A 113,947-nucleotide genomic window follows, 5' to 3' on the forward strand; every position below is an offset into this window, starting at 1 on the left:
CAATTCGTTCGAATGGATGTATTTGCTTCACACGAAGCGAAAGAATACGAATGAGGCATACTTTCGAATGTTTTGTAATCGTACGAAAACAAGAAAAAGGGTGTTCGTCTTTCGAATGAAGTGATTATCATACCACTCCGTTCAGCCGGCAAAGAGGTTTTAACGTTCAAAACCTTGCACTTCAAGCGTAATGCTCTCGTTTTTGAATCTCTGAACTTACACCCCGATACAGAAAATAAAGACGTAGTCCTGCGTCAAAACACGACTAGTTTTCTTATCAAGCATTCTTACTGACACTACTTGAAAGCAGAACACTGATTGTGAAACGATATTTATTGATAAATATTGTAACAAACATCATAAAGTCTTTCTAATTGCCGCTGGGAAATCCATGATTGTAAACAAATCCGAACAGCCACTGTATTTCAACAGAAAGTCCTTAGTTTCTCGTTGCTACTCATTCCAGCTTCACTTTCTTCTCCGATGGTTCATCGTCATTCATGCCTTTATCTGTTTCGTTTGATTGACAAGCAGCTTCATCTGTTTTGTGATCCTCTACTTCCTGTGTCGATGATTTATTTTGAACTTCTAAAGTGGTCACTCCCTCGTGCTTGCTCTGCTCTTGTTCTAGAGAACGTTGGTGTAAAGCCGAAGTATCAGCTTTCAGGATCTCACGTAATGCCATTGTCGCATACGTAGAAGTAGGCAATCGAAAATCCAAAATGAGTGCTTTGGAGTTCCCATCTGAAAACAAACAAATTGCTCTCATATTTTAGTAACAGTGTTTAGAGGACTATACTAACCGTCTTTCAAGTTCAATTTTTCCCCGTTCAACTTTTCCAAATCGGATAAAATTATTGTATCAGTCGGCTTCTCATACGAAACTATGCTCCATTCGAGGTTCTCTGGTTTTATGAAAACTTTCCGATAGGCACCAGTGAGTGATTCATTCTTCGATTTCCGCTTCAATTTCTCTGAGGAGAGGTCATCTTCTGCAAGAACTTCTTCATACCATTTACCACTATCATTCGTTGGGTACGATATGTCATGACCAGGAAGCGGAAGAACAATATCGAAGATTGTATATTGTCCCGATTCAATATCGGCTTCCGTAAGTGGTTTAACCATAGTCTTGAAGCGAGATACCTCTGTTGATTGTTCCTCAATGTCCTCGTCATGAGGAGCTGATTCTGATAATTCTACAGTTACATTTTCATCGATGATGTCCTCGTTAGCTATCTTCGCAGCTGTATCATCGATAAAAACCAAATCTCCTGGGACAACTTGGCAACCATATTTCTGAATTCTACGTGATGCTATTCTATTCCAGACCAGGCTCTGATACGAGTGAGAGTACAGCAGTCTCATGTTCCGCGGTAAGTGTTCCAGGGCACCCTTGTAGTCGTTATCGTGGAATGAAAGCCATTGTAGAATCTGTCTCTCAATGGTTTTGTTACTCGGACTCAGCTTGTCCAATGAACTTTTTGCATCACCGGTTTTGGACCATTCATCACGCATCTGTTTCATGAACCAAGGATCGCCTTTCCTGGGTTTCAAAATTAGATCACATGCCTCCTTCCAGCAACCCTTAAGCATCTCTATTCCAATTTTATACGTCGGAACAGAAGAATTGTTTCCGAATCTTTGTAAACCAAAATAGTTGATGAATCCTTTCGTTCGAAAATTTTCCAACGCTACTTTAACTACATCTTCCTCCGCAGATAGCTGCCGTAACGCTATTCTGAATCGGTTCCCTTCGAGTTGACCCAATTTAAGTGTGTTCGGCTTGAAGCAAAAGTTACCAACTTTAATGTTTTTAATACTTCTAGCTGCACCGATTATTTTGGATGGCTCGTAGTGCTTAATACTAATCCACTGTGTTGTTTTCGCACGCCGATCCTTAGTCCCTGCATAAGCAAACGCAGAGGGGGAACATCTCATGCTCTCAGCCAGCTGAGAAGTAGCCTGTATAGTGTCCACATTTTCTTTATATAGTAAAAAGTGTGTAAAAGGATACGGCCAGAGCCATTTTTGTCGTCGATCCTTCACCTTGAACTTATCATAAACGGAAAATGTGATGTACTTTCGTTCCTCTTTTGTGATAGTGGAGCCCACGATTGCACTTCCAAATAATGATTTTGCATTATTGTGTATTTTGCCACGATCTTCCTTGGATAGTTCGGTGACATCGATTTCAACGATATCGCTACATTTGTCCTTAGCACTCGCCAAGTACCGAATTTGTTCCACTTTTTCCTTAGTAATTAATTGTACCAGTTCATCCTCGATCAAAGCATCGGTCTTCTCACCTTGCTCGTCCTTCGGTGGAACCGGCATGGTTAAGTCCGTTAGAATTGCTTCATTTCCCTCGTTGTCGATTTCGTTTACTTGAAAATCTGCAAATCTTCAACACACATATTATTTTGCACTGAGCCTTCAAGGCACATTTAAGACATACCTAGATTTCAAAATCCCACGAAAACCTTCGCCGGTGGAAACATATTCCGTCACAAACACTTGCTCTTCCTTCAGATCGGACACAGCAAACGATTCGTTCGGATTGTTTGGCCGCTGCGGAAAACGCCTGTTTCTATCCGATTTGTGATCCTGTCGGGATCTTTTTGGATTGAAGTCACCTTTTGTGCCCCCATGTTTGGATTTATGATTAAATCGACGGTTACCTGGGCGTTGTTGGAAATTGTTTCTTCCCATTTTAACTACTATTCTCTGAAGATCGTTTGCTTCGAATAATACAAAGCAACAAGGCACGTGTAGTAATCCGGCGCAGAAAGAACACACAGCATCAAACAATGAAATGTCAGTTTATCGATGAAAGGAAAATAAGATGTGTTGCAAAACAAATCAATAAGGCAATCTCGTAAGGGCCAAGGCGCCTAGAAGTATATCCTAAGGTGGGCCAACTTGCTAAAACCACTCTTCAGCCATTTTGGAAGTCTACTGTGTTTTGTTTGTAAACAAAACACAATACGCTATTGCCGAAACTCGCTCGTGATCAGTCTGTCTCTTTCATGCTACAAGCAAATAATTCCCCTTCTACTTTCTTCCGTACTGTTTTCATATACCGCTCCCCTAACCAACTTATACTTATGACAGACATACAGCTGTACTTGCGTTGTACTTCGAAAATTGTATGTCTGTCACCATGTACAGCGCTAGAACCATGCAAGCAACTCGGTACAATCGCTGTACCTGTACCGACCTGTTTTACCGCTGTACATGGCTACAGTTGTACTGTGCGCAGCGCCATAGATGGTTAGTGGTGGGTAGCATGAACAAGCAGAATCAAATCACTTGATAAACGTTCTTTTCATTGACTTTCTTTTAAGTTAAAAACTCAGATTGGAAACTTTTTTGTGGTGTTTGATAGTTTAGACACTAAATAAAAACCTTTTTCATTGAAATATGTGGTGGAAATTGGAAAAATATCTGATTGTCAGTTTGACATACGGTACAATGTACAACCAAAGTATGTCTGTCATGGTACGATGGTACCTGTACAACGCTGTACACGTACAACGCAAGTACAGCTGTATGTCTGTCCCTGGTATTAGTGACGAAACGGCCTCACCTAGTACCATAGACCCGTCTTGGTAATACTTATGACAGACATACAGCTGTACTTGCGTTGTACTTCGAAAATTGTATGTCTGTCACCATGTACAGCGCTAGAACCATGCAAGCAACTCGGTACAATCGCTGTACCTGTACCGACCTGTTTTACCGCTGTACATGGTTACAGTTGTACTGTGCGCAGCGCCATAGACGGTTAGTGGTGGGTAGCATGAACAAGCAGAATCAAATCTATAGCAAAGTGAAACTACGTCGTATAGGTTTGGACATTAGTAGTGGAATGAAAATTTTATTACTTCTACCAAACGATGGTTGCTATGTAGATCGTGGATTACTTGATCACCAACACTCCTCCCTAATCCTCGATTCCTAGAAACCGCTTCTGGTTCATGATTCCAGCGTGAACAAGTGGCTTGGTAAATCCATCAGCAGCTTGACTTTTGGTGTTAACATAGTTTATCACAACCAATCCACTGTCGATTGCTTCGTGGACAAAATGATAGCGTATGTCCACATGTTTTGTCCTTGGGTTGAACGATCCATTCTTGGCAATGCAAATGGCAGATTGATTGTCACACAAGATCGGGATGGACATCTTGCCGAAGATTTGACCCAATAAATTTCGCCACCATAACGCTTCTTGAATCGTCTTGGACAACGCCATGTACTCTGCCTCACAAGATGATAAGGCTACCGTCGGCTGCTTCTTTACGTTCCACGAAATGGCACCGCCTTGAAGCAAAAACACGTAACCCGTTGTCGATCGCCGTGTGTCTACATCTCCTCCCCAATCTGCATCCGTGTATCCTCGAATCTTCTCGTTGCCTTGCTTGCTATACCGAAGTCGGTTGCCTGCCGTGCCCTTCAGGTATCGCAAAATCCTCTTCACTGCCTCCCAATGCTTTCGTCCTGGATTGCTACTGAACTGGCTAACAGCATTGACAGCGTAACAAATATCCGGACGTGTTGCTTGTGCGATGTACTGCAAGCATCCAACAGCTTCCTTGTAGGGAACTTTCTTCATCTGCTCTGCTTCCTCTGCATTCTGTGGTGACATGGATTTGTCCAGCCTCTCACTGGTTTCAAACGGCGTAGAGACAGGATGACAACTCGTCATATGGAACCTGCCCAGCACGTCCTCAATATAGCTTTGTTGGTCTAGAGTCAACTCTCCACACTCTCGATTTCTGTTGATCCTAAGTCCCAGACAAAATTTCGCTTGGCCCAGGTCCTTCATCTGAAATCGGATGCATAGAAACTTCTTCAATCGCTTCTTCAGCTTTGCGTTATTTGTGAAGATCAGAAAGTCATCCACATAGATAGTAACGAACAACATTCTGCCTCCATCAACTTTGTAATACAGGCAGGGGTCCACTTTCGATTGTTCCAGCCCGAATTCACATATCGCCCCATCCAGTTGTTGATTCCAAACACGACTGGATTGCTTCAAGCCGTACAGCGCCTTCTGCAGTCGACACACCTTCATATTGTCCTTCACAAATCCTTCTGGCTGTTGCATATGGATTACTTCGTTTTTTAGCTTCCCCTGTAGAAAAGCTGTGACCGCATCCATTTGATCCACCTCCAGATCAAATTTTGTTGCCAACGCCATCAGGAATCTTATCGTTGAGTAACGGACCACCGGTGAATAAACTTCGTCAAAGTCAATGCCTGGACGCTGTGAACACCCCTTGATGACTAAGCGAGCTTTGTACCGCTCTATCTTCCCGTCAGATCCTCGTTTCGTCTTGAAGATCCATTTATTTTTTATAGCTTTTCCACCTTCCGGAAAATCTTCTAGCGTCCACGTCTGGTTGATCTCGAGTGCTGCGATTTCTTCTCGCATAGCCGCAATCCAGAGCTCGCGGTCTGGTCTACTCATCGCCTCGTTGTACGTGGTTGGATCGCTCATCTGTCCGGAATCCGGAGCCACAGTATATCTTTTACTGCTTGTCGTTGACTGTAGGGAAACATTTTGACCAGTATGCGCACTATACGTAATGTAATCATTATACTTGCCTGGTCGCTGGCGCTCCCGACCGCTGTGTCTCAACTCAAGCTTCGTTTCAGCCGGTCTATCTGGTTGCGGTGGGAGCGCGATTTCCTCATCTGCATCTTCAAAATCACTTTCAGAACTGCCGGATTCGTTACCGTGTGCTTCGACGATCGCAATTGCATCACTGTCGTCAGGTTGTTCAGGATCCTGTGAGCTTCTAATCGCCTCATCATTAGATTCTGCAACCGGCAAAGTACCACACGCTTCATCAAACGTTCCGTCCGAGAATTCCAACTCCAAAAACTCAACTGGTTCAGATCGTTCAAGTGTTATCACACCACTTTGGCCTTCGTTTAGGAACTTGACGTCTCGACTGATGACGATGTCACCGTTCTCCGGATTGAACACTCTGTAGCCTTTCGTGTCCTCAGCATAACCGACAAACACGCATTTGATTGATTTGGGGTCCAGCTTCTTTCTTTTCTGCTTCGGCACATGCATCATGGCCACGGTTCCGAAAATCTTTAGGTGACCTACGAAGGGTTTCTTCCCTGTCCACGCCTCTTCCGGCGTCTTTCCGTCCAATGACCGCGTAGGGCTACGATTTATCAGATATACTGCCGTGTTTACCGCTTCTGCCCAGAACTTCTTCGGCAACCGTGCATCGTTCAGCATAGACCTCACCTTCTCAAGAATCGTCCGGTTCATTCTCTCGGCAATACCATTCTGCTCTGGTGTGTATGGACAGGACTTCTGATGTCGTATTCCATCTCGCTTCAGACTTGCCTTGAATCTACTATTCACATACTCCCGACCATTGTCACTGCGCAAAATCTTCAACTTGCACCCAGATTGTCGTTCCGCCATTGCTTTAAATTCTTCGTACGCTGCCAACGCCTGATCCTTTGATTCCAGAGTATATATGAAAACCTTCCGTGTAACGTCATCGATGAATGTTGCAAAATATCGGCTCCCTCCTAACGATGGTACTTCAAATGGTCCACAAAGGTCTGTATGAACCAACTCCAAAGGCTCCTTGGCTCTCGAATCACTATCAGGGAATACATCACGAGCATGCTTACCTTGCAGGCATGCGACACAATCCAGCGTTTCCACATTCTTGATCGAGAAACCATTGGTCATGTTCTGCAACCGTTTGAGGCTCTGTATATTCAGGTGACCAAATCTTCTGTGCCATGTCTCAAGTTCACCGGACACGTACGCCTTTTGCACCTGTTGATTCAGACGATACAAGCCGCTTTCAGCTGTGCCGGACGCAAACACTTCTCCGTCTTCGGTAAGCACCTTACAATCATCCGCCGTGAACAGCACCGTGAAGCCTTTGCTGCAGATTTTACTAACCGACAACAAATTCGCTGCCAGATCTGGAACTTCCAGCACGTCTTGCACGTCCACCGAACCTTCGAGACAATCCAAATTAATGACACCTTTCAGTTTGGCCGTCATACTGCTCTTGTTTGCTGTACCGACCTGATACGATACCTCCTGCTTCGTTTGAAAATCTGCTCCGGACCTGGTCATGTGGGTAGTGGCACCAGAATCGAAATACCACTCGTCTTGGTCCACGTTTCCCACTGCAAGTACAGCACACATTGCACGTCCTTTTCTGCCTTTGGATGTATCCGATTTTTCCGGGCAATTCGCAGCGTAGTGACCCACCTTCTGGCAATTGTAGCACGCTCCTTCCTTTGGCTTTTTGTAACCGCCGCTTCCGCGGTGTCGTTGCTGTTGTGCTCTTCCACTGTAAAGGGCTCCTTCGTCACTACTACCCCGTGATCCATGCTTGGCTTTTACGTCCTGCAGGATTTTGGCCTTCACGGCATCCGCCTTCAATGCCTGTCCCGATGCTTCTAAGCCCATCACCATCGGCGCGTAGTACTTGGGCAATCCCATCAACAGTAGCGAAGCGAGCCACTCGTCAGCCACTGGAAAATTGATTTCCGCCAGCTTATGACTAGTAGACACCAGCGCATCCACATACGCTTCCGTGCTGTCGTAGTTCTCAAGTCGTATCGCAGTGAGTTGTTGCAGCAAACCAATTCGACGATAAATTCCATCATCTTGAAAAACAGTCTTCAGCTTGTTCCAGGCTTCTTGAGCGTTTTTCGCATCCATCACAAGACTGTAGTTCGTCTTTTCAAGACTAAGGCAAATCGTCGACAGTGCTCTCATTTGTATGTCTTCATCCACGACTTCTCCTTCCTTTGGCATCACTGCGCTCCAGGAGCCCTCTCGGATTAACGTCATCTTCATGGCAAACGCCCAGGACACATAATTCTCCCGGCCTTTGAGTTTCTCGATCGCCAGAGCCACACTGCTTCCACCGGCCGCACGAACCACTCTTGAATTCGCCACACCGCTTCCAGTGTCTCCCGATCCGTTACCTCCAGCACCAGGATTCATGTTCGCTTCTTGATTAAAACTTGATGAAATCTTTCTACTTCAGGAATCTTCTAACTTCGCAAATTCCGGTTAATTTTCTGGGCCCATAACCTATAGCAAAGTGAAACTACGTCGTATAGGTTTGGACATTAGTAGTGGAATGAAAATTTTATTACTTCTACCAAACGATGGTTGCTATGTAGATCGTGGATTACTTGATCACCAACAAAATCACTTGATAAACGTTCTTTTCATTGACTTTCTTTTAAGTTAAAAACTCAGATTGGAAACTTTTTTGTTGTGTTTGATAGTTTAGACACTAAATAAAAACCTTTTTCATTGAAATATGTGGTGGAAATTGGAAAAAATATCTGATTGTCAGTTTGACATACGGTACAATGTACAACCAAAGTATGTCTGTCATGGTACGATGGTACCTGTACAACGCTGTACACTACAACGCAAGTACAGCTGTATGTCTGCCACTGGTATTAGTGACGAAACGGCCTCACCTAGTACCATAGACCCGTCTTGGTAATACTTATGACAGACATACAGCTGTACTTGCGTTGTACTTCGAAAATTGCATGTCTGTCACCATGTACAGCGCTAGAACCATGCAAGCAACTCGGTACAATCGCTGTACCTGTACCGACCTGTTTTATACTTATGACAGACATACAGCTGTACTACCGTTGTACTTCGAAAATTGTATGTGCCACACCCCTTCAGTGAGTGACGAACCTGCCAAGACTTCACCTTGATTCGCCAAACCACCCGAACCCAGCCCTGGTTGACGAACTGTCACCCGCACAAAAGGTAAAGCATATAGATGAAAAGTGAGCGAAAGTTATCGTGAACATTACAATCACAAAGTTACGTATAAATTACAAAGTTATATATTTAAAAGTAGTAAAAATACTCTATTGGCCAGTGCCCAGAGATTAGCCCTTTTTGATTCCGTCACATACGATACAGAATACAGGTAAACAGAGAAGTTTGAGAACACTTACAACACCTAACCCTAAAAAACGTCCCATCACAGATTACGATTGCCACGCTAAAATTACAAATTATTTGTGCAACTACGGATAGAATTACTACAGATTAAAAGCAAACACGTAAGTACACATAAATTTGCAACACAAACATGATTTGTACCACATATAAAAACATATATCGTTACAATATTTACATGATTATATTACATTAAGAATACATGCACTACAATATTAAACTTAAATACGAATTGTACTCTATTTCCTTTAACAGGAATTTAATAACATCCTGAAAATAAAAGGTGTTATAAAATCGGAAAATTTGCTTTCTATTCAGTTGCTTGCGCAACATCTTATTAAATTCGTTTAGGCGATCGGGAGGTTAGATCGGTATGTCGAAAAAGAGTGATGGTCGAAATCGGTGTGTTTCTCCCGCGAATAATCCGCCAGTGGGGGTAAGCTGCGAGATCTGCAGACAGCCGGATGATAGTCGGATGGTAGCGTGTGATTTGTGTGGAAAGTGGTTTCACTTCGCGTGTGTGAGTGAGGATTCAACTGTTCAGGATCGTGATTGGAGCTGCGGGAATTGCACCGAGATCGGAGCGGCAGCTCAAGTCCCGGCCAGAACATCAACACCAGCCACCACAGGAGGAACCAAACCAAAGTCTGGAAACACGAAAAATTATGAAGTCGAACCGGATGATAACCTTCAACGGCAGTTAGCAGAAATGCAGAAGAAGATGGAGAAGCAGCAGAAGGAATATGAGCGGGCTATGCGGGAAATGGAGGATCAACGTCGGCGGGCGCTCAGAGATCAACAAAATAAATTCGAGCAGGAATTGGCAGCTTCAGAGCGACGAATGCGGGAACCGAAGGAGGCTCTTCAGCCCGTAGCCGCTGCACTAGGAGGTGCACCAACAGCCAGTTCAACGGAAATCCTCTCCCACAAGTTCACGTCAGCAGTATCAATCAAGCGGATGTCCTGGTACAGGAACTTCAATTACTGGAAGAGAAGCAAGCGTTAGAACGAAGACATTTGGAGGAGAAAAGTCGATTATTACAGCGATTTGGGGCTTTCGACGGAGGTGCAGTCGAAGGAATTTCCGGACTGAATCCTCAGGCGAACGCATTTCAACCAACACATCGCAGCAATCCATTTGGCGTTTCTCTGCTAAACCAAAGTCAGCTTTCAGCGCGTCAGGCCGTTTGTAAGGAACTACCAATCTTCACCGGAAATCCTGAGGAGTGGCCGCTCTTCTTCGCCAGCTACGAAAACTCCACTCGGATCTGTGGATATAGCGATGAAGAAAACCTTCTACGCCTTCAGCGAAGCCTGAAAGGGAAAGCATTGGAGACTGTGCGTTTCCGACTGCTGCATCCGTCGAACCTACCAGGTATTATCGCTACACTTAAAACGCTGTTTGGGAGGCCGGAGATAATCGTGCACTCTTTGATTGGCAAAATTCGAGAGATGCCAGCTCTTAAAGCAGAGAAAATGAATACTTTGATCGACTTTGGAGTCGCTGTGCAAAACGTCTGCGCTACCATTCGTGCATCGGGTCTCGATGAGTACCTCTGCAACGTAGCTTTATTGCAAGAGTTGACAGAGAGATTACCCCCAACTATAAGGCTCAACTGGGCGTATCACCGTCAGACACTGGACAGAGTTAATCTCTCGGACCTCGGAGAATGGCTTGGGAAGCTGGTGGAGGCAGCTAGTGTCATAACAATCCCATCCATTGGTGGCACGAAATCGGAGAGACGTGGTCGAAAGGAAGACTACTTAAACGTCCATTCAGATGGTGGTATCAGCGGAGAAATCGCAACGAACACTCGTTCAGTGGGCATTCCGAAGGGTTGTCTCGTATGTCTTGAGGAGTGCAGCGGGCTGGAGACATGCCATAAGTTTTTAAACATGGATATCGGTGGTCGTTGGACCGTGATCAAGGAGCAGAAGCTGTGCAGAAAATGTCTGCGGAAACACTTCGGCGCCTGCCTAGTTAAAGCACCATGTGGCAAGAATGGGTGTTTATTCATGCACAGCAAATTGTTGCATGATGACAAACGGTACAACAAATCTGCTATCAAGCCAACTACTTCGACACATGGAATCCCGTCAGCGCAGAGTTGCAACACTCACTCGAACGCGGCTAGCAAAGTTCTCTTTCGGTACGTACCTGTGACAGTTTTCGGTAATGGAAAGGCAGTGAAAACATTTGCCTTTCTCGATGATGGGTCTTCGGCAACCTTCATGGAGCACAGTCTGGCAAAAGAACTGGATCTAGAAGGAACATCACATCCATTATGTCTTAATTGGACGGGAGGTCAGCAAAGGGAAGAAAACGATTCGGTCAAGCTGTCACTGAAAATTTCTGGTACGAGCGATGCGAGTAAAGTTTACGTACTCCCTAAGGTTCACACGGTACGCAATCTCTCCCTGCCGAAGCAGTCGGTTTCAGTGAGGCAATTGATAGCCAAATACAGCTACCTGCATGGACTACCGTTGGAACCATATGATAGCGTGTCTCCTAAGATCTTGATTGGGATGGACAATTGCCACCTTGGTTACGCTCTGAGAAGTACCGAGGGCAACGAGAACGAACCTGTTGCGTCAAAAACCCGTCTCGGTTGGCTCGTGTACGGGCCGTGTTCGATGATACCTGGAGCTGCAAATTCAGAATATAACGGCTATCACAGTTTCCACATCTGTCCATGCAGTACGGAGTCAGATAAGGACTTAGACGGAGCGTTGAAGGAGTTTTTCTCGATTGAGTCAATGGGAGTATCTGGATCGTCCAAACATCCAGTTTCGAAAGACGAAGAGCGGGCTTGGAAAATTCTATCTGCCGAAACACGCCTGAAGGGAGACCGTTACGAGACTGGGTTGTTGTGGCGATACGACCAAGTGAAATTGCCCGACAGCCGAGCGATGGCGACAAAGCGTCTAGCGTGCTTAGAGAAAAGAATGAATAAGGATCCTGAGCTAGCAGCAGTAATGCGTGTAAAAATTACGGAGTACGAGAAAAAGGGCTATATCCGAAAGCTCTCAGTGATTGAGAAGACGGAAAGGCAACCGAAGGACTGGTACCTGCCGATTTTCCCGGTCATCAATCCGAACAAGCCAGGGAAGATTCGGATCGTGTTCGATGCGGCGGCGAAGGTCAACGGAGTATCCTTAAACTCATTCCTTCTAACGGGACCGGATCAACTGGTATCATTACTTACGGTGTTGTTTAAGTTTCGTGAATTTAGGATTGCTGTAGTTGGAGACATACGTGAAATGTTTTTTCAAGTGCTAATGAGAGAGCAAGATCAACGCAGTCAAATGATCCTGTGGAACGGAGGAAACCCCAACGAAGATCCGGAGGTTTACGTAGTAGCTGTCATGACATTTGGCGCGGCATGTTCTCCAAGCTGCGCGCACTATGTGAAGAACCTGAACGCGGATAGATTCACTGAGCAGTTCCCTCGTGCGGTCGAGTGTATCAAGTATGAGCACTACGTCGACGACATGCTATCCAGTGTGGAGACTGAAGCGGAGGCTGTACAGCTTATCAAGGACGTGCAGTTTGTGCACTCACAAGCGGGCTTCGAGATCCGAAACTGGCAATCGAATTCCAGCAGAGTCACAGCGTCGTTGCAGGAAGGCACCACTACCGAGAAGGACATGAGCACATGTTCGGAGACAACGACGTCGAAGGTCCTTGGAATGTGGTGGGACACACCCAACGATACGTTTACGTTCAGGTTATCACCGAAACATGATGAGGAGCTATTGTCTGGGGACAGAATGCCTACGAAGCGCGAAGTTTTAAGGACATTGATGGCGATATTTGATCCGATGGGTCTCATCGGCAATTTCCTCATGTATCTCAAAATCCTTATGCAGGAAATTTGGCGTTCTGGGTGTGCCTGGGACGATGAAATCACTGGAAAGCTGGCCGAGAAGTGGACAATCTGGATTACTGTGCTTCCTGACGTATGCAGGGTTAGTGTTCCTCGGTGTTACCGACTTAGTACATCTGCTAGGTCCACGAACGTAGTTCAGCTGCACGTCTTTTGCGATGCAAGCGAGAACGGAATCGCGGCCGTTGCCTATTTCCGATTCAAAGAGAATGGAGTGACTGAATGTGCCATGGTCGGATCGAAGACAAGAGTAGCTCCCCTAAGATTTCTCTCGATCCCACGATTGGAGCTACAAGCTGCTGTAGTAGGAGCACGTCTAGCAGACAGTATTGCAAGCTCACACCGGATAAAGATCTCACGTCGTGTTTTTTGGACGGACTCCCGCGACGTGCTATGTTGGATACGGTCCGACCACCGGCGCTACAGCCAATTTGTAGCGTTTAGAGTGAGCGAACTCCTAGAAACGACAGGAGGAGATGAGTGGAGATGGGTGCCTACCAGAGCGAACGTAGCCGACGAGGGGACGAAATGGCAGAGTCTACCAGATCTGCAACCCTCAAGTCGCTGGTTCTGCGGACCAGATTTTCTGCGGAAACCAGAAACCGAGTGGCCAGGTGAGGTCAGAGATCCGGGAACAACTGCAGAAGAGATTCGTCCAAGCGTTCTTCATCACACGATTACGGAACCACTAGTATCTTTCGAACGATTCTCCAAATGGAAACGATTGTTAAGAGCTGTCGCCTTCGTTCGCCGATTCATCAAGAACCTACAGAATCGAACTCACCGGTTACCCATCGAGCTAGGGCCACTTGCCCAGGATGAACTGAATTGGGCTGAACAAACCATCTACCGCCAAGTTCAACGACAAGCATATCCGGATGATGTTCAACTGCTGAGCGACGCGAGCCAGAACAAGCAGCCCTGGGAACGCACTATTCCAAAGACCAGCCCGTTATACAAGCTGAGTCCGACCATCGACCCACATGGCGTATTACGGATGCAGGGACGAATCGAATCATGTGAGTGGGTGGATGAGTCTGTGAAGCATCCGATCCTGCTACCGAGACGACACTATGTGACTGATTTGTTGATTGCTGACTATCACAACAAGTACCGTCACCAGAATCATCAGACAACAATTAATGAATTGAGACTAAAGTATTGTATTCCCCGGCTTCGATCAGAGTACGACCGTGTCCGCAAGAATTGCCAACACTGCAAGATCCATCGAGCAAACCCGCAGCCTCCTGCCATGGGAAACCTACCACCCGCGCGCCTAGCAGCATTCCAACGACCGTTCACGTACACCGGAATAGACTACTTCGGCCCGATGTTGGTAGTAGTCGGCAGACGAGTCGAAAAACGTTGGGGAGTCTTGCTCACTTGCCTGACGACGAGAGGCGTACACATTGAGCTCGCACACTCGCTTACGACCGACTCCTGTATTCTCACTTTGCGAAACTTCATCGCAAGAAGGGGATCCCCACTAGAGATGATCAGCGATAGAGGCACTAATTTCGTTGGAGCTGCACGAGAGCTACGAGAAGCCTTGGAAACGGTTGACGATAAGAAGCTCATGACCACATTTGTCGGACCGAACACCAAATGGACCTTTAACCCCCCGGCTGCTCCTCATTTTGGTGGCTGTTGGGAGCGATTAGTGCAGACAGTCAAGAAGATTCTATACGCGTTCAAACCCCCGCGGCTACCGACCGACGAGATTCTCCGATCAATGCTCATAGAGATCGAGATGATTATCAATTCGAGACCGCTCACTCACGTACCGCTAGATAACAATACAGATTTTCCCTTAACGCCTAACCACTTCCTTCTAGGATGTTCAAACGGAAGTAAGCCCCCGATCGCCTTCGACGACAAACCCGCTGTGCTGAAACAGTCGTGGAAGATGTCTCAGCAGTACGCTGACGAATTCTGGAAGAAATGGGTAGCCGAATACCTGCCCACCTTAACCAGGAGGACGAAATGGTACCAGCCAGTAAAGCCCATCGAAGTAGGCGAGTTAGCCTTGATTGTAGACAACAACCTCCCAAGGAACTGTTGGCCGAGGGGCCGCATCGTGAAGGTCGTTCGTTCCAGCGATAATCAGGTGCGACAGGTAACAGTGCAAACGGAGCATGGACTATTGGAGAGACCAGCGATCAAGGTTGCCATTTTAGACGTCGGTTCCAGTATTGGTAAGCCATCTATGAGAAAGCGGCGTACCGGGGGGGAGTGTCACACCCCTTCAGTGAGTGACGAACCTGCCAAGACTTCACCTTGATTCGCCAAACCACCCGAACCCAGCCCTGGTTGACGAACTGTCACCCGCACAAAAGGTAAAGCATATAGATGAAAAGTGAGCGAAAGTTATCGTGAACAATACAATCACAAAGTTACGTATAAATTACAAAGTTATATATTTAAAAGTAGTAAAAATACTCTATTGGCCAGTGCCCAGAGATTAGCCCTTTTTGATTCCGTCACATACGATACAGAATACAGGTAAACAGAGAAGTTTGAGAACACTTACAACACCTAACCCTAAAAAACGTCCCATCACAGATTACGATTGCCACGCTAAAATTACAAATTATTTGTGCAACTACGGATAGAATTACTACAGATTAAAAGCAAACACTAAACGTAAGTACACATAAATTTGCAACACAAACATGATTTGTACCACATATAAAAACATATATCGTTACAATATTTACATGATTATATTACATTAAGAATACATGCACTACAATATTAAACTTAAATACGAATTGTACTCTATTTCCTTTAACAGGAATTTAATAACATCCTGAAAATAAAAGGTGTTATAAAATCGGAAAATATGCTTTCTATTCAGTTGCTTGCGCAACAGTATGTCTGTCACCATGTACAGCGCTAAAACCATGCAAGCAACTCGGTACAATCGCTGTATCTGTACCGACCTGTTTCACCGTTGTACATAGTTACAGCTGTACTGTGCGCAGCGCCATAGACGGTTAGTGGTGGGTAGCATGAACAAACCGAATCAAAACACTTGGTAAACACTCCTTTCATTGGCTTTCTCTTGAGTTAAGAACTCAGATTGGAAGCTTGTTTGTTGTGTGTGATAGTTTAGACGGCAAATTAAAACATTTTTCATTGAAATATGTGGTAAAAGTTGGTCAAATTTGCGATTGTCAGTTTGACATGCGGTAAAATGTAGAACCAAAGTATGTGTGTCATGCTACCGTGGTACCTGTACAAGGCTGTACTCGTACAACGCTAGTACAGCTGTATGTCTGTCCATGGTATTACCGCTGTAAATGGCTACAGTTGTACTGTGCACAGCGCCATAGAAGGTTAGTGGTGGGTAGCATGAACAAGCAGAATCAAATCACTTGATAAACGTTCTTTCCATTGACTTTCCCTTAAGTTAATAACTCAGATTGGAAACTTGTTTGTTGTGTTTGATAGTTTAGACACTAAATAAAAACCTTTTTCATTGAAATATGTGGTGGAAATTGGAAAAATATCTGATTGTCAGTTTGACATACGGCACAATGTACAACCAAAGTATGTCTGTCATGGTACGATGGTACCTGCAAGGCGCCTAGAAGTTGTGTGATACACAATGATAGAACGACCGATTTAACTATGTGTTCTCTCAAACATATGACACGTAGGGTGAACGCTTAGCTGTGACGTCATGACAGCGGTGTGAAAGACATCGACACCGCATAAACCTTTGCTTAGTAATTATTGGCCCTGGACTTCACTTTCATCATCAACGAGCACGAGGTAAGACGTTTCTCCGTTAAAATAGATACGCTGGGTGATTCCCAAAGAAAGATATATTTATGAAACACACATTGGCGATCCTGCCAGGAGTTGCTTAATAAAGCAACATTTAAAATCCTGGAACCTGATAATTTATGGTCAAGGTTTCAATAAATAAAAAAATTGTGAAAAGGGAATCACCCAGCTATTCGAAGAATTTAGTTTATGTCAATTCCTTTCAACGTAATACTAAAAGTGTTGAAGCGGAACAGGATGTCCGCGATCAGACAGACAGGTTTCAGCGGAACGGGATGTCCGCAGTGATTTGGCCGAATGGAGTGTGTAGAGTAGTGGCGGAACGGGATGTCCGCAGTGAAGGCGGAACGGGATGTCCGCAGTGAAGGCGGAACGGGATGTCCGCAGTGATGTGACGGAACGGGATGTCCGCAGATTTGCATTGTGATGAAACTTCAAAAGGAGTGTCCTCAGTATTTTGGCGGAACGGGATGTTCGCAAATTGCTCGTAGTGCAAAAAACTCTGTGTTTGAGCGGAACGGGATGTCCGCAGAGTAAAATGCCCAAAATTCAAACAGACTCAAATGTCGTTGCGACCATCCTTCTAGCGTTACAGAACGCCCATATTGGATCAATGTTCCGCAGTGTCTAAGAATACTTAGTCTAGATCTCACAGATTCATTTAGTCAAGAACTACCACATGATAAACTGTGCCAGTACAATTCCTTGCGACATGCTCCCGTATGTTAGTGGCAGTTATATTGCCTTTTCTTTGTGCGGTGTTCATCCCTAAATGTGAGACGATCAACGGAGAAGATATTGTATATTTGCCTTTACTTGAAATGTGCAAGATAACACTGAAACCATGTCGATTGTTGAATAACACGAGTTATTAAACCGAGTATCTAAAAAATATAACGAAACGTTGCATCCCTCCAAGTGTAAAAAAGGTTGGAAAGTGATGAAATTCAACGCAACATGATCTGTGGATTGCATTGCAAGGATCCACTGTACACCGATTACGAGCATCGTCAGATTCATTAACTCGTCACCTGGGGAAAAGCAATTCAATATGTTCACCTTTGCTTTTTTTCGTCGTTGATTGGCACAATGCGAACAAATATTCTGCGTTAACGATCTTTGGCTAGCACAGTTCACGCAACATTTCTCATCGTTGCAATGATTTGGTTCGCCACCTGCACCTACGTGTGGCACATGAACTTCAAGGCGACCAAAAAAATCCATGATCGAATCACTAAGGAATAATCGTATATCCTTTCAATTGTGTGGTTCTTGCCTCTGGTTCTGAGTGAAGGAAATCACGTTGTTGAGACTTGTTTCGTGGATTATGCAAATCGTCCCATAAGAGGGTTTCTTCCAGATCCTTAGAGATCTTTAGATAAGATAATATTGCATATATTATTGGCGAATACTTTTTGTGTACGAGTCTTGTTGACGATAATTAAGTTGAAAATTTCCTGCGAAAATCTTTCGGATGGGAATCTGTTCCATGTTTACATTCTTGTTCCTCCAGGCAACAATTTTCTGTTTTTTGCCCGAGTTCAAAAAAGGCAAGTGCTGGTAAATGACATTGAGGGATTACATTCTTTGCGGAATATCATCGACATACACAGACAAGTGCGTGCAAGATTCCAGCATCGATCGAGTGTCGTTATCCTCCCAATACTTTTAATTTGTCTGTTCGTGTTCGGTATTGTATCATCAAGGGTATGCACAAACTTGTCCCTGAAAACCTGGGGTCATTATTTTCGGAGACGCTTCAAACCAGACGTCGAGGAACCAGATAGTTTGCAAAACCATAAGGTAATCACACAGGCATTCGCGAAACGATAGGAATTCCAATATCAGGGCCACTGAAACATAGGCAGGTATAATGTCCTTATGTTTATTTTGCCTAATGGTAACCCACACTACAGTGATACGGGTAAAAACAAAAGGAAAAATGGCCTTCCACTGAATGAATCTACCGTGTTTCTTTATTTACCTTCTAAGATTCTCCGGTTTTTCGTCAAAGTGTCTTGTTTATCAATTAATTTTGTTTTCATCCGGTTATTCTTTTATTTTGCATTCCATTTCGCATCGATTTACTACAGGAGAATCGACAGCAGCATTTTTCGATATTGCTCCCAATGCAAGTACAACATTGCAAAGGTGGGTACCCGATGCAACATCAGTGTGTGGAAAATCAAGTTAGCATGAATAGAGGATTGTTTGGTCGCACGTTGAAGGTTATTTTCTGAAATATTGCGTAATTATCAATCAAGTTAGTTGTACAAACGAAAAGATTACTATTATCAGCGTGTACAATTCTACGCTTTTTTTTTAAGAAGAGGGAAGATGTGTGATACACAATGATAGAACGACCGATTTAACTATGTGTTCTCTCAAACATATGACACGTAGGGTGAACGCTTAGCTGTGACGTCATGACAGCGGTGTGAAAGACATCGACACCGCATAAACCTTTGCTTAGTAATTATTGGCCCTGGACTTCACTTTCATCATCAACGAGCACGAGGTAAGACGTTTCTCCGTTAAAATAGATACGCTGGGTGATTCCCAAAGAAAGATATATTTATGAAACACACAGAAGTATATACTAAGGTTGGCCAACTTGCTAAAACCACGCTTCAGCCATCTTGGAAGTCTACTGTGTTTTGTTTGTAAACAAAACACAATACGCTATTGCCGAAGGTCGCTCGTGATCAGTCTGTCTCTTTCACGCTACAAGCAAATAATTCCCCTTCTACTTTCTTCCGTGCTGTTTTCATACACTGCTCCCGTAACCAACTTAGTGACGAAACGGCCTCACCTAGTACCATAGACCCGTCTTGGGTACCTGTACAACGCTGTACACGTACAACGCAAGTACAGCTGTATGTCTGTCCCTGGTATAAGGGCATCTACGATAGATACAATACGGCAAGATGTATGAACTAAAGGTGTGACCGTGTCCAAATCAACAACTATTTCAACAACATTCGAAGAACAGATCATTTTGAACAGCAAAAAATTTATGTAGGTGCAATTAAAATGCAGGTCGGACTCGATTATATACAGACTCGATAATATGTGACTCGATTATATACAGTTTGGAAAGAAATATTTTTTTATATTTTAAGTATGACTTATTTCAAGAAGAAAGGTAACCTTTTAACGATAAGGTGAAATTTAAGTGGCTATTACATGTACAGTGGGGTAAAAATCGTCATTTTTGAAGGTTTTGCTTGAGTTTTCACCAGTTATTGCAGCCAATTTAAAAAGGTAGAAGTTGGGTGTCAAAGAACAAATTTTAGAGAGACATCTTGAAGGGCATCCGCATCCGCGTTACTATCCGCGTTGACGGCGTCAAGGCGCCTCTATATATACCAAGTCGTGTGGAATAAAGGTGTGACCGTGTCGTCAATAAGTGCGCGAGGGGAAACGGTATGAATATACAGAGGATTGTGGGAAGGGATTTGACTGCAAATAGAGATGTCTAATTTTTTCGTTTATTCGATTGTCGATTAATCGTGGGGTCATTTTTATATATTCAATTCATTCGAATAATTATCTTTCAGTATTCGATTAATCGAGCGAATATTTATTTCTTGTAATCAAAACGAACAGACATTTATGATAAAAAAAAATATGCTGTCATAATTTCGAAAGTTACATCAAATATAATTTGGAAATAAACATGGCGCAATATAATGCTTTTTGAAAAAAATGGTATCTCAGTATATTGATAAATTTACGCTTTCATGATTTTTTGAGGACGATTGAGAAAAGAGCACACCATGAAAATGATGCACAATATAGGGCGGTCGATTATATACAGTTTCTGATTTCCTTTCACTGTATATAATTGAATCCGGTATATAATCGAGTCCAAAAAAATTTTTTGATGGTTTTTTTTGCATGTTTTTTTTAATTTTTTGAATATAAAAGAGGAATTTAATTTTTGATTCGTCCTCTTAATGTCAGAAAACACCTTTTTTTCTTTCAGAAAAAAAATTAATTTATCCAGATTCTCTCAGGAGGTAATAGACGATCATATTTGATGAAAAAAAATCCTTCTACGCATATGTTCGAATTTCAACAATGAAATAGTTATAGAACTTTTTTTTTGTTTCAGACTTTGTTCCCTCAAACTGGCTCTACTTTAAAAACTACGCTACGGAAGACGATTCTGTTGCCTTCATTTTATAGTAGTGGAACATCTAAATTAGTGGATTTTAATAACATTTTAACTTGAAAGTTAATAATTTTTAATGTGTTATTATTAATTTTATCCTGAAAATTAATATTAAACTAGATCATTTCTATCAATTGAATTAAAGTTCTCTAACCGCACTAAAATTTATTCTTTGACACCCAACTTCTACCTTTTTAATTTGGCTGCAATAACGATATAACAATATAAATGATGAAAACTCAAAAATTACGATTTTTACCCCACTACATGTAATACATGTAATAGCTACTTAAATTTCACCTTATCGTTAAAAGGTTACTTTTCTTCTTGAAATTTTTTTCCAAACTGTATATAACCGAGTCCAAAATTGTATATAATCGAATCACATATTATCGAGTCTGTATATAATCGAGTCCGACCTGCATTTTTATTGCACCAACATAAAATGTTTGCTGTTCAAAATGATCTGTTCTTCGAATGTTGTTGAAATAGCTGATTTGTTTGAATATTTCTGCTTGGTCCCTATAATTACTAGTTCTAAAGAAGTATGTTTCTAGAATCATTGACCACTAGTATGGTATATTTTCCTTGGCACTCTGAATTCTTCTTCTAAGTTTCCTCCACCACCAAGGAATCATTTTCATGCTTCAACCGTAAATGATTTAGCATATTCGATGAATTTCGACGAAACACCATGACGGTTAAACAAATTTTGCACTGTGTTTTCTGAAAAAATGGTTCCCTTTTTCATTAATCGTGATTACTTTGATAATTATTCGATGTATTCATACATTGATTTTTCATTATTCGATATAAAATTACTGATGCAAACCCAGCAAACATTAAATCGTATAATTTTGCACGTGCCAAGTCTTACAAGAAATCCGAATAAATCAGAATTGCATATAATATCAATCAAGGTATGTATCGTGTATATTTGAAATTGCATAAAATGTAAAAACTCGACTTTATATACCATTATCAAATTAAGTCGCAATTCGGTATAAGAAACATCAATTTTATGATGTATATTGTCGTAAAATATATTTAATCCGCATCATATGCGTATATTACGCTGATGCAGTTTATGTGTCGTATAAGCGTATAATTTAAATCGATTCAGTACTGTAGTAAATCGTGTTGCATGCTGAAGAAAATCATGAAACAGTAATCATATTAGATCCTAATTAAGAACATATTACATCATATTGAAATGTCAATGAAATGCTGATGCACTCGAAAGTTTTAACTGCTGTTGAATTAAATTTCAGATAGCCGCGCGAGATAGCTGGTGGATGATAATCCAGACTATTGGACTGTTATTTCCAGCGGAATTGAAAGGCCAAGTTTAAATCTAATCACAACAAACAAATAATCTTTATTCGAATGATGTTCACACTTTGAATAAATAAACACGAATGAAAAATGGTGTCGTCCACCGTTTTGCTTCCTCTTCACACAGGGCTGCCACCCGTTTAACCAACATGACCAACATGACAGCACGAAGAGCCAAGGTGTATCGAGAAATAGGTGGCACAGTAGTTGCAATCACAACACTCCTCCTCAACGTGTAGTGCCAACATTTGATGACAGGCCCAACATACTTGAGAACCTACGTTGCTTCGTTGTTCCCAAAGGCTTGGTTAACACGTCCGCTACCATGTGCTCAGTTGGACAGTACTCCAACTTGAGGAGACCCTGCTCACACAGCTGCTTAACGAAACGCTCTCTTGTCTCAATGTGTTTAGACCGACGGTTGATCCTTTCGGAGTTCACGAAACTTATACAGCTCTGGTTGTCTTCCATGACCGTTATGGGATCATCAACGGGTGCCCCCATCTCCTTCATTAACCCTTGCAGCAAGACCAACTCTTGCATAGCCTCGCTGAGAGCTACATACTCTGACTCCATGGAAGACAAAGTAACACACGTCTGTTTACGACTGGCCCATGAAACAACCGCACCAGCATAGAAGAACGCATATCCGGTTGTTGATTTCCTCGTCATTGCGTCGCTTGCCCAATCAGCGTCAACAAAGCCCATCAGTCCACCTCCAGTTTTGCTGTAAACTAATTTCCAATGCTTTGTTGCTTTCAAATAGCGAACCACTCGCTTTGCCGCTACCCAACAAGCCTCTGTCGGAGCACTCACATTACGGCCAAGTATCGCTGTACTAACAGCTATGTCCGGTCTCGCACACAACGCGATATACAGAAGACCACCAACGAGACTTCTGTATTTGGTTTCGTCATTGAAAACAGCGCTTCTATCCTCCACTTTTAAAAAACCTTCGTCCATTGGCGTCTTAGCAACTTTTGCGTCCTTCAAACCAAACTTGTCTATCAATTTATCAATATAGCCTTCGAGGCTCACACTGTAGTCACCGTTCTGTCGTTCAATTTCTAGACCAAGAAAATAACTCAAATGTCCCAGATCGGTGACCTCAAAATTCTTCTCCAACGATTGGTACACTGCGTTGATTTTTTCCTCATCTTCACCAGCAACAGCTATATCGTCCACATACACCAACAGGAAAACTCTCTTACCATCTTCCAACTTCTGGTACAGACACGGATCAGCACTACTCTGCTGAAAACCCATATTCACCAAAACACTGTGCAGTTTTTGATTCCAGCAATGCGCGTTTGTTTGAGTCCATAGATGCTCTTTTTCAAGCGACAAACCAAGTGCTCCTTGCCTTTTACCTCGTATCCAGGTGGTTGCCGCATAAACAAAACTTGCTCCAGCTTAGTTCCGCTTTTGAATTTGAAGACCCAGCGGCAACCAACTACTTTCCGTCCGGCAGGTTATTCCACCAACTCCCAGGTTCCATTTTCCGCGTGCGATTTCAACTCACTCGACATTGCTGCTCTCCATTTTGCATTTTCTTCACAGCTTAACGCTTCCTTCAGATTTCCGGGTTCAACTTCCCTTTGCATAGTACCCGTTGCGTATGCCTCCTCAATCAATCGGACAGGCGCAATTCCCTTGCTCGGACGTGACGATCTACGAGCTGTTTCATTCATGGGAAAACCTCGAAACGACGGCTCATCATCGGTCGCACTATCGTAATTCGACTCATCAAGATCGGGTTCACTTCCATTAGAATTATTAGTACCGGCATCGCTTACATCTGCGTTTGCTTCATCTGGATATGGAGTAGGCTCAAGTGACACCACTACTACTCCTCCTGTCTTCGAAGGCTCCTTCTTGGAAATATCATCATCACGTTGTTCCAAAAACTTTGCGTCCCTGCTTATAGTTATTCCTTTCGTTTCCAGGTTCACGAAGCGATAGGCCTTCTGCCCCTCGGCGTAACCAACGAACACTAGTTTATCGGAATATTTATCAAGCTTCCGACGCTTCTCCTATGGAACATGCACATAGGCTTCCGATCCAAACACACGAAGATATCCGTACGAAGGTTTCTTCCTATACCACAGCTCGTACGGTGTAGATTCCACTGAAGATGTAGGCAAGCGATTCTGCAGATAGTTCGCAGTCGAAATCGCCTTCCCCCAGAACAGCTTATCCATTTGCGAATCTGCCAACAAACACCGCATCATCTCAACAAGGTACCGATTTTTGCGCTCAGCTACCCCATTTTGCTGTGGGGAATACGGTGCAGTTCGTTGGTGCACGATTCCACGATCCGTCAACTATTGTAGGAGAGACTGACTGCCAAACTCTCCACCGCCATCCGATCGTATTACTTTCGGATAACGTCCAAACTGGGTATGCATCAGTGCACAATATTCTCGAATCTTATCTTCAGCCTCCGATTTCTTTTGAAGCAGAAACACCTCCATCGGACCTCCCAAATCGGTGTGCACCAAATCTCCAACGGCAGTAGCCCTCGACGATGACACTTTCGGAAACGATTCACGGCTCAACTTGCCTTCACAACAGGGGCCGCAAACAGATTTTACGTCGCATCGATCAACTTTCAAACCGTGTCCCAAATCGTTCCGAACAATCTTTAACAATGCCTCCGTATCACGGTGCCCAAGACGACGATGCCACAGATGTATACACAACCTCTGTGATTAAAATCTGCTAACTTGGCATGCTCTTGAAACTGCGTCAGATGATATAGGCCGCTCTTACGTTGGCCTACCAGACGCACATTTTCGCCTTTCAGGACTCTGCACTCGTTCTTCTCAAACAAAGCCTGAAACCCCAAATCGGTAATTCTACTTACAGAAAGCAGGTTTGTTGCAAGCGATGGTACGTGGTACACGTTGTCCAGTGAAACGTTCATCCGGCCACCCTTTCCGTTCACGGACACAAGTTTGCTGCTACCTACGCCAAGTTACTTAATGCACTGACCGTCAGCCAGCGAGATTCCTGTCTGTTTCGATTTGTCCAGGTTCTTCAGGATAGACGCGTCGTTTGTGATGTGGGAAGTAGCACCTGAGTCGAAATACCACAACCCAGCGTCTTCAGCTTTCCCAACAAACAAACACAGATCCACTGTTTCTTCAGCCTCTACGGCCACGTTCGCCTTTTCACCAGGCCTTTCTTTCCTGTCCGCTATCAATTTTCTGCAGTCCCGCCGAAAACGGCCTTCTTTCCCACAGTAATGACAAACTTTTTCTTTCTTCTTGCCACTTTTCTTGTCACTTTTAAATCGATTGTCACTAGCACCACTGGACACCAATGCTTTCTCCGATTTCACACTATCTTGTGCTCGACGTCGACCTTCATCCAAAAGTTTCCCTTTAACGAAGTCAACCGTAAGGTCCTCATCAGGCTTACTCTCCAGTGCCACTATCAAACCGTCATACGATTTAGGCAAGCTGGATAGCATCAAGGCCACAAACGATGGATCCTTCATCTCTTCACCAAGTGCAATCAAACGAAGCCGCAATGACGTAAGCTGTTTCAGGTGTTCTCCAATGTCACCAGCCTCCGGCAACCGGGTAGCAAACATCTGGCGCATGATGTGGATTTTGCTCGAAAGAGATGACCGCTCATGGTAACCTTTGAGGGCATCCCACATCTCCTTCGACGTATGTGTCTGCATCACGTGAATTAACTGGCTATCGTCCAATGCCAGACCAATCAGCGCCCTCGCCTTCTCGTCGTTCGCAAACCACGTAGCATCAGCGTTCTCGGGTTTTGGATCGGACACAACTTTGAATACTTTCTCACGTGATAACAGAAGCTGCATCTTAAACTTCCAAATGGTGTAGTTCTGGTCACTCAGCTTCTCAATTGAAACGTGTGTTTCCGCCATCTTGTTTTCGACCCGCACGGACACGTTCACTCTTGACACGCAATCTCACGATAAACACTTTTTCGCGACGACGAACTGCAAAACTTGAACCTTTCCGCAATCAACTGGGCCCATAACCTATTGGACTGTTATTTTCAGCTTGAAATAACAGTTTAAATCTTGAAAGGCCAAGTTTAAATCTAATCACAACAAACAAATAATCTTTATTCGAACGATGTTCACACTTTGAATAAATAAACACGAATGAAAAATGGTGTCGTCCACCGTTTTGCTTCCTCTTCACACAGGGCGTTCAACCCGTTCAACCAACATGACCAACATGACAGCACGAAGAGCCAAGGTGTATCGAGAAATAGGTGGCACAGTAGTTGCAATCACAACACAGACGACCGGAGTTCGAACCCACATCAGAGCAGTTTTCACCAAATATCAATCTGTGTCATTTTAAACATTCATATTTCACTCCCAACATAAGTTAATCAATCAATTATTATTTGTACGAACATAAATACTCATATATAAAAATGGCGATTCGTGAGGTTATAATAAACATTTCACGAAAATATTTTGCGCCATTTGTTTTTTTTCTGTGTCTGTAATAAATCGTATATGAGTATGGCAAAAGTCGTATTTTGTGCTTTGACAATTCATGAATATATTCATATTAGATCGCAATTCAATTCCAACATAATCGCTATTATAGCCGGTCAAAGTTGCATATTCATCCAAAAAAATTCGGTAAGCATTTGCCATGTATGTATATGGCCTCCACTTTTGCATGCATATGCCAGTTAGGCGCATTATATGCCAACCAAATTTTAGGGCATATGATGTTATATATACGCTTGTTATGCGATTTAATGTTTGCTGGGTTGTGTGTTCTGTATAGCAGAATGATACATTCTTTGCATATATCTAGAACGAGAATAGTCTCTGATAATTATTTTATATTCTGAATGATATTTTGGTTGAAATGCAAGAAGATCAATAGATAAATAGTTAAGTTAGGGTCAGGACTATGTCTATTGAAACAACATCGAATAAAAATTTTCATTCAAATTTCAACAACATAAAATTGCTTTCAGGTCAGGTCACGTGATTAATCGATATTGTTACCACAAACATGGTTCATGACCGAGTGGTAATCTAAAACTTTTAAAGCCCTGCATGGTAGATGGAAAATGTACAATGCATGTCCAATATATCAACGACTAAAACTGATAGAGACAGATAATCATTCATAAAAATTAACAACGCAGAAATTGACATGGAAAATCGTTCGGCAATGCCATATTCGCCTTAGCTGAGCAAAACATTCAATGCTCATATTAATGTTGAGTTCTGTGGTTCGATTAAGAGCTACAAATACATTTGCAACAACGAAATTTATATTTTTTTTATCCCATTTAATTATTTATTAGGCTCATTAGAATTTTATCTGTAACAGAGGCGGGTTTTTTATCGTGTACATGTACATATGTTAATATTCCTATAAGTTGTAAATTACACATTAGTAGTAGTAGCCATTTAGGCGTTAGGTTTTCTGTTCCATTACATTATGGTAAATTACACTGTAGTAGCCATTTAGGCGTAAGGGTATTCTATCTGTTCTTCCATTGCTCAGCAGACCGGACAGCGGAGACAGTTGATATTGATCATCGTTGGGTTATTTATAGAACAGCAGCCCGATGTTTCTTGCAGAGCAGAGCAGTTGTATGGATGAATCGATCTTATTTCGACCGTGGATCGATCTCCATCGCTGATGATGGTTGCGTGGACGTAGTTATTCTATAATAACACAAAGATGGTCAAATTGAGGGCCCTGAGTTTGAACTCACGATCGATCGCTTAGTAAGCGAACGCGTAACCAAGTGGCTACGAGACCCCCGAAATTTATATTGATATTCTTCATTTAATTTGTCTACTTTACGACAAAAATATATTCCTTTTTCCACTTCAAATTCGTTAATGAAATACATAGGGAATGGAATACAAAGAATGGATTGTGTTTTTTTTTCAATCGTCATCGACTTGGCGCTCTATTCCTCGATATGTCAAACACAAGAGTATCGAACGTTTCACGTATATGTAGATCGTTAAAACGTTGAAACACGCTTACAATACATTAGTTATTTTTTATTTAACAACCAACATATCCACTAGAAATAATTTTTCTGGCAAAATAACGTTTGCCGGGTCAGCTGGTATCTCTATAAAATATAACCAAAGTCTACACTGGATTAAAGCTGGAATTCTAAATTATGTTCTTTTTTTCTACCTAACTGATGCAAGTGATACGATGCATCTTGGTGCACACCTTCATTGGAATTCAATTGCATTATCCATTATCAACGCGTCGCGACGCACAACGCAAAGCAAAATTTGCTCAAAATTAGAAATTTTCTTTAATTTTGGCATCCGAGAAGTGATGTCAACTGGCAACAAAAATGTTATGTTTTTGTGTTGTTTATTATTTGAACCGACGTATTCCCCTGAATAATATGATATAAATATTTTCTAGCTTCAATAAAATATGGTAACTAGAATCGATATGCAAACTAATTCAAAAGTTTATACAGCGGACGATGAGAGTGAGAGAAGGCTAAATCTGAAGTGGCTTTCATACCAACAGCATATGGGATGTTCTATAAATGATTTGTACAGGTAGTGTATTACATTGAGCATGATATCAATATTGAGCATATTGAAATGTGATTTTAGGTGTGGAAAATTCTCCGATGTAACACTCTGTGCTCGGCAAGGTTCTGCAATGCAATTGCTAAATGCACACAGATTCGTGTTGGCAAACTCTAGCGCGGTGTGTATTGTTTACCCTTGTTTCAAAAACGCAGTCAATTAGATTCTATCTTCTTTTTTTTTAGTATTTTTCAGATATCTTCGATAAGCTTCCATCATCTGGCAATTACTTGATTGTACTTCCACTGGAGGTCACAGCAAACACAATGAAATATCTTCTGAATTACATGTATACTGGTGAGACTGATGTTAAAGAGATCATGCTTCCTGATTTATTTAAAGCTGGAAAGATATTGGGAATTAGAGGGCTTTCCTCAAGCAGAAATCGAAAACCGAAACAGTGCCCTATAGTTACTACAGCATCTGTTAAAATTCGTACTCCAGACGCCATAAATGCACCAACTTTTGAAACAACTCGTGATGCAGCAAACGGAACAGCAGTTGAAAAACGGAAATCGATTCCTGTTCAAGCAAGAGACCCCGTAATCAGCAGAATGACAAATTCACTTGCACATACGAGTACACTACCGCAGAAGCGCAATCGTTCCGCGCGAACCGGATGGGACTTAGTGCACTCGAGTGAACCTATTGATTCCGTGACCCCAGCTCGCCGCTCCACCGGGGATTCTACCAGCCCTATGGTTTTAAATGCAGGACTTTCTGAAGATCCTCTGGCAGTGGATTTTCCAGATGATGCTTCTTCTCAATTAGAAGTAATTGAGGTGAAAAATGAAGTACTTTCTGAAGAAGAGAGCCACGAAGAAGACAGTTTGCATCAGCCGAAGATGTTATCAATCAGCAAGGGTGGTGATATCGTATCGGTTTACTGCTGTCGGGTGTGTTCGAGGTTCTTTTTCGCCAACGATGAATGGAAGCGCCATATGCAGGATGCTCACAGGAAGACGAAGCCTGCGTCAAAAAAACGGAAGCAAGATGAGGTAAATATCGTTCAAAATTTAAATTGTTTGTGTCAAAACTTTTCTTTCATTTCAGACAACGTCTACTTTAATATGTGGTGTTTGCAATTTATCATTTAAATCAACGCATACTTGGATGGAGCATGTTCGGAACCGACATAAACTGTAAGAACATGTAATTGTATTGTTGTGTAAACCAGAATGAATAATTAAAACAAGCCAACGAAACGTATATAAATTATTTAGTCGATGACATTCGATGCTCCTACTTGATTAAATCTTTTTCGAAGCAATTTCAAACCTTGATTCATACAAAAAGTAAGATTATAAGAGTGTTTGATAATATCGGTTACAATATGGAAAGTACATCTACTGTGAACAATTTTGGCGGGATTTCTGGTGCTATAGTCTTTTCAGAAAGAGCACACTCTTTCTCTCCTAGTTTGCTGAGAGAACCCTTCATGGATAGACGTAAACAGAGAGTAACGAATGGGGTAACCTCTCAGTTATTCTCTTTGTTTTGCTTTCTCTTAAATTTTCACCAATTTTGTTTTCCTCCCGTTTCTCCATACGTGCTATAGAAGCATTTCCTTTTTTTTTTTTTGCTTTTTTGGGAGGTGGGCGTCAGGCAACAACACTTGATTGAAAATCTTTCAGACTGGAACTATTGATCTATTCTCATTCCAAGTGCGTCGTAGCTGGAACAAACACGCAGTGATTACTGTTGTCTCGACATGCAGTTCTTGGTTTGCTAAAAAAAAAACAAACGTTTGGAATTTGTGTATGCAGGACTGCGGTTGCATTTCATTCCAAAAAGTAACAGATTATACTGTAATTAGTGAATGTTCACAAATTCCACAAATATTTACACATGGTCAACCTGTACTGTACCATCGCATTATTGTAAATCGATTTATTGATTGGTGAATCAAAGGCTGTTTGTGGAACTTTTGGGTTTGGTGGATAGGATAGCAGCAATCCCGTGTCATTGGTTTGTTGGTGGAAAATTCGTGGTCCTTTTTTCTTTCGCGGGTGAGAAGTACGTGGTGGCGATTAGTATCGATGCCTTGGGTTGATTGCAAGCAAATGAGAACAGGTAGAATTTGAATATCAATTAGATCGGATTATCACCGTCAAACATGGATCTCTGCAAGCGGCGTATAAGTAAGTATTTGAAATTTTTACTTTTGACATTAATTAGTTATTGCAGTGTATTAAAACGAAGGGTTAAATAAATTTTTATTCGGATATTGATTAAGCGTTCTCATTTACTCGTGCTGGGCTGCAGTAGAGGTATTTTCGATTGCGACGGAACATGCTTTGTCTGTTTGATATTGATTTTTCGATCCATTTGTGTATCGGCAAAATTGTGAAAAAACAAGAGCTATCAAAATACGATTTTATTATAAAGTCAGATAAACTGGTCCTCTCGTGTAAATGAGTGTAAATAAATATCGTTTTCAGAAATACATCCGGAATATTATGAAGTTGGGGAGAATGAAGTCCATAATTCTTTCCGGTGATTTTTTTTCTGTAGTGATCAATATACCGTAAAATATCGATCTAACAGTTTTAGATTTATGCTTATTGGAAAAGTAAAGTTTGGCACAAGAAAAATGTTTTGCTGTATTTTGTTGCGTTCCATTCAGTTTTAGGTTACTGGAAGAGGGAACTGAATAGATTTTGGATTTTTGTTTCGATAAAGGCGGAAATGCAAGCCAGACGGCTGAAATTGTGAATGATGTTTATGGTCCCTATACTGTAACGAGCAATTTTTGTGTCGTCGATCCCGCTTAGGTGTTTTTGATGCACCTCAAAGCATGTTAGAGCTGTTTCTATTTTCCAGGATCATTACATTACATTTTAAACATTACATCGTTTGGAACCACTCGAATAAGGCTGAATACGAAGAGAGATTCGTAGAATAAGTACTACACGAGTTGCACCCATGGACCGAATTTCTATTTGCAAATTGATGCTGAATCACAACGAAATCTATCCATTTCTAAAGCCGAGTGTGACTGATGAAAAAAACAGGAAGTGGGTTATATAGGTGGTATAACCGCAAGGGTGACGTAGGACTATCGTTGATTCAGAGATCATTTGTTTGAAGTTGAAACAAAATCCACTCTGAATGAATGAATAAATGAATATTTGGGGGACTTCGAAAACGAGAGCGTTACGTTGGAGGCACAAGGTTTTATGCATCCAATATAGGATACGAAAAACCTTGTTCTGAAGAATAATCTTCAGAAGCTTTCCTGCTAACTGCACTTGATTGACAAATCACAAAACCAAATGTATTATATGGATATTTTATGGATAGAAAACATTAAAATAAGCTCTTTCGCTTGAATGTAATTTTCAATTCCAAGGGGAACTGGCAGATTATTTTCCAGCAACGATTAGATATTTCCACATTTTCCTCGATACTGGAAGCCCACCAGTGGTTAATACTAACTCGATAACCACCTGTTAATAGCACTTGATTCAAAAATATTTGGTCACAGTGTTACATGGATAGAAAACATTAAAATAAACTCTTTCACCTGAATGTATTTTTAAATTCCCAGAGGAACTGGCAGATTATTTTCCAGCAATGATTAGATCTTTCCGGAACTTTCTCGATGCTGAATGGCATCCAAACGGAAAGAATTCCGCGCGTGTTTGTGTGTGTGTAGCGATGTCTTCCCGGGGAACCGTTTGTGGCATCACTCTCCTCCTGATGGATTCCCTTCTGGCCTAAGGTGCACAAACAGGCTCTTGGTGACACCGTTCATCCGCGCTTTCATGATAAACGAAGAGCTTCACCACAACAGCGACAACATGCTCCAATCGCTGTTCAATTAGAACTGAGTGGATTTCCGAGCGGCGCTCGCTTATATACCGATTGGTGATTTCAATAGCCTGTTTCGAGAACAATTTTAAGGCTATTGAAACAAGTTTTTGGATCAAAAAGTAACAAGTATATAACGCGTAGACATTTTATCTTTCGAATGAAGTGTTTATCATACCATTTCGTTCAGTTGTTCAGGAGCTATTAACGCTCAAAATCTCGGTCTCCGGCGTAACGCTTTCGGTTTCGAAACTTTGATTTTACACCCCGGTATAGAAATGAAAGACGTAGTCCTACGTCAAAATTGATTACTTGCGACAACTTTAAATAAAAAGGTTGTGGACATACTCAAAATCTCGCTAAACTTCCATAGCTTCTCACACACTAGATGTCGTTTAACGTATTCCTCCCAAAGGCGAATACAAAATGGAAAACAAATTGCTCCAAATGCTGTGATGTGATTTCGACCGCGGTATCTGAGGAAAGCCGAAAGGTAGCAAATAACCGGTGGACGATGTTGCAATAATGCAGGAAATAGAACAAAATTGTTATATATGTCATATATTGGGTTGGGGAAAAAGAAATGTCGTATATTGTCAATATATGGCAACACTTAAACATATCTTGTGTTGTACTTATCGCATCGGGTCATACTATACGGCTATTTAAAGACGACAATCTGTGCTACAATTGTCGTTTTGACAGTGTTGTGATTGTCCTTTTCAGTCTCAAGTTATAGCGCGTCAAAGATGGAGTCCACCAAGCAAGAAATTCGCCATATTTTACGTTTTTACTACCTGCGAGGTAAAACTGCAACGAAGGCGGCCGAAAAAATTCGTGTAGTTTATGGACCCGATACTGTAACGATTCTCACGGCACAGTGTTGGTTGGTCGATTTCGTTCTGGTGCGGTGGCTGTCGAAAATACACCCCGTACTGGTAGGCCAATCGTCGTGGAAACCGATAAAATCGTTGAAATCATCGAAGTAGACCGGCATGTGAGCACTCGCTCGATTGGCCAGGAACTGGGTATAGACCATAAAACCGTTTGGAACCATTTGCAGAAGATTGAATTCTAAAACAAACTGGATCTATGGGAGCCACACGAGTTGACGCAAAAAAATCTTTTAGACCGAATCAACGCCTGCGATGCACTGCCGAAACGGAACGAACTCGACCCATTTTTGAAGAAGATGGTGACTGGTGATGAAAAGTGGATCACGTACAACAACCTAAAGCGAATAAAGTCGTGGTTGAAGCGCGGTGAGCCGGCCCAAACCATCGCCAAGCCCGGATTGACGGCCAGGAAGGTTTTGCTGTGTGTTTGGTGGGATTGGAAGGGAATCATCCACTATGAGCTGCTCAACTATGGCCAGACCCTCAACTCGGTTCTCTACTTTGAGCAGATTGACCGTTTGAAGCAGGCAATTGACCAGAAGCGGCCAGAAATGATCAATATGAATGGTGTTGTTTTCCACCAGGGCAACACTCGGCCTCATACATCTTTGATGACCCGCCAGAAGCTATGGGAGCCAAACAATACCATTAAAATGGTGAACAACTGCCAAATTAAAACAGTATGCCTTTGCTCAACAGTATGATTTTAAATCCAAAAGCTGAACCAAAGATGTAAAGCCCAGACTGTGTCACTTGAACTGTAAAATATGTATTCAAATAGCAAAACATCTGAATAAAAATGCATTTAAGTTATGTTGTAAGAAGTTACGGGAGCTCGGATGGGATGTCCTATTGCACCCACCGTATAGGCCGGACCTGGCTCCAAGTGATTATCATCTCTTACGGTCCATGCAAAACGCTCTTGATGATACTAAGTTGGCTTCAAAAGAGGCTTGCAAAAACCGGCTGTCTGAGTTTTTTGCAAATAAGAAGGGGGGGGGGGGTGTTTATAAGGGGGGGATAATGAAGTTGCCTTCTAAATGGCAACAAGTTTGCGAACAAATCGGCGCATATTTGACTTTAATTGGATAATTTTAAGTATGTAAAATAAAGCGTCAAATTTCGATCAGAAATACGACATTTCTTTTTCCCCAACCCAATATTTGGTTTTATATATCGTCCCCAATAATAAGGACATAAGTATACTCAGCTTTGTGTTCTTCAAAAGAAGTCTTGATTGGTCCGTCAATGAAAAATAAGTGTCTGGAACCAACACGCAGGTGATGTCCAAATTGAAGCCCTATTGAACTTCGTTGAAAACGAGAACACCAATGATACCGAAACAACGAGAAGTGACGGCTACCTTTACGAGCCCGGAACAACGGACGAAAGAAAACTGGAATGTTCAGCGTTGTTTGTTCACCAGGGAATAATACATAAGAAAACAGTAACGTATTTTAAATTTCGAGGGTGGGGTTTTACAGCACACGATACTTGCGTTCTGGTCTGGCCTTGCTCCGATTTTCCGAATGGGTGGGAACCTCGGTTTGCTCGATAGCTGCTTTTGATTCCTGGCTGGGTATCGTTGGTCGTCTCTTCTGCAGGGCCTCTTCGTGCTGTGGCCTTCTTTGTCTCCTGGCGTCTACGTAAATAAATAAACAAAGAAAAGGCCCACTAGTCGGACCTGACCAGCCGGCGTTAACCACCGTGTCGTCGCAATTTCATCCATTAGATTATTTTTAATTTTTTTATATTTACGATGTTCACAATTTACACGACGTGAACTTTTAACAAAACCTATTAAACAAACAACACTTAACATTTCTATAGCTACACTTATCTGCATATTTGAATTAAGGACATTTACTTTATACGACGCGCACTTCTACTTCCGGAGACGGTCATCAATAGAAAGAAAGACTACATATAATGGACAAATGGGAACAATGCTGATAGACCGAGCACAATAATGGGTACTTTCGTATTAGCGTCACCGGAGCCGAAATACAATAGGTAACATTTTTATTGTTCGCACTGGCATTCAAATATTATTTGTATTATTGTTGCCTTGTTGTATGCAGTGCTTTGTGCTACGAAAATGCGTACGCCGACCCGCCGTCGGAAGCGGCGGCCTTTCGCAAACAAACCTGTGTTCCATCGATTGCCCGGTTAGTTTGAAACATAGGAGACGATCCTTTAGTTAGGCGTTAGCGAGCGTCGGACGGCATACGTTTGCCCGGTTAAGTTTTGCTTTGAAATATATCATTTATTGTGTTTCAGCTAATACGCTAATACGAAAGTACCCAATAATGTCCTATCCTTTTGAATGACGGTACTTGTCACCCCATTCATAGTCGTGATCTCATTTCTTCAAACCAGTCCATTGTTTCATACGCGCGGTTCCTCATATGAGTTGATGAGTTCAGTGACGGCAGAGTTATTGCTCCAGACAGTTGTGAACGACTGCTACAACTGTTAAAAATACTTGGATAACTTCTAAGCACTGGATGGATTTATTCGCGATACTTCCCAAAGGATGGAATTGGTATACGTTGCATTCTATGCTGTATTTCGGGTTTTGCCGCTGTTTGTAGATGCGTCATGCACCACACATTGCATTTAGAATGAGAGGGAGTGATTTCGATGGGGACAAGGATAGGGATAGAAAAGGATACTAACTTTTTTTTGATACTTACTCCTCTTTCGCGCTGTCGATCGCAGACAACAACTCTTCTCATCGTAGCTACACTAACGGTGGGTTTAGACTAGGGATATATTCATGTGGAGAAATATTATGAGATTTATAGAAACCAGTGAGAAATTCACCAGCGTTCACATATGCCTGATTTTTTTCTATTCAAAGTGGTTATATATACCTCGAAGAAATGTATCATATATTAGGCTGTCAAAAAAGTCCTGCAGTATTTTTTTTGAATTTTCATTGTTCATAAAATTAGTTACAATCATCTGTTTTAAGTCAAATATGCGCCGTTTTGTTCGATGACTTGTTTCCAACGAGATGCCAACTTCATAATACCCCTGTTATAGAAGCTCGCTTCCTTATTGGCAAAAAAACTCAGATAGCCAATTTTCACAGGCCTCTTTTGTGGCTAACTTCTGACTACCTAGCTCGTTCGCCATGGACAAAAACAGGTAGTAGTCACTTGGTGCAAGGTCCGGACTATACGGCGGATGCAAAAGAACCTCCCATCCGAGCTCCCGGAGCTTCTGGCGCGTCACCAAAGAAGTGTATGGCCTGGCGTTGTCCTGATGGAAGACAGTGCGGCCTCTGTTTATCAAAGATGGCCTCTTCTTCATGAGTGCTACCTTCAAGCGGTCCAGTTGTTGGCAGTACAGGTCCGAATTGAGCGTTTGGCCATAGGGAAGCAGCTCATAATAGATTATTCCTTGACAATCCCACCAAACACACAGCAGAACCTTCCTGGCCGTTAATGAGGGCTTGGCCACCGTCTGAGCCGCTTCAGCGGGCTTCGACCACGACCGTTTGCGCTTCACGTTGTCGTAAGTGACCCACTTTTCATCGCCAGTCACCATCCGCTTCAGAAACGGGTCGATTTAGTAGATTCAGCAGCGATTCACATGCGTCGATACGGTCAAAGATTTTTTTTTTGCGTCAACGTGTGTGGCGCCCATACATCGAGCTTCTTTGTGAATCCAAGCTTCTTCAAATGGTTAATAACGGTTTGATGACTTATCCCCAGCTCTTGGCCAATGCTACGGCTGCTACTATGCCGGTCTTTCTCGGCTAATTCAGCGATTTTGTCGCAATTTTCGACGACAGGCCTTCCGGAGTGTGGCGCATCTTCGACGACCAGAACGAAAACGTTGAAACCATCGTTGTGCGGTGGAAATGGAAACTGTATCGGGTCCATAAACTGCACAAATTTTATTGGCAGCTTGAGATGCATTTTTGCCTTTGTCATAGTAGTACTGTAAAATATGTCGGATTTTCTCTTTATTTTGTTCCATATTTGCGACACTATAACTCACGAACGACTTAACCAAACAAATATCTGTCAAGGACTATATTATAGCGCGCAAAAAAAACCTTTCCAACAAGCTATAGTATGACTCGATACAATGAATACAACTAGAACTACGCGCTTACAACGACACCTCGCGGAAATACCGCAGGACTTTTTTGACAGCCTAATATATTTCCACATCTATTTTCGCGTGAATAAATCCATCTATAGCTATAGATCTCCCTGATGTAAACCCGCCATAAGACTCACGCGAATGTGCGATTCACGAAGAACGTTACGGAAAAGAACGTCCACGTTCCGTCACCGTCTCGACTAATTCACACATGCAGTCTATTCTTGCAGCAGCACCGTCACGTCAAGTGTCAAACGAATGATTTATTTACAAATCCTGCCGGTCGTATTCGATGAACGGTCGCTGACGGGTTGTTATGCCGCCGGTGTATGTGAATGTTTTCATAAGAATTGCATGGTAGAATAACTGACGTAACGTGACGTGCCGGGACGTGAACGTGACGTGGATGTTGTATGTGAATCGCACTTAATAAGCATGCAGCAAGTCTCCAATTCGCGTTGACGGTGGAATGGTGTCGACATCTGGATACGACATTAGTTTGTATGACGACAACTATTCTCTATCAGATTAGTCGGCTCTAAGGCAGTTTTAAATTGCTAAAATGTGTATGAAATTTTTTTCTTGGCGTTATTTACCTACTAGAAGTACGTTGTTCTGACCCTAATTTAAACTATTTTCTATGAACTTTCAGATATTCTCACCAAAATTTACCATTATAATATAAAATTACCTTTAGACATAATTTTTGTATGATATTTTTTCACTACTTGTAAGCAAAAGTGATATTCATTTACATAGAGTACTAATTTGATTTGGGAAAAATAATTTTCATTCACAATTTTTATTTACTCCATTACTCCATGACGTCGCAAAATAAATGCCCTGGTTTTCTCTGGACTTTTTGTGGTCTTCTTACTGAGGAACAAAACAATATATGAAATAAAAATTTTTATTCCATGTCTAAAGAAAACACTACACACCTATGTAAGCAGATAAATTGGAAAAAAAACTTTTGATTTTTCAAAGGTCGATTCTTTGGTTCCGATTTAATCAGTGGATCGATCTTCACGCCGTTTAGAGGATCGATTCGACAAGATCGATCTTTTTATAAAGATCTCCTAGCAAACATTAAATCGCATAACATGCGTATATATAACATCATATGCCCTAAAATTTGGTTGGCATATAATGCGCCTAACTGGCATATGCATGCAAAAGTACATACATGGCAAATGCTTACCGAATTATACATACATGGCAAATGCTTACCGAATTTGTTTGGATGAATATACAACTTTGACCGGCTTTAATAGCGATTATGTTGGAATTGAATTGCGATCTAATATGAATATATTCATGAATTGTCAAAGCACCAAATACGACTTTTGTCACACTCATATACGATTTATTACAGACATAGAAAAAAAACAAGCAAAATATTTTCGTGAAATATTTATTATAGCCTCACGAATCGCCATTTTTATATATGAGTATTTATGTTTGTAAAAATAATAATTGTTTGATTGACTTGTGTTGGGAGTGGAATATGAATGTTTAAAATGGCACAGATTGATGTTTAGTGAAAACTGCTCCGATGTGGGTTCGAACTCCTGTCGTCTGGATTATCATCCACCAGCTATCTCGCGCGGCTATCTGAAATTTAATCCAACAGCGGTTAAAACTTTCAAGTGCATTAGCATTTCATTGACATTTCAGTATGATGTAATATGCTCTTTATTAGGATCTAATATGATTCACTGTTTCATGATTTTCTTCAGCATGCAACACGATTTACTACAGTACTGAATCGATTCAAATTATACGCTTATACGACACACAAACTGCATCAGCTTAATATACGCATATGATGCGGATTAAATATATTTTACGACAATGTACATCATAAAATTGATCTTTATTATACCGAATTGCGACTTAATTTGATAATGGTATATAAAATCGAGTTTTTACATTTTATGCGATTTCAAATATGCACGATACATACTTGAATTGATATTATATGCGATTATGATTTATTCGGATTTCTTGTAAGACTTGGCACGTGCAAAATTATACGATTTAATGTTTGCTGGGTTTACTTGCTGGAACACGTGAGGTGTCTGATCAATTTCACTGTTTTAGCTCGACGAGTGAGGATCGAGAAAAATCTGCTAGCTATTAAACACCAGCGTTGACTTTCTGTACTATCAGAATGTACGTGAGCTCCCCTTCAAAACAAACTATAAGCAATTAAATAACTGCAAAATGTTAAGCGCTATCTAAACGCCCTAACTGCCACGTTTTTATTGGCCCGTTTTACGGTTTCCCCAACACAGACTTCAAAACCAAGATGCTTAGGGGAAACAGCATTACGTCAAAATAGGGGGAACTTTCGTTTGCACCGATATATATTCCCTAACACACCCATCATAACCAAGGTGCCTTACATTACATAGCGTGTGTTCAAATTCTTTACTTACACAGCAAATATGGCGATTTCAATTGAATTAGAAAAATCAATCAATAATTTAAGCAATACAAACAAATGATTACTAAATTTTGAGACACAAAAAATGGATTTGGATGTGATGCTAGAAATGGCAGTCTGAAAGATTTTTTTTTAATTTTATTTATTTCGACTTGCCAGCAGCTTCGTGTACCAATTTGTGAAATGAAAGTGATAGTAGATTTGCAGGTGGAACAAATACGCGTCTAAAATTGAAAGAAAGAATGAAAGAAAATGTACTTTTTTAAATCGAATATGTATTCTGTTTCTTATGGCGGGTTTACATTAGGGAGATCTATAGCTATAGATGGATATATCCAACCGAAAATAGATGTAAACGGGTGAGAATACATCTACATACATCGGGATATACTTCATCGAGGTATATACGTATAGAATGTATAGAATAAATTCAGGCATATGTAAACGCTGGTGAGAAATCACTAAAGTTGGATGCAGTTCGGCTTCAGGTGAATAAATTCACCGAAACTATGAATATATTCATTATATAAGTTCGCACTAGTGTAAACGGTTGATGCGATTTCTATAAATCTCATCATATTTCTTCACACGAATATATCACTAGTCTAAACCCACCCTTAGAACAATACTTTTTTTGCAAGTTGTGAGTGAATTTTGAATGAAAATTGTGCCTGATAATGATTCTATATTAGAGATTCTCAAGAAAACTGTCTCGAAAAGAAAGCGTGCCCCGCCAGCGTGCAAAACAAAATAACAACGATTTCGTTTAGAAACTATGAGGTTTTTTTTGTTTTTCCAATAATTTTCAAGTCTATGAATATCTTCGCATATTTTCAAATATCTTAAAAATAAAGACATTTCTTTACATTTGGTGCGAGTAAAATCATAAAAACTTTGAAGTAGCTCGCACGCCGGATCTCGCATGACAAGAACTGGCATGATGTGTTCACACGGTGTAAGTAGCTGCACTGCTGTAACTGACTAGTCCGACTTGTATGCTTACTCGCACTGTCTGAACCCGGCTTTAATAGCAAACATTTTTAAAACAGGGTTAGTGGCTGTCCACATACCACGTGGACAACTTTAAGGGGGTAGGGGTTACGAAAATGTCCACGCTTGTCCACGATGAGGGGAGAGGGGGTTTAGATAATATCCACGTGGACACGTTAACCATTTTTTAGAGTAAAACATTCATGTTAATACTCAAAATTGAATGAGTTTTGCTTTGTATTTAAAAGATTTTTTAAACATTACACCAGCCCTGATTACTCAAACATCCATATTTTTTCATATGGCTGAACTTCTTCCCTGAAATGTATCATGTGTAAGAAACGCACATGAACTGGAATCGATCAATTTATTCCAATCCTTAATAGAGGACCATGAATTCCATCAGGATGAAGACACCGAAAGACACAAAGCATGTTGGATTTTTTGTAGTATTAAAAATCACGACTTAAGTTCGGATTTCAATTCAGCTTTTAACCCTTGATGACAAAACCGCTTTGTTTTTATTTCTCGAGGTTTTTCGAAAATTGAAACGAACAACAAATTTTTCCATGGGTTTACGAGCCATAACTCCGAAAATCTGTTTCATTCAATGATGTTTTTCTTTATTGATATCTGGTAATTTTTGTAATACGCTCCTATTACAAAGGAAACCCCACGTCTGGAAAGTCCATACTGCTACTGATGATATTCAAATCGAGACACGTACCAAGATTAATCCTCGATACGCGGAACATTATTCGCTACAGCTGTCTAAAACCACCGTTTTTGAGCATGGGTAAACCACCTGGTGAAGCATGGGTACACATCAACCCATACTTCAGAACCCGATCGAATTTGACACATCCCAATCCGAACGATCAAGATCAATTTTCACATTCTGCCATCCAAGGCTGCAACATTCACGAAATCCGATAGGATTTGACTCGATCAGATTCAAGAATGCAACATTGTGCTAATTTCAAATCCGACATCAAACATTTTTTACAATTCGAACAGTGCGATTAGATCAACATCGTTTTTTTTTATTTATATCACTTTTGTATTGTTTTGACGAATTTCTTAGATATATACCAATAACTGTTCTCAAACAAAGCGCTTGATTTCAATGTTTGATTTTTTGATACTCAAATAACCAACCAGCTTTAATGAAAATATTCGAGAGTAGATTCACAAGTGATAATGAGCTTCCCGGATAAGCTTGAAATAAATCCAAGAATTTGAAACAAATCGTTACTATTAATAAGACTATCATTTTTATCAATAAAAACATGTAATAGGAAATAGAAACAAACTTGAAATGAAATTTAAGCAGAAAATATAGAATTTTTTTGATTTTATTTCCAAAAACTGGGGGGATATCCACGTGGACAATAGGGGGAGGGGTATAAGGAATGTCCACGCCTGTCCACGGTGGGGGAGAGGAGTGTCGAAAATCATGCTTTTTTTTGTCCACGTGGTATGTGGACAGCCCCTTAGTTCCAAACTGACTCTGTAATAGCAAAAAAAGGGTTTCGGGTTCACGAACGAGGTGGTTTGCTGGTGTGTTTGTTTATATTTGCGATGACAAATGTACAGTGTGTACAGCATACATACGATTCAAATGTCAAATTTCGTGGTATGGATACGTTCGTAATTCTTCGTTCGTTCGACGTTTACTCGCAATAGAATAACTGATAACGTCTAAACCCGGCTTGAGGAAGCTATTCAAATCTCATTTCCAATCGGATTGATCTTATACTTGGTTTATCCTTAAACGTTTAAGAATGGAACTGATAGAAAAAACCTGCAAAAATAATCAATAAGACCTGTAATATGTGTTTACTGGGGAGGGGTCTAAGAAATGCTGCTACTCTGATCCAAGATGCTGAACGATAGGTGTTTTGTTCTTGACACTTTCAGGACATGACGTGGGAGGAGTAGCGAGACCCAGCAAACATTAAATCGCATAACAAGCGTATTTATAACATCATATGCCCTAAAATTTGGTTGGCATATAATGCGCCTAACTGGCATATGCATGCAAAAGTGGAGGTCATATACATACATGGAAAATGCTTACCGACTTTGTTTGGATGAATATGCAACTTTGGCCGGCTATAATAGCGATTATGTTGAAATTGAATTGCGATCTAATATGAATATATTCATGAATTGTCAAAGCACCAAATACGACTTTTGCCATACTCATATACGATTTATTACAGACATGAAAAAAAAACAAATGGCGCAAAATATTTTCGTGAAATGTTTATTATAGCCTCACGAATCGCATTTTTTATATATGAGTATTTATGTTTGTAAAAATAATCATTGTTTGATTGACTTGTGTTGGGAGTGGAATATGAATGTTTAAAATGGCACAGATTGATGTTTGGTGAAAACTGCTCCGATGTGGGTTCGAACTCCGGTCGTCTGGATTATCATCTACCAACTATCTCGCGCGGCTATCTGAAATTTAATTGAACAGCGGTTAAAACTTTCGAGTGCATCAGCATTTCATTGACATTTCAATATGATGTAATATGTTCTTTATTAGGATCTAATATGATTTACTGTTTCATGATTTTCTTCAGCATGCAACACGATTTACTACAGTAATGAATCGATTTAAATTATACACTTATACGACACACAAACTGCATCAGCGTAATATACCCAGCAAACATTAAATCATATAATTTTGCACGTGCCAAGTCTTACAAGAAATCCGAATAAATCATAATCGCATATAATATCAATTCAAGTATGTATCGTGCATATTTGAAATCGCATAAAATGTAAAAACTCGATTTTATATACCATTATCAAATTAAGTCGCAATTCGGTATAATAAACATCAATTTTATGATGTACATTGTCATAAAATATATTTAATCCGCATCATATGCGTAGATCATATTACATCATACTGAAATGTCAATGAAATGCTAATGCATTTGAAAGTTTTAACCGCTGTTGGATTAAATTTCAGATAGCCGCGCGAGATAGCTGGTGGATGATAATCCAGACGACAGGAGTTCGAACCCACATCGGAGCAGTTTTCACTAAACATCAATCTGTGCCATTTGAAACATTCATATTCCACTCCCAACACAAGTCAATCAAACAATTATTATTTCTACAAACATAAATATTCATATATAAAAATGGCGATTCGTGAGGCTATAATAAACATTTCACGAAAATATTTTGCGCCATTTGTTTTTTTTCCATGTCTGTAATAAATCGTATATAAGTATGGCAAAAGTCGTATTTGGTGCTTTGACAATTCATGAATATATTCATATTAGATCGCAATTCAATTTCAACATAATCGCTATTATAGCCTGTCAAAGTTGCATATTCATCCAAATTCGGTAAGCATTTGCCATGTAGGTATATGGCCTCCACTTTTGCATGCATATGCCAGTTAGGCGCATTATATGCCAACCAAATTTTAGGGCATATGATGTTATATATACGCTTGATATGCGATTTAATGTTTGCTGGGGACGTAACTTTAAGAATTTTTTACTTTTTGTTTGGGTGTGTGGTTATGGTTTAATATCAATTCGCTGAGGAAAATAACTGAAGGAAAAAATAAGCAAATATATATTCGTGAAAAATAGTGCACAACCTCCTTTTGCTCTAGCCAATTACTTGTAACGGCCCTTTCCGGATCCCTTTCCTTCCTCCTCCTCCCCGAACGAAATCAGTGGACCCACAATCAGAGTTATTTCTTGTCACCATCGCCGTAAGCTGATAGTATTGTTTTCCCCGTTGATGGGAGCCAAACAGAAGTACATTTTGCTTGGAAAGGAAGGCATTGATTGCGAAGCTTGAAGCGAAAAGATATACTAAAAATATCCTTCTGCACTGTTATGATCCGACAGTAATATCATGGACAGACATACAGCTGTACTAACGTTGTACGTTACAGTGTTGTACAGGTACCATCGTACCATGACAGACATACTTTGGTTGTACATTGTACCGCATGTCAAACTGACAATCAGATTTTTTTCCGATTTTCGCCACATATTTCAATGAAAAAGGTTTTTATTTAGCGTTCAAACTATCAAACATAACAAACAAGTTTAAGATATAAGTTAATAACTCAAGAGAAAGTCAATGAAAAGAACGTTTTCCAAGTGTTTTGATCGGTTTGTTCATTCTACCCACCACTAACCGTCTATGGCGCTGCGCACAGTACAGCTGTAGCCATGTACAGCGGTAAAATAGGTCGGTACAGGTACAGCGATTGTACCGAGTTGCCTGCATGGTTCTAGCGCTGTACATGGTGACAGACATACAATTTTCGAAGTACAACGGTAGTACAGCTGTATGTCTGTCATAAGTGTAAAGCGCGAGAAGCTATTTTGCCAACGAATGCATTTGTCACCAAAAGATACGATTTGTTTTGTAAACAAATTTGTTTTTTCACGAGCAATGGCCGGACAGCAATTTTGACATTGCGGTCCACTTTAGCATAACGCCTTGCTCTGATCTATCAGGCAAAAACATCAAACACCGCTCGAATCAAGACGAGGTCGTTATCCCCAATTTATTGCTTGATTTACTGTATGTATTCTGTTTTGAGAGCTCCCATTTCCAACCATAGGCGTTGATTGCGGTTTGTGTTCTGAGCATTCATTGCTCCAAAATATGACAATACTGATGGTAAAATAATGGAAAGTGTGCTATCGACCGAAGTGATTGAATTTATTGAACTAATAGATAATAATTTATCATGATTATTTGTCCATTAGGGGCTGTCCACATACCATGTGGACAACTTTAGAGGGGGTAGGGGTTACGAAAATGTCCACGCTTGTCCACGGTAAGGGAGGAGGGGGTTTTGATATTGTCCACGTGGAAACGTTAAGTATTTTTGAAAGTAGAACATTCAAGTTAGAAGTCAAAATTGAATGAGATCTGTTTTGTATTTACACGATTTTTTGAACTTCACGCCCGCCCTGAGTGCTCAGTATTCATCAATAAAAATACTGAACTGCCTGAGAGTGCTGCTCGGTCAAACATCCATATTTTTTCATATGACTGAACCTCTTTCCTGAAATGAATATTCTGAAGGTAACGCACATGAACTAGGATCCAATTTATTCCAACCGGTAATAGAGGGCATGGGGCAATGCATGGACTACATATTAACCCATATTACGGAACCCGATCGGATTTGACAAATCGCAATCCGAACGAAATAAACTTTTGCATTCTGCATTTCAAGGTTACAATATTTGTACAATCCGATAGGATTTGATTCGATCAGATTAAGGGGGATAGAGACACGAATTTCGGACGTTTGTTCGAGGTCCGAAAAAGTAAAACAAAGAATATTTTTACCATCCATTATATCACTATTTGTTATATCAATAAAACAAAAATTGAACGGAAAAATATATATCCATAATTAGAAGCTGATCGAGTGAGGGGGTTCAAAAAAAAAGTTGTGCCATGGCGTACAAGATTCCAGCACTTCTGGATCTCTGAAACAAACAAATCGAACAGATTCTGAATCAGTAAAGATGACACTATCGTATGAACCTCGGACAAGTCAAAAATGTGTTTTTTGATAAAATGGCGGAAATTTGAAGGAAAAATGCTGTTCAAAACTTTTTTTTTCAAGTTTCTTGTTTTTTTTAAATAGTAAAGTTACGAAATTATGATTTTTTATAGGTTCATGCGATAGAAAGATACATTCTTCTTCTTCTTCTTCAATGGCACGAACTTCGCCGTCTCAACGTAGTATTACTTGCGTCATTTTTATTAGTACTTAGTTGAGATTTCTATGCCAAATAACACGCCTTGAATGCATTCTGAGTGGTAAGCTCTAGAATACGCGTGATCACAGTGCAAGTTGCAAGAAAGATACATACAGATTGTATTCATATAAACATAGATCGGATAAGTAGAACTTGAGATATCGTGTAAACCAGTTTGAAAAACATATTTCGAGAAAAACGCGTTTGTAGTTAATTGTTATGGCCGTTCTAGATAAGATATCGCATCACTAAAATGGCTATAGCTTGGTAAATAATGAGATTTTCAAAAAGTCTCTTCTATGGTATATTCTTAAGGTGGCCGTACACTGTTTGCCCGGAGGTCAAATATTTGATATTTTTTGACAGATAAGGTTTGATTTGATATTTGTACAAACAATATTTTGTTTGCCACTCTTCAATTTTAAACAGTAGTAAACAATATCAAACACCGAACATGCAAAAAAATCAACTGAAATATCCAAGGTAACCTAACCATGTACCGACAGGTTCGAAGAACAGACTGAAAAAATATTTTAGGCATCCAATAATTGAATATTTGCTTGTCGTGTTTTGTGTAGAATATATTTGATCAGTACACGTTGACCAAATTTTATCTGTCAAAAAGAGTCAAATATTTGGCTTCGGTCAAACAGTGTATGAGCACCCTTAAATGTCTGAATTAGAGAAATATGAAGAAAAAAAAAAGATTTTTTTTTTCAAATTTTTAGACTAGAATACCCTCTTAAAGAACGCAACATTGTGCTAATTTCAAATTCGACCGGATTCAGGAATAAGGGTTTATTTTACCGAAAAACACTTGAAGGGACTTATCTCAATCTGCGATTCGTTTCATAAACGCGACGAAAATACATATTTGTAGCGAATTGTAAAGGGCAAATCATTTACAAGGATGTTGAGTTAAAAAAAATCTTGGCAAGTGAATGGAACTCCGAAGCAGGTTTTCGCTTGACGAAAGTTATGGCTGGGTCTGGTAGGACTGGAAGAAAATATGTATCCTGAGCTTTTACCTACTGCTAGTTTCGATGAATTCCAACTCAACTACTTCAACTAGTTTCGATGAATTCCAACAAGTACTGCTAGCAGCTGAACGTATGAAAATCAACGATCCAGAACGCTTCTAGGGCACTTCTAAAACTCCACCCGCCTTACACACCAGACATTGCATCTTCATATTATTAACTGTTAAGATTCTTGTAAGAACTTCAACATACTGTATAGCATAAGTTCTGAGAGGATGGAATTCTCAAGTTGCATGAAGGATGCTGAAATATTCAGGAAAAAACGGTGCATCTATGATCGAAAAGATGTATGCCTACAAAAATATGCTTTGGGTTTTTTCCTTAGATTCGGCATGAATTTTTATGGACAATATTCAGCATGATTTAACAATTAAGGGTTGTAGGTCAACGGAATCATCGATCACGATGATATTGCAGATGTTTTGTTTTACTAGGTTCATTATAGCCATCAGGCACTACCGAACCTGTAAAAGCGAAAGTTATTGATGTTTAGACGAGAAAATTCTGTTTTCAAACAAAGTGGTTGATTTCATTGTCTGATTTTTTGAAAACTCAAACAGCCAGCCAGCTTTAATAAAAATACTCGAGAATAAGCTCACAAAGGGTATTTTAAAATGGATATGAAGATAACGTGGATGGAATTCGGAAGAAAATAATGAGCTCCCGGACAATGTTGAAAAACATCGAAGATTTCAAGACAAATCGTTACCATTGGTAAGGCTATAATTTTTATCATTAAACATATGGAATAGAAAATAGAAACAAACTTGAAATGAAATTTAAGCGAAAAAATAGAATTTCTTGATTTTTTGCTCAAAACCGGAGGAATGTCCACGTGGACAACAGGGGGAGGGGTATAAGAAATGTCCACGCTTGTCCACGGAGGGGGAGGGGGGTGTCTAAAATCATGCTTTTTCTGTCCACGTGGTATGTGGACAACCCCTTACATCTTTTACGATCAGTGTTAAAAAAATGCAATGCAGTGTGTTTTTCATTGACGGGATTTTCATAACAAACACTTTTTTAGACAACATTGTATTGATGGATCAACTATCTGCCAGAAGTCAAACGCTGTTTCCTTATTCCACTACGCGAGAGGGATACATCGCTCCCCAATCTAAAAAGTAAATTTTAACGCATTTATTGAAGAAAAATCGTTCTAGTTATGTTGTGAAAATTGAGTGAATAACAAAGTTGTGTTGAATAAAAGAAAACTCATCGGCTTGATTGTATAAGTAAGAAAAAAATTTATAGCGTATACTAGCTATCTGATACGCGTTAGAAAAATCAATAATTGATGGCTTTCACTCGTCTAATCAGCAACATTTTGTGGATGCCTTTTTTGCGAATAGAGTCTAAATCGTTGTTTCGATATGCTTATTACTGATAAAACGGAATATCAACGAAACGCCGAACAAAGGGAATTTAAGTTTTGTTGATACTTATCATTATATTCGCCCCCAAAAAATGAATGTCACTATCATCATGTTTTAACTCAACAGCTCACTGCAAAATGGAACGTAATATTTCCGGATATCACTGTGCGATATGCTTGCTAAGGCGATGCCCCGAAGACAAGATGAGCATGAAGATAATCTCTAGCATTATAAGTCGAGGACGACCGACGCCTGCACTTCCATGTCTCGCGAAAGAATGTCGTTACAAGGGGAAAGTCTTTACAAGACGATTCAAGAAGGATAATTATTCCCGCTACGATTGGCTCACGGGGTGCGAAATACAGAACAAGTTATTCTGCTGGCCATGTTACATATTCACGACTGATCCAACGGACACCTGGGGATATAAAGGCTTTGATGGGTTGAGTAACTTCAGCAATTCAGTGAAAACCCACATAAATCAAGAAGGTCACATTTTCAATACTGGAAAGTATAACTGCTATGTAACTAATGGAAGCCGAATTTTGTCTGAAGATGCACCTGTTCAGCGGTCGGTTCCGAGTCGGCCAAAAGAACGTTTAGTGCCAAAAAACATTGCAGTGATGGAGGAACAGCTCAATGGAAATGATGAAGAACAAATTAGTATGGAAGATATAAGCAATTCGGGTGTAGAAGTGGAATCTTTAGAAGATCAAAATATGCAATGTACGGAAAATACGGATTGTAACGCAAGTATGTTTCTGAAAGAGCATGTACTTGATTCTCTAAGCTTATTTTATTTCTGAATAGTTGATTGTTTTTCTATTGGTAATCGCATTAGAGGCCCACATAAAACTGTTGTGATTAAGACGAGGAGAGACATTCGATGCCACTGAACTGCTTTAGGATCTAACTATTTATTTTATTGTTCTCGAATGCAGCTTCCAATCGCGATGGCAAACTCCTCCGAATATCATTGCATTGTCTGCACATTGACGAAAATTCCGTTCGCGTCGCTCAGTAAAGATAGTCAGCAAAAGATAGTTAGAGCTGGTCGTCCGCTGAGTCAGATGCCGATTCTGCACGCGAAATGCCAAAATATAATGAATTTGGATACCTATAACTGGTTGACGGGATGTGATGCAAACCAGAAGCTATACTGTTGGCCATGTTTACTGTTCAGCACGAGCGAATACGATACGTGGGGCAAGCGAGGATTCACAGATTTTCATCGGTTATCGCAAACGACACTTGATCACACGAAAGACGTATCACATCAAGCCAAGAGTACAACTTTGAAATTATGGATGGAGACATCTTCGGATGCGAGTGATGAAAGTAGTGATGAGGAGAATGAATGTAGCATACCTGAGCTAGATTTTCTTAATTCCAATGTTTCCGAGGAAGAGGAGGAACTAGACATCAAACCCAACGTGGAAGCGCTCAATGCTTCGTCCTCGTCCTCTTCACAACAGGCTGTGACGGCCATTCTCGATCTCTGTGATCCAGCGGGAGTGAAGGAAGTTGCGGTATCGAGGAGTAGCCCTATCATTGTTAGAGATAGCTCGCCGGTGCCCGCTACTGCTAGTTCCGAAAGTGTAACACTAGTCGCGGCTAGTTCGAAGGCTTGTCAAAGTGCTACCAGTAATATTACTGTCGCTGTATCACAAGAATACGAAACCGCTAATATTTATCGTACGTTTTGTTAGAGTGTACAATTCCCCTCTTTTTTACATTCAATAATTCCGTTGAACAGTTTTCCCAATGCAACACACGCCACGACAGACGAGAATCGTTATTCGACTTGAATGCATATTAAATTATCTCTTGCAGAATGTTGGAGCTGGAGTTGAAATAATTCATCGGTGAACTTTCTATTTTAAGCAATTTTAATGTAACGTTGACAGGCGCAGTTGATAAGGGAAACCTTGTTGCGGAACTTTGTACAACAAGTGCATGAAAACTCAACTCAAAACTCAGAAAACTGTTCCGGTTGACAGTCAAAATTTGGGGAACAGAACAACTACCGCAGGAATTGTAAGAATTTGTTCCTCAGCTGGATGGTGAGTACTACCGTGCTGTTTCGTTTTTGAACGACACCAAAAAAAAAACATCCCAGATGCTCTTCCGTCGTCTAATGTCAATATTCATAAATGCTTATTATGATTGCATATCCGGTTGCTTGACGACGGATCACATTTTTAACTTTGCCTCAGATTCTCCAAAAATACCGCGAGCATAGAGTTTCTACACATCATATCTTCGTCGACTTCACGATTAAACATATTCTGATAGCTCATTATATTACCAAGTAGACCAGGGTGTCGACTCAAAACCCGAAAAAAATTCCCTGATATTCCCTGATTTTCCAGTTTTTTTAGAAAAATTTCAGATGTAGACTAGCAATCAAATTCTCTACTAGTACTTTAGTGGCAGTTGATGAAATTTTACAACGTCTGCCGATTTCTTCCGATAAATGAATTGTTTGTGTTTTTTAATTGAGTTAAACGACGACTGAAGTAGTTAAGGATTAAAAAATGGATTTACTAATACCAGTAATACAGTTCAAAGTTATCTTGAAGGACACTTGAACTAGTACAGAAGTCATTTTCATTTTGATTTTGGATCAAAATGGATTTGGATTGGATTTGGATCAATTTCACGAAACTGTTACGATTTTAACAGAATGCTCCTGCAATCCTTTGGCTCCCTTCTGTGCGTTTTCCAAACTTTGCTTCGTTTCACCTCCAGAGATTTTGCTTCTACTTCCCGTAGCCGTTTCATTAATTAACTCATTTAACGCAAAAGCTTCTTTTTCCGACTTTCCTTGTCTTCTATTTTTGCTTCCGCAACGAAAGGAAACAAACTTCTGGAAATTCAACTCGTTTATTGGGAACCGCTCGGGGTTGAACGGTTGAAAATCTCCTACAAGTTATAAATAGATTTATGATTTTAACTCTATATTATTTATAACTCTTCGCTATCTTACATTTTGTGGGTTTCGTTACAACGTCACCCGGATCTTCGATAAATCTCATATTCTGCTCAGTGTATTCTGCATATAGACAATTGCAGAATCTGTTTTTAGCTTCTGCGAAATTTCGATTTGCATATATTTTCACTTGGAATACTACAAAGACTTTTTTTTAAACTTTTCAATTTCTTTACCGTACCCAGCGGTTGGCAAACCCGACATTTGCCGGGGGCACTGAGCCTTTGGAGCGCAAAAATCCAAGAATTTTCAATAGCAATTTTTATCCCCGAATTATATTTCATCTTTCAATTGAGTAAAAAGACATCCATCATGAGTAGTTGCTTCTTTCCGTACATGAAACCAATATCCTCTCTTTGATTTTCGAAAAATTGAAACACCCACCATCATATTAAAGGGTGTGTCACATCAAATTGCATCACGGAAAAAACGCTGTAGAAATTCACCCAGTAGACCGATCCTTTTGAAAATTATAGACAGTAAAATAAAAACTATTAAACAACTTTTGGCATTTTCTTTTTATTCATACTTCGAGCCCAAGCCCGTATGCTCGCACCTTCCTCTTTACCCCGTCCATAAGGTTCTGTACAACGTCAGTTTGTAGTTTTTTTTTAACAGAAATCCATTTTCTCTTGAAGTCCGCCTCCGATTTGACAACTTTTGGGTTCTTTCGGAGGGCCTGCTTCATAATCGCCCAATATTTCTCTATTGGGCGAAGCTCCGGCGCGTTGGGCGGGTTCATTTCCTTTGGCACGAAGGTGACCCCGTTGGCTTCGTACCACTCCAACACGTCCTTTGAATAGATCCGACCAGAAGATGGTCGGGCCCTCGTGCTGCTTCAATAGTGGCAGTAAGCGCTTCTGTAGGCATTCCTTAAGGTAAACCTGCCCGTTTACCGTGCCGATCATCACGAAGGGGGCGCTCCGCTTTCCGCAAGAGCAGATCGCTTGGCACACCATGTACTTTTTGGCAAACTTGGATAGTTTCTGCTTGCGAATCTCCTCTGGAACGCTGAATTTGTCCTCTGCGGAGAAGAACAACAGGCCCGGCAGCTGACGAAAGTCCGCTTTGATGTAGGTTTCGTCGTCCATTACCAGGCAATGCGGCTTCGTCAGCATTTCGGTGTACAGCTTCCGGGCTCGCGTCTTCCCCACCATGTTTTGCCTTTCGTCGCGGTTAGGAGCCTTCTGAACCTTGTATGTACGCAGGCCCTCCCGCTGCTTGGTCCGCTGGACGAATGAACTTGATAAATTCAGCTTATTGGCGACATCCCGGACCGAACTTCTCGGATCACGTCTAAACTGCTTAACTACGCGCTTGTGATTTTTCTCACTGACGGAGCATCCATTTTTGCCGTTCTTCACCTTCCGGTCGATGGTTAGGTTCTCGAAGTATCGTTTTAGTACTCTGTTGACCGTGGATTGGACGATCCCCAGCATCTTACCGATGTCCCGATGTGACAACTCCGGATTCTCGAAATGAGTGCGCAAGATTAATTCACGACGCTCTTTTTCGTTCGACGACATTTTTCCAAATTTACGAAAAATTGACAGTGAAGCATGGTCAACGTGATCTATACACTCTTATCTGATTATAAGCGAAAGCTGAAGATATAATTCCTAAAAATTAAATTTCTACAGCGTTTTTTCCGTGATGCAATTTGATGTGACACACCCTTTACACCAACACCCTTTTGATTTTTTCGCTACGGATGCCTGGGCGCCCCTCCGTGATATGCTATGTTTTACAGTTATTTAAGCAATAACACGTTCGTCGTCCCATTACCTAGATAGGGGTGACACTTTTCTTGTTCAAATTGAATAGGATTTTTAAAAGGAATTTGATAGAGTATGCACCTAAGTGTAATTATAGTGATAAATTTGAAAAGTGATATTTTTGGTGCGCCATTTTCATAGTTTGCCAGAGGCGCTGTCTATCCTCACTACGCTGCTGACCGTACCAATTTAACTATGATGGCTATCTACTTTTGTCACGTTGTGTTGTGAAGTTGGTCACGATGCGTACAATCGTACATCATAGGCAACTTCACCACACCCTCCCTACGGTATGGTGTAACATGCTCGAGCGGATTTTCTCGACAGTTTCTATACGGTTCAGCGACGACTTCGGCCACTCGCCTTCATGTTACCACAAGAACGGAGGTTCATTGAACGACTGGTTGACGAAAGATCCGGTTTATTTTTCCACTTCGTGCCATCGTTGGCCACGTTTGCCTTTATTCCGCTTTGAAATATTACTCGAGGATCAAATAAGATAAAAAAAACACAACTGGCAGTGTTGCGCCGATTCTACGACCTCCGAACTTCCGTTCAAAAATCGCTGCTCGATCTGAAAACGAAACACATGACTGACAGTGATAAAAGAATTGGTTGATGCCCTCGAACCAGTTCTGGTCGCTGTTGAACTGCTATTTCGGAATAAATGCACTCTTTATGAAGCTGATGTCAGATTGAAATATATGCTAGAACAGCTATCGGAGCAACCATCAGAAATTTCGAAGCAGCTACTTGAAGCCCTGATTGGAAGGATTGCAGAAAGACGTTTCCTATATACAGATTTGTTCCCGTATATGAATAATCATTCTGGTCGACACAATTAATCAAGACTTTTTGTTTCTGACTTGATCAAATTTGTGGATGATGATATTGATGCAGTACCTGAACAACAGGAGGAAAAAAAACCACTGGGCGATGCGAAACCTGCAGAACAATTGATCATCAAGGAAGAACTTGAACGACGATTGCAACAAACAAAAGTATCAACGTCCAGCCCAAGCTCAACGTCTATCAACGGATTGATAAAAATCCTCGGATAAGAGTTTTCGTACAAAGAGCATCGGAGGCAAATACACCGTGTTTGGATTTCGATCAAAATCGAATGATACACAATGTGTCATGCAAGTAAACTCTCACGAACATATAACCAAATATGAGAGGATCATTCAGATACTTGTATGAATGTCAGTAATCACTTGTGTAACATTTAGTGATTAAACTAAGAGAGGAACGAAGACTGTTGATTGCATATCCGATCTGTATCAAACATCGCATACCATTTTCGAAGCCTGCATACAAGTTTGAACCGCATATATCGTCCCATTTTACTATAGCGAAACCCACTGCACAGAAAAGTGCAAAGCAATAAATGATACAAGAAAAATTACGTCATCATTCAGTCACCATTTGCGGAGAGCAGCGAATGGGAAAAGAGATAAAACGCGAGAGTTTTTGCTTCTCACTGGAGCGGTGTTGCTAGTAAAACTATGCGGTCTATATGAATATACATATTTCAAGGGATAGCGGCGTTAAAAATGAAAAATATAATCTGGCTACCCTCCCTTAGCCTCTATCGAGCTCAATAATCATATAGTTTGCACTCTCTGAGACTTCAAAATCCGGATCTGCTACATTAGCTGAATATGAATCTTTCGCTTTGCGTGGTCCGTACGTAGTGATGTCTAAATTTTTCATTTATTCGATTATCGATTAATCGTTGGGGAATTTTTCAATATTCGATTCATTCGAATAATTGTTTTTCAATATTCGATTAATCGAACGAATATTTATTTTTGTAATAATCACGTATCACGTTGTCATTCTGGTCGCGTGATCTATCGGGTTGTCGATGTTAGAAGGATGGATAAAAAAATGTTCGATTAAAAAAATATATAGCCCTAAAAATGCGTCAACCTTGAGAAAAATTCCTTTTTTTTATTAATCGCGATTACAGTGGCAATTATTCGATGTATTCATATTTTGATTTTGAATTATTCGATACGAAATTACTCGATTATAATTTCAGATATTCGATTATTTGAATTAATCGAACGATTAACCGACGTCTCTATCCGTACGATCCTGCTGTTTCATGATGCATGGAGAGATCGATATGCATATGTTAGCGGCAAAGAAGAAAATAAGCTTTCTGACCAAAAGCGTATATGATAGCTTTGCTTGCATGCTGGTGTGCAATAAAGTGCGAGCCGATGCAGAGTTGTCTCGTTCTCTTTTGTGTCGTGATTTGCAACACATAACAACAAAAACATACCGCTGGGGGAAATGTTTCCTGAAAGATCATATTTGAACCAACGAAAGCGATTTTTTCAATGAGTGGATCATTTGGCAAACACTGCAAATACATGAAAATGGCATTCGATGTTCTTCGTACTGTACGCCCAACATAACTTAAAGAAGAAATAACTCGGATTTTCAACAGCATCGAAGTCGTAATGTTAGAGTTGTGCATGAAGAATTTTGTTCACCCTTTAAAAAGCGTTATCGAAAAAAGAGGTGTTCACATCGAAAATGTCCTAAAATAAGCTTTATTTCTGTTTTTTTAAATAAAAATCGGTTCACTTTTGTAGAAGTTATCACAATTTGTTGCGTGAGCGTTTAATCTGAAAGACCCTGTGTTATAATGACGAGTTTTGGTAGAAGTACCACGAATTTTATAGTAAAAGGTAATTTTAAAGGGTATATTAGAACATCAATCAATAAACAGTTCTGCGATTGGACCCACGAACGTGCGCTTAGTAAGAAAACGTGAATGTGATAACGAAAAATAAATTTTTTGCGAGACGAAGTTTGCCGGGTCAGCTAGTATAAAAATAATAATAATAAGAGTAAATGCGAAAAAATTGGAATGCATTCAAGTCAAATAATGAGTCCCTTCAACAATGGCGTGCGACGTGTGTTGATTATCTATGTAGCTCAAAACTGAATGCATATATTAATAATTTTGATTTTTTTCTAGGAGAAGCGGTCAATATACACCAGTCAGCTACACCTGGCGCGGAAAAATACCAGCTCAAATGGCACTCCCACCAGCAGAATCTCAATTCTTCGATCTCCTGTTTGTATAAGTAATGATTTGGAATACTTGTTATCATACAGAATGATAAAATGTCTCTTTTTAAAGGAATGAACGTTATGCGGATGTGATGCTGATAACATGTAACAACGAAGAGAACTTTTCTATACCAGCTCATAAGTTAGTATTGGGGACATCCAGCACGGTAAGCAAACTCAATGTATCACGAAACAGAAACACTCATAAACAATTGATTTATTCTAGTATTTCGCCAATATTTTCGAGAAAAACATTGCCCCACCAAATGCAATGACTTATATCGTACTTCCACCCGAACTCACCAAACGAGCAATCCAGACGCTGATTCAGTATATGTATACGGGTGAGTCTACCGTTTCGGTTGATATATTGAACGAAGTGTTGCGTGGGGGAGAAGTTCTCAAAATACGGGGTCTCTGGCGAAACCAGAGCTCACCAGATACCGTGGCAAGTTCTGACCATAGTGCACAGAAAGAAACTCATAGTCGACATCGAACCGAGCGGGTGTCGGTGGATCGAATACCTTTACAGGAGCCACGGATAGCGCAACATCCGACCACTCCCCATGACAGCCCAGTAATAGTAACAAATCTAAACAAGAACTATGTAGTTGGTGGTCATATTACTGCCCAAATGCCAGCAAGTTCTTCCACTCCGATTATCAACGTGAAAAAAGACGTCGCTATTGATCCTGGTGAACGATCCAGATCGGATCATCTCTACGAAGCGTTTCCCACCTCCAGTGCTAGTCGATCCCAATCGGCGGTACTTCAGGAGAGTGTTAATCAAATTTCTCAACCATACAGCACACCAAAGACATCTCCTCCGGTTAGTGTATTTTCAAATGCGGAAAGCATCTCAACATCCACCACTACCGGAGCACAAGAAATGCCGGTGGAATTAAACTTTCTAAATGTCAAGGAAGAACCGGTTGAATGGACTGATGTGAATCCGGAAGAGATGAGTGACGCCGATAGAGAAAGGGTATCGATGGTGAAGGTTGAATTGCATGATCATTCCTCTAATGCGAATGCCGGTATTGAAAACACCGAGGAACAAGTTTATTCTCCGTTGACTTGTGAGTTGTGCAGTGAAACTTTCACCGTGCCAGCAGAATGGGTGCGTCATATTGAGAGCCACACGGACCCTCCATACACTTTATCCAAACGTCGGCGACGGAATGATGTGAGTGAAATTGAGGTTCTTCTAATCTCGAACATTATTATATGATTAGCAATTTTTTTTCCAGGATGGTGAAGCTGATATAACGGCCGCTCTGAAATGTGATTTGTGCGCGATGTTTTTTGTGACTCCGGCCGAGTGGGTTCGCCATGTGCAGAGTACTCACACCGAAACGGAGCTGGCCATGTCCAACAGTAAAGCCTTCCCTAGACGAAGCTCAAAATCCTCCACTTCCGATTTACAACAATACCCGGTTGCAAGCAGCACAGCACAACAGCAGGAGAAAATATGCACCGTGTGTAACAAGAGTTTTCCTTCCTACGCCAGCATGATCATACACAAGCGAACTCACACAGGTAAGTCGACGAAATGTTGGGATAATAATAGGAATATAGGGTAATTTTCAGTCAGAACAATAAGTTAAAAGCTCACGTTATTATTTATTCTAGGTGAACGACCATTCTACTGCGACATCTGTAACAAAGGATTCAACGTGAAATCAAATCTTTTGCGGCACATGCGAACTTTACACGGCCGACAGGAAAGCCTGTCTCCCACCCAACAAGGTGATGGGGACAGTCAAGGAGGAGCAGACTAGAGAGGAGCATTCCAGCGAACATGACTAGGTTGTGTGTTTCTCGGTTCAAATAGCATTATCTCCGATGGAAACCAAACGAAGGAAATATTTTTGTATACCGATATGTCCAATCATACGTTTTGTAGCACTAGGAGACGTTGGTTGAAATAAGTTGTATTATAAAGAAATGTGCTCTTTAATTAAATATATTTTGGTGACTGCCGAAGAAACAATAAGAACATGATGATTTCTTTTAGTTCATATTTGTATCTATTATAATAACATTTTTCAGAAATGATATTTCATTTCTCGTATTAAGGAACATACAAATTCGAGTACCGTTAAATCTGCTTATCATAGGGGTTGCATTGGTATTCACAGTAACACCACAACTCTTCTTGAATGATGTGATCGTCGAAATCTTAAGATGGATGTTTAAGATTGATCAAGCGATGGATAACCCGTTTATGCCGCACGTAATCTTTTCGCATCGTTTCTGAAAAAATGAGATCATTTTTATATCACGACTGTATGACATATACCTTAACATAGACTATTATTTTATTCGTGTTAGTTATTAACCGAAACAGTGCGAAGAAGAGCTCTGAATGGGGTTTAGAATCATTGTAACGCTTGCAAAAAATGGGCAAAAATTGCTCATTTTTCATGGGTTTACCTTCACACGTACTGACGGAACTATCCATGCAGCATCAATCAAGTAACCCATGAGACAGCAAAACAATTTTGACAGTTCTATCAGTCGAACTCTAACAGTGATGGCGAAACTGCGTCGAAAACGGACATCGTGCGGCATTTTGTGGACGCCGGATACGCCCGTTCCGGCATCTACAACATCGTGGCACTATTGGACAAAAATCAGAGACAACGAAAGAAATCCCGGTTCCGAACGGCCGACGACCCTGAGCGACAAGAAGCTCCAAAGGATGCTGAAGACGAAGATCGAAGGAAAAGTGGCTACATCGCTGCGTGCGCTTGGCCGGGAGATCGGTGCAATCGCCCAAACAGTGAAAAAGTACCTGGCGAACATGGACATACATGTAAGGAAGTGGAAGTCCCGTCCACTGGTCTCGGAGCTGCTGGCAATGACGCAGCGGCAGCGGCTGAAAAAGATGGTCAAGTCGATTTTCCCGGTGAATCGGGACGTGGCAGTGGTGATGGACGACAAGACCTATCTCATTTTGGATGGCAACGACTGGCAGGGCACTTCGTATTTTACTTCTCCCACGAAGGAAGTGAGCCCCGAAGTGAAGTTTATTTCACACACCAAGTTCTCCAAGAAGATGCTGCTGTGGCTGACAATCAGCGAGAAAGGGATGTCAAAGCCGCTTTTCCTAAGTTCTGGACTGGCCGTGAACGGGGAAATTTATAGTACAAAATGCCTGCCGGAAGCTGCGTCGTTCTTCAAGAAATACCATAAGCGCGAAGACTCGGTATTTTGGTCGGAAACATGCCTACACGCTTGTTTTCGATCGCCTTGCAGAATGTTCCGGTTAACTGCCGGAAGGCCGCTCGCAAGATCGTTGATTTTTTTTGTTGCAAGTAAGCTAATATAACTACCTTCCATGGGAAATTTATTAAACTCAAATATCTGTCTTAGTTTTGTTATCACCATTCGAAAAAAGACCATTTTTTTAATGCAAACGTTATGTTGGCTTCTGTCAGTTCGATAGAGGTTCAATTTGGACGCCACTTATGTGGAGATCACTATTAACCAACGTTGCCCAGATTTGTCTTGAATCCTAATTTTTACGGATTATCCAGACATTCAGATTCTCCTTTGTCTTGTCCAAATTATTTATGATTCGTCCATATTCCTCCAGATTTATCGTAATAATAAGATAATATTAACTCTTCTGGCTGGCTTCAACTTTCGTGAAAGTTGATGAGTTTTCAGCAATTAATCAATGGCATCCATTTGGTTGGTAAACGACTGGACTAAGCGTACCATCGGTATTTCGCGTATCTGCAGGCATAAAATAGACCCGATTCGTGGTCCTTAGCTTCTTGCACAGTAACTCCTATCCCTACCTCACCGCGGTGTCGGCTGGGGTACGAGTACCCATAGTAAAGACCGGGTAACCAACCCAGGTGAGATATCGGGCGTATGTTGACAGGGAAGGAAGCCGAGCGTCTGGAGGTGCGGCTCAAAACAGCGTCAGTTCTCCATGTCAGGGGCGGCTGATCACTGCCCTCGTGCCAGTGGAGACTCTAAATAAAATTGTGCACGATGGTCCTCCGGCGAGACAGTGGATTGGTGCAGGTCCTTCAAACCATCTGTAAAAATGAAACGCATAGGAAAATTTTCAAAGAAATTCGAGACAGGACAATCGGACTAGACTAACGCAAAGAACACGAACTAGAGATTAGAAACTCATTAGAACCATGGAGCTGCAAGTCTCTGAACTTTCTTGCGAGTACCCGAATTCTTTCGGAAATATTGAGAGCCCGCAATTTCAACATCGTAGCGCTGCAGAAGGTGTGCTGGATAGGTTCAATGGTGCGATCGTTTCAAGGTGGTTATACCATCTATCAGAGTGGCGGCAACACACAAGAGCCGGGTAGCGCTTTTATCATGATGGGGGAAATGCAGAAACGGGTGATTCGCTAGAGTCCGATCAACGAAAGAATGTGCAGTTTGATGTAGGGTGCGGGGCCACTTCTTCAACATCAGCATTATCAACGTCCATAGCCCCCATCTAGTTAGCACCGACGACGATAAAAATAAATTCTACGCGCTGCCCAAAACATGACATCAAAATCGTAATCGGTGATTTGAACACGCAGGTCGGTCGAAGTAGTTCAGAACGGTAGTTGGTTGGTTTAGCGCCCATCCGCGAACCAACGAATGCGGCCTAAGACTTATCGATTTCGCTGCCTCCAAGAATATGGCCATATGTAGCACCTTCTTCCAGCACATTCTCCAACACCATTACACCTGGGGGATCACGTTTTGATCGACGGTCGGTACCTCTCGGATATCATCGATGTCGAAACATATCGTGGCGCTAACATCAATTCAGACCACTACCTGGTGATGATCAAACTGTTTTCTAAACTGTCAATCGTCAATAACATAAGACACCAGCTCTCACAACGGTACCACCTAGGACGACTACAGGAGCCGAACGTTGCTGCAACATACTCGCAGCGCTTGAAGCTTCATTACCGAGGGCAGACGAACTAGGTGCTGCCTCCCTCGATGAATGCTGGAACATTTTAAAAGCAGCAAGCAGGGATCGTCATCGGGTATGAACAATGGGGAGCACTTCTGAACGAGAAAGATGCAGCACGCATGGCCATTCTGTAACGAGTGACTCGACAAAACGTGGAACGATCAGACTGAAGCGATGACAACAAACACATTTCTTTCGGGAAAAAGCGCCGCCTGGAAGAAAAAGTGTGTGAGGAGATGGAACTGCTTTTTCGTTCTCGAGAATCGCGGATGTTCTTCAAGAAACTAAACGCCTCACACAAAGGCTTTGTGCTGCGGGCCGAAATGTGCAGGAACAAGAAAGGAGGCATATTGACGAACGAACGCTAGGTGATCGAATGGTGTAGGCAGCACTACGATGAACTCCTGAACAGCGCAGACAGGAGACCAAGACGGCGTTGAGGAAGGCTACACCGGTGCATTTAACAACGACGACGTACCATCCCCGACGATGGGTGATGTTAAGGAGGCCATTAATCAGCTAACGAACCTGAAAGCAGCTGGTAAGGATGGCCTCTTAGCGGAGCTCTTTAAGGGTGATCCGGGAAAACTTGTAGAGTGTATGCACCGGTTGATAGTCAGGATCTGGGACACAGAACAGCTACCGGAGGAGTGAAAGGTCTGTCCCATCTATAAAAATGTGACAAGCTGAATTGTGGGAACTACCGTGCAATCACAATACTGAATGGTGCCTACAAAATTCCTCTCAGATATTCTTTCGCCGTCTATCGTCAAAAGTAAGCAGATTTGTTGGACCGGTTGCTCGACGACGGACCAGTTTTTTACACTGCGACAGATCCTCCAAAAGTGCCGCGAGTATCAGATCCCTACGCACCATATCCTCGTCGAATTCAAGGTCGCAAATGATACAATCGACCAACGACAGCTATGGAGAATCATGGACGAACACGGCTTTCCTCGAAAGCTGACGAGACTGATTCAGGCAACGATGAACGGTGTGCGGTGCAGTGTGCGGATTTTGTGAGGCGATCTTTTGGAATCGCTTGAGACTCACAGGGGACTTCTACCAGGAGGGACTGATCGCAACATGATTCTTCTTGGTAGAGGTGTTGTGGTGTTGTCGTTGATAACAACTGACAACAACAACAGTCGTGAAATTCGAAGACGCATGGAAGTTACGCCTACTATGGGCTCCACAAAATCTTAAGGTCCAACGAACTCCGACCCCGTACGAAGTGTACCATGTTCAAATCCCTAATTCGACCGGTTGTTCTCTATGGACACGAAGCATGGACAATGCTCGAAGAGGACTGATAAGCACTTGGTGTTTGCCGGACAGTAGCCCTGCAAAGATGGTGTTCGATCTAACCCGGTAAAAACAAGAAGGAGAGGAGCCCAGCAAGCGAGGTGATTGGACCAAGTGGAGCAGGAATCGGCAAGAATCGCTGCAGCCGGGAGTCGGGGACTGCAGGGGAAACTTGTTTTATCTACCGCACAAAAAAAAAGTTTTTTTTCAAATTGTGTACCGAACACGATTTTTTAAAGCTACTGGTGAAGTATTGCACGATTTTTTGTGCGGTCCCTATCCCCCGCACAAAAAAGGTTGCCTGTACTTTAAATTCTTAGATATTACACTTCCGGATAAGCTGTCCAAAGCAGTCTAATGATTGGCATTGTCCCGGTTAATATCAATCAATAATTTTTTGTTGAATTTCAATCAATTTTTTTTTGGTGAATTTATCCACCTGAAGTAGAATTGCATCTAACTTCAGTGATTTCTCACCAGTGAGAAAATCACCAGCGTTTACATATGCCTCAATTTATTCTATTCATCCTATACATTTATAACTCGGAGAAGTGTATCATATATATATTCTCACCCGTTTACATCTATTTTCGGGTGAATGAATCCATCTATAGCTATAGATTTTCTTAATGTAATCCTGCCATAACCAAGGCGCTTATATAAATGTATACATTACATAGGCGCCTTGATTCTAACATATCGGCTACTTCTATAGACAATTTAGCCCGCACTTATAATTCCAGATGAAAGTGGTAGGAGGAACCGTGCACTTGATCTAGTATTTGAGTCGCATTAAACTTCAATAGGTATGAACAGCCTATCGTATTTCGCATAAATTGTTTTCACAATTTTGTTTCAATATAATATACTTATCACGGCCTGTCATCCTTAGAGGGATGACACCCGGGGCGGACCTCCCCCTCGCTCCCCGTACACTACCCTACATCTTTTGTGGATGGTGCGGAGACTGGAAACCGGTAGAACGAGTAAAATTTCACATAGGTAGCCTTGGAGCAAAATCACCAAAGATTCCAACAAGAATAGCTGCATATTTTAGTTCAAACTTATTCATGATTCTAATAAAATACGCAATATACGAAACTCTTGCATATAGCCAGTGGCGTAGCATGACTGAGTGACACACGGGGCGGGTGGCTCGGGTGTCACCCCTTTAACCAAATCTTGTTATCATGTCTTCGTTTCGTTCTCTAATGAAAAATTAAAATTATCGATCCAAGAAACTCAAATTCAAGGATATAATCATAAATGGTGATTTTATAAGCGTTTGGATTTTATTTATGTTGGTTACACCTACGTTTCAGGTGATCCATACGTGAAGTCCGATTTCGAGTTACTTTTTTGAACATATCGCCTGGTATTTTGACGATAATACGTATGATGTTGTCTGAGTAGAATGTTTGAATTGATGCTGATTTATCGGCTTTAACTATATGTTTGGAATACCCTCACAAATATCAAATCGCACGATTTTGGTGGCCAACTGATCTAAAACGAGACAAGATTTGCTAGCCAAAATTATTACGGAATAGGTCCATCATTCCGTGTGTTATGTGACATGTGTCACCATCTTGTTGAAATCACATGTCGACCCGATTTAGCTCGTGTATTCTTTCACTAGGTGCCACAGAAATGCAAATCGTTAGTAATCCCTAGTCAAACGTTAACGTCCCTCTAAAACTCCCTGTAGAATTTTGAAGCATTTCTTAGAGTCCGCATTTCATGATGAACTGTAAAACTTTCAACGCAGTCTAATAATTGGCATCGGCCAGGGTAATTTCTGCGGCTTCAAAAATTCATGTCCGAATCTTCGTCGTAGAAATTTGTCGTAGAACTATTTGTAAACTAGCTGTAAACCCGGCAAACGTTGTTCTGTCATATAAATTATTTCTAGACAATATTTTGGTTGGTAAAAATATCGAATACATTTTAAGAAAGTTTGTATGTTATCGTTGAGATCTGTTAAATTTATCTAAATGATGATCTTCACAGCGAAACATACATATGCGTACCTCTTATTTTCGAAATTCACCTTTTTATTTTAAATATCCCTAAAGATATGCATATATATCATATAAAGATATGCATAGTTAATCTTTTCAAATTTTTCTTATCATCTCAAATATTTTCCAAGGTACTCTATCATTCTAATTTGGGTGAAGACAAACTCAAAAAATTTACTGACCGTGCTGATCTGATCAGCCGTTCTCTAGTGATGATGATTTACACGTACGTAGGAAAATCCTTTTTTTATATATAAAGATAGTTCTGAGTTAGATCATATTCACGTCGTACATTGCACCAGAAGCACAGATAACACAGTAAAGTGAAAATCAAAACTCCTGGAAGAAGGGGCAATGCACTTAATTGATCTAGTGTTCGAGTTCTCGGAAGGATCTCATAGAACTTCAATGGCTGTGATCAGTCCACTGTAGTTCACATAAATTGATGCCACAATATTACATTGAGTTTTCGACAAACATTTTACCATCACACTTGTGTACCTCAGGAGCCAATTGCGGAATGCGCTTCATGAAAGCTGAACCGTCACACTCCAGTTGATAACCACCCCCTGCGCTCCCCCCTACACAGCGCCGCTGCATATAGCATACACTAAACTTAACAACAGATAGTTTGTGGTGCACAAATGGAATTAGAAGGCCAAAATTTGAACATTAACATATGATTATTTTATTTTTCTTGTGTTCACGTGATTAGCACTTTATACGGATCCTCTGGATCTTGATATCAGACTAGTGTTAGTAAAAAACGTGGGATGCAATGTAAGGATATGAAGGATTGGAGCATATTACGAAGCGATAGACCTGAACCATCAGGCTCAATTATATGCTTACGATAAAATGTCGTAGTTATTCTCCCCCAGTTTTCTACTCTGCAAAAATTTAGTATGGTTTTCCGTGGACAAGAACGATTTTTTTACTGCTTCATCCTGTTCCATGAGATCGCGCCATTGCAACTGAAATTCGGTAGTAAGAAGGTAGATTATTTCTATACAATTTTTGGTTACTCAATCAACGTACCAATTTCCCGAAACGTTCCTTATCCAGTTCATACTTGTCACCGAGGGCAAACTTAAGTAGATCCACTCTCTCGCACCAAGGCCATATCATGTAGTCAAGCATGCCAGGTTTGTCACCACCATAATAGGGAGTGCCTCTGCTTTTGAGTTCTTTCTCAAAGATGTCAAGACCAGTTCCAAACTCGGTGATGGCTCCGGGAGGAATGCCATCGCTCGAGAAGAGGATTCGGTAATATGGGGAAATTACAGAACCGTTGAACCGTTCAATGAGAATGCGATCTTGTGCTTTTTGGAATGGATCGGTTGGATACAACTTCGTTTGCTTATCAGAGTATGCTTCCTCGATGTAATCCGCAACCACCAGCGATTCGAACAAGGTGAACTTTGCTTTGTCGGGCACTTCCAGAGCCGGTACTTTTCCTAGTGGATTCTTCTCGAAGTACCATTCCGGTTTTTCGCTCAGGTTGATGTAGATTGTATGATACGGTATATTCTTCGCATCCAGAATCAAATGAACACGCTGCGCGTAAGGACAGAAGCGCATCGAATAGAGCCGTAGCTTTCCATCGTTTGGCAGTGCTGGTGGAGACGATCCTAGGATAGATAGGAATCGAATGTTTCGAAACAGAATTACTACTTCATTTAGTTGTCGTTTTATTTTATTTATTCATTTAATAATTCCAAAATTAGCGCCATATCATTCGCAGATATTTGAACCAGTTTCTACCGTTTGTGAGAGCAGGTATGAAAACAAGCTGTGATTATCTATACGACAAAATATGGATTTCATCGAATCATCGGAATTTCATTTGTTATCATACGTGTTCTCTACATTGGCTTTGAGGATGTGAATTCGATTCAACAATTCAAAATTCCAGAACGATTGGACTTTAAACGTTTCTGAGCTCGCCTCCAAAAATATGTAATCGTTGTGAGGTAAGCGGTAAAACATCACTGCTTCAACGATGACATCATCAATGTTAAAATAACTGCTTGAAAATTTACGATTTCCATCAACAAAAATCAATATCTTTCGAAGTTCGGAGCACTAAACTAGGGGTTTACCTTTAGCAAAATGCTTTCCGGTGTTCATTATGCAGCGAAGTAGCGACAGTGCAATTATACTTATTCCACAACTGTTGAATTATTAAGATTCGGCAAACTTGTTGTGTGGCAAATTCTCGCCAATTCCACTTCACTCACGACAATGTCGAAACGCCCGTTTTGATGCTTTGTATATATCCGACTGAATGAATTTCTCTCTCTCGTATCCCGTAAGTTTGAAACCGGTTTCTGTTTCCATGACTGATTGACTGTCAAACGATGCCGGTATGTGGTGCACCCGTGAATTACGCAACATTATTTGGTCTCATCGTCATTGTGGTTTTTGAATCGTTCTTCTGCATTTGACGAATTTCGCAAAGCTGAATCAGCTCATGCGACATCTACATTAGAGTTCAGAACCACAAAAGTGAGGGTGTTTGTTTATTTTACGCACTGAAAAGCAAGATTCGGTGGTGATTATTCATTTTATTTCAATTTAGATTCACTTCAGTCATTGAATGTCGTCAGTATATGGTAAGAAAGTTAGGGCTTTGTATATTTACGATGGTTTCAACACGCGATTTGACCAAAGTCATAGATAATCTTCGAAAATTTTAAGTTTGATAATGCATACCGGTTATTGATACTATGGATAATTGCGATGAAATCGATATCATATCAAATTGGCTGATATCATTGGTTATGTAGGGACCGATACGAGAAGGATTTGCGGTATCTTTAGCGCAAAACATCCTATTCATCGTTTACTTAGTTGAAACAAATTAAAGTTATAATACTTATAACAAGCCATTCCTCGTCATATACATAGCACATTGTGAAATGAAGATTTTCTAACCTTTTCAGCGTGGAAAGAATACATGAAACCGGGAAATTTGAAGATAAATTCAGATTTTTCTAGAAAATTTGAACGAATTTCATACCAGAAAAACAAAACATCCTCATTTTACTCGCTGCGCCATCTGGTTGTAAATCCAACGTAAATTCGTCAATTTGTTTCGTGCCGTTCGTTTCATAAAAAACGAACAAAATAATTAATTAAAAAACAACAGACCTATCGAGCATGTTTCTGGTGGAACGTAGGTACAGCATTTTGATCATTCTTTCATACAAATTGCGGTTTAAACAGGGATATCCGTGTGAACAGTGTCTAATATATTCTCATACAGGTTAGAACTTCGATTATTTTACATAATCATAGTGTTCACATTTTATTAGTTACTAGCTGACCCGGCATACTTCGTCCCGCCCAAAATGTGTTTTTTCTTATCAATACATTCAAACTTTCACGTCACGTTCATTCGACCCCGTTGAATTTACCTTTTACTATAAAATTTCTAGTATTTCTAACAAAACTCATCATTATAATATCAGATTATTTTTAGACACAATTCTCGTTCAAGATTTTTCAACCACTTGCAAATAACATGTTTCTCCGTTACATGGAATAAATGTTTTATACAGAAAATATGATAGAATAAACACAGCCCTAAATCAAACAAGTTCGAGTTCTGCTCTCATCAACACATCCGGCGATGCTTTTTTATTGGTATAGATAGAAGAAGATATAGGAGTGCGTTTCATCACATTAAAATCCATTTCCAGTTTCGAACAAAGATCAATTTCGCTAGCGCAAACATCAAATGGCCTAACAGCACTTGTCAATATGTAATTGTGGAACCTATCTGAATTTATTTTCCGAATTTTCCCTTTTTCCTTCACAGTTTTCCGAAAATTTTCAATTGTCATGTTTGGTTGGAATATTTTTGGTTGAAATATGTGTAACATTTTCATGGGACCCCCTCTCCATTCCAGAGGAGGGAGGGGTGTCATACCATCATAGAAACATTACTCATACCCAAAAACCCTCACATCCAAAATTAGGCTCCATTTGCTTGATTAGTTCTCGAGTAATGCACAAATTTGTGATTCATTTGTATGGCGGCCCCCCCCACCTTAGAGAGGGGGGGTGGAGAGTCTAACCACCATAGAAACATTTATTGCACCCTAAAACCTCAATATGTATAATTTGGTTTCATTTGCTTGATTAAGTCTCGATTAATGCACAAATTTGTGATTCATTTGTATGGCAAGATTTCGACCGAATACTAAACTAATGGCCCGGATTTCACGGGTTTATTTCCAGTGGAGTTCTGAATGAATATCAGTTGTTGAATTTCTAACAATAATTTACAATTAATTTATTTAATTAAATAATTGCATGACGGTACAAGATGATGTTGTTATGACCACCTTTGACACATCAATATCACACTCCGTTTTTGAGACGAGACTCGACACTAGCGTATGCATGTTTGCATGAACCAAACCGGACGCGAGGGTAAGCATACGTTACGAGTGTACACACCGACATGTGTGGCCTAGGGATGCCGGAAGGACTGTTTAGGAAAAAATACATCGTTGCGTTTACGGATGATAGAAGCCGTTTTGCGATGATTTATCTGATGTTGTCTAAGGAGGTGGTGCAGAACTTCTAAAAATATGATACGATGGAGTTTATCGTGAAGATGTAACGTTTGTGGCGCGACAATGGAGGTGAATACATGAGCAAGTGAAGTTCTGTTAGACTAGAGAGATCCAGATTGAGTGGACCTTACTGTTGAGCGTATTAAGTGGAAATAAAAGACGTCTGGTCGAGTTGAGAGAACAAATTGGAATGAAAATTTTATTTGACTACTTCTAATATACCAGAGTACTACGATGAACAAACAACTGTTGCGATGTTGTTATAGTAACGTTAGTTACAAGTTGCTTCGCTTCCATCACTCCTCCTCGTCGCTAACTGATGTAACTCCTAGTTTCTCACGTAGATCTTCCAGTTTCACTCTGTTCAAGGGCTTCGTAAGGATGTTCGCCAGCATAGTTTCCGTTGGACAGTAGGTGACTCTGATTTCATTCCGTTCAGCCAAATTCTTTACAAAATGAAACTTCGTGTCAATATGTTTTGATCGTTTTTCTCCGTTGCTGGTTAACATCTTGATGCAACTTTGATTATCTTCATAGATCTGAATTGGGGTCTTCACAGCATCTCCGAAGTCTTGCAAGAGCTTCCTAAACCAGATCAGTTCTTGACAGCATTCGGCAAGAGAAATATATTTCGCTTCTGTTGAGGACAGTGCGACACACGTCTGTTTCCTTGCACACCATGCGATCGTACCGCCGCCTAGCCGGAAGAGATATCCGGAGTTCGATTTCCGATCCTTGACGTTGTCAGCCCAGTCAGCATCTGCGTTTGAGTACCATTTCCCAACCTAAGTTGATGGTTGCTTGTAGCCTATAAGTACCTCAACACTCTTTTAGCTTCAGTCCAGTCTTGCTCAACCGGTTGGCTGACGCTCCTTCCAAGGATTGACGCACTTATCGCTATATCCGGTCTGGTATTCACAGCCAAATACAGTAAACCACCAATGAGGCTTTGATATTTGTCATTAGTGGGAATCCTCTCCGACTCCTCCTTTTGCTGTATATATCCGGGGTCCATTGGTATTTTTGATCCTTTCGCATCCGCCAGTCCAAAACGAACAGCAAGCTTCTCGATGTACGACTTCTGGCACAAGTTGTAGCCATGCTCCGTCTGGATCACTTGAATTCCAAGGAAGTGTTTCACGTCACCTAGCTCCGTTGGCACGAACTCTGAACCCAATCTCCGGATGACATCGTTGTAAATCTCTTCGTTTGGAGTTACCAGCAGCATGTCGTCTACATATACCAAGAGATAGGTCATTTGGTTGTTCCGCTTCCGAACGTATAGACAAGGATCCGCCACAGCTTGTTTGAAACCAATTCGCAACAGGACTTCATTCAGCTTCTGATTCCACATTCTTGCGGATTGCTTCAAGCCATATAAACTTTTACGCAGCAGGCAAACTTGACCATCTTCTTTCTGCACTCCTGGTGGTGGCTTCATATAGATAGTTTCATTGAGGTTCCCGTTCAGGTATGCAGTCTTCACGTCCACATGTTTTACTAGTAGATTACACCTAGCCGCAATGGTCAAAAGTACTCTGAATGTTGCTTGCTTCGCTACAGGCGCAAACACCTCATCATAGTCGAGTCCAGAGCGTTGCGTGAAGGCCCGGGCTACCAGTCGGGCTTTATATCTGATGACCCTTCCGAACTCATCTTCTTTCTTCTTGTAGGTCCACCGGGATCTAATGGCTTTCTTTCCTGGAGGTAACGTAGTGAGCTCCCACACACCGTTCTGCTCCAATGACTTAAGTTCATCCTTCATCGCTGCCTTCCAGGATGCGTTATCAGCACTACTGATGGCTTCATGGTACGTACATGGCTCCCTGGACTGTTGCTGAACCATTCTTCCATCTGCACCATAGCGATCGGGTTTGACTCCTTTAGTTGCACGTGTTGATCTTCTTGGCAAATCAAGTTGCTCCTCCTGTTCCTGGATACCATTTATTACGTCCGGGGCCTGATCTTCTTCTTCACTATCGTCGAGATCTTGATCATCAGCATCCTCGTACATACTGTCGTCACTGGGAAGTTCATCCTCATCATCGTCTTCTGGTTGTGGTGGTCGTTCTGCTTCCCATGTGTTGGACGGGTTCGGTGTTAGCGGAAAAACTACGACGTCATCTTCTTTTTCTTCTGTTTTTATACACTTCTGTCCATCAGCAAAACTTGTACTCAGAAAAGTTGCATCACGACTGAATACTACCTTATTCGTTGTCGTGTCAATGAACCGCCACGCCTTATGCTGATCCGAATATCCAACGAAAGTCATCTTGACTGACTTGGGTTCGAGCTTCTTCCGTTTCTGCTGTGGTACATAGACATATGCAGGAGACCCGAACACCCTTAGTTTCTTCATGTCCGGCTTGATATCTTTCCAAATTTTATATGGCGTCTTCTGTACTGACTTCGTCGGCAGAATATTCTGCAAGTAATTGGCAGTGTTAATGGCTTCACCCCAGTATCGGTAATCCATTCCGCTGTCCAGAATCATACACCTCGCCATTTCCATCAGCGAACGATTTTTCCTTTCGGCAGTGCCGTTCTGCTGAGGCGTGTATGCTACTGTGAACTGCTGCAAAATCCCTTCATTGTTCAGGAATGCCATGAGTTCCTTGCTTCGGTATTCGCCACCTTGATCCGACCGTATTACCTTTGGCGGCCTGCCGAACTGAATTTTCATCTGCTGTACGAAATCCTTCAGCGCATCGATTGTTTCTGACTTCTCCCCCAACAGGTACACCGTCGAATAGCGGCTGAAGTCATCGATAAAAGTGATGAAATATCGACGTCCTTCAGGTGTTACCGTGTTCATCGGCCCACAAAGATCGCTGTGCACTAAATCGAGAATCACCTTGGACTTCCTCTTCGCCTTCTTTGGAAACGGTGTACGAGCCATTTTTCCTTGCAGACAGGTTTCACAGGTAATCTCCAATCCGCAATTTTTCACTTTAATGCCTTCAGCCAACTGCCGACGTTCCAGCTCAAGGATGGCCTGAACATCACGGTGTCCTAGTTTACGGTGCCACTCGTGTATGCAGTCCGTCGCATGGTTCTGTTCGGTGACAACGTTCGTCCTCTCTACTAGACGTAGGTGATACAAACCGTTCATTCGAGGTGCCACAGCAGCAATTCGTTGTCCGCTCGCAATCGTACAACCCTTCTCATCGAACGTGACGTTAGCGCCCTTCTGCACCAACCTTCCGACGGATACCAAGTTCATATCGAGCTCCGGAACAAAGAGAGCATCGCTTAGCAGGATTTCCTTCTCTTCACCGTTTAATCAGTAGCACTTTATTTTGCAGCTTCCTATCCCCTTCACAGCAGCCTTTTTGCCATCCGCAACCGTTACGAAACGTGGTGTATCGTCCTTCGGTTCTTCCAATCTCACAAAATACTTCTCATTCCTGCTCATATGCAGACTTGCACCAGAGTCAACGATCCAATTCACGGCAGCATCATCCCAGACACTGAATGCAAACTTTTCTTCCTCCGATTTTGCAATTCTGGCCTTCGGTTGTTTGGGGACAGGTTTTCGATCATCCACGGTATTACCGTTCTTCTGGTTTCGATCGTTCTGATCCTGATCCTTCAGCCACAGCTTACAATTCCTTTTCTTGTGGCCAACCTTCTGGCAATGATGACACACCACGCTCTTGGTTTTCCCGTCCGCTTTCAACACAGTTGGATCCGCTGATGAAGATTCATTTCGCTTCAGAACTTCGTTGATGATCTTATTCTTCACGATTTCCAGCGTAAGTTCTTCTTCAGATCGATTCTCCAGAGTCGTTGTCAGCGCGTCAAAGGAACTGGGTAAGCTTCGGAAGACCAGGATCACTTGAAGATCACTGTCCAGTTCCGTACCGGCGTTCGAAAGCTTCTCAAACAAATCTTCGAATTTCTGTAGATGCTCTTCGATGTCGTCGCCTTCGTGATACTTCAGATCACAGATTCGTTTCAAGAGATGCACTTTTCTTCTCATGTTGCTTCTTGAGATTTTCCCACACGGCTTTGGCAGTTGTTGTATTCCGGATGTGACCGTGTTGGCTCCGGCTGAGGAGTAACCCAATCGTCGCACGAGCTCGTTGATCACCATCTTCCCATGCAGCAACCACAACAGCATTCGACTGATCAGCAGCCAGCTCCGGTATCGTCCCAGGAACTACATACTACCACAAGCCTTCCCGAACGAGTAGGAATTCAACGTCTAGCTTCCAAGAATCGTAGTTCTCGTTGGTTAACTTGACGATTCCGGTCCTCTAAATCTTTTCAATTCTTCATAAAACGCAGGCCCATAACCTGTTGAGCGTATTAAGTGGAAATAAAAGACGTCTGGTCGAGTTGAGAGAACAAATTGGAATGAAAATTTTATTTGACTACTTCTAATATACCAGAGTACTACGATGAACAAACAACTGTTGCGATGTTGTTATAGTAACGTTAGTTACAAGTTGCTACGCTTCCATCACTTACCCCCGAATAGGACGGAGACAACTAACGTCTAAATCGGGCACTTGTTGAAAAGGTCAGAACTAGCGAATTCTGTTATTGACAAGCGGTTCTGGGAGTGTCTTTGGAGATGGCAGTTTACTTGACAAGCAGGAGTCTAACGGTTGCGATTGAGTCAAATCAAATACCATACGAGCTGTGGGAGTCATGGAAGTTACACGGGTCGAAGATACCAGTCTTTGGGAGCAGAGTTTTTGTTTACGTGCAGTAGGAGCTCAGAAGAAATGCTAAGAATGCTAAGGCCTGGAATGGTATTTTCATGGGTTATTTCTATAATGTGGATCATGTCTGGTGTACCGTGAAGAGGATGATCTTCATGGCACGATATGTCAATTTCGTGGAAATACTGAAATAAGGAATATAGCCAATGAGAGTGAAGATTCGTCGACACGAAAACGACAAGGATGTTCAATTCCAAGAGGTTGCAGAAATAACGGAATCAGAATGCTCCTTGACACGTGAATTTTTAATGTTAAAGTTTAACCGCCTGGTCCGGGAAAGCCAGACAAATACAAGGCGAAGCTTCTAGCGAGTAGTTTTTCTCAGAAACAAGACTTCGATTATACGGACACGTATTCCCCAAAGGTGAAGGAGTATTGACCAATCAAGAGTAGATGTTGGTAATAACTGCGTTTCAGTGTATTTTCACGAGCAGCGTGAGCAAGAACATATTTTTTTTATCCTATCTGTTTATTATTTTCATTAGGCTCACTTAGCAATTCAGCTGTAAGCCTTATCGTGTATATTTTTTCTCATGTTGTATATTACACAGTAGCCATGTAGGCATAAGAGTATTCCTATCTTATCCATACACATTTTTATCTATTACACAGTAGCCATTTAGGCGCAAGAGTATTCATATTCTATTGATACACAACACATGTTGTCTTTTTCGACGTAAAATATTCCTATTGTTCGAATTTCACAATTGGACTATATACACAACGGGACTGTTGATATGAGGCTTCCATTGTTGTGTTAAAAATAGCACCAATTACTGATGCAGCAGACCGTAATGTGAGCGGTAAGGGACTGGGATTACCGTCACATTATGGTTATTGCGTGGACGTAGTAGCTAGAATAACACACAAAGATGGTCAGTTGAGGGCCCTGAGTTATGAGCACATGATCGTTTGCTTAGTAGAAGACGCAACCAATTTGGCTAGGAAGACCCCACAAGAAGATGTTGTTATTAGTGCCATATGTCGACGATATTTTGTTGGTGGGCTCACCGTAACGATAGCCAGTTTCAGTTGTACATTTGCACTCTCTCCTACGCAAGCGGAGCACCCAGCTTTGTGTACGACTGTTTGCCATGCAATGAGGATTATTCGAGGGCTCCAGGACTTGGGGAAAGCTTTGCACGAACCGATTCCAGTTTTCCAAGACAATCAGTCTACCATCAGGATAACTGAAAATTGACGGGGCTGCAAGAGTACGTGGATACTGTGTGTCCCTGTGCGTTCGCGGGATAATTGGAGACCGAAGCCGAACGGTTACAGACTGCTGATAAGATGGCGAAAATGTGCCGAGTGCCTAGCCCACTTGATCGCTAAACTGACGATGCTCGTGTGGCCAGAACTAAGCATGCCACACACCTCTCTTCTCCGAAAAAAAAGAATTCAATAAAAAAAGCCGGAAAGAACAAATGTAGTGGATTTTGTTTTAGTGTATTTTCCTTTATAGAAAACATTTGAACCACCTTTGAGATATATGAGATAGTTGATGACGTTTAACCGACAAAATATCGAGTCTAATTATGTTCTGGCTCGGTCGTCCCGACCCACACTCTTATCATTATCATTTTTTCATACGGTCGTCTCGATCCGTCCCGATCCGATATATTTAAATTCATTTCTACATAGCGCGATAGTCCTGATCTGCACTCTTATCGTTATATTTTTATACGGTCTTTCTGAACAGTACTTGTTCTGCGCGGTCGTCCCGATCCGCAAATAATTTTACTCCTATTTTTACACAGCACAGTCGTCCAGATCCGCACTCTTATCATTACATTTTTTTCAATCCGCAAATAATTTTATTTTCATTTTTACACAGTACCGTCTTCCCGATCTGCACTCTTATCATTAAAATTTTTACACGGTCGCCCTGAGCCGTACTTGTTCTGCGCGGTCGTTCCGATTTACAAATATTTTAATTTCCTGATCCGCATTCTTCCCATTTTCTTTAGTATCCATACGGTCGTCTTGAGCGTACCCGTTTGTGCGGTCGTCTCGATCCGCGCTTATTCACTTTTATTCTACATCTTTGGAATAATGCTCATTATTAATTTATGACCCGTAATCTTGAGTTTTAATGCGTTTCTGCGAAGTAATATGTATTAATGTAATATATTTACAAGACTCAAGCATTAGTACTTTTTTTTGAATATCGCCTACTAAACATAGAACATAATTCGAAAAAAAATATTTTGTTTTGTTACCCTATAGCAACCAAAAATTGAGTTGCATTATTTGAAAAATAAATCGTTCTTTCTGGCAACAAGTTTCAATTTTGCTGTCATTCAAGTCAACCTGCAGTTTAACATGGAGCCTTAGGATTTTCTGCAAAACGTGCTGCTTAATTTATACTTTTTTTTTAATCGTATCATTTATTTATTGGAAATCTTTATTCCTCCCATAGTAGGATAGTTCTGCTACTCGTACACTCAAAAAAATCCAAACGTTGATGTTACGTGAAAACATGTGATTTTTCTCCATCGAACTTTTAACGTAATATTGACGAGAATTAGAATGAACACACCAAATTAACTCATGAACTAATGAATTCCACGTTATAGCTACATGACTTTTCCCTTAACTTATACACTCTATGAATATGAATATGTACTATATATACTATGAATATTTTTTTCCGGTCAGTTATTCCAATAATTGAGTTATTATCCAAATTTTCTATCCCTAATTAGGAAGATTAATTGAAAAACAATACCCAAGAATATATTACAAGCTATCACATACTCAGCTTAACCAGCATTCTCATTAAAACAACCAGATTATATACTAACTTATACTAAAAGATAATCATGCTGATACTTGTAATGCGGATGTGTCGTAAAAATTTTGGTAATTGCTTCCACTTTCAAGCCTAATATTAGGCTGTCAAAAAAGTCCTGCGGTATTTCCGCGAGGTGTCGTTGTAAGCGCGTAGTTCTAGTTGTATTCATTGTATCGAGTCATACTATAGTTTGTTGGAAAGGTATTTTTGCGCGCTATAGTCCTTGACAGTGTTTTGTTTGGTTAAGTCGTTCGTGAGTTATAGTGTCGCAAATATGGAGCAAAATAAAGAGAAAATCCGACATATTTTACAGTACTACTATGACAAAGGCAAATATGCATCTCAAGCTGCCAACAAAATTTGTGCAGTTTTTGGACCCGATACAGTTTCCATTTCCACCGCACAACGATGGTTTCAACGTTTTCGTTCTGGTGTAGAGGTCGTCGAAGATGCGCCACGCTCCGGAAGGCCTGTCGTCGAAAATTGCGACAAAATCGCTGAATTAGCCGAGAAAGGCCGGCATAGTAGCAGCCGTAGCATCGGCCAAGAGCTGGGGATAAGCTGAATCGCAACAAAATCGACCCGTTTCTGAAGCGGATGGTGACTGGCGATGAAAAGTGGGTCACTTACGACAACGTGAAGCGCAAACGGTCGTGGTCGAAGCCCGCTGAAGCGGCCAGGAAGGTTCTGCTGTGTGTTTGGTGGGATTCTCAAGGAATAATCTATTATGAGCTGCTTCCCTATGACCAAACGCTCAATTCGGACCTGTACTGCCAACAACTGGACCGCTTGAAGGTAGCACTCATGAAGAAGAGGCCATCTTTGATAAACAGAGGCCGCATTGTCTTCCATCAGGACAACGCCAGGCCACACACTTCTTTGGTGACGCGCCAGAAGCTCCGGGAGCTCGGATGGGAGGTTCTTTTGCATCCGCCGTATAGTCCGGACCTTGCACCAAGTGACTACCACCTGTTTTTGTCCATGGCGAACGAGCTAGGTAGTCAGAAGTTAGCCACAAAAGAGGCCTGTGAAAATTGGTTATCCGAGTTTTTTGCCAATAAGGAAGCGAGCTTTTATAACAGGGGTATTATGAAGTTGGCATCTCGCTGGGAACAAGTCATCGAACAAAACGGCGCATATTTGACTTAAAACAGATGATTGTAACTAATTTTATGAACAAATGAAAATTCAAAAAAAAATACCGCAGGACTTTTTTGACAGCCTAATATATGGTAGCGGTAGGTGATGTGGTGCTAATTGCAGTTGCTGGTTCACTCATGTAATTGAGGCACGATATTATATCATATTCCGATGTAATAGCATCCGTTCAGGCTGAATCATCATCACTTGGGATTTCAATAGATGAATCACAACAGGCAACATTTGTTGGATTTTCTACAGAGGACAGAAAATTTTTATTGAATTTCTCAAATGTCATTTACAATAATACAATAATAATTAACTATTAGGTGGTTGTATTCGTTAGTATTGATTTTACAAATTTTCTTTCATGAAAAAATAATATATTCACCAGAGAATTTCATCGTTAATCTCGTTTCAACGACTTACTACTCTTCTTCCTATAGGAAAAATTCCCCAACAAGTATACAATCATTTTATAAACAACCAACAGAACAAATAAAAAGAACCCGTAAACATCGATCAGGTTTGATTGAACTGTACCCAAATCTAGCGTTGGAGACCGCAGGTGCTCAATTTCACCATGCCGGAGGACGAACTCAATCCACCAGATTGCTCGATCGAGTGGTTTTTCGGGTTGATCCCGGAAGAACTTCGATCTTTGCTTCATGTTTTCCCTATATTTTGGATTTTCTAGCACCTTCAATACGGTGTTTCGTATTTTATCCACGGACAACGATCCAAAGTCCAGGGACTCTGCCACACCTTCAGCTACCGCTCGTCGGCAATTCTGTAGGAAAAGAAAAAAAAACATTAATTCATCCTTTTCGTCACTTGTATACTCCGGGGGTGTCTACTGTGATCTGATCCATGAAAAACGGCATCCCTATCAGCGGCACTCCGAACCACGATGCTTCCTGGGTACTCAATCCCCCGGAATGCGTTATAAACGCTTTAGTCTTCGGATGCGCAAGAATACTGGTCTGCGGCATCCATCGTTCAATCATCACATTCGGTGGTAAATCCAAATCTAGATCTGATTCAAACTTCCACAGAAAATGATATTGAGGCATTTGACGGAACGCCTCAATGAACATCAACTGGCGTTGCTTGTCCATTTTATCGCTTCGAACGTTTGAACCCAAAGAAAATAGAACGGCTCCTTTGGCACTACCGCGGATGAAATTTTCGAGTTTCTCAGGTAACGGTGTCGGGTCCTTTATGTGTGCACCTCCCACTGCGATCACATTTGGAGGAAGGGGTTCCAGAGCGTTCATGATAGGGTTTGTATTGACCAACATAATTTGGCTACGCTGTTCCAAATCTTCCAAATACGGCATATCGGAGTATTTGAATTTCGTTCTCGCTTGTTGATCGACCTTTGGCATTATGTAAAACTTGCGGTATCTATAATCAAAACAGATAATATACGCCTGACGCTTATCAGTGTTTTAATGTTTGATTTTACACCGAGCTAAGTAGATTGATAAATGTGTTGTACGCGCGCTGCATGAAATTCAATTTACCAACGTAATTGAGAGCGAAGTATGGCGTATAGGCGTAATGTTTGTGTCCGCCAATCACATCCACCGAGTAGGGAGGATTTCCAAAAGGTGTCAGTGATACTAACGGTGGATACTTGAATCTGTGTAGTAGAGGCAGCAGACATGGACCACAACCGAAATCGTACACTACGAGATCGAATTTGAAATCCTTGGGGTACCCAAGAATGTCATCCAATCCGTTTGATGTGAGCATTGCTACAATAGTATTGTTATAATAAATTTAATGTATGTATGTTATTGAAAACATACCATCACAAATGCTTGTGTAGAAGTTGAGGAATGAGAATACAGTTTTAAACGTAGATTCTTTCGACATTTCTATGTAATCAAGTCCTTCGGTCAGTGAAGGGTATACTTTCTCCAACAACATATAGGTAAGATTCGTTCTCGGCTTATCGCCATCGGCTGAAATGATTGTTACGTTATGTCCACGTTCGGCGAGAGCTTCTATCCACACACGGTTCCTGAAAAAGTTTGAAGCTAGTAACATTGACATTTTTATTTGTATATCGCAATTCGAACCAGATATGATGACTCGGGCTGGGGACGGTCATAATGCCCAATATATTCGCCCCATTTGTTATGTGCAGGGTAGAAAGTGTTAACGTAATTATGGTGTAAAGATTGACTCTTTGATCCATGATTATTTGTCGGAAAAGGTTACAACATCGATTATTAGTTTGAACGGACTTAAACGAGCAGTCGCTTATCTATGATATTACGCTACCTCTACCGGCGAACGATTGAACACAACTGAGAATAAATAATATAAATTACAGAACAGATCGTCAGACGGGCTTCCGTGTGAATGATGCATTTCGCTTATCTCCCGCTCTGCCATGGCGCTCGTGGGGCAAACTTTGGAAAACGTAGTCTGTTCATTTTTGTTTTAGCTTTGTCGTGTTTGATTTCAAAATATAAAATCCTTAGGCAAAATTAGGGGGGTAGTACACTATGAACATCATAAAAAGTATGTGATTTTCGCGATATTTTTTTCAACGAGAAAATAAATTACTATGATTAATCTGATATCACAGTTTTATTAGGTATATATAACTCAACAAACATACAAAAACGGTTTCAATTGGACTGTCCCCTGAATAGCCGCAACCGGTTTGTTGGTTCTTTTAGTGGACCGATTTCAACCAATGATTTGTTTTACGTAATCTTGGATATATTTCCTTTCATCGTACGTAGGATTTATTCAAAATATTGATTTTTGACGAAATGACGACATTTTTAATGGAATTTTCAAAGGTGAAAAAATGGCGTTTTGCCTCAGAAATCAAGACAAAAATATTCACCAAAATTTTATTTTTTAAATATCGAAAAAACCCTACGTACGATGACAGGAAATTTAGAACTCCCACCAGTTTGCGAATCTTAGTTTCGAGAAAAACGGGTTTCAGATTTTTGATCGCACTCCTTACGCAAACAGCTTCGGACAAACCTGGGACAAAAACTACAGTAAAGTAGACATCCCAGAGAACATTTCAGGTCAGAATTTTTTTTCTAAATTTTTTAAAGTTTCCACTGTGTACTACCCCCTTAATATTGCACGATTTATAGTACAGTCAAACCTTTTTTTGTGGGATAGGGACCGCACAAAAAAAGTCGCATAAAAAAGAAAATAACTCAAATCCACGCCATTCATCGTTCAATTTCCTTTTGTTTCCCTGATTTGCGATGGGACACTTTGCTTTTTCGGTTGCGCGTGGCTGTTTTGTGCTTTTAGTTGCATGTCGAAACGTGTAGCTGTTAGAAATCATGTCATGCAAAAACTTAGAAAAACTTAGGGCATTCGATGAAAGGAGGGGAATGATAATTGAGACGAAAATATGCTTTTTTCGTATTGAAATGCATATAAACCATCGAAAAAAACTAAATGGACGATAACTTCGTCAAATATGCTTCTTTTCATACACCGCGCAAAAAAAAACGCACAAAAAAAAAACGCACAAAAACAGGTTTTACTGTACTCCCTATACTGCCGTTCTACGTATAGTTGTCTCATGTTCCAAAATAAGCAACTGAAAAAAAGCAATCTAAGTTTCGCACCATATTTGTCTACCAGAAGCTTTGAGCATTTTTTGTTGCAGTGGTTCAGTACAGTCAATACTGTACTGTCGCCAAAGATGAATGATCGTTGCATTTTGACAGGTTTTTCAAGTCAATCAGCTTGCAATGGTTGGCGTAGACAGTTGACAGCAGCACTCAGAGAAACTTGACGCCGTGCGAACTGAATGAACTTCTTCTGTATAAAACTTGTTTCAATTATGAGGGGTTGTCCACATACTACGTGGACAGAAAATGCACGTTTTTCGACACCCTCTCCCCCACCTTGGACAAGCGTGGACATTTGGACGGATTTGAAATCAATGAAGATGTGATGCGTAGGGACCTGATACTCGTGGCACTTTTGGAGGATTTGCGACGATGAGCCAGATTTTTACACCACAAATCTGGCTCGTCGTCGAGCGACGGGGCATGAATCCGGCCTGTTAACTTCCCACAAATCGGGGGTCTTCGTAGCCTCTTGGTTACGCGTTCGCTTACTAAGCGATCAATCGTGAGTTCAAACTCAGGACTCTCAATTGACCATCTTTGTGTTATTATAGAATAACTACGTCCACGCAACCATCATCTGCGATGGAGATCGATCCACGGTCGAAATAAGATCGATTCATCCATACGTCTGCTCTGCTCTGCAAAAAACATCGGGCTGCTGTTCTATAAATAATCCAACAATGATCAATATCAACTGTCTCCGCTGTCCGGTCTGTTGAACAATGGAAGAACAGATAGAATACCCTTACGCCTAAATGGCTACTACAGTGTAATTTACCATAATGTAATGGAACAGAAAACCTAACGCCTAAATGGCTACTACTACTACTGTGTAATTTACAATTTATAGAAACATAAACATGTATACATGTACACGATAAAAACCCGGCTCTGTTACGGATAAAATGCTAATGAGCCTAATAAATAAATAAATGGGATAAAAAAAAAATAAAATTCCCACAAATCCACTTACTATTGGTGATAGACGACGAAAGAGGATCTGAAACAGAATTTTGTTGGCACTATTCAGGATTGTGATGGTACGGTAGTTCCCACAATCCAGCTAGTCACATTTTTAATAGATGGAGCAGATTACCCCATCCTTCCACTCCTCCGGTAGCTGTTTTTTGTTCCAGATTCTGACTGTCAACTGGTACATACACTCTACAAGTTTCCCCGGCCCTCCCTGAAATAACTCTGCTACGAGGCTACATTTGAACAAATCAACATTAAAGTACATGACGACTCTGACGCCGCATTATCGCTTGGTGCTGTTGATTTTAAAAGCATTTACAATGCAATGATTGATCAGTTTCATAAGGACGAAATTCCTTACAAGGATCGTCTGAAAGGATTCGTGTTGGACGGTGCGACGTATGTTTTGTCCCAGATCAACTGGCTGAATCGTTTGGTTCAGGCTGAAAAACCTGAATTCACGATGCTACATGAAGAGCTGAAAGATTTTTATTTGATCATTCTCACTAATATCTGCGAGGAATCTTACGTTGTTTCTATGTCCAATGCTGTTAAATATGGAGATCATTTGAAAGGTTGGAAAAAACGGTTTGTAACGTTCTCACTATGCCTCAATCCTCGGCAACTGTCGAGCGATTTTTCTGAATATAATCAGAGCAACAATAAGCTTTGAAATCGGCTCAGCAACGATACGATGAATGCTATTTTGAGATCAAAAGATTCGGTCAAACATCGTGGTAGCAGTTCGAAATTTTTAAAAAAATGATAGTATGCAATCTAGATTCAAAAAAAAAACTATTTATAAGCATAATTAAACACATGAATGACTTTCAAATGTAAATGTAGTATTTATAGTAAATAAATTATTAGTTTCTAATAAATATCTGTACAACGGATATTTTCGATGGTATAGATTTTTGGAAAAAAGTACAGATGAGTAAGATTTTTGACCTCTCTAGCACAGATTAAAATGTGGCAACACTGGTCATAACGTTTAGTTGCACTTGGCATTTTATATTATTTATTCACAAAAAAACAAATCATCCTCAGACACCAAAAGTGTCAGATATATCCACTCTGTTTAGTATTCAACTGAATTTAGGTAGCCATTCTTAAAAACGAATAATTCCTAGTATCTTCTATCTGCAGTGTGCTCAGAACCTTTTAGGGCGTAATAGATAGTTATATTTGGTGAATGAACGCATATGATTTAACTTTTATAGAATTGTTAATTATTTAGTCATAGTTATTCTACAGTTTTGGGTTATGCTTTCAGACGTTCGAAATAAAAAAGTATGTCACTTTATTAAGTTAAAAGTTAAAAAAGTTCAAAATTAGAGATTCTTGTAGTTTTTATTATGTTTTTCCTAAAAATTCAAATCGAAATCATTAACCTTATCTAACCTCTTGAGCTGCTCAATGATTTGTTTATTAACACTTCCTTACTTTGGCTGCAATTTCGTTCTAAAACGAAAAAAATATAGGAGGTTGTGTCCAAGATACGACCGCATTGTTGACGTAGAACTACGCTGTTATTTTATATAAGTCGCTTGTTTATACTTTCGGATATTATTCTATAATGCTGTGAAATTTAAGAAACAACTGCTTAGTAGAATAATCTCTGAAATGATTTTTTCATTGTAGAATCAGTTGACGATAATTGATTGATGATTCATTCTTGCCTTCGCAAAACAATCGTATGTCGCAATTTATTTCATGTCAATGCATTGAAAATTTACCTCGAAGGCTATTCCGGTGGCCTTTTTCGAAATTGACATAGACTCGGCTACAGTCGATTATATACATGTTGCACCAGCACATTATTCCACATCTCATAACTACATCAATATATCTTTGGCATCCCATGGAAACAACAATGACAACACTTGCAAGAATCAAATATCATGTTACATGTTATTTAGTATCGCCTCAAGGGAATCGCACCTCTAGATATCGTTTGTACAAACTTAGCGTAAACCAAGCGCCAAACAAGCGTTCACCATAGCATGCATACAGAGCCATACATTGGTGGCTTGAAACTACTAGCAATATAAACATTTCTCATCATTTTGCGCTATTCTCAAAAGAAACGCTTCTGTTAATATTACTGGCCTCGAAAAAAGTTGCATTACTTTCTCATGCTCGAGGGAAGCGCAGCTATCACCCTTAGTGGAGGAAGTTTTGCTACTGGCAAGCAAAACCTAATCACATACAAAATTCCAGAACAGTTACTTTCTTGATGACTAAACAAGAGAAATAAACTCTTTTTGTTAATGACAACCTCGAAAACAGTAGCAATGCTTCATTATGATCAATATTAGCGCAAATGCAATCCTAGTTGAAGGCAGTTTTGCGACTGGTACGCGAACCCAAATAACTTATAACATTCCAGTAAAACATTCAAGATGCTTGGTATTCCCAAATAATTTTTTGGTGCACAACCTTAACGTCTGCTTCGCCATAACGTCAGTTTAATGCATTGATGCATTCTCAAAGGCACCAACGAAGCCCTTATGAAGACGGAAAATAAACAATGTTAACTGCTTGGAAAAAGACTGAATTATGCCACACAGCTTGTACTCTGCTGTAACACCCATCGATGCGAATTTGCTGATGAGTTTGTCAAGAGCGACCGCCTTCACCACCAGCGGGGGGAGCTTGATTTTGGTTGTTGCCTGGGCGTTTACATTTTCGACCGACGCGCCGAAATCGCCTACTTCGCTGTTGTTCGGTGCGGTGTCACATTTGCGAAGGCTCGGTTCAGCGCGAGCGCTTTTCACTGCACCAACATCGCGTGCATCATTAGATGACGCTTACCTCGAAATTTTATTGCCCCTGGCAATGCGTTTGTTTTTTGCAGGGCTCGAGCCTGCCTTCCTCTTCTTCTTGCTCATCGCACACTACGCGAAGCGTCCAATTTATGATGCGGAAAGAAGAACACACGATACGAATAACGCGAAAAACGAACAGAAAATCAAACGACGATTTACAAGTTGGATTACCACTGGTGGGGTCCAATCTTATATCGAAGCGCAGCGAACCAGTGAACTGGATTACTCAACAGTCCGATGCCGAATGAAAGTTTGCCTCAGCGAGATCCACTGTTTATACTCTAGGCAAGTATTCCCCTTCATTCTTGTTCTTTTCCTTTGTTCACGGAGACTTTAAATCCTACGATTTCCCCTCCGTTGGTCGTCGATAAGTTGCTCGTTATTGATATCCCTGTTCGTGAAAGCACTCAAATGGACAGAACAAATGTATGGGAAAATAGAAACACTTGAAGTTTTCATGAATTTTAACCATTTACTAACCAGGGGATTCTATTGTATGGCATATTAAACAAATCTTACGGAATTTCCGATTCGTTTTGTATGTAAATCGCCAAAATCCGTTCGCGGCCAAAATAGTTATTAACGTTAACTTTATTTCATAAAAACGTGACCTGTTTTCTGATTTGACACCCTTAATGAAAGACGTAGTTCTACGTCAAAAAATGGCTAAATGGCAAAAATATTATGCGTTTAAAATACTGCAAAATAACAGATTCCGTATTTTGTCTCATCAAATTTCCGAAACAATTGTTCAACTTTGTTATGAAAAATGAATCGGAATTGAATTTTTTTTTTCATCCCATTCGTTTATTTCAGGCTCATTAGCATTTCAGATGTAACAGAGCCGAATTTTAATAATGTACATGTTACATGTTTATCATATCTATAAATAGCACATTACACAGTTGCCATTTTTTGGCGTTATAGTATTCCTTCTATACCATTGCATATGATACATTACATTTCACAGTAGCCATTTAGGCGTAAGAGTATTCGTTCTGTTCTTCCATTGTCCAGTTAGACCGGACAGCGGAGACAGTTTATATGATCATTGTTGAGTTATTAATAGAATAGCAGCCCGATGTTTCTTGCGGAGCAGAGCAGTTGTATGGATGAATCGATCTTATTTCGACCGTGGATCGATCTCCATCGCTGATGATTGTTGCGTGGACGTAGTTATTCTGTAACAACACAAAGATGGACAATGAGGGCCCTGAGTTTTAAACTCACGATCGATCGCTTACTAAGCGAACGCGCAACCAATGTGGCTACGGAGTCCCCCTGGAATTGAAATTAATACAATGTATAAATTGGATGTAAAAAAATCGCGTTCGTCGTCGGATAATCAGTTTTCCAATTTAGTTTTTTTTTGGATTCTCACGATACAACGTGTTATGAATAAAATTTCAGCAACAGTGAATGAGTCCGGTGTCAAATAACTTATTGTAGATCAGTATAACAGTTTTGCTTTGGTTGATCAAAACAAAAAGGATTAAATATTATATTTTTGTAGGGGAATTACCGAAAACTCCCGGAATTAGTAGTTTGAAAGATTAACTTCTGAAGTATTCCTTAAATTTACAGCATAATTTGAGGGCACTGTTAAGTAGAAAATTGTCTCAGTTTTCGAATGAAAGCATTGGAATTGTATGTAGAAACTCCTACTATTCAGAACGATGAGCTTAGTTCAACACTATAAAATTATTTTCAACCCCAACCCACGCAAATCAAGTTTCGATTTACCAAGATGAAAAAACCGCCAATCAACGAGTTCTGCAATATACCAGTTCAAAAACAAATTAATCGGCCGTTTTACACAATTTCGGAACCATCCGTTTTACATGCATGATCCTCAAGTTTCAACGGAAAAAGCGTGTTCGTTCACAGTTGCTTTCAAAATACGATGAATCCAGTGAAAATCTGAAATCTATGATATGAGAAAATATATGGATGTTCGATCACTCTCAGGCAGCTAAACCTTTTGACGTAGGACTACGTCTAACCAGAAGATATAGGGGGTGAAATGGAAATCTAGGCACTGAACAAGTAGGAAAAAATGCAAGATTTGGAACGCTTATAACTCGAGCATTTCTCAATAGATCGCGAAGGTTTTTGCATCAATCGATAGGAAATATATCTACGCATCTATCATAACGAATAACATTTCATTTTTCTTGAGATAAATAATTGAATAATTGTTAAATATCAAGCATTATCCAAATGCCCTATGTGCCCATTTTTTATTGGTCCATTTTGTGCTCCTCAAATCGTACCGACCAAAACGGGCAACCAGAGCAGCAGCGAAATAGAATTAAGCACGATTGGAAAGGAAAAAGAAAAAAAATGAACGAAACATTGGTCGCTGTCTCACACATGCGTAATTCTCGAGCCAGCCAGTCAGTTTAAAAATCCCCGCTCCGCTGCCGTAACGATCATTCTTTGTGTGGACACCGACTGGACAACATCGTTGCTGGACGAGCTGGACGGCGAGGGATCGAGTGCCTTTCTCAAGGCAAGAGGGTGGGGGTGGTAGCGCTGGAGTAGAGTAGAGTAGAGTTTTCAAAGGGCCTTTCTCAAGGCTAGAGACGAATGAACTGAAACAGTTTAAAGTCTCTATAATACAATACCTTCCTTCCTTCCGTAACGATCATTCTCATCCAAACCGTACACCATATCGTTTCGCATCACATCACATCAACAAACCAACACAAGCAGCCATGGTTGGATATGGCAAAGGAGGAAAAGTGAAGGGAAAGGCAAAATCCCGCTCGAACCGTGTTGGTCTGGAGTTCCCCGCAAGGGTAGCTAGGCCGAGCACCTTAGTACCAGTGCACCAGTCCACCTAGCCGGCGTTATATAGTTTTGGCCGCCGAAGTGATCGAGTTAGCTGGCAATGCTGCTCGTGACGATAAGAAAACCCGCATTCAGAACAGAACACATTCGGTTCGGTGGACATCGAGAGAACAGACAGTTGCAGCGAGTGGCGAGTGACAAACGCAATCGCAAAACGGCAGCAGGTAGCAGAAGAAAAAAGTTTCGTTCTTTATACAAACTGCTTTGGTGGCAAATCCAGAACAAGGCGGCATCGAGGGCGTTCGAAATGGTTTTTTTCAAAATCACGAGTACTAAGTTCTCTAAATTGGAACCATTCCATAAAACAAGGCGCTTTTCAGGGCCATTAATCCTTCCAAAAAAGAGTTTAGGAAATACAGTTCAATGCTTTCTAAAACAATATCCCAAATAATAATAAAACACAAATTGATTTTTTTCATGATTTGTTTACCAGGATATGATGGGTATGTGAATTTGGCAGTTGTTCTGAGCTTATTGATGGTTGGGGACTTTCCTGATTCCTCAATTTTCACCAATTCTTAAATTGCTTCTAGATTGAAAGTACAGTAATTTACATTTAGCTCGACATTTAGCTAATTTGACGTACTAGTAATGCGACATATTTAGTTGGACATTTTTGTAAACATATAGTTCGGGGTGCAAATTATGACCCCACATTGAAAGTCGACACTGTACCACTGTCATCGCAAATGTTCAATTACAGGTTAAAATCGCCTCCAATGCGACACTGAGTGGTGCTTCGGCATGTCGCATTAAATGTAATTTACTGTACAACATGTCACAAGCTGGATGGGAAGAAATTTTCCAACTGTGAATGCTGTGACGAGTGGCAAACGCAATCGCTAAACAGGAAGGTTTAGCCGAACAAGATCCCCATCATCTCGAGTAATAACAAAACAATAAACTCTTTAGATTAAAGATAATTTTGTGATCCTGAAAAGGACCCTTTTTAGCCTGCATGTGAATCCAACGAGCGAACAAATCGTAATGAATGTATTTTTTTCATTCAGTGTGGTTGTATGGCATCGTTTCACATCAAATCGCATCAACGGATTGGTGCCGGAGCACTAGTATATCTAATAGCGGTTATAGAATTTCGGCCGCCGGAGTGCTCGAGTTGGCTTGCAAAGCTGCTCACGACAATAAGAAAACTCGCCTACAGAACAGAGCACATTCGGTTCGGTGGCAACAACTAGTTTCAGCGAGTGGCAAACGCAATCGCAAAACGGCAGCAGGTTGAAGATGGAAAAAGTTTTTTTTTATTTATTTATTTGACGTTTTCACAAACCCATGCATGGTCCCCGAATTAAAAGTGGCTTCAAATTACAACACATTGTATGCATGATGGCATTCACGAATTTTCGTGGTAGCAAGAACTGCTTTCTTTGGTTGATAACTGATGTTGAAAATTGACTGAGGTTACATCTGCATTGTATAGAAACATAACTAAGGAGCAACATGATGAGCTATGTATTTCCTGCTGCTCTGTTCTTATTTTAAAGGACTTTAATCCGAAGGTCGTCCCTGTATTCACTGTTGGTTTTTCAGAACGCTTATAGCTCGTCTATTTCTCGACAGATCGTAGAGTTCGTCTCCAAAACCTCAGTTCTTTTTCATTTTTATTTATTTTGTTTGCGGAGACTACAAATCTTACAATTCATTCGTCTCCGAAGCCACAATTTAGGGTACGGTAATGTGCTCAATAGTGAAATATATGATAGTGAATGAGCTGAGGACCACTATGCATTCCCTATCAAAGCCATCATTTTGATTGTACGATATGTGCATACGCCAAAAGATGACCGGCGTTGAACATTTAATAAGTACAAAGCCTTCAGAAAAATATCAAGAAGCAACTATAAGATAGTGAGAAAAAATTGAGAAAGTTTGTAAAAAAAAAACGCAAAAACACAACATCAAAAGTTCTTTTCAGAACCTTCAACATGTTCATAAAGAACAGTAAACTAATCCATTTTTCAGTTATATAGGTAGGTATTCACTTAGAAGAAGAAAATAAAGCAATATATTTAAAATATATATTTAGCAAAAGCTGTCCCCTTTGTATAGTCCTACGTCACTCCGGTTATGTCCCCGACATTACCCACTCGTCTTTTTATTGATAAATGGTCGGTGTTCAGTCAGACAGGACTATGTGACATTTTTATAATTTAGAGAAAAACGAGCTTGATGTTTAGTGCTATAAGGAGTTTTTGTTGATCATTTAAAACAATTTCGATACGTTATTTCTGCTGTACACTTGATTTTCGAAATCTGATAAATGTGGTATGTAGCTTACAAAATGCTTAACCTAATACAATCATTAACTTGAATTTTTCAATTTTGTGACTTGGGCATGTCGGAAGACTCAACATTGACTAAATACGAAGTACTCAGGTTGAGCGGAAAGTGTTAAAAATTTTTGAAAATGCAGAACAGATTTAATTCATTTTTGAAGATACATTCAAATAACATTTTCGATATTTATAGAATAATTCCACGTGGACATTATTTCTACCCCCTCCTCGTGGACATTGTCGTAACCTCTACCCCCCTTTACGCTTGGCAAGGCAAATTTGTTACCGGATATTTGTCCGAAATCCATGTTTCATCTTCCATCAAAATGCATCCTTTGTGCTTGGTCAACATTTGCTCGTACAGCTTCCTTTAACGGCATTTAGTAACCGGTTAGCCCAGGTTTTGTTCCAGTGTCCAGTTGGTGTGTTTGCTGGCATGATACGACCGCAATCGATCTCGCATAAAAATTCGCCGAACTGTACTGTGGCTCGCCGTGAACTTTTTCGCCAAATCCCGCAATGAGATCCCAGGATTGTTGTGCCCTGCTTTTGCGCGTAGATTCCGGTCATATGTTCCACCACTACGCCTGATTGGTTTCACCCGATCCAACGTAAGGGTCTCCCGGTGTCTCACTACAATAGATCAAACTAATGGTCGCAGTGGTACAATGCTCCCGGTAGCGTTTGAGTACGGTATTTACAGTCGATTTTTCCTCCTGGCCACATCGGGTTCTCAACGTGAGTGTGCAGAAAGTGTTCTCACCTTTCGCGTTCCATCGTCGATAACATTTGGATATGATCTTCAATCGTGATGAAATTTTCACTGCTGAATAAACAAACCATCCGGATCAAACGGCTGTCAATAGCTTCTCGATGTGAGAACTAGGTGCGCTGTAGAGAATGAAAATAAGGGACCAAATTTTAACACTTTACTGTGGCCTTTTGGAAGACAACGTACCAAACTACCGGTACTTGCCTGCACCTGTCCAGGAAAATGAGAGTTTCGAGCTGTACTGGGATCGCACTGTTCTGACCAAGCTCTTGATCCACCACAACCGTCCAGATTATATTCATTTATTTCACCGTCTAGGATATTGTTCTAGGATGTAGGATGGAAATTCCACGATAGTTGTCGGCTATGTGAGTACCACCCGATTTATGCACGGGAGTAATCGAAGCCGTCTTCCACATAGTTGGGAACGATCGTTCAATCAGCGAACGGTTGAAGATGAGGCTGAGCGGAGTCATCAGAGATTCGGCACACTCTTTTAGGAAAGTTGGAGGCAAACGATCGGTACCAGCGCCTTTGGAGATGTCAAGTTTCTTCAGGGCTGAAAGAACAGCATTCGGAGTGATGGTTAACGGTGGCAAACTTACGTTTAGCGGCGAAATGTTGTTAAACTCTGTTGCAGAGAATGCTGGTGGGTCATCACTGTGCACGCTTCGGAAGAAATTTGCGAACAGATTAGCCGCTTCTTCAGCTGTTAAGTCACCATACGATACATTCTCCGGAATATGCGATCCGCTTTTACGACTTTTCACATACGACCAGAAGCTTTTCGGATTCTGTTTCAAATTCGATTCAATTCGATCTGTATAAGAGCGAAAAGCTGCTATTCGACACTCACTATAGCACGCTTCAAGATGCTTAAGCTTTTCTTTCGCGTCACTGGATTTTTCTCGAAAGTAAACTTTTCGGGCTTTGCGGACGCTGTTACGGAGACGTCGCAACTCCGACGTCCACCATGAGTGCTTAAAACTGGGTGCTTGACATCTTCGTTTGCGAGGAACGTTATCGCGAAGGATCTCGTAAACTTTTTCATAGAATACTGCCGTTGCGCAGTTTGTTGACTCTGCGCCAATGATTTCGTTCCAGTCAACACCTGAAAGAAGACTGTTCAGTGCAGTGAAGTCACATCGCTTGAAGTCAAAATCGGGATCGTCACAAGAATCATCAGGAACTTGCTGAGAACACACGTCGAGTTGAATACGGAGAACAAAAGGTTTATGATGAGTGTCAAGTTTCAAAAGAGGAAAGGGTAGCTCGATGATATCGGCATTGCAACTATCGTTAACAAATGCTAAGTCGAGAATCCTATTGTTCGAGTTGCGAAGCGTGTTGATTTGATGGAGTCCAGATGCAGCTATTGTTTCCGTGAACACAAGTTCGGCTTCCGTGGAGGCGTTACTAGGCAAATAACTGTTTATGTCCTCGTCGAACGTCCATGATAAGTATGGGAGATTTCAGTCGCCGACTACGACAATGGAGTCAGTGTCCAATGCGCGGTCGCAGATGTCATATACGGCGTTAGAATGCATGGTGTATACATCGGGATGAGAGTTGGGCCGAATGTAGATGCCACAGATGTAAATAGTAAGGTCAGGGAGTTTGACGGAAGCGACGACTTGCTCCAATTGAGTGTAGTTACTGAACGATACAGAATTGCAACGAAAGGAAGACCTAACTGCGATTAGAACTCCACCTCCGCGTCGTGAAGAACTTGATCTTTCACTACGATCGCAACGGAAAATCGTATAATCGGACGCCAGCTCAGTATTCGCAATATCGGGTCGCAGCCAAGTTTCGGTAAGAACGACGATGTCGTAATCACCACATGCCATTTTCGTGAAGAATTCATTTATTTTAGTTCGCATTCCACGTACATTCTGGTAGTATATGGTTAAGTGATTAACCAGAGCTGGAGCAGTTAAAAATCTGAAGGAGACCCACGGTCGCAAAATTTGTAAATACCGACCATTGACCATGGAACTCAAGGAACTGTGGGGGCTAAAGGAGGTCCCAAGAATTGTTCCAGTTGTTCTCTCTGGAACTAGAATCGTCCCAAAGAAACTCCTGGAACGCTTATGGTGTTAAATATCGAGAAGGAATTGGCAGGTATCCAAAAGTGGGTCATCCTTAGCACCAGCGCGATTGTCCAAAAATTGCTTGGTCAGCACTAAACAGCACGAGCATGCAGATAGGTGCATTCTGCAGAGTCTATTCCCCCTTTAGCATTCTAAAATTCTGGCTAGATTCGCCTAGTCAAGAAAATGATATCTCTATCGAAAAAAGGTTCCTGGACTCAAGCCATATTTACTTTATATTTACATACTATTATCTATAAACAGTTTAATATCTTGCTAAATAGTTACTGGAGAATTTTATCTAAAAGGTTTGAAGCAGTTAATGGTCAGACTCCACTGAATTCGACCCAAATATCATAATCCAGAAAGTTGGGCCTACCTCCATGATAATGTACCGAGCGACTAATCCTAAGCTAAATGGCTTTAACAAATTATCCTTATACATAATTTATTGATGTTTTCAAAACTGTCTATCGATTTGCGATCTTTATTTATTGAACAATTTTGATTGTAACGAAGGGGAAATTTTTCATTCAAACCACAATATCTCCGTATTGGAAGGTTCTACAGGAACGTTAAAGAATAAAAAGTAACACTGGTTGTTAAGAATAGTTGGATTTGCCATTTAAGTAGTTGACAAAACATGTGTTAGTCCACAAAATCTTTGAAAAAAACAGAAATAAATAGATTTCTTTATTTCTATTCTATATGTTTGTTCACTATATATACGCACATCAAGATAAATATTTGTACGTTAAATATTCCAAAAATTATGTTCATTCCATCTTTATGCGTTCGTTCTATTTACAAAAAAAGTTTATTATTTGTAATGGAAAAATTGGAAATTACTTTTCGGGCAACCCAATAGAATGACGAGAATGATCACTTCATAAAATTGCATGTTCATTTATTATTCGTATATAACAGATGAAATTCGAACCACTAAAACATTACTTATGTTTCACCTTTATTACTTCTAGTATTGTAACAATTTTGGAGACTTGGACACATTTTTTTTCATATTATACGGGTCAAGCTTTCCGCAAGTCACGCGTCGACTCTGTACCGTTTCTATTCAACTGTCGAGATAGTATCTGTATGTAAATGCATTGTCACTCAGCATCTGATTACGGTCTACTACTCAGTTAGGTGTGCCCAACAATGCCAGCACGTGATTGCTAAACGATTGCGATCGAGCGCTACAGTCAACAAAAATATGTGTTCTAAATTTACTTAGGCATACTAAGTGTAACGATTGAAGAATGAGGAGACACGCGCAGATTTATTTGCTAGAATTCGTGTTTATCCGACCGTTAACGATCGATTATTTAATACTGATGTTTAGTTTTAATTTTTTTTCTTATCTGATAGTCTAGAATCGTTCGGGTTGGTCAATAATATTCTTTTTATGAACATTTTTATGCATACAACAACTACCATTAAAATAACAAGAAGGAATACTTTCACATCATACAGCTCGCTTTTCCAAGCACTCATCCACTTGGAAGGCGACTGGATTTGTTTTGAATTCGGGTGACGAATGGCCCATTCCATCCACCACACAGCGCGCTCCAAGGGAAGTTCCGGTTGATCTCGAAACAGAGATGACCTCGCTTGCATTCTTTTGCGGAAAGCCGGGTTCTCTAGAACTTCGATTAAAGCATTTTTGATCTTCTGCTCTGTCAGTGAACTATGTTCCAACTTCACGGCAGCTCCAGCACGAACTGATTTGTGAAGGTTCTGTCGGTATAAGAAAAGTTATGCTGCGGTGATAGGTTTTGTATAACAAACATACTTACTCGATACTGATCACAAACGAAAGGAATTCCTACCAATGGCACACCGTGCCAGGTGGCTTCGTGTGTACTCAGCATTCCTCCATGTGTTATGAAAGCCTTCATAGCAGGGTGAGCAAGAATATCATTTTGCGGGAGGAATTTTTGGATTAGAACATTATTTGGAAGATCGCGCTCCAAATTGGCTTCAAATTTCCATACAAAATTATACTCAGGTATTTGTTTAAAAACATTTAGGAACATTTCAATTGTTTCACTGCCGAGGTCACTACTCATTACATTAGTTCCCAACGAGAACATCACGGTTCCTTTTTTGCCAGATTCGATGAATGATTTCAGATCCACCGGAAGAGGTTTGGGTGACGCTATCTGTAGACCTCCCACCGGAATGTGGTTTGGAGGAATCGACTCGGGAAAATCTACCGAATAGTGGAAGTTGGCGAGCAAGAGGAATATCCGATTTTCTAATTCTGATGCACTTTCCATATGTGTTTGGTTATAGAATCGTTTCATCATAGACTCTATCTTCGGTAAGAACACGTTATGGCGATAACTGTAATGAAAGATGGGTCAGTAAAAAAAACTTGTAGGTTTCATAGACATATTGTAATATTTCAGCTATGCAACACATAGGAAAAAGTCAGGAAAGACGGACACCCATGTATGATTGATAAATTACTTTTTTATTTTAAACTAGCTGACCCGACGAACTTCGTCCCACCCAAAATAGATTTTTTTGATTTGAATACTTTCAAACATCCACGTTTTATTACTAAGTGAACGTTAGTGTGTCCAATCACTGAACTCTTCATTGATTGATTACCGTTTGACCCTTTTACAATTTCCTTTTACTATAAATTGTCTAGTACTTCTACAAAAATTCGTCCTTATAATATAAAATTATTTTCAGACACAATTCTCGTTCAAGATTCTTGAAGCATTTGGAAATAACATGTTTCTCCGTTGCCTGGAGTACATGTTTGATACAGAGAATACTACAAAATAAAGATAGGGCTTAGGGCACACCAACAAATTTGGCCTTCCATTTTTGTTTATATAGATAGAAGATATAGGAATGCGTAATTCCGCCTGAAAATCCTTTTCCACTTTCGAACAAAAATCAATTTCGTTAGCGCCAACATCAAATGGATTAACAACGCTTAGCTAATTGTAGAACATATGGGAATTCAATTATTGATCTACGGGAAGAGACGAATACAAAGAAATATAGATGACTCAAATTGAACCATTCCTTCCTCGGGTTTTGCGCTTACCAACAGATTTGGCCTTCCATTTTTATTTATAGAGTATAAGATATGGAAATGCGTTATTTCGCCTGAAAATTTCCACTTACGAACAAAGATCAATTTCGATAGCGCAAATATCGAATGGACTAACAACGCTCATTATGATGCAATTTTCGAATATGTGGGAACTCAATTTTCCGAATTTTCCGACCTTCCTTCAGGATTTTCCGAAAATTTGCCGATTTTTCTCTCCACTATATTGATCTATGGGAAGAGACGAATACAACTAAATACAGGAGACTAAAAGCGGACCATCCCTTCTTCGGGGTTTTCGCTTACCAACAGATTTTGCATTACATTTTTATTTACATAGATAGATAGATATAAGATATGGTAATGCATTATTTCGCCTGAAAATCCATTTCCACTTACGAACAAAGATCAATTTCGATAGCGCAAATATCGAATGGACTAACAACGCTTATTATGATGCAATTTTCGAACATGTGGGAATTCAATTTTCCGAATTCTACGACCTTCCTTCAGAATTTTCCGAAAATTTTCCGGTTTTTCTCTACACTATATTGATCTACGGGAATAGACGAATACAGCAAAATAAAGACCAACCCTTCTTCGGGTTTTCCGCTTACCAACATATTTTGCCTTATATTTTTATTTATATAGATTTTAATGATTTACAAACTTGCGATACAGTGTATCAATATCTTTGACCAGTGGCGTCGCGTAAAGCTTTGGCACCCGGGGCGGAAGAGTCGAATTGATTCCGTTTATTGTTACTAAACTTACAGTTTAGCTGCATCAAATTGTTCCTCTTCTGTTTGCGAACAGAACTTTACTGCACAATACGCGAAAAGTATGTTTAATTAAAACTACGACAGAAAAACTCATATTTTCTGACCTTGTGCTTGTTGTGTTCATGCTACCTGTTGAATTTTTTTCACGTTAGGAGCATACGGTTACACAATAGAATATTTGGTAGATGACATTATAAAAAACCCAATTTGAGCCGTACTTTTTGAGATAAAAGGGTGGTCCAAATCACGCCGTATGACCAAATCACCCCAATTTACCCTAATCCGAATTTATCATTCCGAATGCCATAAGCTATTTTAGACATGACAATTCATGATTTTAGTCTAGCCTTTTTGTTCGAACATTTTTAACGCGTTGAGGGCCACGATTTTATAACGATTCTATAGGCATTTTTAAAAGTATTAGAGCCAACGTTTCTTATCGTAATGGAAGGTATTTTCGTTCGAAAGGGAATGCTTATAAGCATATATTTTTTTGCACCATCTCACTTCATCAGATCTTAACTATTCTAGTTATGAATATTTTCTCTCCGTTCAGTTTTTGTTTAAATAATGGATGAACAAATAATGATAAGGTAAATGATTTTGGTTTGTCCAGTCGAAAGTATGATCATGGTTTGTCCACTTTTTTGAATGCTCTAATTCAGCGCACATGTGTCAAATCAGGTATTCGAATGTTTTAAAACATATAAATAAAATATTCTTCTTCATGATTTACAGTAGTTTCATAGTATATTCTTAAGGAATCACATGTTTTAAAGGATTATTAAATGCACTTTCTATGGGTGTCAATGCGCCCCTCATTTGGACCAACTTTTAATTCATCACCAGATGATTATTTGGCACGTATTCAGACCTTTTCTAGATTATAACACTTGCGAATATTGTAAACATTATTCCTGCACACCGTTTGTATCAGATTTACATAGCTAAACCATTAAATTAACGCATTTCGATGATCTCAATTCTAATCATGAGATGTCCAATTCACTAATGTTGTTTTGTCCACATGATTTCTACGGCAACCGCTTGGCGCGCTGCAGTTTGTTTATTGTGTCCTTCGCGCATAGCAGAAATAAAGTTTCTCTGTGTTGAGTGTGTTGAGGTGAACACTTTTAAAATGCCCAAGAAAAGGCAATATTCTGAAGAAAGCCTAAATTATGCATGGATCAATACGATGACAGTAAACTTGAGCAATGATAAATGCAACATCTAATTGTGAATTCGAATGTTTTCATTAAAAAATTGTGATTTCTAAAACTGGACAAACCATGATCATTTTTTGGACAAACCATGATCAGAGGTGGTCAAACCATGATCGTAATTTCTATCTAAAAAAAATCGTTAAAAATATAAAAAAATGAATAATTTCAACGCCTCATGGTAGTATGAGCAACTAGAGATTTAGGGCTTTTCAACAAACCGAAACTCGTATCGATTATATGTAATTTTCATGAATAAATATCGATTTGCTCGAAAAAACGTCTGGAATTTGTGACTCTACACTAGAATACCCCCTTAAATAAATAACAATAAACCCTAAAAAGTGCACAATAACAATATTACAGAGACAAGAACGGTCTGTGACCCCGTGCGTGAGTATACGAGATATAATTTTGCGTGTGAGTACAGAAAGATTAACCTAACATTGCCAAACATGGCTGAATGTTCAAACCAAAATACCTACACTTGTGGAAGTTTCCTCGGATCGTGATACAATAGTTTTGATTTGCAATTAATGCTATATTTCAAAACGAAAATCAACTAGGCGGAAGTATGCCGACCTTACCTATGTTTCAAACTAACCGGGCAATCAGTGGAACACTGGTTTGCTTGCGAGAGACCGCCGCTTCTGACGGCGGGTCGGTGGTCAACTCGGATCGCATCATCATGCAGCTCGGGCCGATTCCATATCCTCGTTCAATGGAGACTTAACCCCCTTTATATCGAACTTAGAATAAATTTCGAAAAACGAAAGCGATAACATTAAGAACGCGATCGATAGTGCCTGTTTGGAGACCATTGCTACTGCGCTCCATAAAATGAGAATCCCAGACTATCCGTGCAGGATCTTCAGAAGCTACTTTGAGAACCGATTGCAAAGCGGTGACACGGGCGGAAAACACAATGGGAGAGCACTCGCTAACTTAGAAGCGATAAAGTAATGAAGACGATCAATGCACTGACTGGTTAGTCTTTCCTCATCAATACTACGATACGGGGGTCCAGCCTGGATAGTTGCTTTAGAAATACAGCTGAATAAGAGGAGACTAATATTGTGTACCGGTTCATGGTGATGCGAGCCGCGAGGGCATATAGAACCATGTCGACGAGAGTGGCCTGCGTCATAGCCAGGATAGACCGTATCGTAATTACCTTAGCGGGGGACAGTGAGTTCTATCGGCGAAAGAAAGTCAAAGGAAACCGGATGTGCGCGTCATGTTGGAAGACACTACCGAATCGGAACACCATTCGCAACGTCGGTTAATATGTAACTGAAAGTATCCGAAGTTTCGGACAGTCATACTTTTTTGTGTGGTTCAAAAAGTTTTAACTCTTAGGATTTGGGGATATCGCTCTCAGGGTCGCTTATTCCAAAGCCGGCTACCTTCAAAGCTTCCTCTTTTAGCGAACGGGAGTATTTTTGTATTTTAACACTTCCAGCGGATCTCACGCACCTATGGGTGCCACCTACTAAGCCCACAAGCTAAATTCGCTCAAAAGCCTTGTAGTGCTAACCCACGTACTTTTGCCCGATTGAGGACGAGGGCTGACGATTCCTTTAGAGCCCAGAGGGATAGCGGTCGTATAAGAGCACGATAATGTCGATTTATCTAAACACAATATTTCTTCTCTCTTTATTCTTTCTATTCTTGATTTTCTTTTAACCTGTCCCTATTTTCTCTTTCTCCTTATTTACCCTGTTTGTGACGTCACAATTTTTCATACGTTATACTTGCGGTATCTGCTCTCTTTGTCTATGTGTTCTGGTAATGTCTCCCAAACTCAGCCTTCCAGCTGCCTCTGTAGCTTCGTCGAGGACTTCAGCGTTTCCAGGTTCTCCTCGGCGCGATAGCGGATATGGACAAAACAGAATGGCGTAATACAGCCTTCCAAAGGAGCTGCACCACTGCTGCTATTAAGCTCTTCTTTTCAACTTTTTCAGCTTTCTTCTTCATATTTTCCTTTTTCTTCTATGGTTCTATTATTCTGTTTCCTGTGAAACGGAATTTGTATCCTTTTTATCGGTTTTATTTTGCTACCTCTATTTACCTCTTTTAATTTTTTTCCAATTTTCCCAATTTCAAAATAAAATTTCCGTCGCGTACTCTTGACTTCCTTAAACGGTTGAAGACGTTTTCCGGCACTGTTCATTCACCGACCTTTTTTTTACAGCTTTTGTGTAGGGAAACAATTCTTGAAGAAGAAGAAGAAGAAGAAGAAGAAGAAGAAGAAGAAGAAGAAGAAGAAGAAGACAGTCTACATCAATTCTGAGAGCACTGAGTATACAGTCTTTGCATACTGAAATATAAACTGACTTCTAAGCAATTATTTCAAATTTAAATCACGCGAGATTGATTGTTACACTATCGGAGCCAATTAATATCATTCTCAATTTCAGCCGCCTGGTTTACATTTTCGCTATTACTAAGGAAAACTGTGAAGTGTGCCTATTTCAACACCCTGTTGGTAGACATTTTCAACTACCGGGAGTATCATGTACAGTGCTTGGAAATATCTGTATCACATCAATCTTTTCAGCTGAATTTCCGGCCACATTCGATCATTATACCATTGCATTCGGGATACCGAAAATGAACCAACGCCAAACCTCACAATCACAGCAAGCCACTCACAGTTGATTCATCCAGTTTTTTTTATTCTGTTTTTCGTTCTGTTCTGCGTTCACGGAATGTGAGCAAAACAAAATATCCCTAGTTTTGTCATTCATTGACATTAACATACCAGTTCATTCACTATCAACATCGTTCTCGGACATTGACGAAACGGAGAAATTCGTTGAGGAAGATAAGAAAGTACAGAATGCTCATAATAGTGACAATAAATTAAATTGTTCATGCATTCAAGGTTTCCGTCTCAGTTAAATTGCTTTCATTTTACATAGTGAATATGCAGTTCCAAATCCACTTGTCAGAAATGCTTCAAAAGAAGAATTCCGATGTAAAAAATACCGTCTTGACTCCAATTTCAAACATTTAATTCTTTTTAAATTCTGAACACACGAACATAAAATGGTGGTGTCCAAGACACGACCGCAATGGGAATATTTCGAGCTTCCTTTTGCAAACGGATCAAACTATGCTATAGGATTAGCGGATGAAATTGTTGGCGGAAATGCCAACATTGTTGGCATTTCCGCTTGCGCCACCGATTTGCGTTGCCCTTTCGGAGTAACTTCAAAAATAACTGAATAAGCAAGGCACTGACTCAATGAGAAAATCACACACATATCGGGATACTGAAAATGAACAGTCACAACATTCCTGACAATTCAATGGCAATGAATAAATGTGAATGAATTCTCATGACTCGAGCTTTGAGGAAAGCTCAGAGAGCACAGAATGAATATGAATGAACACAGTTGTAAATTTGTTTGCCGTCGAATGAATGACAGTAGCATCGACAAGCAAAATAAACGCGTTACACTGATAAAAATATATTTTCAATGTTGCTTAACAAGCTCAATATTTCCAAGCTCTGATCATGTATAACTACACCGAATTGAAACAACAGAAGATTTTTAGTGCAAAATATCACTTTTCCAACCGAATGAGTATTCTTAGCCAAAACGTTCAGACGTCTGCTTACTAAACGTACGATCGCTTGAATCTCCACCTGTTCGCAATATTCTGAATGTTCAAGGTTAGATGCGGATGAACTAGAAATTTTGAGATCTCTATAACAGAAACAACACAAAACTTCTTCAACGAGCACAAATTTGATTTTTTTAATTATGACATTACGAGATATCGATCGCTTCATTAAAAGCACTGCCGTTTTGGCAATCTAGAATGGCATTATAAATTGAAAGTAAGGGAACGTAGAAATTCAAACAACTGGTGATCGCCAATGTCACCCGAAGCATATTGCTATATCCGTCACAAACAAGCATCCACTTTCTGTCATATCAAATCAATAGAAATGGGGGAAACAATAAACGAACTTCGGATATCGTGGAGAATCTCTATTCGTCCTTCAAGCGTCTTAGTGCTGATAAAGATAAAAAATTTGTTGGAAAATTTCATCGGTGATTGTAACACAGACCACAGAATACGTATTTCAGGTGATCATATATGAATTAAAATTCAATAGTTGAAACTGAAGAGTGGATTATATAGAAAAAAAAACTTACACGACAATTAATAATGCAATTACCAGTATTTTTTGATGTGCGGAGATTAGAAAATCCGGTTCGGGTCGTTATTCACCGTTATTTAGTATGATTTGGGAAATTTTAATGAAATAACGCCATTATCTACGATCATGTAAGGGCCGCTTAAAACGCAATGATTTTCTAGAGCAAGTTTAGCTCAGCTGCACGTCGAGATTTAGAAAGCGTTGAAACAGGCAGTAAATTAAAGGTTAGGAAGGAAACAAATGATCAAGCACGAAAAACACTTTCGAAAGCATTATAATAATTTTAACAAACACCAAACATATAATCAACTGTTGCAATTGGGATTAGAAATTCATCCCTGATCTTCAACACTCCTTCTTCTAATCTTCATCACTACTCCCATCAGATGGAGTAAATTTTAAATGAAATTTCCTGCAGAAAAATATGAGAAGCATACTTTACTTACTAGTTGTCATAGCTGTACACGGCATAGTTGTACACACGTTGAAAAAAGTTCATATCATCGTCATAATTAAGCATCACATACGGAACATATCCGTGTTCCTTGCGGCCGCCAACAAAATCGGGCGTGTACGAAGGGTTGTTGTATGCTGTAACGCCTATAATCGGTGGATTTCCAAACTTATGAAGTAGCCCAAACATGCATGGTCCCAGCGTGACGTCCGCGATCACGAGATCAAACTTAAAATCATCAGGATAATCCATAATACGGTGCATTCCGTTCGAATTCAGCACACCTTTGCACATTCCGGTTCCCCACGCATATAAATCACGAACACCTCCGAAGGTGTTTTTGTTTGCCATCTCGGATAGATCCAACACTTCGTGCAGATAGGAGTAGGCCTTCTCCAGGTGAATATAAGTTATATTCGCCTTTGGGATGTTTTCCACATCGGCAGAGACAACCGTTAAATTGTGTCCTTTTGCTGCCAGCGCTTCTATCCATGCTCGATTCCTGTGAAGGTGAAAACTCAATAACCTCAATGTTGTGTCCTTCGGGGGTATATTTTGGCACCTACCAGATATGATGGCTGTAGCTCGGAATCGGAGTTAAGCACAGAATGTTGGCCCCAAATGCTGGAACAATCAGCACTTGGGATATACTAACAACTAAGATCACGACGTTGATCATAACGAGCTTCTGGAACAAATGAGTCGCGTACGAGCCTAACGATAGATTTTTGTGCCTTACTAAACAGGCACGAATCGCAATGCGTGCAACAGGGTAGTTAAAATAGTATAAAGATAGTAACGATCGCGGCAAAATACTTTGTTGTTTATCCAAGCGCGGCGAGTTTGAGAAAAACCAGCACATATTGAATTGAAACAGGAAGCTACGAGAGACAATTTTTAAGAGATAATAATAATTGTATGTTCCGAATTTTAAACGCTCTATGTTTTTACCATTTTCGATTCTCCTATTAAACACAATCCACTCGTGTGAATTTGAAATTCAACACGATATACGGAAGCACGTGTGTTGTCTAGGTAAACCGCCGGTGCATACATGGTTGTGTATCGAAGGTGCATTTAAATCTACTAGGTGTTCGAAGGTTCAAATATGAATGACTTGGGTCTCGTGACTGGTGATGAATTTATCTACTCTGAGGATAATTACAAATGTGAGTGATTAGGGAAGGAGAACCAGAGTTTATGTTCGAAAATTTGTATACTAAAGTAACAATAGCACGTATTATGAGAGATTTTCTCCAAGCGAAGTGAATTTACTGATTAGGACAATTTTAGTTATCATCACAGCAGGTAATATCATTTTCCGTTCACCGCGATAGTTGAAACATTACATGCATACATGCACTACATCGTCTTCTTCAATGACACTAACGTCCCTAGAGGAACTATGCTATCTCAACGTAGTTGGGGGAAGTCGGGAAGGACGGATACTCATGTATTATTGATAAATTATATTTTTATTTTAAACTAGCTGACCCGGCAAACTTCGTTACGCCCAAAATATATTTTTTGTTATCACATCCACGTTTTCTTACTAAGCGCACGTTCATGGGTCCAATCGCAGAACTGTTCTTTGATTGATCTTCTAATCTACCCTTTAAAATTATTTTTTACTATAAAATTTCAGTACTTCTACGAAAACTCAACATTATAATATCATATTATTTTCAGACACAATTCTCGTGTAAGATTTTTCATCCACTTGCAAATAACATGTTTCTCCGTTGTGGAGGCGATCTGGCGTAGTGGTAACATCCATGCCTCTCACGCTGAAGGTCACGAGTTCAATTCTCACTCCCGACATTCTTCCAAAAATGGAAGTAAAAGTGACGAACCAGCCAAATGAGTTGAAAATCACTATAATACAGATAAAAAAAAAAATGTTTCTCCGTTACATGGAATGAAGATAGCCCGAAATCGGACAATTCCTTTTTCGAGTTTTGCTCTTATCAACACATTCGGCGATCCAAGTTTATTTATACAGATAGAAGACGATATAGGAGGACGTTTTATCACATTAAAATCAATTTCCACTTTCGAACGAAGATCAATTTCGTTACCGCAAATATCAAATGCACTAACAACGTTTGTCAATATGTAATTGTAGAACACATGCGAATTGAATTTTTTGAGTTTTCCCATTTTACTTCAGAGTTTTCCGAAAATTTTCAATTGTCATGTTTGGTTGGAATATGTTTGGTTGATATATTTGCATTGTTTTTATGGGACCCCCTTTCCTTTCCAGAGGACGAAGGGGTGTCATATCATCATAAAAACGTTTCTCGTACCCAAAAACTCTCACATCCCAAATTTGATTCCAATTGCTTGATTAGTTCTCGAGTTATGCAGAAGTTTGTGTTTCATTTGTATGGCAGCCCCCATGGTGTGTCGAACCACCATAGAAACGTTTCGTGCCCCCCTAAAACCTCCACATGCCAAATATGGCTTAATTTGCTTGATTATTTCTCGAGTTATGCAGAAATTTGTGTTTCTTTTGTATGGGAGCCCCTCTTCAGATAGGGGACCACCATAAATACATTTATTGCTCCGTAAAACCTCCATATGACAAATTTTGTTCCATTCGCTCGATTAGTCCTCGAGTTATGCATAAATTTTTGTTTCTTTTCTATGGCAGCCCCCCTTTAGAAAGGTGGAAGGAGTTAAACCACCTTAGAAATGTTTCTTGTCCCCCAAAACCTCTACATGCCAAATTTGGTTCCGTTTGCTTGATTAGTTCTTGAATTATGCAGAAATGTATGCTTCATTTCCATGGCATTGAATTTGACATGGTTACATCAATTATTTCACTGTGTTCGTTACAGAGGTTCATCATACGATTAATAGGACTATATTTGGCATAATTCGTTCTTCGGTGATCTATGTAGAAAATGTTAGGGTTTCTCAAGAGCCTAATCGGTGCGTAAAAATGTAGGTTTCCTAATATTTCTCCTGAGTCCACTCGTTGTGATATGATGTCAATAATAAATAGAATCATGGCAGAGTTCCGACGTTCTTTTAAGCTTTTCATATTGATTAGCATGCAACGTGCCTCATATGGAGGGAGATGGTATGAAGACCAGCCTAGTTTACGAAGTGCAAATAATAAAAATTGTTTTTGTACAGATTCAATTCTGTCTTTGTGTGAAGTTATGTAGGGGGACCATACATTACAGGGTTTTCCAACTTTAAATTCCGAAAGTAAATTGAAATAAAACACACATAGAATTCGAATTTCGATGAAATTTTTATTTCAAATTAAAGTTTGGTTTATGCCATTCTGTGTGAAATAAAACATCATTCGAATGTCCACCTAGGGATAATTTTCGATGACTTTTCGGCACATATGGGGCGGTATCTCGGTCATAACTTCACGAATGTTGTCTTTCAAATGTCCAAGAGTTTGCGGAGAGTTGGCATAGACACGGTCTTTCGCATAACCCCACAAAAAAAGTCTAGCGGGTTAAAATCGCATGATCTGGACGGCCAATTGGCATCACCAAAACGCGTCCCTCAAATTTCGTTCGCAATATGGCTATGTTCGGTCGTGTTGTGTGGCACGTGGCACCGTCCTGCTGAAACCACATGTCATCCGTATCCATATCTTCAATTTGTGGCAAAAAAAAAATCGGTTAACATGCGGCCATAGCGCTCACCATTCACAGTTACCGTCTCGCCGTCCTCATTTTCAAAGAAATACGGCCCGATGACACCACCAGACCATAATGCGCACCAAACAGTGACTTTTGGCGGATGCAATGGCCTCTCAACAATCACGTGTGGATTTTCTGAGCCCCATATACGGAAATTTTGGGTGTTCACATAGCCACCGAGCTCGAAATGTGCCTCATCGCTAAAGAAAATTTGATGCGAAAATTCAGCATTTTGCTGCTGTTGTTCGTTCACCCAATCGACGTATGCCCGACGCATTCCATGGTCACCACGCTCTAATTTTTGTACCAGTTGGACTTTATATGGATGTAGGTGCAAGTCCAAATGCAAAATTCGCCACAATGATGTGTTTGACAAGCCCAATTGCTGAGCACGCCGTGGAATCGAAACATTCGGGTCATCCTCCACACTGGCAGCAACAGCAGCAATATTTTCGGTCGAACGCACATTACGATGATGCACAGGTTTCACAATATCCGCTACGGATCCAATTTGTTCGAATTTACGCACTACATTAGCGATTGTGTGCTCTGTAGGCCGTCCATGACGACCAAAATCCGTCCGTAATGCTCGAAAAACATTTGCCGGTTTTTCATCATTTTTATAGTATAATTTAACAAAATTAACACGTTGTGCGATGCTAAAACGATCCATATTGTAAAATGGCAGACATTCAACTAACGATATGACACTTTGGTTGACAGCTATGTCAAACGGTTGTCAGCCCAGGGCTGTATACTTTCGGAAGCCCGAAATGGAAAACCCTGTAAAAGCAAAAAACAGTTTATTTCATGATGACCCCAACGTAACTTCGAAAAAAGGAGCTATATCGGTTATTTCAAGAGATAGAAAAAAAATTTTGTTCTACAAAGATGTCTCAAATAACTGGGACTACAACATTGTCGAACTATGTTTACATCAATCTATAAAGATAAAAAGTTAGACTTTTTATTTCATCAACAATTTTGGTCACCCTATTTTTGATAACATAAAAATGAGCGCTCTACCATATGTAACAACTTTGTCGAAGACAGTTTTTGTCAAGAGAATAAATGCCGAGCTCTAAATGATAATTTCCACTTAAATACATCTCCTGGACTATTGTGCATTGTTGACAATGTGGTTGTGTTTTGTAAACCACCCTCCTAATTTCTATTGAATTCAGCTTATATTCAGTATAGATGTTACACAAAACAGCAAAAAAATATGTGTTGAAATAATAGGAATTCAAACAGGTGCTAACGAAAATTGAAGCATAAATCATGAGTTGCTTGAAGGCTAGAGTGAAACTAGAAGAGAAAACTTAACTTGAGTTGTTTATATTAAACAGGCTGTAAACATTGCAGTTCATTGGCCTCTAGAAGAGGAATCGCAGATGACATATCTTATATTTTCGTCTGTTTCAGTTAGAATTTTGTCGCATAAAGTAGGACATTTCTCAGCATAGAAATAACGTACAAAAAAGGAAGGATGTCATTTTGTAGGTTAGTTTTTTAATGGGAAAGGAATATTAATGTGGCAAAAAACATGAAAATTACTCGTCAGCTGTTTGGACGAATTTTCGAACTTTTTGTGTGATACCTCCCATCATTTTCTGCGTAGTACTGCTGGTATCCGTGTTTGCCATCTTGTTCCACCATTTTTCCATTTGAGCTGGTTTTTGGATGGTTCTGTCAGGCAAGCTGAAGAAATCCTTTGATAAGCGCCCAATATCTCTCGATGGAACGAACATCCGGACAATTTGGTTGATTGATAGTTTTTTCAATTAAAACGATCTTGTTCTCCTTATACCACTTGACAACATCCTGGCTGTAATGGCAGCTTGCAGTCGGTTTTGAAAAATTTCAGGAATTTTGCAATTTTTCCTCCTGATCACGTCGGATTCTCAATGTGAGTGTGCAGATTATTTTCTGTCTTTCGCGTTCCATCGTCTATAACTTTTGAACAGAGATCGAAATGCTCGCCGATTTGAGACGAAAAACATCCATTTTCACCCAGAGGGAAAAATAGCTGAGAATATAGGAGGCGAGAGAATGTTATACGCTTACTTCGATTCTCGCGAGAAACACAAAGCAGATTTTTATTTTTCGGTGAGTTATGATTGCCGAAAAATGGTTTCGTTTTCAATGACTCCTTGATGCCGATAATGGTTTTTCACTTCTTCAGTACAGCTGAAAACATGCGGCAATATTGGGTTTCATCGTGAAGTGAACATGAGATGGAGTAATATTTGTACAATTCAGACGCTGTTCAAATGCAGATCGTTTTACGCTGCTCTAACTAGAGATGGGCAAACCGTTCACGAACGGTACGAACGAACTAGTTCGTCGAAAAGAGTGAACGAACGGTCGTTCTTTTTCAAAGAACGGTAGTTCTCCCCACGAACTGATTGCGAGCGAACGGTTTGTGAACGAACTGAATCCGAAAGAACGGTTTGCGAGTGAACTGTTTGAGAGTGAACTGATGGAGAGTGAACTGCCTGTGAACGAACTGGTTCAGAACGAACTGTTTGCGAGTGTATGGGAAAGAACTGATTGAGAGTGAACTGTTTCGGAACGTATTGTTTGAGGTTGAAGTGTTTGCGGGCGAACTGTTTGCGAACGAACTAGTTCAGCCAAGGCGCCTAGAAGTATATGCTAAGATGAGGCCGTTTCGTCACTAAGTTGGTTAGGGGAGCGGTATATGAAAACAGTACGGAAGAAAGCAGAAGGGGAATTATTCGCTTGAAGCGTGAAAGAGACAGACTGATCAGGATCGAGCTTCGGAACTAGCGTATTGTGTTTTGTTTACTAACAAAACACAGTAGACTTCCAAGATGGCTGAAGAGTGCTTTTAGCAAGTTGGCCCACCTTAGGATATACTTCTAGGCGCCTTGAGTGCAGCTGAACTGATTTGCGCTGGACGGAATGGACAAATATAACGAGAACGTTTGTAAGGAAAATAAAACGATATTGTCACGATGAGCAAAATGCATCTAATGCAGGGTTTATTTTGTTAATGTATACTCAATTTTGTGTTAAAAATTAATTGAAAATCGCTGTTGATTTTTTCCCCTGAATGAACATTATGAAATATGATCTTTCATGGAACCTGTGTGTTGTCCAAAAAGAGAATATGAAAAATTGCACATATTTTGTGCACATCAAATTATTATATAAACTTTTGTCGACCGACAAACATATTTTCACATACAGTTTGCGACTTTTAAAGAAGAAGCAGCCTATCGTTCCCCACTAAATTTCAAAAATATAAATCCCATACGTACACTATCTAATCCAACGATATTAATTAATAGCTGTCTATTGATGTTGGGTTACAGCTAACATTCTATGTTGTTCCTAATACGGCTGAACGAAAGAGCGAAAGAACGGTTAAAAAGAACTGATTCACTTAGATGAACGGTTAATGAGTGAACCGTTCATCAAAGTGAACTGTTTTGTCCATCTCTAGCTCTAACAGACTAATGTTGGTAAAGTTAGCTTTGATTTTTCGCTCCATATTTTCAGTAGCAAATGAGAGACGAAAAAGCATTCTCGTTGAATTTCAGAGATAGAGATTTTCCACATCTATTTTTCTCTGAAAAAGAATTTTCGGTGAAAAGGAAGAGACGAAAATTTCAACAATACACGGTTCACCGAAAACTAGATTGATTGACTGAATATTTATCGCGCAGCCGAGCGAGAATTTCGATCTCTGCTTTTGAATGTGTCTTTCAATGATGATTAAGGTGAAGGTGGAAGCTAGCCATTGTAGTAGTATAGGTAAACCCACGTGTAAAAATTGGGTAATAGTGTTTGTGAGAGAAGAGCAAAGCACCCGTAAATAGATCAATTCACTTATCAGTCTGTGTGGCGCTTCATTGACACGAGTCTTTGAATACATTTGAAAAAAAAGATAACAATTCAATACTAAAGTAAAATGTATGAACGATATGTTCCGATGAACAATTGCAAATATAAAATATATATAAAAGGTGCATTTGCATATGAAGTAAAATACTGATTATACGCGAGCGTAACATGAGCAAATTTATAACACATGCGAATTGGGGCTCTTTTGGTATTAATAAGTTCTTCCGCATAGTAACTTGATGTTGATAATTCCTTAATATTTTCCTTCGTTGATCGTATTGTTTTCACATATTCACGTTGGAGAGCCTTAACCCTTTTCTTCGTTGGCCGAGGCATTTTGATTGAATGTGATACTTTTCCGTTTATTGTTTTTGAAAGTATAGGCAGCCGTGGCAGTGTTCCGAGCTCTGCCATACAATTTTCTTACCAAATGTTAAAGTTGCTAAAACTTACATTATAGACCCATTAAACGTAAAAATAATAATTGTATTGATATCAACACAATTTTATTTTATTGATTTTCTTGACATGAAACGCTATGACTTAGGAATAACATTTTATTGAGTGGTTTTTATAGTTGTTTAGATGATGTTGTCTGGCATCAGTGTCGAAAAAATAACGATGCTTTCACCAATACAACAAAACCATTGCCGAAGATTGAAATATGAAAATTTAACTTTCAGAACGTCGGAAAACCCGAGCAAGTGGTTTTCCGACGTTTTTCACTATACAGTGCGACAGCAGATGAAATTTTAATATCTTGCGAGTAATCGATTAGAGTTTGGTTGATATTACTTGATGGGAAGTGTGCGAAAACGATAATTTTCTTCACACTGTTTCGCAAAATTATTGATTTTCGGGCGAGGGGTGAGAGAGGAAGATGAAGGAAATGAGCGCCATTGTGGCAGCCATTTGTGGCTAGCTTCCACCTTCACCTTAAATTTTCTCTACTGAATAAACAAACCGTCCGGATCAAAACGCTGTCAATAGTTTCTCGATGTGACATGTGACAGTTCCAAACATCATTATTTTTGTTGTTTCGTTGTCACAATATGATTTTGAATTTAATCAAGCAAAATCATATTATTTATTTATTATTGCCATTATAGCAAATACTTATTTTTTTTGTCTTACAATTAAAGGAAAATTTTAACATGAATCATTATTGAATTGCGAAATAGTTTTATGGATAAAGAACATTTGATGTACCTAATAAAGTAATCATTTCCAATCAGCTCTTTTGATTCTGCTGAATCATGATCAAATCAGCACTTGATGAGTCCAACTATGAACCACTATTATTCAAGACATACAAACGATGCTATTATTGAGCATCGGTTGCGTTCTTGTGTAATCAACCGTAGGCAGTGATATGAATTTCATTCGTAATCTCGTCGCGTGATGGTTCGGTTCGTAGCATTTTTCGTAACGGTGCTGCTAGCTTCAATTGTTCCGTTTTCAAACGGAACAAACATATTATGTCTGATGGGTGTCCCCAGTCCAAGCCATCATATCTGGAATCGTGTTCTGATGGAAGCATTGGCTGCCAAGGGATACAATTTGACAATCGTTTCTCCGGATATTGAGAAATCGCAGAAGCCGAACTTAACATACATCCACCTGGAGGAAACTTATCCCGCCATCCACGAAGGAGATACCGCTATTGATCTGTATGCGATGGCTCAGGAGGGTTTAGTGCAGAGTTTGATGACGTTCTATAAGTATGCCATATCGATGTGTGAAGGGGTGTTAAAATCGAAGGGACTGCAAACGATTTTGGATTACCCAGACGGTTTCAAGTTTGATTTAGTGCTGTATGATTTTACCTGTGGACCATGTTTGATGGGACTGTTCGATAAATTTGGACAACCTCCGCTTATTGGAGTGACGGCGTTCAACATCCCACCTTATACAGTCGATTTGATTGGAGGCCACAAATATCCAGCTTACATTCCCTATTACACACTAACGTACGATACAGACATGAACTTCTTTCAAAGATTGCAAAATTCATTCATATATACTGTAGATTATTTGTAAGTAAACTGAATTAGTTGAGCGCCTATGGAATTCATCTCATGTCGTTATTTTTGAACAGGTATCGAAACTATGTTTTCATTCCGAAAACCGATCAAGTGATTCGCAGGAACAATGCTTTTAAGGACACGCCATATCTTGGAAGTTTGGATAGGAAAATGATACTGATGCTTGTCAACTCGCACCATTCGGTAGACTTCCCCGAGCCTATTCCAACGAATATGATTCAGGTTGGAGGATTACAAATTTTACCCTCAAAACCACTTCCCGCAGATATTGAAAAATTTATTCGCGCTGGTCGGAAGGGAGCTATTTTGTTTTCTTTGGGCACTAATATACTTAGTTCAGACTTGGGCGAAGCACGTATCGCTATGTTTCTGGATGCGATCAGACAACTTTCTGATTATAATTTCTTGTGGAAGTTCGAGACTGATCTCAGCAACTATAACATACCAAGTAACCTCATGATGCGAAAATTTTTACCTCAAAATGACATTTTGGCGCACCAAAACACTAAATTATTCATCACACACGCGGGATTACTTAGCACTCATGAGG

General features: G+C 40.3%; 7 protein-coding genes and 1 pseudogene across 12 annotated transcripts in view; 5 read left to right on the forward strand and 3 right to left on the reverse strand.

Moving 5' to 3' along the window:
* Nucleotides 1–269: 269 nt before the first annotated feature.
* LOC129767655 (pseudouridylate synthase 7 homolog) lies at nt 270–2,810 on the reverse strand. The gene is made up of 3 exons (XM_055768755.1): nt 2,459–2,810; nt 804–2,404; nt 270–744 (listed from the first exon to the last, which is right to left on the reverse strand). The coding sequence occupies exons 1-3, from the start codon at nt 2,710–2,712 to the stop codon at nt 458–460; spliced, it is 2,142 nt and encodes a 713-aa protein (XP_055624730.1). The 5' UTR covers nt 2,713–2,810; the 3' UTR covers nt 270–457.
* Nucleotides 2,811–9,380: 6,570 nt separating this feature from the next.
* On the forward strand, nt 9,381–15,175 carry LOC129766558 (uncharacterized). The gene is made up of 2 exons (XM_055767131.1): nt 9,381–9,897; nt 9,939–15,175. Exons 1-2 carry the CDS (start codon nt 9,381–9,383, stop codon nt 15,173–15,175), a joined length of 5,754 nt encoding a protein of 1,917 aa, XP_055623106.1.
* A 2,211-nt stretch (nt 15,176–17,386) lies between these two features.
* On the forward strand, nt 17,387–18,543 carry LOC129766559 (uncharacterized; annotated as a pseudogene).
* A 10,006-nt stretch (nt 18,544–28,549) lies between these two features.
* LOC129769445 (modifier of mdg4-like) lies at nt 28,550–29,994 on the forward strand. Of its 2 annotated transcripts, none has more exons than XM_055771728.1 (4): nt 28,550–28,769; nt 28,824–28,920; nt 28,985–29,797; nt 29,853–29,994. In XM_055771728.1, the coding sequence occupies exons 2-4, from the start codon at nt 28,873–28,875 to the stop codon at nt 29,943–29,945; spliced, it is 954 nt and encodes a 317-aa protein (XP_055627703.1). In that variant the 5' UTR covers nt 28,550–28,769; nt 28,824–28,872; the 3' UTR covers nt 29,946–29,994. The 2 variants fall into 2 exon arrangements, with proteins under 2 accessions (XP_055627703.1, XP_055627702.1); XM_055771727.1 differs by having other exon boundaries at nt 28,550–28,766.
* A 442-nt stretch (nt 29,995–30,436) lies between these two features.
* Nucleotides 30,437–59,113, forward strand: LOC129767297 (myoneurin). 5 transcript variants are annotated; one of them, XM_055768017.1, is made up of 7 exons: nt 30,437–30,940; nt 49,389–50,015; nt 57,028–57,136; nt 57,193–57,289; nt 57,349–58,308; nt 58,373–58,661; nt 58,755–59,113. In XM_055768017.1, exons 1-7 carry the CDS (start codon nt 30,916–30,918, stop codon nt 58,901–58,903), a joined length of 2,256 nt encoding a protein of 751 aa, XP_055623992.1. In that variant the 5' UTR covers nt 30,437–30,915; the 3' UTR covers nt 58,904–59,113. The 5 variants fall into 5 exon arrangements, with proteins under 5 accessions (XP_055623992.1, XP_055623991.1, XP_055623994.1 ...); XM_055768016.1 differs by lacking the exon at nt 49,389–50,015 and adding an exon at nt 50,204–50,957 and having other exon boundaries at nt 30,439–30,940; XM_055768018.1 differs by lacking the exon at nt 30,437–30,940 and adding an exon at nt 48,943–49,121.
* An 84-nt stretch (nt 59,114–59,197) lies between these two features.
* LOC129767299 (pyrimidodiazepine synthase-like) lies at nt 59,198–67,708 on the reverse strand. The gene is made up of 4 exons (XM_055768020.1): nt 67,505–67,708; nt 66,441–67,033; nt 66,255–66,376; nt 59,198–59,378 (listed from the first exon to the last, which is right to left on the reverse strand). The coding sequence occupies exons 1-4, from the start codon at nt 67,530–67,532 to the stop codon at nt 59,348–59,350; spliced, it is 774 nt and encodes a 257-aa protein (XP_055623995.1). The 5' UTR covers nt 67,533–67,708; the 3' UTR covers nt 59,198–59,347.
* An 11,265-nt stretch (nt 67,709–78,973) lies between these two features.
* On the reverse strand, nt 78,974–104,906 carry LOC129766560 (uncharacterized). The gene is made up of 12 exons (XM_055767133.1): nt 104,766–104,906; nt 104,381–104,695; nt 103,807–104,316; nt 95,905–96,454; nt 95,456–95,845; nt 92,405–93,205; nt 92,199–92,339; nt 80,743–80,930; nt 80,470–80,684; nt 80,124–80,415; nt 79,513–80,062; nt 78,974–79,445 (listed from the first exon to the last, which is right to left on the reverse strand). Exons 2-12 carry the CDS (start codon nt 104,674–104,676, stop codon nt 79,062–79,064), a joined length of 4,317 nt encoding a protein of 1,438 aa, XP_055623108.1. The 5' UTR covers nt 104,677–104,695; nt 104,766–104,906; the 3' UTR covers nt 78,974–79,061.
* Nucleotides 104,907–112,722: 7,816 nt separating this feature from the next.
* The window catches only part of LOC129768659 (UDP-glucosyltransferase 2-like), a 1,815-nt gene continuing 590 nt past the window's right edge, over nt 112,723–113,947 (forward strand). The window contains exons 1-2 of the mRNA XM_055770437.1: nt 112,723–113,388; nt 113,451–113,947. The exon at nt 113,451–113,947 is cut by the window's right edge and continues 56 nt beyond it. Of these exons, the coding sequence (XP_055626412.1) occupies nt 112,754–113,388; nt 113,451–113,947 (1,132 nt within the window). The 5' untranslated portion in view covers nt 112,723–112,753. The remainder of the gene's footprint in view (nt 113,389–113,450) is intronic.

Source organism: Toxorhynchites rutilus, chromosome 2 (genome assembly GCF_029784135.1).
Source record: "Toxorhynchites rutilus septentrionalis strain SRP chromosome 2, ASM2978413v1, whole genome shotgun sequence".
Lineage (NCBI taxonomy): Eukaryota > Metazoa > Arthropoda > Insecta > Diptera > Culicidae > Toxorhynchites > Toxorhynchites rutilus.

Bases quoted from the DNA above. Each gene is read 5' to 3' on its own strand.
- LOC129767655 (XM_055768755.1), bottom strand. From the start codon at position 2,712: ATGGGAAGAAACAATTTCCAACAACGCCCAGGTAACCGTCGATTTAAT. The intron at 2,405-2,458 runs GTATGTCTTAAA...TGTGTGTTGAAG, and splicing joins CGTGGGATTTTGAAATCTAG to ATTTGCAGATTTTCAAGTAA. The intron at 745-803 runs GTTAGTATAGTC...GTTTGTTTTCAG, and splicing joins AAAATTGAACTTGAAAGACG to ATGGGAACTCCAAAGCACTC.
- LOC129766558 (XM_055767131.1), top strand. From the start codon at position 9,381: ATGTCGAAAAAGAGTGATGGTCGAAATCGGTGTGTTTCTCCCGCGAAT. The intron at 9,898-9,938 runs GTGCACCAACAG...CTCTCCCACAAG, and splicing joins CGTAGCCGCTGCACTAGGAG to TTCACGTCAGCAGTATCAAT.
- LOC129769445 (XM_055771727.1), top strand. From the start codon at position 28,636: ATGGTAACTAGAATCGATATGCAAACTAATTCAAAAGTTTATACAGCG. The intron at 28,767-28,823 runs GTAGTGTATTAC...ATGTGATTTTAG, and splicing joins TCTATAAATGATTTGTACAG to GTGTGGAAAATTCTCCGATG. The intron at 29,798-29,852 runs GTAAATATCGTT...CTTTCATTTCAG, and splicing joins AAAAACGGAAGCAAGATGAG to ACAACGTCTACTTTAATATG.
- LOC129767297 (XM_055768016.1), top strand. From the start codon at position 50,216: ATGGCAAACTCCTCCGAATATCATTGCATTGTCTGCACATTGACGAAA. The intron at 58,309-58,372 runs GTGAGTGAAATT...TTTTTTTTCCAG, and splicing joins AACGTCGGCGACGGAATGAT to GATGGTGAAGCTGATATAAC. The intron at 58,662-58,754 runs GTAAGTCGACGA...TATTTATTCTAG, and splicing joins ACACAAGCGAACTCACACAG to GTGAACGACCATTCTACTGC.
- LOC129767299 (XM_055768020.1), bottom strand. From the start codon at position 67,532: ATGAACACCGGAAAGCATTTTGCTAAAG. The intron at 67,034-67,504 runs GTAAACCCCTAG...TATCTATCCTAG, and splicing joins CGGAAAGCATTTTGCTAAAG to GATCGTCTCCACCAGCACTG. The intron at 66,377-66,440 runs GTACGTTGATTG...ACCGAATTTCAG, and splicing joins AGGAACGTTTCGGGAAATTG to TTGCAATGGCGCGATCTCAT.
- LOC129766560 (XM_055767133.1), bottom strand. From the start codon at position 104,676: ATGTGCTGGTTTTTCTCAAACTCGCCGCGCTTGGATAAACAACAAAGT. The intron at 95,846-95,904 runs GTAAGTATGTTT...TTATACCGACAG, and splicing joins TCGTTTGTGATCAGTATCGA to AACCTTCACAAATCAGTTCG. The intron at 80,685-80,742 runs GTTCGAATTGCG...AAACTTTTTCAG, and splicing joins AGCCCGAGTCATCATATCTG to GAACCGTGTGTGGATAGAAG.